The sequence below is a fragment of the Aulostomus chinensis genome, chromosome 8 (assembly GCF_037954235.1).
Source record: "Aulostomus chinensis isolate RoL2024-O1b breed Wild chromosome 8, RoL_Achi_v1.0, whole genome shotgun sequence".
Classification (NCBI taxonomy): domain Eukaryota; kingdom Metazoa; phylum Chordata; class Actinopteri; order Syngnathiformes; family Aulostomidae; genus Aulostomus; species Aulostomus chinensis.
Genome location: NC_141327.1, coordinates 16,925,450 through 17,064,244, shown reverse-complemented (window position 1 = coordinate 17,064,244; position 138,795 = coordinate 16,925,450). Strand labels below are relative to the sequence as shown.

At 42.4% G+C, this 138,795-nt stretch overlaps 12 protein-coding genes and 2 long non-coding RNA genes across 20 annotated transcripts in view; 6 read left to right on the top strand and 8 right to left on the bottom strand.

Moving 5' to 3' along the window:
• The window catches only part of LOC147257413 (uncharacterized), a 9,009-nt gene extending 2,859 nt beyond the window's left edge, over nt 1-6,150 (bottom strand). The window contains exons 1-3 of the mRNA XM_086210319.1: nt 4,542-6,150; nt 1,614-4,395; nt 5-1,284 (exon numbers count right to left, since the gene is read on the bottom strand). Coding sequence (XP_086066445.1) covers nt 5-115 — 111 coding nt within the window. The 5' untranslated portion in view covers nt 116-1,284; nt 1,614-4,395; nt 4,542-6,150. The remainder of the gene's footprint in view (nt 1-4; nt 1,285-1,613; nt 4,396-4,541) is intronic.
• Nucleotides 6,151-8,046: 1,896 nt separating this feature from the next.
• serhl (serine hydrolase like) lies at nt 8,047-13,875 on the bottom strand. Its single transcript, XM_086211331.1, has 12 exons — nt 13,744-13,875; nt 13,222-13,365; nt 12,728-12,841; nt 12,276-12,317; nt 12,182-12,201; nt 12,010-12,084; nt 10,804-10,913; nt 10,642-10,721; nt 10,539-10,573; nt 10,347-10,423; nt 10,179-10,266; nt 8,047-9,825 (listed from the first exon to the last, which is right to left on the bottom strand). Exons 1-12 carry the CDS (start codon nt 13,799-13,801, stop codon nt 9,682-9,684), a joined length of 987 nt encoding a protein of 328 aa, XP_086067457.1. The 5' UTR covers nt 13,802-13,875; the 3' UTR covers nt 8,047-9,681.
• Nucleotides 13,876-16,315: 2,440 nt separating this feature from the next.
• On the top strand, nt 16,316-17,396 carry mb (myoglobin). The gene is made up of 3 exons (XM_086211324.1): nt 16,316-16,398; nt 16,928-17,147; nt 17,256-17,396. Exons 1-3 carry the CDS (start codon nt 16,316-16,318, stop codon nt 17,394-17,396), a joined length of 444 nt encoding a protein of 147 aa, XP_086067450.1.
• A 754-nt stretch (nt 17,397-18,150) lies between these two features.
• Nucleotides 18,151-25,043, bottom strand: cenpm (centromere protein M). Of its 4 annotated transcripts, none has more exons than XR_015117595.1 (8): nt 24,867-25,043; nt 24,094-24,170; nt 23,765-23,863; nt 22,736-22,815; nt 22,432-22,523; nt 21,377-21,787; nt 18,896-18,937; nt 18,151-18,266 (listed from the first exon to the last, which is right to left on the bottom strand). XR_015117595.1 is itself a non-coding variant. In XM_086211323.1 (6 exons), the coding sequence occupies exons 1-6, from the start codon at nt 24,921-24,923 to the stop codon at nt 21,638-21,640; spliced, it is 555 nt and encodes a 184-aa protein (XP_086067449.1). In that variant the 5' UTR covers nt 24,924-25,043; the 3' UTR covers nt 20,243-21,637. The 4 variants fall into 4 exon arrangements, 1 of the variants encoding a protein (XP_086067449.1); XR_015117597.1 differs by lacking the exons at nt 18,151-18,266; nt 18,896-18,937 and adding exons at nt 18,964-19,897; nt 19,991-20,125; XR_015117596.1 differs by lacking the exons at nt 18,151-18,266; nt 18,896-18,937 and adding an exon at nt 19,850-20,125.
• Nucleotides 25,044-26,028: 985 nt separating this feature from the next.
• LOC147257409 (putative RNA-binding protein Luc7-like 1) lies at nt 26,029-34,901 on the bottom strand. Of its 2 annotated transcripts, XM_086211320.1 has the most exons (10): nt 32,398-34,901; nt 31,880-31,974; nt 30,713-30,811; nt 29,769-29,879; nt 29,458-29,601; nt 28,598-28,774; nt 28,305-28,483; nt 28,184-28,213; nt 27,925-28,074; nt 26,029-27,121 (listed from the first exon to the last, which is right to left on the bottom strand). In XM_086211320.1, the coding sequence occupies exons 1-10, from the start codon at nt 32,456-32,458 to the stop codon at nt 26,884-26,886; spliced, it is 1,284 nt and encodes a 427-aa protein (XP_086067446.1). In that variant the 5' UTR covers nt 32,459-34,901; the 3' UTR covers nt 26,029-26,883. The 2 variants fall into 2 exon arrangements, with proteins under 2 accessions (XP_086067446.1, XP_086067447.1); XM_086211321.1 differs by lacking the exons at nt 30,713-30,811; nt 31,880-31,974; nt 32,398-34,901 and adding an exon at nt 30,187-30,403.
• On the top strand, nt 33,895-37,695 carry smdt1b (single-pass membrane protein with aspartate-rich tail 1b). Its single transcript, XM_086211322.1, has 3 exons — nt 33,895-34,088; nt 37,183-37,337; nt 37,449-37,695. Exons 1-2 carry the CDS (start codon nt 33,927-33,929, stop codon nt 37,318-37,320), a joined length of 300 nt encoding a protein of 99 aa, XP_086067448.1. The 5' UTR covers nt 33,895-33,926; the 3' UTR covers nt 37,321-37,337; nt 37,449-37,695.
• A 5-nt stretch (nt 37,696-37,700) lies between these two features.
• On the bottom strand, nt 37,701-53,926 carry LOC147257407 (uncharacterized). Its single transcript, XM_086210318.1, has 22 exons — nt 53,672-53,926; nt 53,239-53,291; nt 52,002-52,116; nt 51,810-51,925; nt 51,223-51,402; nt 48,814-48,965; nt 47,711-47,859; nt 46,451-47,565; nt 45,934-46,073; nt 45,420-45,567; nt 45,272-45,343; nt 44,509-44,613; nt 44,350-44,418; nt 44,030-44,119; nt 43,672-43,766; nt 42,258-42,864; nt 40,818-41,052; nt 39,812-39,923; nt 39,510-39,669; nt 39,248-39,361; nt 38,528-38,614; nt 37,701-37,971 (listed from the first exon to the last, which is right to left on the bottom strand). The coding sequence occupies exons 5-22, from the start codon at nt 51,385-51,387 to the stop codon at nt 37,825-37,827; spliced, it is 3,762 nt and encodes a 1,253-aa protein (XP_086066444.1). The 5' UTR covers nt 51,388-51,402; nt 51,810-51,925; nt 52,002-52,116; nt 53,239-53,291; nt 53,672-53,926; the 3' UTR covers nt 37,701-37,824.
• Nucleotides 53,927-64,589: 10,663 nt separating this feature from the next.
• Nucleotides 64,590-72,463, top strand: LOC147257406 (ATP-sensitive inward rectifier potassium channel 12-like). Its single transcript, XM_086211319.1, has 3 exons — nt 64,590-64,827; nt 68,843-69,015; nt 70,043-72,463. The coding sequence occupies exons 2-3, from the start codon at nt 68,924-68,926 to the stop codon at nt 71,691-71,693; spliced, it is 1,743 nt and encodes a 580-aa protein (XP_086067445.1). The 5' UTR covers nt 64,590-64,827; nt 68,843-68,923; the 3' UTR covers nt 71,694-72,463.
• Nucleotides 72,464-74,075: 1,612 nt separating this feature from the next.
• Nucleotides 74,076-87,530, bottom strand: LOC147257405 (uncharacterized). Its single transcript, XR_015117594.1, has 3 exons — nt 87,441-87,530; nt 77,654-77,729; nt 74,076-76,571 (listed from the first exon to the last, which is right to left on the bottom strand). It is a non-coding gene; the product is annotated as an uncharacterized LOC147257405 (long non-coding RNA).
• A 1,640-nt stretch (nt 87,531-89,170) lies between these two features.
• LOC147257404 (transcription factor Sox-10-like) lies at nt 89,171-93,176 on the top strand. The gene is made up of 4 exons (XM_086211318.1): nt 89,171-89,306; nt 89,669-90,342; nt 90,641-90,912; nt 91,045-93,176. The coding sequence occupies exons 2-4, from the start codon at nt 89,906-89,908 to the stop codon at nt 91,830-91,832; spliced, it is 1,497 nt and encodes a 498-aa protein (XP_086067444.1). The 5' UTR covers nt 89,171-89,306; nt 89,669-89,905; the 3' UTR covers nt 91,833-93,176.
• A 1,481-nt stretch (nt 93,177-94,657) lies between these two features.
• Nucleotides 94,658-99,493, top strand: rnaseh2a (ribonuclease H2, subunit A). 2 transcript variants are annotated; one of them, XM_086211314.1, is made up of 9 exons: nt 94,658-94,804; nt 95,103-95,234; nt 95,670-95,741; nt 95,973-96,099; nt 96,182-96,269; nt 96,449-96,586; nt 97,478-97,565; nt 98,333-98,456; nt 98,886-99,491. In XM_086211314.1, the coding sequence occupies exons 1-9, from the start codon at nt 94,681-94,683 to the stop codon at nt 99,040-99,042; spliced, it is 1,050 nt and encodes a 349-aa protein (XP_086067440.1). In that variant the 5' UTR covers nt 94,658-94,680; the 3' UTR covers nt 99,043-99,491. The 2 variants fall into 2 exon arrangements, with proteins under 2 accessions (XP_086067440.1, XP_086067441.1); XM_086211315.1 differs by having other exon boundaries at nt 94,721-94,804; nt 95,106-95,234; nt 98,886-99,493.
• LOC147257402 (uncharacterized) lies at nt 99,279-105,623 on the bottom strand. The gene is made up of 3 exons (XR_015117593.1): nt 105,296-105,623; nt 104,287-104,628; nt 99,279-103,378 (listed from the first exon to the last, which is right to left on the bottom strand). It is a non-coding gene; the product is annotated as an uncharacterized LOC147257402 (long non-coding RNA).
• Nucleotides 104,908-108,390, top strand: c8h19orf67 (chromosome 8 C19orf67 homolog). Of its 2 annotated transcripts, XM_086211316.1 has the most exons (8): nt 104,908-104,936; nt 105,221-105,391; nt 105,565-105,763; nt 105,842-105,986; nt 106,286-106,395; nt 106,884-107,102; nt 107,292-107,387; nt 107,703-108,382. In XM_086211316.1, the coding sequence occupies exons 2-8, from the start codon at nt 105,259-105,261 to the stop codon at nt 107,812-107,814; spliced, it is 1,014 nt and encodes a 337-aa protein (XP_086067442.1). In that variant the 5' UTR covers nt 104,908-104,936; nt 105,221-105,258; the 3' UTR covers nt 107,815-108,382. The 2 variants fall into 2 exon arrangements, with proteins under 2 accessions (XP_086067442.1, XP_086067443.1); XM_086211317.1 differs by lacking the exons at nt 104,908-104,936; nt 106,286-106,395 and having other exon boundaries at nt 104,944-105,391; nt 105,846-105,986; nt 107,703-108,390.
• On the bottom strand, nt 108,369-138,080 carry prr36a (proline rich 36a). The gene is made up of 6 exons (XM_086211313.1): nt 137,771-138,080; nt 123,442-124,085; nt 123,207-123,300; nt 117,210-117,412; nt 114,249-116,870; nt 108,369-112,258 (listed from the first exon to the last, which is right to left on the bottom strand). Exons 2-6 carry the CDS (start codon nt 123,995-123,997, stop codon nt 111,222-111,224), a joined length of 4,512 nt encoding a protein of 1,503 aa, XP_086067439.1. The 5' UTR covers nt 123,998-124,085; nt 137,771-138,080; the 3' UTR covers nt 108,369-111,221.
• Nucleotides 138,081-138,795: the final 715 nt, after the last annotated feature.

The following is a 138,795-nucleotide window of genomic DNA, read 5'->3' as shown; positions in this document are numbered from 1 at the left end:
TAACCTGGTCCTTGAAGCTCTGTCTTTGTTGTTGACAAACTGAGTGAAGCGATGAGACAAAGAGACCGGGACGAGGATCCAGAACCGTAGGAAGTGGTGGGCACACAAGTGCCATTCTCCTAATTCCTGGACACTGGGGTCGCACTGTTTCACTCCCACTCTTCTCTCTCAGTTAGTTTGGTTGCTGGGAAGCTCTCTACGTGCAGCTTAATTACACTGCTGGTGCTCTAAACTCATCTGTTCTGTCAGGTATGAAAAGTAAACTCAGAGAAATGAGGATTAAGCAGTTTTATTTTTGTATGAATAAAAGGAAGCATATGATCATCAAAAGAGGGTTTGCCACAGTTTTCCTCACCATGCTGTCAATAAAACCAATGAAAACAAAGAAAGAAATACACTCTGTCATATTAAAGATTTTCTGCAATCTTAGTCGATCTAGGATACTTTTGGCACATTGAACACATTTGCTGCATTTATTATTATTTATTTTTTTTATCAAAGTCACTACTACACCATTTTGGCACAGTGGCACTAACAGTCCACATGCTTCTCAACAGCTGCCATGCCGACATTGTCAGAGAGAGAAGACCCACTGGCAATAAAATTCATTGCATCTTATATCATTCACTTCACTACTTAAATGTACAATATAAGTAAGTGATTGTCAAATACAAAACATAGATGTAAAAGTTGGCACAAGTATAAGATGGCATGACATTTACATCATGTTTCAAACACATTTCTAAAGGCCATCATGTCCGCGACACTTCACAATCTCTGTCTGGCATTAAAAATTCAAACCCCTGCTTCCCTTTTCTTTGATTTCTACTACAAAAATCTACAATATGTAACACATCAGAGAAAGATTGGAATGATAGGAAAGGGCCTGCATTATCAAAACATCGCTCCTCCATCTTTCCCATCCTCATCTTTCATGCTCTCTCTCCATCTTTATGGTGTTGGCTCCCATCCCACCGGTGTCCTGGCAGTACCCCAGTCCAGATGGCCCACCGCCCACTCCGCCTCACCCTCTTGATCATATCAGGGCATTACTATCGTCATCTCTGCAGTTCACACTGGCCACCAGCGGGTGATGCCGGACTGTTTTGTTGCTCCACTTGTGGGCATCCTGCAGCCCAGGCTCTAGGAAGTACAGGCATGCTCCGAAGCCTGCCAGCACCAACACCGACACCAGCAGGTAGAGTGGCACGAACCAGTCCAAGAACAACCACGACATAGCTGCTGTCAGAGTATGTGGATTGGAAGGGCGCAAGGAGGAGAGGACTGAAAATGGATGAGGAGGCAGGAAGAGGGAGGGATGCATGGATGGCAGGCGAGAGGAGAGGAGAAGAAGGGCGGATGAGCAGAGTTACTCTGTTGTACTTATTTACAAGTGCACTGATTCTCTATTGGGTGAGACAACATGCATTACAACTGCAGTCATTCCTCTCAGAGCCTCGCGCTCCTTCGTTACTCTCACAAATACAGGATGAGACACTACGACTCCCAGCAGACAATATTCTGGCTGCCAAGTATTTCTGATTTTCAACATGCAAAGGTGTTACTTAATCCTAAAAACAGCAGACAGCAGTAGATAAACAGACCGTGCTTACCTGTAGATGTGTGCTGCCTCAAGGAGTGTGATGGTACGTGATGTACAGCTGCTGTGAGTCAAATCAATCACTCAGTCATTTCCAGATCCAGCGCAGCTCTGCAGCTTTCACTGTTGCATGCGAGAGGGCTAAAATCACAGGTGCTCTCTGAGAGGCACAAGACACAGAAGCTGCATGCAGCTTCATCCTCCACCTCCTGGCTCTGACGTTCAAAGGAGGGGTGGGGGTTGCTATGACAACACCCCTGCTGGTGGCTGAAAGGATGGAGGGAGTGGGAGGGAAACTTATATAACTATAATCTCTTTTTTTGTGTGGATGGTGGGGGGAGTGGGAGGAGAGGGGTGCAAGCCCTTCAGATGTCTCTAGATGCTCACCGCCTTGCTGCTCGCTGCGTAAAATCAATTCCACTCCATTTAACACCGAGGCCATCACACACTTTATGTGACATTGAGAGAGGGAGGGAAACATTTCTGTGCGTGCAGCACCTCTCATATCTCATAAGAGCTGCAACGTTTTTTTTATGGAGTCATTCTTTTTGCTTTGCTTTCTTCCAAGAGAAACGCTGCCTGCAGAGGGGATGGCCTACATGATGAGAAGTTGTCAGAGGATGTCATTGTTTTAACGGCTGCCGTTTTTAGCTCATTCTGCACAAGCATCACATTCATGAAAAGCAGCTAGATGAGGTCAGCTTCAAGCGAAGAGCCAGCAGCAGGAAGTAGGATGCGTTCCCTCAGGACTGAACAAACTATAGGAGGAAACTAAAGTCTGATTTTATTCAACTGAGATGCTGTAACTATTCTACTATTTGTATCTGACCAACTGTACATCTTCAGATGGTTTTGTTGTTAAATTCTCTTCAGCTTCTTGACAATAGAGCTCAACATAATCAGACATGTACAGTGAGGTTATGACCGGAAATACAAGAGTGCAGGAGTCTTGTTGCAAGTCTGTCCATCAGTAGGGCGAGCAAAAAAAAGTCATTCATTTTAAGAGCAGAGGGATCAACTTTGAGTTTTGAGAACAGTCTTTGTCAGGATGAAGACAGGTATTCTTTGAATGACATAAGAAACATTTAAAAGGAAAAATAGAAAATTTGATTCTTTGAACAAACGACTGTTTTCACAGAGGAGAGAAGGTTAAAAAGTATCATAACAAAGTCAACTCAGGATTCATGCTCGAGTGCGCAACATCTCTCTTTCCATTCTGGAAAGATCACAACAGCACAGATGTCAGTAAATCTGTAGCCACCAATACGACCATAGAACTCATGATAAGCAGTGTGATCTTGTTTTTTTTAGCTTGTGCAGACTGTGTTATGTCTTGGTGTGTGTGTGTGTGTGGGTGTGTGAGTATTGCCAAATGCTAAATTTAAAAACCCTATGATGAAATACAGAGAGATTTATCTGGTAGCGATGAGTTCTCACAATTCCAGCATTATTCAGATGGATGTGATGATCCCCTGGTACCGTCACCACACGGGGCTGAGAGACATAGAGAGATGACTTAGCGAGTGAAAACATGCAGAAGTTATAATTCTTGTTGATCTCTGTGGTGAATATGTGTTTTTTCCCCTCCATCTAATCTGTTACTTTTGATTCTCCCTCTCAGAGAGTTGCGCTCTCTCTTTGTATAGACTTCAACTGCGAGGCACTGAGGAATGTAAATGTTCTCACAGCGGCAGCTCGTGATGTGTGACACTAAACAAACAAATCTCAAACATCTACCTCCATCCATCCCAGTCACTGAAAACAAAGCATTCAAACACAAAAACGACCTATGAACAGGGGGACTTTGAGCATGACAGAAAAAAAGAAACCCATGAGACACAACTTATTGAGGTTTTCTTTGTTTTAAGACGTGTGTGCAGCCATGTGACAGATGTTCAATGATCACCTTAACAAACTAACATTCCTGTCATGAAGCCTCAGAGAACTGCGGAGGCTTGTTTCTGTTGGTTCTACCAAAACCTTCATCAGTTCAAGAAAACAATTTAGGGCGGCACAGTGGTGCAGTGGTCCGCACTGTCGCCTCATGGGTTCTCTCTGGTACTCCAGCTTCCTCCCACAGTCCGAAGACATCAAGAGGGGACGAGGCTGATTGATACTCTAAATTGACTGTAGGTGTGACTGTGAGTGTGAATGGTTGTCTGTCTCTTTGTGTTGGCCCTGTGATGGACTGGTGACCTGTCCAGGGTGAACCCCACCTCTCACCTGAAGGCTGCTGGGATAGGCTCCAGCCCTCCTGACCCTTAACAGGATAAGAGGTAGAAAATGGATGGATGGAAAACAATTTAAAAAAGAGTTTTGAACATTTCATTACCATGTGGTTTGATGATGTCATAGGAATCACATTTTAACGCATTATAATGCAAACATCAGCTTTAGAGGAGTCTTACAGAACGCCTAGAACAGAAGCTTGTGTCCTTGGCTGCGTCTTCAGACTCTGCTCCAAACTGATGTGCACAATGTTTTTCAGAAACATGCACAAAAGTCTCAGAGCTGAATGTCATTTTTAAAGGAGACGAGGAGGTGAACGCTGTGGAAACGGTGGGGAGATTTAAAGTGACTTACAAAATTAAGTCGCAAGTCTTTTGAGAACACAAATCCTGCCAGGGAGAAACCCCGTCAGCTGCCAGCAGACAAAACAAAGCAAGTGACATTTTTTTTCTCCCTGCGAGAAGGAGAAAGAAACACACCTCCACACACTCCTTCAACTTAAGTTAGACCTCGCTCTCAAAGGATTCGCACAGTCTTCAGTCAAGGTGGTGCTGGGTGCCAACAACCTAAAAACAACAAGAAGATTTATTAATTCCTGTATTACTCTCAACACACTTGGATTGAGCTGCAAACATCTGACTTAAAAGCACGTTGATTTGATTTGACCTGACATAAGCTGGAGTGGCATAACACCTCTCAGCTGCCCTCTCACCAGTGTTGACTCTTTTCTTCCGTCTTTCCTTCACGCTGAAGCGTCTCATTAATCTCTTGCCTCATCACTTCGGAGTGTTCGCGCCGCAAGAAAAGAGACAGAAAAGACGAGGTGAGAAAATTACAGACAGAAGTGGAGCACCGAGACAATATTACTGCTGCAATCATCTTCCTCCTCATCATATTGCTTCTTTTCGAACTCGTCGTAACGCGTAGTGATTATTGTGTAAAGTACTGGATCCATAGGTGAGAATCCATGAGAGTCCAGCAGCACAACAGCATCCATCATCTCAGGGTGCAGAGCACTGAACTGTGAAAAACACACGGACCATGACACTTACTCAGGAAATTCTGCGGAAAGGTTGTATAATGTGTGAAAATATGGAGAAGTTGTATGTGATGAGTCTTAGTTACCATGGCAGCAATGTTACTGCCTGTGAAGGAATAAACGGTAAGCTATACCAAATAGTTTGTCTTACACCTGAAACCTAAAGGATGCCACTATCCTTTTTAAGAATGCAATCTTTCAATCATCATTTAGTTGATAAAATATTCGATAAAAAAACGTTGCGGAGAAACTCAAAGGAGACTTCCATAAACTGCTTTATTTAATGTAAAAAAAAACAAAAAACACCAACAACAAAGAAAAGCAACCAACCCTACAAATGTAGGACCAGAATTAAATGAAATCTCAGTGAAAAATTCCATAATCTGATGTGATTGATGGCTAATTATTAGGGGGAAAACAATTAATGATCATTGATAGCAATGATCTTGACCCTGCCACGCAAGTTCTACTGATGTCATCAACAAATACTCCATTAAAAATACTGTTGAACGAGCCCTTTTCAGATTTTGTCATCTATAATGCAACTAAAATAAATAATCAAATGGCTAAAATGCGAGTGAAACTAATATGCATTTTACCCAAAAGACGGAGACTAAAACTACATCAAAATCAGCTGGACAAAATATCTAAAAAAAAAGGGCCCATTAACACTCTCCACAACTAAAACAGCGTCAATTTTAATCTACCAAAATGAGACTAAAAAAAATGTAAAACTCGCGCTTTAAATAGGCTAAAACTTGACTGAGGAAAACCAGGATGAGCATGACTAAATAACAACATCTGAGTAAAACTAACAAGGCCTTTAAACACTGGACTGAGACTAAATCTAAAAAAGCCCAAAAATACCTTCCAGCCAACCAACCAGCATCACAGCAAATTTCTGGGGTAGAACTGAAACGTTGTTCTTTATGTATTTTGTTGTATGTCACGCACCCAGACTGTGGACTATGTCTTGTCAGCTGGAGACCCTTGGGAGTTCACTTACAGGAAACATTAACAATTTAACTGCCATGCTGACCTGCGCGAAGCTTCTCTGACTCACACACCATCAACGACTCTGTGCACATCCGCCATGTGTGAGGGGAAGGAGCAGAAGACACCAGGAGGACAATGTGATGAGAACCCGTGACCCGGCATGTCCACCGCCACATACTTGCACTCAGAGAGAGGGAGAGACTGACAGAACGTTGCAAGATGTAGTTACCGGTATATACCAAACTTTCACTGAAAGTCTCACTTGGTTTAGTTTTTGGTAGAAGTGGAATGAAGCTTTTGAACGTACCACGGTTGACAGCCCCACCGTATCAGACAAAGCACAGGATGACCATGATTAGGACCCAAGACTTACCTCTGATCTGCCCCCAGGGGACGGGAACAGAGAGCTCTGAAACTGGACACAGCGAACCATCAGTCTGTAGGATTTCTTAAGATGCCTGGAAGTGACAAAAAAAGAGTGATCATACCTTTTGGTTCCATTGAAGATGACATTTCAGTGTCTGATCATCCTATATTTACCTTTATAAATCTGAGAAGTAAAGTACCCAGTAGCCATAATTATTATGTGACAAATCTTGCAATATAATTTTCAGGCAAGTGTGACCTTTGGAACCTACAATCAAGATGTCGCTACCTTTAAATATCTGAGACGTTCTTGAGGATTGGCAGCGGTTACAGCCAATAATAATACCTGCTAGAGGCATGATTATACCCTTGAACAAGTTCATAACATAACATTCTTATTCATGTTCCCTGAGGCCTGTGAGCCAAAGTGCAAGAGTGAATCTGGTACCAGCTGGTTTCTCCATGTTCTGCGCTGCTGATATGTGTTGCGTCAGCAAACCCGTATTCACAGCTTTTAAGCCTTTTATTTCTATTTCAAAGTGGGTAAATGAGGGCGAGGAGTTTAAATCATTCTGTCAAAGCTGATAAAATAAACTGCTGAGTGTTGACGGAGGGAATTATTGTAATGGAGCTATTATTATTCCAGCATAGGTCATGAATGGCCCTGTGAAATTACCAGTTTTGAGGCAAAACAGCTCAAAGTATCTGCTGACGAAAAACTTTTGACAGATGTGCAGTGGTAAATTGACAGTGTGGATGCATCTTCCGGCAGCACAGTGGCACAGTGGTCAGCACTGTCACCTCACAGCAAGAAGGTTCCCGGTTCGAGCCCCGGCTGGAGCACTGGATCTTTCTGTGTGGAGTCTCCATGTTCTCCCTGTTCCTGTGTGGGTTCTCTCTGGTACTCCAGCTTCCTCCCACAGTCCAAAGACATCAAGAGAGGACGAGGCTGATTGATACTCTAAACTGACTGTAGGTGTGACTGTGAGTGTGAATGGTTGTCTGTCTCTATGTGTTGGTCCTGTGATGGACTGGTGACCTGTCCAGGGTGAACCCCACCTCTCGTCTGAAGGCTGCTGGGATAGGCTCCGGACCCCCATGACCCTTAACAGGGTAAGCAGTAGAAATGTATGGATGCATCTTCTGATAAGAGGCGTTTCATCCACATCATAAACCACCCGTGAACACACAGCAGCAGAGACAGTTGACACAGACACCCCAGTGGTTCCTACATGAAGGATGCAGCCACATGTTCTGGCAGCTTGTTTACAAGAAAGACTGTAAGCATCATGACCCCCCATCCCCTGCTTCATTAGGTGTCACACTCCAGTGCAGCAGGTTCAGGAATTGGGTGTCAGTGTGCGTGCAGCCAGCATGCCTCTAACCAAGTCATTGTGAGTGGTCACAACCTCTTCCTACTCCAATGCCTCAATTGCAAGCTTAAAATCAGCTTTGCTCTGCTTCGTGTTCGTAGAGACGCCAAGTTCTTCATTTATGGTTAGAAAAAGAAACCCCAAAAATACAAATTCATTTAAGGCGCCAGCGTCAAATCAATACCACGTTCCACAGCTGTGGGCGCCTAAGTTTTTACTTCCAGTTGCTGTTACAAATGCACAACTACAACTCCCATGAGGCTCTGGTGGCATTCATACTTGGCAGCAGATATTATATCCGTATTTAGACAATAACAGAAGAATAAGATAGAAATATTAAAAAAGTCTAATGGCACAAGTCCCCCCACCGTTTGTGGCCCTTTTAGTTTGAATGTTGCATCACTGAAAACGCACAATGAACTACATATGGTGTTAAAACTCTCGAGAGCCATTTCCTAATTCAGGGGCCCCACAATACAAAACTGCACAACAAGGTTGTACCATTTTGGTCTCCTTCAAGCAGCGGTGGAGGATTGAGGCCTTGTTTCCTGAATTTGGAATCAAACTGGAGGATCACACACAGCTGGGCTCACATTCACTGGGGGGCGTGAATGATTTGGGGGTGCAGATGAATGCAATTCTTTCCAAAAAGAGACCTACATTTAAAAAGTTAAGTATGGAGTCGCAACTAATATAAATACTTCAAATGAAATGTGAAGGAGCTCTTTGATTAAAATAATGTGATGCTTGGAAAAGGCTGGTGATGCTCCGTCGACTCACTTTCACCCTTCATGTAGTGAACATTCTGGTCTTGAACCAGGTTCCAACCAAGAAGCCCAATCACTGCAACACTCGGGACATCATCAGGGAATCGAACCAGCAACACAAAAGACCGCTGCACAACCTGATCACCCCAACCAGTTTCGTGTGGCTTAAAAGTCTAAAAGAACTTGAGTGGAGACGACTGTCAATATTCTTTCATAAATTCACTTTATGGACTTTAAAACTTCTTGGAACGATAAATACATCTTTTAGTGTAATTAACAGGGTTAATCATCTTGGCACTGCAACCTTTGTTTTTACAATCTTTCCAATCTACATACGTTTTGGGTAAGCGCTTTCCCTTTTACTCGCTATAAAATCTTGATCAAACAATTTTAAATATTTCATAGCAAAAAAATAGCGCATAAAGCCTTGCAATAAACATCAGTCTTCAGGAGTGATTTAAAAGAAGATGCAGCACATCAGCATTCCTCAGGCAGGTCGTTCTTCGTCCCAGGTTTTGTAAAAACAAAACCTCGGTCCCCTTTGATCAAGAGAAACTTTCCTTTTTACTTTTATGGAAATTGGCATTGAAATGAAGGCACCATTAGTGACTAAACTTACTTTGAAACTAAGTACGAGTCCCATTTTCCTCAACTCATAAATCTTAACATCTTCATTCCCAGAAATTTCAAATTAAGAGGAAAAACATTTCCTCGAGGTTTGACAGCACCGACTTAAAAAATGTCCTCTCCCAAACCTTAAAAAGATGCGCTACCATTTAAATGCTGTTCAGCTGTAGCTTTGTCCCTTGCGTTGCTGATCTATCATGCAAATGCTCAATAAACGAGCCTGAGACCTCGTTGAGGAAGTGAACTCAGTCTGGTTGTGGATGCAGGTGTTGAGCATGCCAACTGTGTGTGTGTGTGTGTGTGTGTGCGCACGTCATAGCGTTGCTGAATTTGGTAAATCATTTTCCAGGCTTCAGTAGAAGACTAAAGACAAACCTACTTATTTCTATCTTATTTTTCTGTCTCAAATCACCGAAGAGGTCCAACTGCAGCTGGGTGGGCAGCATGGCTCCATGTGCTCACGGATACTCAAGGCAACAATAACACACATTGTTATGGATTTTTAAAAAAAGTATCAATTTGTTTGTACAAAAGAGTGTGCCACGGGTAACATGGCAACTAGAGGATGACAACGTAGCATTTTGATGGAGGCTAAAGCACCAGGACACACTTAACAACCATTAATAACATTTAAAACTTGAAATCAGCAATGTGATACAGTAGGAAAGAAAGGATGGATTTTCCCTACAACTTCGGGCTCATCTCAGCTACTTGTTGTGCTGCATGTAACAAGGCTTTGTTCTGCAGAAAGTCAAACACAACTGGAGCAACGACTTGAGGATTATTCAGATGGATGTGATGATCTCCTGGTACTGTCACCACCGTGTGCTGGAAGAACGAGAGAGAGAGAGAGAGAGCGAGCGAGAGAGAGCGAGAGACAAGATGAAGTCAAACATCAAACAACACTTTTTTCCTCCCCGTCAACAAATAACTAGCATCATGAGGGATGTTTAGCTGCCTCTCACATTCCAGTATGTAGGTCAATGATGAGATTCACAACTCTGCTGCCTTGAAGTCATGACGCTTGTACTACACAGCTACTTTCACATCTCTGCGGCTGTGTCTGTCTGTCTGTCTGTCTCTCTCTCTGTCCATCTACCGGGCACGATTACACACAGGCATAACATCTAAAAATAAACCAGAAGATGCAGCACACCTACTATAATAAATAACACACTCACATTTCTGTCTCTATAGGCCTGGAGAACCGCTGAAGTAAATTTCTTTTGATCCGATTCAGCGACCATTTTCCCAAAGCCGGCTTCTGCTCTGGAAAGACAAAGATTCCGTTTTATAGTTTGAGTGTGACAATGTCACATATAAATTGGGTTTAGTGGTGGAATTCTTACTGAACAACTAGAACGGAGGCTTGTATATTCGACAGCATCTCCAGACTTTGCTCCAAACTGATGCGTACAATGTTTTTCTGAAAGCATAAAAGAAAAAGATACTGTCCATGCGTTTTATGGGCTGAATATGACACCTGTGGGAGAAATAACAGGGCTAAAGTAATGAGCCGGAGCAGTTCAGCGGGAACCTACCAGATTAATGCGAACGTCTCGGGAGAACACGACTCCTATAAGAGAGGAACACGTTCAATACGAAATAGTTCGACAATTCGGTTTTAACGCGTAGAGCACACACCTCCTTCAACTTGAAGGAGACCTCGCTCTAAAAGGATGCGCGCAGACTCTTCAGACAAACTCGGGTTTGCGGCTAACAACCTGAAAGAAAATACATCCAAGCAAACGTTTTTGAATTAAACATAGAGTGAGAGCTGGTCTATTGAAGGGGAAGGTTTGATACCTCTCTACTGCTTTCTCGTAAGTATACACCCTCGCCGTCTTCTCCTCTGATTTTTTTTCAAACTCAAGCATCCCATCCATCCCCTGCCTAATCACTCTGGGTAATTCTTTCTGTGAGGAAAATGAAAGACATTTCATGATGAGCAAGGCAATTTAGAAACGACTGACAAGAAACATCAGGCTCAGCCAAACTGTGTCAAAATCCATTACATTTCTGTCTGAAAGCATCTATTTAAAGTGAAACCTCTTAAAATGGGGAACAACTTCTTTATTTTCCAAGAAGGTAGAATTCATTAGACCCCTTGGAAACTGTGCAGCATTTTCAGGCTGAGACAAGAACACCAGGGCTCTCTCATAGGAGGCTGCCTGCAGTTCTGCAACACATCTCAGCTACAGAAAGGTAACTGCTCCTTGACGTCACAGTGCGAACACGCAAGAGAACTGCAGCCTCCCCTACAGACAGAAACAACAAAGTCGATCAAAAACGCTGCCTGCAGTGCAGAATTTTGGAGTGAAAAATTGGTGTTTCACTGTGAAATTATTTGGGCAGGATGTTGAAGTCTACAGATATATTTGCTCAACTCTAATCACTCTCTCATCAGCAGCGAACTAAAACATTTAGTCAGCAGCATCTCATTAGTAGACAGTGCTGACCGTCACTTTCTCCACTGACAATGAAAAACAGCAACTGCAGCAGCTCATATCAGCTTATGTTAATTCTGGGACTAATTTGATGACAGGCAAACATTAAAAGTGGTTGTTTGTAAGTTGAGACGCTTCCCCCCCCCCGTTGCCCAGTCAGGAGTGCTTCAGTCGTTCCAAAAGAGAGACTTTTCCCCTCCACTCTCACAAAACAATAATGTCCACTTTAACTCTCAGTAACATCAGATCAATCACAGTCTCTCATTTGCAAATTCAGCACTTGGGATTAAACAACGTGAAAATTGGCGTTCCAGCGTGCCAGGTGCTTATCAGTTGGTGCAGTGTGACATTAAAGGACTCCGATCTGAGCCACAAATTCTGCAGTTCACCTCGCTGAAATTATCCGGTTGTACAGCGGTCGGTCGTGGCAAAAGTATTCAACCGCTTTTGCGCTGGTTCAACTTTAATGTGACATCAAGTTTTACCTTTGTTGAAAGAGAGAAGGAATTTTGAGGGAAGTGAACTAAACTGGAGGCCGTGTGAGGTACTGGGTGTTTAAAATGACCTTATCTGTAGGTAAGAATCCATAGGAGTCAAGCAGTACGACAGCGTCCACCATCTCGGGGTACAAGGCGCTGAACTGGGGAGGAAAAAAAAAAACCACAACACGGACATGACAACACAAGAACGATCGTATGGAAACAGTTAGAGAGCTGAAACGGCCTGTTACAACTCACCATTCCAGCGATGTTACCGCCTGAAAAAAAGACAGAATCTAGATTTGTAACTTTGACAGAAACATTTAAGGTGACGTGACGGTGCTGCACTCACCCATGCTGTGTCCGATCATGGAGAATCTGCTCCACTGGAGAGCTGTGGGGGTTCATTTCACAGATCATCAGGCAGGTTCAGCATCTCATCACACAACACATCTGAGATTGTTTTTAAGACTGGATATACAACATCAGTTTAGGTGAGCAGATGGTACGGCTGAAATCTGGTTTAATGGTTTCTCTTCAACCAGTCAGGTGAGATGCGGATATTTACTGAATAACAGTAAACACGCCCCCCCCCCCCCCCCAACAAACAGGATATCAGTGTACTAGATCCAAGGTCAAGCATTAGCTTCAATGTTACTCTCTCAAACGCTCTAAAAACACTCATATCATCTACACAGCTATTGAGTTGATATAAAACTGAATTTTCATCCAGTCCACACACTCCTTAACTCACAGACAGACAGACAGACAGACAGACAGACAGACAGACACACACACACACACCATCTACGACTCTGCGAATATCTGCCACATATGCAAGAAAGTAGTAGAAGCTTCCAGGAGGACGATGCGATGACAGACCGTGACCCGCCAGGTCCACCGCCACATACCTGCACTCTGGGAAGGAGGAGAGAAAACAGGGTTCAGTGTGAAGAGCTGACCGTGTTTTCTACGGCTGAAGATTAGGAGATGAATTAGGGTTACATAATTTTGAGGGGGAAAAAATCTAATTGCAATTATAATTAAATTATTTTGTAATCAATTCAATTTTTAAATGATTATTGTTTCCATTGAAAAAAATAAGAAAAAAAAACACAATAATTAACAGTACCAGCCCTGAAAAAACAATGTTGGCTGATTCTTAGCTTGGAACTGCTAAACAGTTACTTGTGGTTTATGTTTTATGTGTTGAAGGAAGGAGGATTGCTGTGAAACTTTAAAGAATAATACGTGAAGAGTGAAAAACCTGCAAACTGAATGAGGCTGAAAATACTTACCTTTAGGTAGAAGTGGAATGAGGCTGTTGAACGTACCACAGTTGTCAGCCCAACCATGCAGGCAAAGTACAGGATGACCATGATCAGGACCCCAGACTTGACCTCTGATCTGCCCCCAGGGGACGGGAACAGAGAGCTCTGAAACTGGACACACATGCGTCTGGTTTAGCGAAAAGGAACCATTCTGCTAACTTAAAAAAACCCCAAACATATTAATTCAATGAAAAATAGCGGTATCCTTAACATTTCCTCGGTTATTTAACTCATTAATTTGGCAGTGACTAGAACATTTCACCGAAACACAGAACACACAGAAAATTGCTGACAGTAAATTTTAATATACGTACATGAATATAGTTTGATATTATTCTTAAGTTGTATGAATGCTCTCAGATATTTGGTTGATTCCTTGCCGGTTTAACAGTCTTCGTTGTACACGTCAGATGTCTGACCTTATAGCGGTCTATTTAAAGCGGTTGCAGTGGGGTTTTTTTTCTACCAACAGACGAATGGAACATTTACCTGCTTGTTTCATTGTAGTGGAAGTCAAGTGTCTGACGCTTCTTAACACCTGTATCATCTTACTGAATACAAACTAGGAAGAGACCGGTGTGTTTTCTGACTGTCACAACCACAGTAAATTTCCGGGTTTTCAAACCACGTGATATAAAACTGACGCTACTATTGGATAATTGAAGATGCGCTGCAACACCCTGAACCAATCATCGTTCAGGAGAGGAGGGCTTTACCTTTCACCCAATCTGATATCGGTGTCAGCCATTAAAGTTGACTTTAGTCATCAATTATGTCAAAATGTTGAAAACTAAGGGAGAGGACTGAGAGATATGATAAGTGACGTCATAACAATGTAAACAAGGGATATTTAGAAAAAGACCATGGAGGGACATTCATATCAAGCAGGAAGATTCTCTGAAATATTTCGGTTGTTCATTTTCTAACTCATGCTGACTTTTTATAATGTTTTTGAAAAAAATGGATAAGGTTTTGCTTTTGGATTCCGTGTTTATTGTGGTATAAAATTTTGATTCAATGAATTCATGAAAAATGTAAAAAAAAAAAACCATCTGAATAACAGAGAACCTGCAGACTCACTCTGATCAATGATTTCCTTTTTTGTGTTGCTAATGGACAAAATTATTTATCTGTGTGGGGGTTGTTTTTTTTTTTTTTTACAGTTTAAAGTCACACAGAGAACATGCATTAGGCAAATTTAAAAAAAATTAACTCCACATTACTCCTTCTTTCGGCTTTATAATTGTCATTCTAATATCAGGTTGTTACAGCAACAAGACATTTTATTCATTAAATCTCTAAAGAAAAACATTGTGGCGGTCAAGAGGACAGGTTTTATTAGGTGTGCCTGTACTGAACTGCTTAATGTCTCATAGCAAATCAGAAAAAGTCAGGTAATCATACAATTAATACAGAACTCTGACAATGTTTAAGAGATACAAATATATGTGTTTGTAAAGCATTTGTTTCCTTTTTTCAAGTGTGTAAGACCAATACAACTACAAAACATACTACACAGGTAAAAAACAAAACAAAAAAAAAACAACAGAAATAAAGAAATAATAATGTAGAAAGAGCTTCAGGTTATCACTTATTTTTCAAAAAATATTTTTGAATATTACTGATATTTAGAATAATTTTATCCAGACATCTCTTGGATGGAATTCAATACACTCTTGAGCATCACTATATTATTTTAGAATTGATATCTGAAAGCACTAGTTTTGCGTCAAGGCTCTGTCCCAATTTACTAATTTCCTGTAAATATAAATATATTTAAATGATTTGAATGGAATAGAAATATTTCATGAGGCGGTAGCAAGCAGCAAGAGCACAATGAGCAGCAGCAGCAGCAGCAGCAGCAGCAGCAGTAGCCAGCGCAGACATGATCACGGCAGCAGGGCGGTTTAAACGCCAGGGCCAATCAGATGGAGAGTGCATGTGATTGATCACATGATCAGGATGTGGCACTGCTCTGAGTTGTCTGCCTGAACCAGCTCCGCAGGGTTCACACACATCTTTTAATACAGCAGCACCAACACCAACACACATGCACGCACACGCACACGCACACACACACACACACACACACACACACACACACACACACACACACACACACACACACAGAGGAGCATCTGACTTGGTTTGCACATCTTTCCGGCAAAAATGATCCTCTTTGCTGAAATGAGATTAAGCTCAGCATCTGTAAGATGAAACAGAAAATAAAAAGATGCCTCAAGTGACGCTTAATCGTGGCAGAGCTGATATCTGTGTGGATCCCAAAGTTTCCAGATTAGGGTTGGAGGTGTCTAGAACATTTTAAGAGATGCATGAGAGAGGTGGATGGAGGGGGGAGGGCTGAAAAAATGACTGGACAGAGAGAGAGAGAGAGAGAGAGAGAGAGAGAGAGTATAAAAGGTCAGCAATAGGGGGAGTGGGGTGGGGGGAGTCAGATCAAGAAAATTTGGTGTAATCACACAGGATACTTTACAAGGTTGCAGGTTGGTAATACCTTTGTAATAGTTTCATCATTTTTCAAACACTTGTTTGTTAATTTGAGATTAAAAACATATCTGAATGATTAATGCTGCATCTCCTAAATTAGTATCATCCAGAGTACTTAAGGTCAAATTTAAGCTGCAAAAAAAACAGATGTTTTCCTACATCAAGTAAAGAAAGCACGTTTGAGGTGCCAAGGTCTGTGAAATGAGACCTTTATTGCTAGTAGACAGAAAGAAAATAATAGGGTAAATAATGGTCCTTGGGGGGGAATAGGAGCTATTCTTAAAAGCATATTTGAGTTTTTACTGTGCTAAAGATGTCTGAGAGACCTCTTTTGACCTGACATACATAAAAGAGTACTACATGAGGGTGAGAGAGTCAGTTAGGGCATCTGAGGTGAAGTATTCATAGAAATAAATGAAGTAGCTTCTGGCTGCAGGCCATAATGTCAGACATGAGAAACGCACTGCTGGAACAAAATGACAAACACTCATTATTTGTTTGTTTTTCTCAGATTTGTCTTTTTTTGTTGTCAAGGCCGGTGCTCTCTCAAATCATGTCAGACTTTGATACGGTTCTGAAGTTCTGGGGTCCAGTGGAGGCCGACTACAACACCATGGGAGGTCTGGTTCTGACTCGGTTAGTGACTCTGACAGGATGTGTTCCCTCTTTTACAAAGAAGCAATTTCTTTTCCTTTAAATATCTTTTGATTTGCAATACACCAAACAACTACATTTGTCAGTTTTAGACTGGAAGATATTGAGGAAAAAATTATAATGATAAAATGATTTTTTTTTTTACAAAAGGGTCAACAAAGTGAATAAAACCAGATATGGCCGTTATCCTGCGATCTTGTGCTATTTCAGATTCTCTGGCCGTTATAAAGAGCCAACAATCTTCTCATCAAACTTTACACAAATATTGTATATTGTAATATCTGCATACATTTTGTGGCCTGAAACTAATTGTCATCTCGGAATGTAATTCAAATTATTTTGATGATATTTTGTGAGAGTTTTACATCTTGATCTTGTCTCAAAGTTGTCTCCTCAGGGACAGCAATGACACGTAGGAGGGGAAACACTGACGTGACCTCTGTGACCTCTGCAGTAGCTGCAGCCCTGGCGGTCCATTATCTCTGATCTGCCTTCTCTTTGTTCTCCACAGTTTATTCACTGAGAACCCTGACACCCAAAAGCTGTTCCCAAAGTTTGCTGACATCGCCAAGGCAGACATCGCTGGTAATGCAGCCATTTCATCCCACGGTGCCACAGTGCTGAAGAAACTGACGGAGCTGGTGAAGGCTAAAGGCGACCACGCCGCCATCCTCAAAACTCTGGCGAACAGCCACGCCAATAAACACAAGATCGCTATTGTTAACTTCAAGGTGTGGATGATGTACAGGAAGGAGGGTTTCAGAATCCATCTCCTCCAAAATTTGGGTTTGCAGTATATATGAGTGACTGACACTGTGTTATTTGCCCTGTTTGTTCAGCTGATTTCCGAGGTCATTGTGAAGGTCATGGAGGAGAAGGCAGGAATGGACGCCGCTGGGCAGCAGGCCCTGAGAAACGTGCTGGCTGTCGTGATAGCTGACATGGAGTCCAACTACAAGGAGCTGGGCTTCAGTGGCTGAACTCAGACAACAGACGGGAACGTTTCCCTCCTGCATTTGAAAATACTGAAATGCTTTTAACATTTAGATAGCGATTCAAGGATATGTCCTATATGAGCAAAAAGATGAACATAGTATGCTTCACACTTGGAGTTAATCAGAACTTCTAACTGCTAAATGACAAACATGGTTCTTACTTCTTGGCTAAAAGGATGGAAACCAGAGGTGATGCTTCGTTTGGAGGGAGGCTCAAACACACCGTAACCTTATCTCAGCACCGCTATGAAGTTACACAGGGAATAATGTCATACGCTTATAGAGCCTATAGAATGATTTAATGGATGTACTGTGCTCTCTGATGCTCTTTTGACAGCTGACTGTTTTCAATAAGAACATAGAGCGAATTCAATTTGACGGTAAACAGAAAATCCTAAGTAAAATACTTTGCGGGATAAAATTTGCTATTTATCTTCAAATGGCACAGAGTTTGAGCCCCTCGAAATATCTGATCCTTAAAGACAGTTGCAGGAAACTTCCAAACACTGTCCTTTGTCGTTGCGTCTTTGCCGATAAAGTTCTCTGATACTTGATTCATCGTGGATTTCTTTGCGTTTCCTAACTTACCAAAAACTCGGGGAACACATTCCTCCTCCTCCTGTGTCCTCTTCGCTAAAGAGCTTAGGAATCATTTCTGCTGATCCTAGTGCTTTAGAGAGGAGGGATGTCTAACGTGGGGGAGTCCGCGTAGGAATCGAGGCCACATGAGCACACTTACGGACAAACTCACTCCGGTTCAACACGTCACCCTCAGCAATGTCACCACGGAGCCTCGTGCACAGCTTTCCATTTGTAGTCAGCTGATGGAGCCTCGCAGCAGCCGTTTCTGAGAAGCTATTAAGAAAGTGTTTGTGCGTACCATTAAAAACTTTGGCACAACTGCATCAGTCATCATCATTCATTTGTTGAGTTGGTTTTTGTGTTCTGTTATTTATGACTTCAGGTCATGGTTTCATCAAAAAATAACAAGCCATTTAATTTAAGATCATGTTATCACGAAAAACATTCTACATTGTCCTTGGTAGTGAGTGGATGATTTATATGGGTGTTATTTTGTATCTTTATTATGCAATCAGACAAACTAATTATAATCATAACATCTTCCTCCAGCGCAATCAGAAAATTGATTCATGAGCAAAACTTTCCACTCTGCAGTCTTTTTTTTTGTAATTGCAAACAAAATGTGTGATTATCTCCAAGTTTGGATAGCAGATTATAAAGATTTGTTTTCAAATTAAAAGCATTTTTTTTGCTATTCAAAAAGCTTTATATACATATATATACATACACACACACACACATACATACATACATACACTCCTAGAGGTGTATATATGAACTCTTGTACTTATACTGCTCCCATTCTTGTTGACATGAGATCTCACAACTTTCCACATGGCCTCAAGGATGAACTGGAAAGATTCAGTTGTTCAAAGGTCAAGGTCAGGGTGACATGCACCCACCTAAGGTAGATTCTCTCAGCGGCCGCTCCAGGGCTCTGTACTCTGGCATGTCACAAGAAAAATGGGAAAATCAGATCAACATACAGAATAAAAAAAAGATACATTTCATTAAAATCAAATCTCAGGACAGATGAAAAATCTGATTTGGGGTTTTTGTTTCAATGATCCAGTAATTGTGATCCACAACAAGAGGGAGACAGTCACACTGATATTACATGAATTATGTGTATTTATTTATTTGTCTATTTTTAAAAATGACCAGTTATTTTAGTTGTGAACACAGAAGGAGTGATGCCCGACTCACTAAAGCTTGATAAGGTAACAGGAGAGTAGAAGCTACGGCTGATGTCGATGCTGCAGCGGCACCCGACCTTTGACACGAGTCTAATCTTGGAGGTCAAACATTTGGAAGGGAGAATAGCTGCAAAATTCGCTACGGATGTTGAGTCGACTCGACGGTGATGTCATCGTCGTGAGCCGGTGCAGCTGCTGATCCCAGTGAGACAGAACCAGCACCGTCTGTGGCCTGACTGGTGGCGTGTTTCAGTGTTTGAAGAGCACAGATATTGACGCTATCAGTGACATTCCACAGTCCTACTGACTCCGGCTCGTCCTTCCACTTTCTGGCTGGATGCAGCAACAATGTTTAGTCAACATGGATGGACAGCTGCCATGATGATAACCTAACTATTTATAATGTGTGCGCAGTAGAGCGTGCATGCAGACGTGACAGCAGGCACAGTCCCTCCGGTCGCACTCTGGAGAACCCACCAGCGCCTCCAGTCTCATCACCTGAATGAACAGAGCTCAAATACAAGCGAGCAACTGTCAATAGCCTGATGCTGCCCGAATCCATTAGAGAGTTCCTAAAAGCCATAGCTGATGTTTAGTATAATTAGCATCAGTGTGTGTGTGTGTGTGTGTGTGTGTGTGTGTGTTGCTTCCCAAACTTCACAGCCCTCAATCCTTGAAATAAAGCTGCCAGACACTCCTGATCCTAACCTGGAGGCGGGTGAAACACACATACAAATACATTTGCATGTGCGGAACCACAGGGCCTAAGTTGTATTTTAAATTGGCTACATTAGAACTCACTCTGGTGGAGGAGCAGTTAGAGGGCATGGCACAAACGCAGCTGACCCTGGTTTGAATCCCGGCTAGAGGTCCTTTGCCTAATGTCACACCCCTCTCTCCTTCTCTAGTTTCCACCGTCAAATAAAGGTATCTATGCTAAAGAAAAAAAAAGAAATAGCGACTAATTATGATTCAAACAAACGACTAATTATGATTCAAACAAACGATTTCTAATTATTTTCAAACAAATGAGAAACGGAGTAACGGGGCTTGCGATGAGTGCAATACATTCGTTCAGTCTGGCGGGGGGGGGGGGGGGCACATTTCGTAAGTAAAAATAATCTTGTTCAATAATACAAATCAAGAGTGTCCATCCAAAATTAAAATATTTTGCTTCACACAGCAATATTACCACACGGGTTTCGTCAGCATCACCGTGAATTAAAAAAAAAAGAATCCTATTTTATTAACAACAACCCTGATCAACACCTGTGTGGCCCCGAGCGTCCTGGTCCTATTTAGTTACTACTGCTGAGCCAAATAAAAGGATCTTAATTGGCGTGAACTTGCCAGTGCTCCCTGGAGGTTTTTGGAGACTTGCAGTTCCACCATTTTGATTACTTTTACAACAGAAATGATTTAAACCAATGTTGAAAGTAATGCGTGACTTTCTGTAGAACTCACTAACTGGAGGGAAGCCTTTAAGTGATACATTTCATGCGCATTCAAGCTATCGGTGGTGGAACGATAACAAACGACATGACATCAAAACACAATTAGAAATCTGAAGGACAAACATTTTACTGGCGAGAGTGACAGACTCGTCTTCAACTCCGAGTCTCTTCGTTATCCAGGCAAGGTTCAGTTACGATCTGATCGAGATCAGTGATATTTATTAGTTTGTGCTGAACGATACACACAAGACACACATATTATTGGCACTGATATGCAATAAATGCAAAACTCCGGCAGGTATCTGATGACATCACATTAAAGGATACTTTAATGGCTGAGCAGCACAAAAGCTTTTCCAGTTGTCATAGGCAATTATATCCCCTGTGTGGTTTTAAGTGGAGCTTTACCAGGAAATAGTACGACTACACAAATGATAACGGTGTCATTTGTTCCTCCCTAACAGTTCCAACAAACTTCGGAGGACTAAAACAGGAAGTCGATCAAGCAAACGCCAACACTGAGCTAACAGGCTGCTGTAACAATCCTCTGAGAAGGGAACGGGGAACTAAAACTACAGGGAACTTTGACTGATTATACACACAAAAATGTGATATTTAATGCAACTCTGAGCCGTTTCACTGATTTACTCTGTAAAAGTTACAGTTTAAAAGTCACTGCTTGGGCTAAAAACATCCATGTGGAGACAGAAGTGACAATGACAAAGATACCTACTGGTGCTGCTAAACGCATCCACCATGGCTGCGTCTGCTGCAGTAACCAGAGCCAGCAGGAATAACACCACCAGGTGTGAACCAGTCGTCTGCCAGAACTGCTGATGTTCTCGTTAGAGCCAACAATTCTGCTGCAAGCCAAGAAGAAAATCGACCGCAGCAGCTAAACTACATGATATTTACAGTAAAATAAACACTTTAAATAAGAGGATAAACATTATTAACAGTAAACATAATAACAAGGGCATCGTGGTCACAGGAACTAATCAAAACTGGGCTGGTCAAGGTCTGAGGGCATAGTGCATCGAGTCAAGTTGGACAGGTAGAGAGCGGTCGCCATGGGAACAAGACCGGCCGCCACTTTCAGGATGGTCAGCAGTCTCTCTGTCGCATTGGACACACCATCTGGTGTCTGGAGGGGAGAAAGATTAAAGAAATAAATGTTCTCCTGAGAATATTGTCAGTCAGCTCCAGTTACCTTAAACATGTCTAGCAGAGGTTCGGAACACTCCGTACAAAGCTGGGAGTAAAGTCACAGACTGAGCTTAGGCTTTTAGGAACACGTCGTTGGAAAGGAAAGGGCTGTGCTGGAATTTTTTTTTTTAATTACATAAAACAAAAGCCTCATTGTGAAACAGAATGGAGCAGAATCTTTTTTTTTTTTATCTCAATCACCATTTTTGGGGTCATTGTTAGAGGTCAAAGTTGCAACTGTAATTGCTCCGATGTGAAACTCCCTACTGGCTGAAAACACCTGTTTCTTACGGTAAACTAAACTAGTATTGTTATAAGTTATATTCTTACATTGTCCTGCCATTGTCTCACTTTAAATGCACAACCTCTGATTGACTCATTTTCTCTGGTCATAATTACTACGGTTGCCAGGGGAAATCCATCTTTCTAACTACGACAGTTTGGACCCTACGACCTCAAATCGATGCGTGTGATAACTAACTAATAGCGGCTGTCTAATGGACTCCTAATAACTGAATTTGACGGTGCTACGCATAAAAATGTCTGTTATTATTATATTTTTCTGTGACGTTTGACACGAACCTCATCTTCTGCAAAAAGCAGGGCACAGTGGAGCGATGCAGCCAGCTTTCTGACGGCATCCAGGCGCTCTGGAGGGGCTGAGGCATTTCGAGCTACAATACACAGAAACAGTAAAAGGGCAGCCGGTCAGAGAGACACAAGGAAGGCTAAGCTAGAGGACAAAAGCCGGAGCTACTGGTTACTCATTATTCCACAATGTGAGGGATTAGACACAGATGGAGAAAATGTTGACTGTTTCTGCTGTTTAATCCCTTCTGTTATTTACTGTCCACAAAAACAGGTTGATGTTAACTCATTACTTTACCATTAGTGACCATGAAGCAGACCTTCCCCAGGAAATATCCAGGGTCCAAATACTTCAGGGAAGCTTCTGCTGACTGAAAACTAGGGGGAAAAAAAAAAAATCACTTCAGGGTCATAACAGCCAGAGTCGATTTAAATTCAATGCCGTGCAGTTTCATGATGAAATCAAGCCTTTGAGATTCATTCAAAATCATCATCATTGTAAGGCACTGTGCTGCTGCAGAGATGAACAATTATAGGCTTCAGATAGAGAATGTGCTTGTTCTGTTCAGACCTCAGTACAAATCACATCTTTTCTGTTTTTCCTGTGAAAATGAAACGAATAATTTCCATTCTAACAACAATCACAATCTCTGTCAAGATCTTCTTTTTTTTCCCCTATGATTCTTTGATATAACTCGGAAATGGGATTTTCTACATCTAAAATACAAAAACTATAATTCTGATTTGAGGAATTGTCAGATCTTCAAATCCCAGATGAGATCAATTTTACAGTTGGACCTTTGGGCACCAAAATGTTTCATCCTCGAATCCCAGTGGAGGTTTGTGCAGAAATTCAAGGTGTTGCAAGGATATTTTTGTTAACAAGAATGGGTCCCTGCTGTGACCTTTCTGAGTACTTAGCTGGCTTGTTTGTGCCTGTATAGAAACCCAGTTGCTTTGGTTTATCTAGCATCCAGGAAGAGTAGAGAATAATGGAAGCTGCTGCAGTTAACTGTGCTTATATTCAGCTGCTCTAATTTTATCATGGGTCCCATTTGAAAAGGGAGTGTGTTTCCATTCAGAGCATCTATAATTAATACCATAATCTTAAGGTCAGAAAATATTCAGAAATGGGCTTTTTTTTAATCAACTGCACGAACACGTGAGTAATATGGCTTTGAACTGAATGATACTGAAAGAAAATACCTACAACACTTTGATTTCCATTACGTTACAACTCGGAACTCAGGCTGGTTAGAAAAGCACACACGCAAGAGATAGGACTATGAATAGGAAAGGATTTATTTATTTATTTTTTTTAATGTACCTGAGCTCTGAGGTAAGGTTGATGATGAAGACCACCAGGTCTATCCTTGGACGAGTCACCTCATGCTCCATGGGCAGAGGCAGACTCTTGGCAAGTCTCCTGATTGAAACATGTTGCCAAATTAAACATGGTGTAAAAGAGAAGAGAAGAGAAGAGAAGAGAAGAGAAGAGAAGAGAAGAGAAGAGAAGAGACTGGTTGCAAGATCTTTTAAGCAAAAAAAACAATGACGGATGCTCCTGATACTTAGTCAACTAATTCCTATAAAATGGGTGGACAACACCAGGGCTGTTGGATGGAAGTGTGTGAGCTGTATTTGGGTGTCACTCACACATTCACCGTGACATTGGACTCCTCCACCAGAGCATCAGCCAACCTCAGCTGAAACTGCTCCTCACTCTCCACCAGCTGCAAGAAACCCACACATTCTGTCAACATGAATCCTGATGATGACACCTCTCACATTATACTCAAAATATTTGCCAAGCTCAAATTAGTATTATCCACACTCCAGAACATGACTCTGATGTACAGCCCTGCCTCATTGGCTGAATTTTCGTTTCAGTTATATATCCCTCTAACTGCCAGCTGTTACTGTGGAGATTTCAACTTTTAGTAAAAAATCAGGACAATATACTTTAAAAAAATAAACCATATGGATCAGTTACACACAAATATGTGTATGTGCATTAATAACTTGACACTGAAGGTGGCCATCTACATCTGTTTACCGAAATACTGCATTGAATACAATTGACATGAAAATAAAACCTGTGTTCAGAGGTAATTCATGAGGATCAAAAGCTTGTACGTGGTTTAAATACATCAGTCTGACAGGTAACGCAACCGCTCATCAGCTAACTAGCATATAGTTACCAAACCACTGAGAAACATGCTACTGTTTACGTCATGCTTTTATTTTGACATTATGAGCTGCCGAAATAAGTACTTCAAACTTAATGGACACCCTATTTTATGGCTTGATTGTGATGCTGGATGTTAAAAAAAAAACCAACACATTCGTGAACTCGGCTCGCTTTATAACGTCCTTATTTAACTGCTGGCTCGTCTGTCGTGAGTTTTAGTTGTGAAATATTAACTCACCAAGATGCTGGCTGTGTTCAACCCCGGTAGTTTACTAAATGGCTTCAGTAACGACATGCTCGTGTAAACGCGAGGGTGAGCGCACTTCAAATCGTCTTTGTTTCATAAACTGAATGATAAATCCAGTGATATTCCTCCCGTCACTTCTTGTATACTGCGCGCTTTTCTACATGTACGTCTGACGTCATTACGTATTTCCTCTATTTCCAGTTATTTACTGCCACCCAGAGGCTGTCAGGTGCCGCGCAATTGATCTGCAACCGGTATTTTTTTTTAATCTAACATTTAAGAGTATCTCGTACGCAGTGGAAAACTCATTTGGTGCACTGAACATCCAGAGCTGGAATCACTGGAGCAAATACATGTTTATAGGATAATAAATTCATGTTTAGCACCAAGAAATTTCATTTGAACCTTTAAAATATACCTCTTACACAACTCCTTCACAAGGTCTCCAAGCTGAAACCTGTCTTTTGGTGTAATTTAAATAAATCTTCTAATTTGTTTTGATGGATTTAAGGAAATAAGTGTTAGCTTGTGTTACTTCCTACCTGTAACAGCCAGAGCAGCTGACGTGTAACCAGTTCAGTTGTCCTGAGCCAGGGTGGCCCAACAGGTTCCTATAAAATTGAGATGATCTGCTGTAACACACTGACAAAAATGCATCTGTATTCATCTTCACCCCAGCCCTGAGTGTTGTCATTTTGACATTTCATTGTTAAAGTCCCATTTAAACTAGAGACTAAGCACTTAGCTCATGTGTTAAAGCAGTAGAAGACTCCATACACGCATTAATGACATCTGAGAGAAATCTTTAGGACACGTTGCATTTCAATGGAAGCCGAAAAGTTTTATTCACTTTATGGTGGCACAGCAAAGTAGACCCTCCCCCAGTACATCCAGCAAGTGTCACAGCAAACAGGACACGAGAACTCAGGTGTCAGAATTTAAATTAGGGCTGTCACGATATCAAGACTCCAGTGGCTGGAAGAGTTAACTATATAATCCCAATATTTATAGAGATGCTGGAACAGATTTCTGTCTGATAGATTATTTTTAACATGTTTTGTATATTTCGGAAAGAGGAATCACACCTAAATGTAGTGAGTTGGAGACTCTGTAACCATAACTATATACAACATAAAACAATTTGATGACTTAATGGCTAAGAAACATATTTTTAATCTAATGTGTAGCATTTAATTTAGAAGTGATAAAGATACGGTCAATGCTGGCATATCGTGACACCCCTAATGTAATTGTACACATCATCTTCATGTATTTGCTGAGTGGTGATATTTAATGACTTCTTTAAGGTGAACAGCGACTTCAAATTAAAAGCTTATCGCTGCATCTTGAATTAAAGACAGGCTCCAGGATATTCTATATACATGTGTATATACATATCCCCAATGAGACCGTTATAGCTTGAAGGCAGCAAATAAAACACAAACATCAGAAGAGCCTTCAATCCATCACGTCTCATTTCAAACAATACTAGAAGGGTTTACGCCACATTATGAGTCCAACGCCAGTAAATAAATCCACAGCTACAGGAACAGAGAGGTTTCTAATGGAACAGGGAAGTGTCATAACATTTAAGGTTCAACTAATAAAAAAAAAAAAAATAACAGCACTTCATGTGAGTGAAACTGACTCAAGGTTGGGCTTTCATCTCCTCACTGTCAACATAACTATACATAGGTCGACAAAATGGCATAACAAAAATGAAGTGTACGGCTTGCACGCCACTCTTGCCTCAAGTCTTATAAAAATTGTTTTGCATGACAGCTTGACCACCACCATTGCTCCCTCATCCCCATGTTAAGTTTCCACCCACCTACCCTGCTAATGTACATGTCCCACTTTTAATATGAACTCACATACAAAGCTGACACACGCGCATTCACAACAACCCACTCACGTCTCCATGCTCCTTTTACTAAACAATATATCCACATCAAAGACTGGAGGCATCCCCTCCTGCTCATATCTGCAAGACTCGCTGTCCTTCTGTTCATATCTCCCCCGACTCTCGCTCCTCGGAGCTGGAATGTCGGTCCCGCTCGTACGACAGGGATCGCTCACGTTCCCTGCCCCTGGCTGTATCTGGGGAGGTGGACCTCTCCCTGTCTTCCCAGTTGCCGTACTCTGCCTTGTTGTGACAGCGTCCCTCTCCTGCCCCTTCCCTATTTCGCTCCTGGGACAGCGAGTGCTCTCTGTCACGGGTGTGAGACGATCTGTCTCTGGAGGACCTAAAAAAAAAACAATCAGACAGTTTTAGCAAGCATAGGACAGGCTGTTCTGGGGACTGTTGAGTTCTTTTTTTTTTTTTTTTAAACATTTCTCCTTGTCAACTCTCATGAGTAAAATCAGACAACCTCAAAAACAATCTTGTGATACATGCAAGAGGGCTGGTGCCCTGTTTAAGATTAACTAGAATAGCATGACACTGCAAACGCTTGTGATCTGTACGTGAGCAGAGACAAATGCTGGAATGTAAATTCAACAATAAATAATAAATAAATCAACTCAAACTTGAATGAATTTGAATCCAATGGGACACCAGTATTCTGACACTGTGGAATCGTGAGACAAGCCCATTGTCCCGACTCTACTCTTCTGGGGTTCTTGTCACAAGCCAAAGAAGCAAGAGTGCAACTGTTCAGCTTTTTGAGTAGAATAAATACAAGACCTTCATGATGATGATGCCTACAATTCCACAGTCAATCACATTGTAAAATTGCTTTTTTTTCTCCTTCCAATTTTTCATTTACTGGCCCCGCCAACAGAGGGGATGAATGAATACAGTCAGGTTCAAATGAACAAATACTTTAATTTATAAAGTCCTAATGTGACCACATTATGCTGAACTTTGTCATGTCAGATGAATTTTCCGAAACGGACTCATCCAAGTATTGAGACACTGCTGACAATAAAGTTGATCTTCTGATCACACTCAGTTCCAGTGTTCTGAGAGCAGGATAACCGCTGGAATCATGATTTATTTTACTTCATATGACTTTGTTGAATTCAAGTTGTAGACGAGATATTGCACCTCTTCCTTTTGCGTCTGTGAGAGTGAGACCGAGAGCGGTGCCGGTCCTTGTGTCGATGCTTCCTCTCTCTGTCCCGATCTCCGCCCTCTTCTCTGGAGCGAGAGGAGCGGTGACGTCTGGAACGATGGGAAGATGAACTGCCTCCATCCCTAGATTGCACCAAAAGAAACACATCATTTCCAACCTGAGAGTTGCTACTCCAGCACTCATGTGAATGTTACCGTCATTATTATGCAACAGTGGGCTGGTTTGTTATACCTGTATCGGTCTCCGCTTCGAGATCTTGTACTAAGGAGAGAACACAGATCAGTTTTAGTTTGCAGATGACACAGAACCGCGTCTTCCTGAAGGGGAATTGTGGAGGTCAGTCGTCTCTTACCTCCGACGTTCCCTCTCCCTCTCTCGTTCCCGCTCCAACTCTCTCTCTCTTTCTCGCTCTCGTTCCCGCTCTCTCTCTCGCTCTCTCTCCATCTCCCACTGTCGCTCTCTTTCATCTTCTCGCTCACGCTCCTCTCGCCGTTTCATTCGCATTCTCTCTTGTTTCTCAATAACTGCTTTCTGCAAACAAAACAGTGGGGGTACAATTGAAAAGTAATAACCCATCAGTACAATGTAAATAAAACTGGTACGAATATCCGATAAAGGAGTGCCCGGTGGGTGAGATCCCCTCACCCTTAGCTTGTCAAGCTTCTCGCGAATTTGAATGAAGCCGAGGTGAAGTTTCCCCCCAAAGTGGTCAGCCAGACGACGGTCGTTGTCATGGAGACCCAAGTAGGCAGAGCACACCTCGCATACCCGAAGTTTTTGCTGTTGAAAGCTGGAGGCCGGCATGGAGTTCCTGTACACATCCTGCAAGAACAAACAGACTATGGAACTAGAGAACATAACCTCAAGTCCAAGTGTGGATTTGATGTGAGAACATTCGTGATGTAAACACGGTGGAGAGTTTAGCTTTGACTACTGGCAATGAGTACAGGACAGCTTGTTAATGTGACCTGGTTTTATCAAACTTGAGGCATTTTTTTGTCATCTTAGAATTAAAAAGTTACAGGATAATCAATTTACAGACATTCCTTTCTGATGCTTTCTATTTTGAGAGAGACTTGTGATGAACTATAATGTCTGCAGTTACACTGAGTCACAAAACATCACCATGAATTACTGCTAGATCCATCTCAAATGTGATATCCAACAATTATGGGACAAAAATAATGGAGGTGAAATTGTTATTTTCCCCCCTCAGTTTTTCTTGTGTTACATCTTGAACACACCCCTTTCCTCACAGCAGTGTTTTTTTTCCCTTTCTGAAAGGCCCACAGTGGTGTTTGCACCATGAAAAAGTTCAACAAACGCATGATATCTCCAAAGTCAATGAGCGATGATGTAAAACTCTGCTGGACTTCAATATTAGACAAAAAAAAAAAAAAACTATCATTAAGAGAGGCTGATTGCTTCTGTTTAAGTTCTTAATCCCCCCCCTCAAAAATAAAAGAAGTCCTACAACACAGCTGTCCGGTCATCAAATCTCTGACCTCTGCCTCCTTCTTCAGAGTCCGGGTCTTCTCCACCATTTCCAGCAACTGCTGGGCCTCATCGACGTTCCCCTCACTTCCAAGCTGCTCTGCTCGAGCGAGCAGCTTCCCGATCTCTTCATTCAACTCGTGGACACGTTCAGCCTTAAGTGAAACGGAGGTGAAATTAGAGATCAATCATCACCTCGCTGCATGTCGCTGACTGTTGATACTCAGTTGGTGTTAATGTCCAGTAGTTTTCACTGGAGATTAATTATTCAGCATGTGTACAGACTTGTTGATGACCTCACTGTCAACAATGAGTTTGTCACCTTTGCTGTCACTTCAGCACTGATCTCATCCTGAGTCTCGGCAAGTCTCTTCTTGGCCAACTCTGTCCTGCGGTCACAGTCAGCGATGAAAGATTGAAGATGGTCTGCAGCCTGCATGTGAACACGGACACACACACACATGATTTTTGTGGGACGAAAATCCCATTAAGGCCATTCTTGGAAGATTCATCATGCAAAATTGTACTTCACCAACAGCCACTTATCGAGAAGCAACATTGTGTAGTTTTGCAGAGCAGCTGTAGCTCATACAAGTCGGTAACTTTCTCCAGGATGGATGTCTTTTCATTGACAGTCTGACAGAGAGTGGATTAAACTACAGGCTACCTTGGTTTGATGTGAGAATAGCACTGTCAGCGTCTTCAACTGTAAACTGTGCAGATACAGAAAAATGTTTAACCTGACTGGAAAAAGCTGGTGCTGGTGGCAGGTGTGAGTGATCCATTTATCATTTTTGAACACAAAGGTTCAATAGAAGACACGGGCAAGTAATCACAATGACAATTCTTTTTTATGGTGCCTTGACACAATCGTGAGGTAAACAGGAAAATTGTTATTTGTGTGACAAAGTTACTTCATAAGAATCTGCGCCTGATTGGCTCTAACTGAGCCTTGCAGGTGGTGCTGCAGTTGGTTTGTTTATATCCTTATGTCACAACCTTCAATCATAGAAAGAACTGTGATGTAATATTACTGCAACATGACTTTGTAACCCCACACGACTCAGCGATCATGAAAATACGACAACACACATCATACTGCAAGCACAGTGCACCCCTCGTTTATTTTTATAAAATACGAAAGCCCTTTTAAGATGCATTTGAGATATTCCAATAGATATCAGTGAGGAAGCACAATGGGATTACAGACACAATAATAACTAGAGAATCAGAATAATGGTGTATGCATGTTTGTGTACAACTCACATCAAGTTCAAAGAAGTACTCCTGCTCCTTTGAGGCAATCTCGTAGTCTGCTCTGAGGGCCAGGTCATGAACTTTGACACACTCCCCCAGGTCCATTCTCTACACGGGTCAGAAAGACATGCTTTGCCATTTCACACATGTAAAAACTTGAATACACTTATCTCATGACCATAAATATACACGGGTCATGTGTGTGCTGGTGTAAACAAGAAGCAAGTGTCTAATCAGGTCATTAGTTGCAGAAAATACTTGAGAAAAATAAGGCAAGAAATTTCTTGCTTAGACAGATGCAGAGGTGGAACTGTGACTAAAAGTAGGACTAGTACATGATAGCCAAAGCAAATACACAAGCATGAGCAGTACTGGGAGCATTATCCATCACTGGATGAAATAATACAAATAGGAATACAGTGCACACACAAAAGGGACGCAATCACAAGGGGAATAAATTGTGGTTTGGTGACTGTTCTGTCGATAATGACACCAACCAATGATCCTTCACTTCGGTCTGCGTACTCTGTGTTTGGATGAAATTCAGATGAAGGAAGATGTGGATGACTTCACACATTTGTCAGATGGTGACTGATACAACTTGTGAGGATTGTCCAGCATTAGCATTAACTGGAGTCCTCCATCAGCTAAGTTCATCATCTGACGAAACAGATCATGTTTTCATCAATGGTGTGTGTTCTGGATCTGAAAATGCTGGAGTTGTGTGAATATGTAGTGTGGTTTAATGTTAGGCGTTTTGAAATGAAAGCGCATTAGCGTGGATGATCCATAAAAACCTGCAGGTCTTGTGCTCCAACTCCTATTGCCACATCTCTGACTGGTGCTTTTGCTGATTCATTATGATGTTATCAAGTATTATATCTGCATCAGGTGAATACAGTTATTTCCAAAAAGACTAATAAGCCAAACCAGTCCTTGTGCAAAAAGAACTTTCAGAATTTCTACAGCCATCATTCACTAATATCATTGAAGGAAACTGAAAAAAAAAACCAACAAGTCAGTGGATCACCACATAACTCCATTGTCTATATTTCCTTTGTAATCCAATGAGCAGATGCAGACCAATAAAAAGTGTGTAACACCTTTAGACTGTTGTACTATACACAGTCATGCTCGGTGTGTATGGGTGGGAGTGTAAATACACGCGATACTCACGGTGCCTGACAGGATGTCATGGGGACACGAATCCAAAAGATGACTTTTGCAGACCCGCTCATCTGAGAATTTGATTCTCTGACGCATGGTGTCTCCTTTGAAAAGAAAACCACAACAGAAAACACGAGTAATTACTTGGAGATGAAAACCTGTAAAATAACCAAATTGAAACCTATTTGCTTAATATTAAAACATTTTGATATAGACAAGCAATAACAGTAAAAAAATAAAATAAAAAGGTAATTACATGCAAACGTAAGCTCAATACCAAAAGCTAGAGAAAATGGAATAAAGATAGGTCAGTTTTGTAGCTGTTCTCAACACTTAACTTCCTATCTGAACTCCAACAACAGGTAGCTAGCCCATTGACTATCCTCACGTCAGCTAACGTTAGCTTGGTTTGCCAAGCATGCCGCCGCTGTCAGTTGGGCTAGCTTTCCAGCTAATGCTAGCAACAACACAAACTCCTGTCGGTAATTTATCAGACAGTTATCTCAGCAACAACCAGCCGTGCTTACCGTCTCTCCCGGTCCCCATGAGCTGGTCCAACATCGCTCGCATCTGAGCCTGGGCCGACATGTTTGTGAGCTAGCGTTGTGTGAGTCACTTCTAGCCCGAAGCAGTCTTCACACATGCAGCCTCCTCAGTCGCAGGCCTCCTCACACACCACCACGAACAACTTTTCTCTCAAGGAGAAACTGCTCGAGTCCCCGTGAGTCAGTCAGATGGTTGTGTGTAATATCAATACAATAACCTGGGTGTCACGCCACTTTAACAACAGGCCACTGAATGTGACTTAGAAGGCTTCAGGTCGGTTGAGCAAGTGCAAGGTCTGTTTAGAAACTGCCGGAGACTCCGGGTCGTGTGGCGAGTTGAGAGAGCGGTGAGTGAATGTAGACAAGGTGTTTGGCTAGCTAACTAAAATTTTGTCGAAATAAGTAACCTGCTCCTAAGAAACATACTCTCTACCGGTATTTCTAGTCAGTCAGCTAGAAGTTGGCAAGTTTATTTCACCGTCCTTTCTTCCGTCTTTCCACTTCCTCTCCGTGCGCGTCACCGCGGAGCCGGAGCGCGCCTGAGTTCCTCCGCCCCGAGGCAGTACCGCAGTCCAGCTAGCTGTGTGACGTCACACCCTCATAGACTAATAAATATTGGTGTGGGAATATATTTAAGATTTGGTCGATTTTGTTTTACGTTTTGTACATAGAAACTATAATAATTCTCACACACGGGCCATTTAATTCCACTGGTGTTATAGACTTGTAATTTTGTTTGAAATTAAATATTTTCATTGACAAATTCCTAAAAATAAATAATAAAACAGGGTGTGATTTGGCATAGACCTTACCATTGAACACATTTACAATCCACACGGATTCCTTATCTGGAAATACTCTAACATTGATGGGTACAAAGGCAGTATTTATACTTTGAGATCCTGAACTGTACTTGTTTTTTCAAACCTCTACAAAATACTTGGTGAAATTTATCGGCTTTCTTCTCAGCTTGCCATTCTTTTTTTTCATTCGAGAACCATGCAGCTTCAGACATATCAAAAATGTATGTTGTGAACAAAACGTGCTCTTATTAGCCTATTTTATTCATAATCCACTTTTCCTTTGTGGCAACTCTTAAAGTACAACAGAGCTGCAACTTCACACTTCAGTGTTTTAAAGTGGATTTGTCCTCCAAAGAAACAGTTATGGGGCTCATCCAATCATTGCTCTCAATGTCATCACTCAAATAAATGCAGTTGAACAGTTAATTATGTGTGAGAGAAAATACATTTAAAAAAAGATTTGAAATGAATTTATTTATGCTCTGAAATACACTCTAATTAATATCCCTCATGGAGTCCCAAATGTGCACTATATAATGATGTGTGTAAGTTGATTTATGAAAATATAATTGCCATCATGTCCAAACCTAACCCAAGTATGAGTAATGACTGTACATGATGCATCAAACCGTTGGTATTTTCCGTGGGAGGTTAAAACGTTACAGGACACCCAGGCCCCGCCTTGTGTCTATCACAATACTGGGGAAAATGGCGACCAGTTTATTGCGGCTCCCACTGCGACTTTCTACCCAAAACGTGGGATTATTGAGCCGTAATACCGGGTTGAGAACATCAAACATATCCAGGACGACTCAAAGCCGAACAGCGGTGTCAACGCCGTCGGGAGCAATACTACCGAAACCGGATAAAGTAAGATATTCTCCCCTCGGTGGCTTCAGCGAGCAAACATGACTGATGCCATGGGCGGGACTTAGTGTTAAACTGACAGATGCTGTAGCGAATAGAATTGAAGGAGACTCGCTCGGTGAGGCGAATCCGCCAATAAGCGCCAGTTCTTGATATTTTCAGGAAGAGATTAATTGTCGCTACAGTAAAAGATAATAGGGAACATTTTGTGTCGTCAGTTTAAATCTTCAATCATTTGATGATCATTTGCCTGTGAATAATTTTTTTTACACTACGCATCTTTGTTTATAGTTGTTGAGGCAAGCCATGTAAGACTGACAGGGAAAGGCGAAAAGTCTTCACATCGCGGGCCTCTTTTAATTTTTTAAAATTATTTTTTACTATTGCATCCATGTCCGACTCATTTAAACCAGACATTTAAAAGCCCCGCAGAACAGTAAATACATCGTCAGTTGCAGCATCCGAATGTTTTGGGGAGGGTTTTTTTGTTTTTGTTTGTGTCTGTGCATGGGGTTCACCTTGTAGCCTTTAATGTACAAAACTTAAAAATGATTTTGAAGCTGTCAAATTAGTTGGACTCTTGAGCCAGGACAATGTCAAACATAGACTCAATGAACCCACACAGGCCCTGATTTAGGGACACAGTCCACACCCAGACTGTCTATGCAATTTGGACATTTCTCTTTCTCTCATTTCTCTTACCGCTGAAGATCCACTGGTCACATTTCTTCTCAAGTGCTGAGTCGCTATCAGCGTCTATGCTGAATCCTCTGCAACTGCTCCGAAGTGCAGCAGTGCAGCTGGTCCTTCCACCAGCCAAAACCAGCCCAGGTCAATCCAGTTTTCATTACTGTGTTGCTGCTCACATCCAGTCACTAATGCTCACCAGCAGGGTGGCCAGTGGCGCTGATCTGCTCTGAAAATGAGTCTGGTCTATGTGGTGCTGGCAATGTGAGGCAGGAAAACTCCCTCTGAACTCCTTGGGTCACTTCTGGGTGTGTAGATCCATGTGTTCGCTAAGGCTTCTCCTCCATCCACTGTGGTCTGTAAGTTGCTTTTGATGAAAACACCTGTCAGAAAAGTGTGTAAATTCTGAAACGCTATTAGACATACACGTTTGAAGATTGGTCTGCCAACAAATTTAGGAGTGAGCACTGAGTCACAACACAACAAAGGTGCAGGATTTGGTTCCAAAGCTGTGGTGGTTAGCATTTCTAATCACATTTTCAATTAAATTACACATGAAAGTTTTGAATTCCTGGTGACATTTACAGAATTTGGTGTAAAATTACCACTCAAACTACAAACTACATAGATATATATTTATATGAGCACACCATAAATAAAAACATATATATATATATATATATATATATATATATATATATATATATATATATATATTCTATCAGTGCTTTATCACCCTCCATAGATAATCAATCTAACATGATATCAAATAGGGAAATGGAGGAAAAGAGCAGAAGTCATAAATGTGTCCATGGTTGTCTTCCTGTTTTGCACATTCCCTTGAGCGTATTTCGCTTATCTGATGAAGTGTTTTCATTATTTTAATTTTATTTTGAATGCTATGAACAGCCTCGTGTTAATTTTCCAGGCCAATTCTTTCTAATATTTGATGTTATCTTCAAAATTCTCTTGCACGTCTATCCAGTGGTCCTCCCAAATTGTCACAGCCATTTCTCTTTACTGTAGTCCACGTTTACCCTGGTCTCCTGCAGCTACTGTTCTCCCTGCTGTTTTCTAAGATATCTTGTCATTTATAGATTTTGAAGTCATTTTATGAAAATTGCTAATTTTTAAAAGTGTCTATCGTGTCATTTGTAATCCTTTTCCTCGCCTTTCTTCTAATAGTCTATTCTTTTTGTATTTGGGAGAAAATCTAGGTCGCACGCTGTCTTTCAAATACATGATGTCAAAATTATATATATATATATGTTTGGAAAATTCTCCACTTTAGATTGATGTTCCCTGTCTGCTCTATGTGCTTTATTATTCATGGAGGCCAGTCTAATATTTAATGGAAGATTCATTCCTTGTCCCATTACAAGAATTTATTTGCAATTTTGTCTTTAGCAGTTCTGTCATTTTTGACACGAGTTCTGGGTCAATCTCTAGTGGGATAGAAGTTTAAGAGGCCAAGAGTGATTGAAGACAAACCTGCCGTCGTTATCAATAATATCATTTGCTGTATTAAATTATCCCTGTATTTGTATAATTATAGCTAATCCCCTGACTGATTATGCATATGAAGAGGAGTCAGTTAGTCTTTTGGATATTTTGCCTTCCTTGTGAGCTCCTCCTCCTTCACAAAGGCTTGTTGAAAGAAGAGCAAGTCTCTTTTAGCTTCGTTTAACCAAAACTGATTTTGTTTCCTTGTTTATTTGCTTTTGTTTTCTGATTTGAAATGTCCTATATCATGAGCGTCGGGTACAGCTTGTGAGGGAGAAATGGTGTGCACATCTTGAAGGTCCTGTTTATTTCGGTATGCAACAGTTGACCTCAGGTCATGGCAAATTGCGATAATTCAGCTTTACACTGAAGATCCACTGGTCACATTTCTTCTCAAGTGCTGAGTCGCTATCAGCGTCTATGCTGAATCCTCTGCAACTGCTCCGAAGTGCAGCAGTGCAGCTGGTCCTTCCACCAGCCAAAACCAGCTCAGGTCAATCCAGTTTTCATTACTGTGTTGCTGCTCACATCCAGTCACTAATGCTCACCAGCAGGGTGGCCAGTGGCGCTGATCTGCTCTGAAAATGAGTCTGGTCTATGTGGTGCTGGCAATGTGAGGCAGGAAAACTTCCTCTGAACTCCTTGGGTCACTTCTGGGTGTGTAGATCCATGCGTTCGCTAAGGCTTCTCCTCCATCCACTGTGGTCTGTAAGTTGCTTTTGATGAAAACACCTGTCAGAAAAGTGTGTAAATTCTGAAACGCTATTAGACATACACGTTTGAAGATTGGACTGCTTATTTTTGTCATTGCCAGAGACTGTTATTAATCGACTTACTGACAGCAAACAGATTAATTTGGTTCATGTGCTCCTCTCAGCATTTGTAATATAACATTCGTGTTTTCCAGACGCCATTCGGTCTAATCCGCATGACGGCAGTGGTGGTGCCTTTCCTCTACGTGGGAACTCTGATCAGCAAGAACTTTGCTGCTCTCTTGGAGGAGCATGACATCTTCGTCCCTGAAGATGATGACGACGACGATTGAGCTGAGGAAGATCAATGGTAGTTTGCAGCTTGTGTCTTACAGTCTGTATCCTGTGTAGTGTGTGTAAACTTTTGAAAGCTGAGAAACAAAGATGTGTTGTTGTTGTTGTTTTTTTTTGACCTCACCAGGGTGCTTCGCAATACCTACTGAGAGCATACCAGCTGGCACGGGGAAAACGTAGAAGATGGAGCACTTTGACTTCCGAACATATCCCTCTACCTCCGCCCATCTCCTTTGTCTCTCCTCTGCTATTTGTCTTGTTTTCACCAAATCATATTTTAATAATTCTCATATCATGTGAGGCTGGCTGAAGTACAAGCTGTGCCATCACTCTTGTTTGCATGTTTGTGTCGGAATAAATTGAGTCGATACACGTGGAAAGGCTTTTGTCTTTATTTCACCTCTGCGCGGTGGTTAGAATTCAAATAATTGCATTCAAAGCCTTAAGGGCACATCATTATAACAAAGATGTATTCTACTGTGTTAATGTTTCGTCCTCATCGGTCAGTTTCCTGTCACTCCCTCCTGTAGAGCAGCATTGGTCAGTCGCAAGTGTTCGGTGAGGGCGCCCATTTCCAAACGGCTCAGAGCCCTCGTGTCACTCAGCTCTACGTAGGCCTCCTTGTAACGCTCGTACGCGGCCTCCTTCTCCTAAAACAGCGTTTGAGGCAAATATGGCATGTAAGTTGAGCAGGGAAGGACTGATGAGCTTGTTCAAGTGGAAGTTGTTCAGTGTTCCATAAGTGTATTCGGGCCAGGGGTAGGATCAAAATGGAGGAAAATACATGAAAATGTGGACGATAAACACAACATGCCAAGATAAAAGTAAAACCATCAGCGTTTAACACACAGCTGCATCGAGAGGAAATGCGGAAACGACTTCACAGGCCACTTTAGCAGCAAGGAAAGCTTTAAGGGTATAACAATAGAAATGGACTGCACAGAGGCAGAAACCACACAAGCTTTGAAGAAGCATAATTCATGTAAACTGAAATCACTGGTGATGGACAGACGTAAGGTTGCCGAGACAGAGAAGAAAGTTTGTATAACAGGAAACAAGACAGTTCAGCGAGTTAAGTGATGCTACAAGTTTGGAGCTCAGACACTTTTGGTCATGACATTTGGACTTTATTCTTGACATCTTTTTCTTTTATAGCGCAGAAGCCCGATACTCTTGAAACTATGCAGCCAAACACGTGCGACGTACCTTTGACAGATGCAGGACTTCATTCTGTAAACAGCTGATTTCTTTCTTAAGGTACTGCACCTCGTTTTCTTTTGCTCTTAGAAGAATCTGAGACAGAAAGAGAAATGTTACTGTTGCGAGCATGAATTTTCATGCAGAGAAAGATGTGTTGGTCCAACAAGGGAATGAATGTGTGAGGTCCTCTGTGTAAAAGAGAGTTGTGTGTGTGCGTGTGTGTGTGTGTGTGTGTGTGTGTGTGTGTGTGTGTGTGTGTGTGTGTGTGTGTGTGAGAATATATCTATTGAACCACTCGTATGGGATTTCAGGGAACGTTTCCATAAAATTTTTTCGGTGTATCACAAGCAGTCTGCTGTTCAGGCAGTAGATGGCAGCACTGTCTTAGTCTACCTGACCCGCCACAGATAGGCAGGACAAACGAGGCCACAAGAATTAAACATGAGAGGGAAATAATGTTGCAAAGGGGACCAATTCCAGGGGACACACGAGGACGCAATTACTGTTCTGAACAATTTGTCTCACTGAATTGGGTTAAAAATCCCACAGCATATCCTGTAACTGTGACAAACATTTGTTCTTCAAGTTATTATTTCAGGTGTCATGAGTGAAAGTGGGTCGGGATGCAGCAAGGGGTTTAGTGTTATACATGACCTACTTTTATGTGAGGTGACATTACATAGGTTCTAATTTAGGAACAGACATTTCAATTGTTGCTGTCATTACCTCAACTTCAGATGCAGTGCGCTCAATGTTGCCAGGGGATACGGTGTCTGACCTCTGCCCTGTGATGAAATAACGCATGCGGCTAATCTCTTCTGCAAGCTTGGCCTTAAGTTCCTGAAAAAAAAAAGAAAAAGGTCATGTAGAAATTCTATGAAGAAGTACTGAACAGGTATGCCTGATAAAGTTCAGGCTTATATTTCTTTAAAATCGAAAAGGCCTTGATATGTTATTATCTTAAGTCCATTCGTGCGTCTACACTAACCTGGTTCTCTCGGCGGAGCTGCTCCAGCTCTCTCTCCTTGCATCCAAGCTCACTTTCTCTGCTTTTGCTGCTCTGCTCCGTGCGGCTCAACTCCAGGCATTTCTGAGAGTATCGTTCAGACAGCACATCTAACTTGCTGTGCAAGACATCCGCCTGAGGCCTGACACGTACAAACGCACGGGTTACACAGAATGTTACAATGCAGGGGGTCATGTGAGAGTACAGAGCATCTTAAGCCTTCAGCAGGAGCCTGTGAGATGGAGAAGACTCATCATAAAAATGGAAAGCTCATAATTTCTTACATATTCTCTCTGTGTGAAGCATCGGTGTGACCGGCGCCCCCCGCCAGCCTCCGGACCTTCTCCACCTCTCGCTCCAGCTCTTCTTTGTGAGCTGCTCTCAGTGCCTCCATAGCTGAAACCAACAGTGTGATTTTTAGGAACTTAAGTCTGTGACTTAATGAAAAGCTCACAAGACAGGATGATTTTACAGCACCAATAATAAAAAAAAACACCCTCATGCTTAAGTCAGATATGTTGAAAATATATTAATTAATTTCAGCTGTTTGTTTTACTTGATGGGAGCAAGATTATGCAAAAACTACACTGAATAAAAGATCTGGTATATATTTTTGAATATTAACCTTTATGAGAATATTCCATCATATCTCTAAAGATTATGAAATAATCTCAGAAAATTCTGAAGGTTTCAATCGCTGAATTGTAGGGTGCTTACGGGTGCCTTATTCTGTTACCTCCTCCAAGGATGTGATGGCTTTATTCGTGTTAGTTTTTCCTTCTAATAGCAGGATGATGCAAAAACGAATGCGATCAGGACATTTGGCGGAGGGTGAGTGCATGAGCGAGCATCCTTTTCATTTCGATAATAATGTTCAGTATCCTCTCCAGTTTCACTTGGTTTCTGGCTCTCAAGTTTCCCGCCTCATCAGTCTATTCCCCTTTGCCGTTAAACAGAAGAGGAAATGTTGATGTAGATATAAGAATATTTTATGTGTCGAAACAAATTTGGGGTTTCTGGCACAGCTTCAACTACTGAGGAGGTCAAAGGTCCCAACTCCTGCAACAGACCAGTATCCTGATGCTGTTCAGTAAAGATTGCAGGTCATATCAATACCGTCTGGTCATTATATTCATTTGGCAACAGAAAGTTGATTTTAAGTGTCAGATCTGTAAGAGTCATGGGAAGCGTCTTATCAGAGGCATCTTAAGGAAAGGATCTTCTAAAAAAAAAAAAAAAAAAGGCCCACATTTCACCAGCAGACCTACTGATCTCTTGATACGAGCTAACCTTTTGCAGCTGCCTGGCTCTCCTCCTTCAGCACCCTGTCTCGTTCTCCTTCCAGCTCCTTGATTTCCCTCGCATGCTTCTCCTGCAGCTCCTGCATTTCCTTCTGATGGGCCACCTCCATGGCTTCCAGCCTGGCCCTGCAGGGAGCTGCTGGTCCACATGGACTGTCCACTTCTATCCTCATGGCTGCACGTTCCCTCTTAATGCTCTCCACTTGCTTTTGAAGACACAGGGCCTGGAGAGCGGAAGTTAAGTAGCGACAAAAGCCAGCATATAGGTTTGACTTCTGGAAATAAACACAGTTTCCTTACTCATGAAACGGCGACGGATTGACAAGAGTGAGAGGAGACTCGAATGGTCGCCTTGAATAATAGCAGACAGACCAAACTTGGGACTTGTAGGAATTTCAGGGTTTGGATTTATGGCTACATGACAAATACTTAACCTAAACAAGGACAAATGGATGGTTCAGTTCGAGTCTCAGCTTCCAGCAGATTAGACTTCTTTATGTTCCAAATTGGTAAGGGAGGCTTAACGGTATCAGATCAAGCCACAGAGACCATAACTGTAAAACTCAACTAAAACAGGAAATATGGAGACGAAACAATGCATTTCTGCAAGATGCAATATTTTTGAAAATATTCCAATATTATATTAGGTGCCATTCCAGTGTAAATAAACATGGAAGGGAAATGTTGATACCCACGCATAGCTGCGTCAAAGCGAATGACACAGAGCTGACTCGAAACTAAAGACATCAAAGAATTTTAAGGAACTACTTTTGAATTAAGAAACACAGATGAGGAATTTACAAGAAACTGGAATAAATGGGTTATAGAAATAAATGGAGTGGAGCGGTCTGTGTTTGCTGCTGATACTTGTGCTGTAACTTGAACTTTCTCAACTGGATTGCTGTTTTTTTGGTCACTGTTGCTAACTTTCTTTGACTGCCATATTTGATTGTTGCTTTTTATACAATCACTGATACAACAGCTTTTACAACACCTGTTGCCTGAACTGTGAACTGGTGCTTCATTTGACCGATCTATCATATGTAATGTTTTACTTCCTGTTGCGGCCGTATCGGATAAGACATTTCTACAAAATCTTCAAATTCTCCTTGCATGGCTAAATGTGTCTGTATGTGCTGACAAGTCATGGTGCCACTGGTGAGCAGGGAGAGGTGGTTGAGGATGAGCATGCTACGTTCTTTGACCAAGTCTTGTTCTATTTCTACTTTCACCTTCCTCCCTATGTCTTTTTTTAAATCCATCCTTTATTCGTGGGGCTGTCGCAGGATGTTGAGATGAATGAAATAACTGAAGAAACCAATAACTTGTCCGGTAAAATCTGCAAAGATGTTTTAAAAAATAGTCGTAGAAACGTATGTACATCCTGAGAGTGAGTAAACAACATGGGTGAGTGTGATTTCTTTCTTACCTCCTTTTGAAGGGCTTCAGCTGTATTTGTTTGGAAGCCATTTATAGTTGGGGGAGCCTCCTTTGGCCTTGATGTATCAGTTTGTGAAAATGTGACAAACTGCTCTGCCTCCTCAGGGGTCGACCGATGTGTCGGGGTGCGAACCAGAGGTTGGGATGCCGGTGATGTGCTTGACTGATAAGCTTGGGCACCAATGAGAGACTGCACACTCATGCCTCTAAACGACAGCCTCTCAATCTCTACCCACTTCCTGTTGACCTCTGAGTCCATGGTTTCAATTACAGACACAGGTACACTCCCCCTCTTCAGCTCCATTAAGTCCCACCTGCTGCCCATCTCACTGAAGGGGATGCTGTCTTCAAACCACTTGATCCTCTCCTCCAATCGCTTGGCTTGCTCGCGGTCCCAACCCTCTCCCTCTTCTCGCTGAGAGGCCGGAGACACGTCCAGTTCCTCGTCTGCGGTTTGATGCTGGTGTTTGGCCTGATGGGAGTTTGTAGCTGTGGGTTCAAAGACAGAATCCTTGCAGGTGAAATGAGCAGGTGGTTGGCATGACAACGGTCTCCGGGAAAGTGGGTTCTCTTTCTCACTGGTGGTGTTTGATTGGCTGAGGGCAGAATGCGGCAAAGACAGGGAGGTAGTGTTACACATCAGGCGAAAGATGATAAGGGGGGGGGGGGGGCTCTCTAAAGAAGGACCACCCAATCACACTGTCTGCATTTCCTCAAAGTGTTCAGGAAGTCTCAGGTATTAGATGGGGGTTTCTGTGTCTGTTGCAGGAATAATGTGACAAACATAAGAGAGAGTACAACTGCAACATGATATTAAGAAGGACATCATGTAATGTTATTATGAGCAAAATAAATCACAATGTTTACAGTAATTGGCAACATCATATGACAGATCAAATGATACATTTTTACGGAATCAATTTGAGTTTTTATTGTGTGGAAGCTGCACAGCAGCATCTAACTTGATATTAAAGTCATATCATTTTTTTCATCTTTTTTTGGAAATCTAAAGCTTAATTACTGAAACATAATTGTTGCTGTATTTGCCTTAGTTATATAGTGTTTACTACTTGTTATTCCTAAAGCTACCTTTCACTTACTTCACTTACTTATCAGATGATTTATATGCTGATGACATACAAATGTTTATCTTTTTAGTCTTGGACAGCACTAGTGAACCAACCTGTGTATTTTCAATTTTTTAAATATTTTCTTTATTATTGTAATTATTGGGGAGCACGGTGATGCAGTGGTTAGCACTGTCGCCTCATAGCAAGAAGATTCCAGGTTTGAGCCCTGGCTCGGGAAAATCAACATGCCACATAGGTGATGTCAGATATTTCTTTTATGCTTTTCTACAGGTGGTTTTGTCCGGCAGATTCCCAGTAACGAGTGAAACTCACTGCTTGTCGTTCTGTATCGTTTTCTTCAGTAACATCACCCAGTTCCGCTGTATTCTGGAGGTCAGTGCTGAGAGAGTGAACACTGCCTTCTTTGTCTGGAGGAGATCAAAAGGCATGAGCACACATGCACACCCACACCCACACCCACACACACACACACACACACACACACACACACACACACACACACACACACACTCACACACACACACATACACACAGAGTTAAACAGGAAGCCATCAAACATGTAATTGATGTGGAAATGAAGCGGGGGCTGCCTGTCTGTCTGTCTGTCTGTCTGTCTGTCTGCACTGAGCAACACAATGAGCTCAAGTACAGTAAATACAGTAATACATACTTGAATCTGGAGTCCATAGTTCTTGTCCACATGGCAGTCGGACACAGTCACACAGGATGTCAGGTCGATCTCCCCCTCTGGGTCATCTGACTGCAGCTCAGCAAGAAAAGCTTTAATTTAGTCATTTCTAATGTTTATAACCAGAATGCTGCATCAAATAAATGTATAATCACATAAAATCATTTGAAAAAAATGAATGATGTTGGCCCTGTGGTGGTAAAACCTTCTTAAAGCTCTCTTAATGCATCTAGATCAATATAAAATGGGTGAATGTTGGAAATTTCAAATCAGAAATGGCTTTATTGGATAATAATTCACACCTCATCTGCTTTGGAGTCTCTGTAGTACATCAGCGACGCATCTCTGAGAACAAACCAGTGTTTCCTCCACTAAAGAGGAACATCACATTTTACTTCTCACAAAGCAGTAAAACAAATTCGCTCTCACTGATTTGCTGCGCTGTACAAAACTTTTCTCACCTTGCCATGTTCATCCAGTCTCGACATCCACCCCTTCCAACATCTACAGTTAGAGATACATAAACTCAAGCATGAGACAGCATCCTGTGGTGGTTTCATGTGAAACTAAGGAAACGGAAGTATGCTTGGAGTGCGTGAAATAACCACATCCATGAGAGGACAGGAAGGAAAAGGTATTAACGCAGTAAAGCCGGTAAAACTGTACCACGGAGCGTGAATGTGAAAAACGAAATGGAAATCTGCAATTATGATAAAATGCTAACTAACAGCAAGAAAAATATCAGAATGACTTGAAAGTGAACAAAATACTTACAAGGGGTGCAAGATGGCGTCCGATGTGTATATTATGAGAGGGAGAGAAGTGAAATGAGGAAGTCGGAAATGTGAGATCACCCTCGCTGCATGGAAATGTTACAGTATGTGAGCATGACTGAACTACTTCAAATGTGTGTGTGCGTGTGTGTGTGTCTGCATGTGATTAAAAACACTTGAATGCTTCTTTTGTGGTCATACTTCATTCTCTGAAGTTTTAGGCGTGACATTGCAGTAGTGAGACTGCAGCGTACCTTAGACCATCCTAGAATCTATTAATAAAGATGATAAATCAAACCAACATGCTGCCCTAAAACATGGATGCCCTAAAACTGGTGGTCCTGCAAGGTGCCTCTATGAGAAGGTGCCTGAACTACTTGAGAATGAATGAATGGGTGCATGATTTTATGACATAAATGCGTGTCATGTGATTTCCACAGCCAATGCTCACCTGCATCTGCGGGTTTCCAGAAGGCGCTTGCTCCTTCACCTTTGTAGCTCTGTGGTTTTGTTTATCTGAACTCTTTGAGAGAATGACCACATGGAATCACAGGTTATATTGTTTTCATTAGCATACCACTTCAATAACTTAATTGCACCTGTGCATGAAGAGACGCCATCGACTGCCTTTGAGAGGATCGTCCATTCTCGGAGCATCTCTCTCGCCTGTCCCTCCCTCTCTCTCTGCCTCTTCCCCTATCATCTGACTCCAGCGTTGAGCTGTAGATGTCTACGTCATCTTGATACCTTCAGCGAGGAACCACAGTGCAGAAAATGTCAATGAAGCAAACGTAATCTTTCATATGCATTATTAGTGTACCATTATCAGGTGAGTACAAATGGAAAAGGTAAGGGCCATGATTAATCTCATTAACTACATCTGCGTTTTGTCAAGAGGGAAAAGGCCTTTTGTGCTTTAGACATTAAAAAAAACATGCATATAGTCAGATAAAAAATCTTTTTTATTTTTTTATATCAGAAGTTTTAATCTTACTGGTATATTTATCTGCCAGCTACCAAAGGGAGTGTTAAAGAAGAAGTACTGGGGACATAAATGCAGGATTACAGGACTGTTCTGGTCATCCACTTTGTCCCATATTTGGTGCTACTAACCTGTATGTCCTAAGCCTCTGGTCCCTGCATGGACTGGGACTCTGGTTCCTCCTCCTCAGCCCTGAAAACTCCTCCTCTGACTCCAGCTGGATGGTTGGAATATTAGCCAGCACTATGTAGTCCTCCAGCGTCATCCCCACCTCAGGGTCAGAAAGTTTGAACAGTTACAGACTTCATTCTTTCTGTACCAGTAGTCTTGAAAAAAAGAGGAATAACAAAGTATTTCAAGCCTCTGTTTGATTGGATGAAATTATTGAAACACATGAAATCAAAACTAGACATTTATCTAGATATTTATGATTTTTAATTCATTAAAAAAATCAAATTCAGCAATTATTCAAAGCATCTCTTTCTGCTTCCTGGTTTCTAAAATGGCATAATAGTGAGATGATGATGCATCTCAAAGGACTTATCTTGCAAACAATACATGTGTCAGACATATTACTTTGAAATCATCCACTCAGGTGGTGAGTTGTCTGGAACCAAAAATACAAACTTCAAGTCATATCTGATTCACCTCCTCCTCTTCAACTGCAGTCTTCTTGGGTTCAGAGATCAGGAGGGCCTCCATGCCTCGCCTCACACTGCTCCTGCTTCTGTCCCCACTCAGCTTATTGTTTCCCTCATTTCCTTTATCGGTTTCTGTGACTGGAACATGGGTCAGTGACCCAGCGAGCCTCTGAGTGTTCACTCCTTGTCTAGATGTGGAGGAAGCACATGAAGGTGGGAAGCTGAGGACGGAGTGAGAGGACCCATGCCAGGACCCTTGAGAAGGACTGAGTCTGCTGTCTTGGGAGCAGGGCTCCCTTTGTGGGGTGTGCGCACTGTAGCTAACTCTGGAGGGTGATACTTCCCGACTGTTGCGAGAGCAAGTGTTGGCTGAGCTGTTGACAGCTGTTCTAGTTTGAGGAGATGCTCGGGATCCCTCGTTGGGCTGGATGACCGAGGAGGCGCGGCGGGAAATAGACTCCAGATTCCTGTACAGCTTCTCAGAGTCCAAACTATGTTTGTTTGAAGCTTGTGATGGGCTCCTCGAATCCCGGCTAAAAACCCTTTGTGCATCATATTCTCTGTCCTGTAAATGGAGGGAATCCATGTGCTTGTGAGAACTGATTCTAGATGGTGAGGCAGTCCGGGAGGACATGGACCCCCGCCTGCGAGATGGACTGGAAATGTCGGATGTATGTCGGGAGGGGGCATGTGAGGGAAAGTGAGATGACACGTGAGATCGACTTTGACTTCTGGAGAGGGAGCTCCTTCTCTGGTTTCCCAGAGGAGTTTCAGTTAACCTGTAGCGATCTGGACTTACAGAACTGTGACGTGTGGGAGAATTCCTCTGTGAGTCAACTCCTTGTCTGAAGTTGGAGTGATACGTGTACCTCTGTGGGGATTCACTTCTCCAACTGTCCTGCATGTATGTCTCCATACTCCTCCGCTGGGACGGGACACCAAGATTGACATTCCTGTAGGGGACTCTAGCTTTGGGCTCAGGAACATAGTTGCTGGGGAGGGGGTGCCCCCTTTCATAGTACCGAAATTGCTTTTTATCAACATCCTCCATCTGGCGTTCGCCATTGGCTCTTCTGTCTGGAGAGAAGTAGCCACTCTCGCGTTCTCTGAGTCCTCTGGACACTGAAAATCACACAAGCCTCTGTTCATTGCATTGATATACAACCTGTAAAAGACCCCAGACATGATGGATACCCTGCTTTTATGTAACAAATGTACTTGAGGGATTTATGATTGTGTGAAGGTGCTGTGTACATCTGGGACTGACCTGACCCTCTGCGGGACCTGTCTCTGCCACCCCTCTCGTCCATCCAGGACCTGCCACGGTGGGGAGAAGGATCCGCACGGGTCATATCTCTTTGCCTCTCTGAACTGACGGATCTGCTCCTCACTTGGAGATCCCACTGATGATTAGACCTGGAGGGGGAAATACTAAGTCATCAAAAATATGGATGGGAGGAAGTATACAGTACATTGTGCTTGGGGAATCAGTGGGAGGGTTAAAAATATTACAAAGAGTTTGAAAATTAAGGGGTCAGCATGGCTCAGAAGTAGAGTGGCAATCTAGTGAACAAAGGGTCGCTGGTTCGATCCTCACTTCCCCTTGACCATGTAGAAGTATCCTTGAGCAAGACACTGAACCCCAATTGCTCCTGATGGCCCTGTGACGGACTGCCGACCCATCCAGGGTGAACCCTGCCTCTCCCCCAATGTCAACTGGGATAGGCTCCAGCCCCCCCGGTGACCCTTAACATACAAACGGTATACAAAATGGATGGATGGATGGAGTTCAAAAATTGATTGAATGTGGTGATGAATTGGTATTTTTTTAAGGTTAGACATGTGCTTCTTCTTTTTCTTTTTCTTCTTCAAATCCCCCCGCTACTGCATAGGAGCCCTCCCATGGGTGCTAGCATTAGCTAGTCTCCTAAGGTTTCAGGGAGTGAGGTTTGCTCACACCACAGTGGCGCATAGTCACCATTACAATAGTAGCATAGACAGTTTCTGTGTTGATAATAGAGATATGTGTCTATATGTTTTGTGGTATTTTTTTGTGCAAATACAGCCATCAAAAGCAGAGCTGCAACAGAAAAGCAAAGGACTTAAATCCATTAGATTTGCCCTTTTTCTCCTATGAACAGTAAATCACTGAGTTAGAGCTCTAAAATTAGTTCTTTTGTCCCTCCAGTGTTTTTTTTCATCCTTTGATATAAAACAGCATGAACTGAACAGGCTTTAGCATTTGATATGAACCTAAATTGCAAGCTTTGCTACCAGAACGTGTGTGTGTGAGTGTGCTACAAATGACTGGGTGTTTCTTTCTAGGGTAAGAAAAGAGGTTTCTGCAATCAGGTTGAAGGGTACCGTCACCTGGATTGTATGTCAGTGTCACAGGTATTAAGTTCCCAGTCGGGACTCAGACTCTGGACCAAAGTCCATTCGTAGGTCCAACCCCCGCTGAGGTCATCACTGCTTCCACTGGTGGTCACCTCAGACAGGGCGTGATCATCAGCAGCATCACCCTGATTTATGAAACACAGGAAGACCAGTTCAAATCATTTTCATCATCTGTAAACTCAAAGTACTTTAAAAATGTTAAAATCAGAAAAGAGAGTTTGGTAATAGAGTCAACAGCCAGGCAGTTTAATTGAATTATTCCTGCACATTCCATTTAAATATCTTTTATCAAAAAGCATGCTTTGATGTAAACCCACTTAAAATGATTTATAATATGCAACTACTAATACACCGTATGACGACCCTGACAGAAGCTACTGAGGTAGCTAGATGATACCTGCTGTCTTTCATTCCAAGAATTTTAAAGGAATAACAAGACAACGACTTTAATGTACCCTGCAGTTGCTAATACACAACATTCCACATCTGAAAATAAAGACATTTTTCACTTACTGTGATTCCTCGCTTCTCTCAGCCAAATCTGCTGTCAAGACTTGCAGCACCTATCCTCCTTTCGCTTAACCAGAACATTCACACTCCACACAGGACGTAACTCAAGCTAGCTGCTGCTCATGCTCATCATTATTTCATTGCTCCAGTTCTTTTGCATTTCAAGAACCGCCCACTCAACTTCTTTCTCATCCTTATCTTGATCCCTACCTCAGTTCACCTCTCGTTAACAGACAAGAGTTGGACTTCCCTTTTGATGCATTCAGATGTGAATCAGTTAAAGTACCATCAATTTATTTTGGGATGGAATTGTTTGAATTACGGCAATAAAAAAGTTCCTTGAAGATGTTAATCCGTGTAGTTGAGCATACTGTAAGTGGGCCAGTGTGTGTGAGGGTTGGTGTTTGCATGTGTCATAAGGGTGTATCAGATTACATGCCATTCCCAAAGGATTGTAAATGAGCTTTCATTAATTAATGATACAGATTCAAATGCCACCTGTTGTATTATCCTCCTCCCACCTCCGCAGAAGTATCTCTTGGTGGTCGTGCTGGGGGTTGACATCATCACCTCAGTGTGTAACTTGTGGAACAGTTTTATTAGACTTTTTGAATTCAAGACAGCCATAAGGAAACAACGTGACTTATGTTGGCAGTAGACTTGGACTTCAATTAAAAGTTGATAAAAAGAGCATGAAAAGATCAATAGCACATGTGTAGTTGTACTTTGATCGTAAAGCACATTGAGTGACAGCTATCATATGTCATGGTAAATGGACTCAATTTTATACAGCGCTTTTCTAACTTAGCGACACTCAAAGCGCTTTACAGTTTCATCTCATTCACCCATTCACACGCACACTCACCCACAGATGATGAAGGCTGCCATGCAAGGCGCCAACCTACTCATCAGGAGCAATTATGGGTTCAGTTTCTTGCTCAAGGGCACTTACACATGGTCACTGGGGTCGAGGATCGAACCAGCGACCCTTCGGTTGCTAGACGACCACTCTACCCCTGAGCCACGCTGCCCATATATTATTATTGGCTTTAAACTCTGGATGATCTGTACATGAAGCAACAGTAGCCAGTTGTTTTGTTTTTTCTTTTTTTGAAAAAGGAACAGGCCAACTTTCCTGGAAATATTATTTCATATTATTATTCTTGAAGCCAGGCAAGGAGATAAACAACTTTCTCTTTTCTGTGGGTGCAATAGAAAGCTGAGTTCCACAAAGACAGGCTGACAGCTACTTAGCTTAGCATAGTGAGTGGTTTTGGATGGGAAGTGTTAGCATACCACTGTCATCAGACATTAAATACAACTTTCTTCAAAAGTTTGCATGCATTAATATAAAAAGGGGTTGTGCTTAAAATTCGCAATCATTACTGCTTTGAAGCAGTAAAACAGTCTTTGAACTTAATTTTCATTGTAATTTTGCATATTCAAACTACTTTCCTTACTTACTAGCCCTTAAAAAGCCTCTTTGGAACATTAGCTAAGGGAGCAAAACATTTGTTTACAACTAGAAGAGCTGCTTCTAATTATGGCCAACTTTGTTTTTTTTTTAACTTCTGGAAAAAAACTGATTCTTAGCTTGATGATTTTTGATGGAGTTATGCCTGCCTGCTAACTCTAAGCTAACTAGCACACACAATGAGGAGATGAGGGGGTTTATTTCCAAAAAATTTGGCATTACTTTCAGTCCCAATTATCAGCCTCCTTTTTATTTCAGTAAGGTCAGGGGAACAACAAACAATCAATCAAACAAACAAACAAACCTGACTCAATTAGCTTTTGCTGTATGTGATGGTTAGTTTGAGAAGAGCATTGACCAAAGTTAACAAAATGCCTCCACCGCACACATGAACGCACCCTTTCCTGTGAACCATCCCGTTGATCAGAGGCAACACTGGTGCTGTTGCTGACGTGCATGTGATCTGGACGCAGGCAGGTGCCGCAGCGGGAAAGGTCAAAGGTGTTGGGCTGGAACCCGAGGCAGTAACAGTCCTCAGCCGGAGGTGTCATCTCATACGACATCTGTGTTCTCAGGCTCTGAAGCAGTAAAACAGTCTTTGATTGACTGATTTTTAATAAGCGGAAGGGTCTTATTTCCCTGGAGGCTCTTTGTGGGCTCCAGACACAGACCATTTGCATAATATGAATAAAAACTACCATCAAAACAACTGTCATTAATTCTGGTGAGGTTTTCTCTTACGAGATTAACGGTAAGCCCCTGGATTTCTATATTTGAATTGTGTATAAACAGAACAATAAAGATAATTTTGCACTTAGTTACTATAAATACAACTCAGTGAGTCATGACTAAATGAAAAGTTTTTGAGCTCAGTAAACAAAATCTTGCTGAAACACACAGCACTATTAATAGGCTTCCTTTATGCCTGTGAATAAACCTGTGACAGTTATTATATAAAGTCAATACTTTCAACAAAATAATCTACCTCATCAAAGTGTCCCCCATTCTTCTTTTCAAAGAGAAAATAAAGTTGGAGGCATTGTTGCCTAGAGATCCTTCATTCAGTCACCGCTCAGGTCCTGACACCAGGCTGGAAGTGGTCTGGAAGTATAACACAGGTTCACCAGCTGGGGGTCTTTTAAATGAAAACATCATTCATTCATTCATTGGTTCTCACATGGGTCCAATATGGTGAGCATGTCCTATCAGGTTCCATCCTCTTCAGAAAGTGAAATGCAGCATGACTCTTATTGGCAGATGCCTTCTGGATGCTGGTGTTACACAGATGGTTGCTGTGAAGAGGCCAAATAAAGAAACAGACATCAACACATCAACGACGTCTGAGTGTGTGAATTCAAAGTCCATCCATCCATTTTCTATTCTGCCTATTTGTTAAGGGTGGTGGTGGTGGTGGGGGGGGGGGGGGGGGGGTTGGAGCCTATTCCAACTGACATTGGACAAGAGGCGGGGTTCACCCTGGACGGGTCACCAGTCTGTCGCAGGGCCATCAAGAGTCATGAGGGGCTCAGTATCTTTCTCCAGGGCACTCATACATGGACAGCAGGGGAAGTGAGGATTGAACTAGCGACCCTTCAGTTGCCAGATGGTCACTCTACCTCTAACTTTATACTGCCATGCCACCCCTGAATTATATAATATATTATAATTATTAAAAATAATATAATTCTAATAATATCTGGGTGGTACGGTGGTGCAGTGGCTGGCTCTGTCGCCCCACAGCAAGAACGTTCGAGTCCCAGCTCAGGCACGGGATCTTTCTGTGTGAGTCTGCATGTTCTCCCTGTTCCTGTGTGGGTTCTCTCTGGTACTCCAGCTTCCTCCCACAGTCCAAAGACACTCTTTTGTGTTCCTGGATTCCCAGGATCTCCACTCCCTGTTCTTCAGCACAGTGTGCTAGCTCCACCAATCTAGCCTCTTCTCTTACTGTACATCTGTTGAGGGTTCCCATTACAAATAATTTCCAACAGCACAAGAATGACACAAGACTCCCGCCGCTGGAAGTATAGAATTTAGGCATGGGATGACTCTGTTCTCCATGGTTGGCTTTACAATGCTGATTAAGGACTAAAGTGCACAACTCCTCACAGTCCTGGATTTAGTTCAGAGTGTCCTTCTCCTAGATGAGTTGCCTTCCATTGCTATGAGCCCCATCTGCCGATGCTATATGCCCATAGCTGGGACAGTGGTTGGCAGGCACCAGGGCGTGTCCACACACCAGTGAGCCTGCACCCATTGCCTTTGGGGCCCACTGTTCCACACATTGCCATTGGGGCCGAGATCCCCCACAGTTTGGCCTGGGACCTCACAGTACCCAATTACCGTGTGTGACCACAAGGAGGCACTGCAGAAGTCTTGGCGGTGGAGTGGCGTTGTACCAGCAGAAGGAGACTTACGCATTCTGCTCCTCTTTTCAACCTCTGCGAGGAGGGCTGGTCAGTGGCAGTAGCTGAAAGCAGAGTAGCAAGCAGAAGCAGCATGAGGCTTGCACTAACTACAGGCTCTACTACCACAGGACTACTGCATTATACATACACAGCCTTGCACGCAAGCACGCACGCACAATTACACAATAGCTCATTTTGAAACAATTTCTACATTTATATGATAGTTTTCAGGTCAATCCTGTTCATGAGACACATATGTGAAGCTCCTCACCCATAGGTGCATGTATGGTCCCTTTACTAAACCCATAACCAGAATTTCAATGAAGGGGGGGAAAAAATCCTTGGGGGAATTAAGGAGTGAACAGAAAAGCAGAAACTCAAATCTACCAAAGCCTGAGACTAAGGTGAGCACTATAACTGACTGGTAAATTAAAAATTTTACCTTTAAATTCTAACAACTGATGGACGGTCTAATCTGTCATGAACGTGGACACAGAAAAGCAGGACTCAAATGCACAGCTAAGGCCGGTGGGATCAGACAAGCAGGGTTTATTTCCAGTCAGAGGTCGGTACACGGGTGAGCAATGAAACCAGGCAGAGGTATCCAAAACGTGAGGTCAAAAAGACAAGCAAGGTTCAGATATCAACAAGGCTATGGCTGCGGCCGCGAAAAGGAGTGCTGGAACATGAGTCAGGAACATCAACAAACTGGTAACGAGATAAGACACAAAGGGGGAATATAAGCAGCGCTAATGGGGAGGGATTAGACACAGGTGCGGGAAACACAATCAGGAATCAGGTGCACACAGACGGGAGGGGGCAGGGCAGACAGGAACCTGGAACATGACAATCTATCACAGAAAAACCCCAACACATTTCAAGAAATACAACGGCCATCTAAACGTTTATATGTGTTCATTCAATCAAGACTGAGTCTGATAAGAGTTGATATTAATTATCTGGAAAAAAAACTACCAGTAAGCAAGTAATTGTATAAGTTTATCAAGGTAACTGCAGGGTAACACTAGACAAAGTCAGTTCTTATCTTGAGGGCCAATACAGCCGGCAATAGTCAATCACACACTAATCAGCTCTTGGGTTTAACAAGATGATAATGAGAGAATAACTGAATGTGTAAAATTGTTGAAAAAGCTCAATCTTTAAAAAAGCAGCAACCTGTTGCTAATCAAGTTGTTAAAATTTCATGTAGTGCAACACCGTCTCTCTCTATAAAGACCCTGAACTCTCCAAAGTTACCAAAAATGCCAAATATACTAAATATGTATATTTTAATCTGATGGATATGAGTCTTAGTTTGTTTACTCCAAACATGGTAAATGTCTTAAAGCTCCATGAGGAGCTGTAAACAACTGATCCTCAGACAGAATGAAACTAGGTTATTTTTATACATGTTAAAGCTAGTTAAGTGGAACCAAAGAGGAATGTTTTATGAAATGAGGTTCAGCTGGTGTGAAATATTGATTAAAAAGTGCATAATAGGGGGCTAACAAATGAAATACTAAAAATAATGTTAACAGTTTCATGTTTTTAGCAGTGATTTGTAATGTAAAGTTAAACGCGTGTTCAAATTCTGTACCTTGCGTCTGTTCAGACTGAATGAGAGTGTGTGTCTCTAAGCTGTTGACATCATTCGTCCAACTCAGTCCCATCGGGTCTCGATTAGCTGTGGCTGATGTTCAGCTGGGATTTCAGTATTTGAACAAGCCACAAGAGGGGGCTGGCAGAGAATGTGTGTGTGCGTGTGTGTTTGTGTGTGTGTGTGTGTGTGTGTGTGTGTGTGCGTGCGTGTGTGTGTGCGTGCACTTGCATGCGTAGGTAACATTTTTGTATGAGTGTGAGTCGAAATATGTGCCTGTACAAGTATGTCATTATCAGGTCAAAACTTGACTAATGAAGTAGAATCAAGAACACCTTTGGGCTGAAGGGGGATAATCAAATATTTTCTAAATGACAACTAAATGGAGATATTTTATTTCCCCTGTTCTATGTCACATGCAGACTGTAGCTATATTCAGCTGCTCTGGCAGCAGTTGCTGTAACGAGAGAGCGCCAGTATGCATGGAGATGCAGTTGGAAAAGGTCATCTCTCAAAATTTAAACCGATCAGGAAGATTTACAAATTAAAGCTACTCTATTATCATAACAGTGATACAAGATCAATTTGTCTCATTCGGGAACTGGTCTTTGCAAATCCCGGATGATTTCCAGTTTCATGGGATACACACAGATATCAAGAGGAAGCAGTAAGGCCACCCAGATTTGCTTCCTGCCTGTACAATGTAATTAAGCATTAAAAAAAAAGTCCTCTGGCATGTGAAAATTAAATCTGTGCCGAAGAACGTTCCATGAATGTGGCCTATTGCTAGTTTTTCAATGCAAAATTGTCACAGCTGCACTTAAGAAGACTGTGTTTCACAAATTAGTTTGATGGGCAAAAGCAACAGTTAATCTCATTCATTCAGTGTGAAGCTTCTCTAATCAATAAGTTTATATTGGCAATGGATCAAAGGTCAGCGTGGTGGATCGGTGCTTCATGTATGTCCTCTCCCTCTGCTGTACACAGTTTTAGCACCTCTCAGGTGACCGTCAGGGGTGTTTCTTGGTACTCTGGGGGCCCGAGGCAAAGGGACCTGGGGACCTGGGGACCAGCCTCCAACCTCACCAGTCACCAACCCATCCACATCCAAACTAGCGGCAACAGCTAACGTGGCTAGTCACAGAAATTAAAGGAGCTGTCTTTGTTGTGGTCCAAAGACATTAACCTCCTTCGGGTAGCCCTCCCCTGTTTGGGGCGAGGGGAAATATCCTGGTTTCCCTGAGGTGTTGTAACCCCGTGTAGTATGTCACTTTAACAGTGACATACTAGCACCTTGCAAAGCCTTTGTAAGAGGAGCTCAGGGGACGTATGTTTTCTGCAACAAAACACCATCATTTCCTGCTCTCCATCATCGTCCTAGAAACAGACAGAAGTTAGCTGAAGAACAGGAGGACAGTTAACCAGCGACAAAGGCAGATATTTCTCTCAGGAGCTGGGGGAGGTTAAAAACTGACACACCGCCTGAAAAAAACACGGGGTCCTTCCACGAAGCTTAACGTGAGCATCGCGACTGTTGTCGCAGGGATCCTCCAGGCATTTAAATTGACAGAATTGCCATAGAAACAGTTTTTTCTTTGCCACCTCACAGCAAAAGCAGAGTCAGTGCGGCTGCTTCAAAAAAACCAACCTCTATTTGCTGCTGGCGTACTGCATTGTGCACATCCCAAATGTGTTCCAGGCGTTATATTCACTGAGTGGACAGTAGATGTCTTTAAAGGGCCGATGCAAGTGATCATCATTTTTAACGATGAAATCACACATGGCTTTGAAAAAGACCACCAAAAAAAAAAAAAATAGAGATATGAAACTTGTTTTTGGGAGCAGTTGCATAACCGAGTGATTCTGTGGAGTCTAGTTTTGAAGTGAACCTCTTCATACAACCAGAACAGACCCACCACCCTAATGAGCGCCATAGTGCCTCTTGGCATTATTTGATTATAACAAGAGATTGAATATGTACAGATGAAATGATAAAACGGATAGAAAGAATGTTGCTTTTCATCTTTTCTGGGGCATTTACATCATGTCTAAAGTGGTTTGACCCACAGCGAGACTGCACATCATGAAAATTTATTTTACATGTCTGTGATTTCTGAACAATTTCCTGGCTATCACCAAAGAGTTTCCTGGAAAGAGAAATCAGAAATGTCCCATACAGTTCCTTTTAGACGAATAATACGTCTGTGGTTGTTAAACTGAACTAATTTCATAGACTGCCTGGATTATGCAAGCAAATTCTTGGAATTAAGTATATCCGCTATAACACTGTAATTTCCCCGCAATACCATAGTTTTGTTTTCCTCCAAGTTGTTCGTCTTGGAAGTGATTACAAAACGAAGAAGAACATTTTCACAGTCATTTCATCGGTGTGAGTAATCTTGGATCTGTCCATCCTGTTTAGTGCGGCACCCGGGACTGAAGGGCACTCACATGACTGTTAGTTCCAGTGCTTTTCTGGTGAAGCTGTTGTGAAATTATTCTGAAATTGTTCTTTTATTTCAAATATGAACTGTTAAGAACTTCCTGGCGCCTCATACTGTATTGTTCATCACTACTCGTCTCCTGAACTTGTTTTCCTTTAAATAAACATCATGTATTTTGGCTGAAAGGTATTCTTGTACATTGTAATCGTGAAAACAATTAATTTTGTCAAGACTGCAGAAAATGGAAGAAACTGAATTTATAATAATAATAATTTGAAAAAATGTTTTGATTCTGAGCAAAACATTCATTTGTGACAAGTTTGAAAATTTAAATTTGACAAATTGTGTATCATATGTAACTAACCTTAGCTAGAACCTCCTTCATATTTGTGATTGATCTCATAACAGTGACCTTTGATCTGGACCCACAAGTGGCTAGCAGCTAGTAGCTTGTAGCTAGTAGCTTGTAGCTAGAAGCTAGTGTTAGATTGACTGAATGACTAGCATTTAGGATCTCATTCTTTCATTGTATCTTCATATCTTCCTCCATGAACGTCCCCTTCCTCTTCTTTCAGACATGATGTGATTTCTGCATTAAAAACCTTTATCTAGCTTCTCGTACCTGAAAACAGCACAACAGCTTGTGCGGAAAAATGTCACAAGTCAGGCTCCCATGAAAATGATGCTGAAACTGTTGAAGCTAAAAATGCTGCATAACTTTGCCTTACCATTTCCTTGTTGAGATATTTCTGTTATTTTCTCACATCTGAGGATTCAGGGACACGTCGGGGTGGGTGGGTTTGACCTCACAGACCCGGCTGTGCAATCAATCCTTTCTTCCTGCTTCACTGTCCATCAAATAACAGTAAAATACAGAGAAACAGGGCTTCGAAGTGGAGCGTCTCATAACAGGGGTGATCATAGCTGATTAAATCCCCATCCGCAATCACCTCAACATGGAGGGCAGAAATCGATCCAGCACTCCTAACCCTGATCCTACCCTTCACCCACGGCAAGTATCGATCAGAATCAACACTCCCGCTCACAACAACCTTCTGTACTGAGCAACTTTAACCCCCCAGTTCACCTTCAGATGAACAACTTTGAACGTTCTAAAAAGATATATTTCATCCTATATTTAATGAACCGCAGCTTTTGTTGCTTCAGGAATGTTAAGCAGCAGCTGAGAGCAACTTGATACATTAAATGTATCCGAAATTAAGTTGATCTAAATACAGTTTAGAGTCTTCAGAGTTTTTCATCTCCAAATGACAGGAGATCTGATCACATCATTGTCAAGAATAAGATGAAAGGATCACAATGTTTTAATTCATATTTTTATTGCGTAGTGCCAGTATTCATTTTAACAGTAGGTAAACACTGGAAGCATCAGCAGACACAGGATAAGGTGTAAGTGTTTATTGTGTTTTTATACTTTCAAGCTGGCAGCTAACACATTATAACCCAGTTTTGACTATGATGATGATGATTATTAATAGGATTAATAATAATAATGATATTTTATTAAAAAAACTCCCCATGTGTAGAATAAAATATTTATCTAATGATCATTGAATACATATTCAATAAAATTATTTCAACAGTTGAAACAAATTTACAAATTAGACATGTAAATGTTTTAAACTCTTTGAAACTCTGGTTAATGATCGACCCCAGCAAACTAAACTTCCCCTCAGACATATTTTCATGAGCAGCAGCACTCTAATGGTCTTTGGCAGTGGGCGGAGCTAACTCAAGTGTCACGTCAAAGCTGAAAAAAAATTCATGATGTTGATGAATAATAAGTTATATTTCATATTTAGAGCAGTTAAATTGTCAGTCTTTTATATACAAATGTTCCACAAATGGATTGGAAATATTTTCTCTGTTTACAACTACAATAGAGTGTGGTAAACTGTCAATACATTATTTATTAATGGCTTTTAAATGATGCTTATATATTCTAAACTTAAAAAAACAACAACAACAGTGAGAGTCATGGAGTGGAGGCAGGTGATGGTCCGCAGAAATTTGAAAAATTCAAATGTATTCGTTACAGGGGAGCTTCTGTGCCAATGTTTCATTTCTACGACTGGAGTTACTTGATTCTAAGCTTAAAAAACAAAACAAAAGCAAAATCTCCTGCCCATGCAGCCCCCCATGTAGCAGCTGTAAGCCCCTCCTCCCTACAAGTCCATTTTCCTCTGATTGGTCATCACCAGGAAAGCATCATCAGGTGCTTGCAAGCAACCGAAGTCCAGGAAGCAAAATATAAACATGCAAAGTTCGGAAGTGATGTGAACGCGTGTGCGCGAACGAATGGATACGAAGTCATGATGGCAGCGGCACAGCAAACCAGACCGATAGTTCAGTAGTTGTGCTGCGGGATCTTTAATATCTAGAACAATTCAAGATTTGCCCTCTGAAAACTTCTACATATGTGGAAGAGTTTGGAGGAATTGTTCAGCCTCATTCACCTCTCCTTTAAGAACAGATGGACTGTGGACCAGCTATTGCACACGACACAGGAGCTTAATATTCTGTGGGCCAGCTTGTACTACAGTTATTTGCCATATAAACCTGAATCAGAGAGTTTAAAGTAGGCCAATAAACTTACCCAACAGCGAGTGCAGGTGTTTGGAGTCGCTTCTGAGTCACAACTTGTTCTGGCCTCATGAAACATCAGTGAAGAGTCAATAAAAATCCTAGAACAATAAAATGTTTCTATGAGAACACCACTGTATTGTGAGTAAATGTGTTGATCCTCTGGGAGTGTTTGCCCACAGCCCCACGGACCCGCGCCCTCCTCCTCCTGCCCCTCTCGGCCTGATTTTCTAAAAACATGTTGACCTGGATCAGCTTTCGAAGTGAGAAATGAGGCGTCTGCCTGCTTCCAAGTAAATTGGCTCTCATGGCATACGAGGGGGAGCCATCAAGCCGGGCCGCAGAGACGGCCGCCACTACAGAAAATAGCTCCCATCATCTGCTTATCAAATTTTAAAAAGGACTGACGTGAGAGTTATTATAATGGTGTTGGGGGCTTTTGGTGGTGATTTCCGTCATTAACCTCCTCAATTAGGTTTGTGTGTGCGTGTGTGTGTGTGTGTGTGTGTGTGTGTGTGTGTGTGTGTGTGTGTGTGTGTGTTTCTCTATGTGTGATGAGGAGAGATGATGGAGACAGAAATAAAAGGGTACCTCCAGCCAAATATGCCACTAAAATACATTAATATCTCACTTCCACCTAGATCAGAGCTATTTCTACACACGGCCGGCTGTATTGGCAGTCAGGACGGTCTTTCCATCGCCTCACTCAGCTACATGACTTGACAGTGTTTAATTAGAGGGATGCCGTGCGAATGACACTGTTTTAATCCTCATGCCTCCACCGTGATAATCCATTGTGATTATGCTATCTTTGTTTGCAACCCACGTTGATTTCTGAAGTGTAAGTGCCACACTATTGATCGTAAAACTTTTTTTGCGCATGAATCATCAAACTGCTACACAAACAGTAACAACTTTTGTTTCATTCAGACTTGTTACATGGACGGAGGACATTGTGTTCCTTCAACTGCAAGTAAATCTCAGCCCACTCGTTCGCTGTGTGCAGACCAGAGCCCACACTTCTCCGTCCTATATTACTGTACCCCAACCTCCCCTATGCAACGCAACACCCACCTGTTGTCTCATCAAACTAAAAAGAAAGGCGACTTAAAAATAAACTGTGTGGAGAACCAGTGTGTGTATTTATGTGCCAGAGAAAGAGCAGAAAGTAGGGAAAATAGGGTTACCATGGAAACTAAAGAGTTGTGTCTGATTGGCAATAACACCTCATAGAGGTCTGAAATAAGAAACCATGCAGCCAGCCTCGCATAGCCCATGGATAAGACCGACAACGTGCTGCCCTGCTCAATAAGCATCGCCTTTTTATTTATTTATGCTTTTTTTTTTATTTATTTACGGAGACTGATGGTGTTCAATCTGTCCAGTGCAACATGTACAAATGATTTTGGCCGCAACCATTTCTCTGTTTTGTCTATTTCAGGGATGAAGGGTTATTTGAAACGAACGCAGGAGAGATTATTTTGGCACACAAGTAGCAGTCCAGATTGATTCAGCGTCACACACTGCACGCAAACACACAAACACACACACACACACACACACACACACACACACACACACACACACACACGTGGATGCTCACACAACCAAAGGAGGAGAATCCCTCATCTCAAGAGAGCTATGTGGGCTGGCTGCATGTCTTCATATTTTTCTCCTACTGAATATCACTCGTGTCTTAAATGCAGTTTAAAAACATTTACACAACATCTACTTTTTAGAACAATTTAAGTCTCAGTAATTGCAAGAGGGTGCAACCACACAAAGCCATTACATAACGTGTGTTTAACCAGACCTCTAATTCTACTCAGATAACTCTGACTTAATCACCTTTCTTGGCGGGGGACTTTACGTAAATGATGCTTGAGAGGAATAACATCACACAGGTAGACTCCAGCAAGGCAAGAAGCACTGACCTCAGTTGCACGTAACCTCTCATTAAATATCAGCCTGTGTAATCAATGAAGTAATACAAGTTAAAGCACAAAGGTTGAGAGACAAATATTGGACGGAGTGTGTTTTTGTGATGGTGTCCACTGTGACTTTGTGGGGGAGGACCTGCGGCAGACGCGGTGGCAGTACAGAGGAGGAAGAAGCGGGCGAAGACGTGGAAGCTGTGGAGACTGCAACAATTACTCTCTTCCGCCTCTCTGATTATCATCCAGCTATTACCTCACCACAGATGACAATCATTCACCCCCCCAGACCTGAAGGAGCGGATTTTTGGGTCTGATTTTTATCACAACAAATTACTTTTGAGTAAAAATTTTGCAAGAGTTTTGTTTTAGATTTGTAGAGAGAGGATAGAGTGAACGTGACAAAATCACAAGTCAGTCTTGATGTAAATCAAGTTAAAACCAAAAACTTTGGTTTCAATGACGTTATTATAAGAGTCCTCCTCGAGGTAAAGTAGAATCTTTTGGAATCTTCTACAAGCACACGTTTCCCTCCCTTACCGTGATGGTTAGCTTGATTCAAAACATATCTGTTGACTGGATTCACTCTGGCTTTTAATCTTGGTTTTTGGAATGCTATCAAGTCATGAGTCCAAAAGCTTAAGTCCAAGAGAAGTTAAAGGGACAGAGCAGAGCTGTAGTTGAAGGCTATTATGGTGAGTAGAATGACTGGCACCCCAGCTGAGGACATTATTGACTGTTGGGGGTGGGGATGGAGTAGGTGGTCTCTCAGTAACCAACTCCTGGAGCTTCAGACCAGTCCCCAGTACAACGCCAGCTTTCTTTGCACAGTTTCTTTGAGTTCCTGGCTTGGATGCTGCCGCCCCAACAGATGGCTGCAAAGGCAACTGCACTCACCACAACAGACTGGTAGAAGATATACAGCACACGTCGTCAGACCTCAGCTTCCTCGAGATATAGTTCCTGTGTTTCTTCCCCTCTGCTGAGTTACAATCCATTCTCCAAGTACACACAGATATACTGGCGCTGTATGGGAACGGTGTCCAGCTTAGTCCTAAAATCTACAACCATGTCTTTAATCTCGGTCTCATTTTTGAGGAGGTGGTTGTTCCCACATCCTTCCACAAAGTGGTTCACCAGTTCTCTGGTTCACCTCACAACTACAGAGTCATCTGAACATTTCCACAGAGAACAATAATCCCACACGATGACTCTGTGCTGCTGACTACCTGTGCACACCTTCAGCTGCAGAAAGTGTGTCAACGATCCTGCAGGTTATGGATGCATCTACCCACATGCTTTTGGAGCGTCTCTCACAGCGCTGCCGGCTTTGTCCCGATGAGAATGAGTTCACCGCTGCAGATGGTAGCTTCAAGTCCAAAGATGGGCTCAACTGAGGTCTTAAAAGGGTCAGATTTGTGTTATGTGTTCACTGTTAAACTATTCAGCCCATTGTTATTGAGGGCAAACATAGAGGACTTGACAGGTATCAGGACAACGCGGGGTGAGACCCTCAGCGCAGGCAGGTTCTCCCGGCTTGGACTGAGGTAAAAGGTTCTGTAGAATCCTACATGCAGGCTGTCAAGACCTTTGAATCTCTCAAGCTTCCTCTTCACATGATGGAGTCTAACATCAAGGTGTCTCAGCCCCACAGCTGTGACTTTAAGCTTGCTCCTCCTCTTAAATTCTCCCAGCATTTGTGATGCGAACAAAGAGCTGGAGTGTGTTTGAGTCTTGTCATGAACCATGGTCAAATATGCCAGTCTTACTTATCTTACAGGCACAGTGGAACTGTCCTTCAGTGGAAAAATACAGTTCTTTAGTCCTGTTGAGGAGGTTATTTGGAAAAAAAAAAAAAAAAAAAAAAGACCCAGCAAGACTTTTTCAGTAGAAAAAGATCTAGAAAAAGGTAGAGGCATAAAAGGGATTAAAGACTTAAACTGTGTTTTAAGAGTGATTGATGCTAAATGGCAACCCTGGAAGTCGTCGTTGTTGAACCCTGTCACACTTGGAACAGTCTCAGCTGTTGCATATGTCCAGGAGGTAGGAATGTCCTTTTCCCTGGTTTAGTTCTGTTTATTTATTGTTACTGATGTCCTTTCATGTCCTTCTGATCAACAGTGCTGCCTAAAAGTGTTTTTGTGTGTTCATTGCTAGATCTTTGTTTTGCCATGTCCTTTACTGTGGGAAAATTGGAATGCAGTTATAAATAAATAAATAAATAAATAAATAAATAAATAAATAAATAAATAAATAAATATATATATATATATATATATATATATATATATATATATATATATATATATATATATATATATATATATATATATATATATATGAGTCACTCCAAAAAACATTCAGAAAATCCCACAGGGGGGGAAATAGCTTTGTGAGGTAAAAACATCTAAAAGTTGAAAAGCAAATTACACTTTTTGGGTAAAATATCCCTTTTAAGTTGGCATGAAAACACAATACAACTCATGAGTCTCTACAGGAATTTACAGAAGTTTTGGCTGGCGTTGTGTTTCCTTTGGTTGTCAGTGCAAATACCGTCTGAGTGGGCTAAAGTCTGAATTATACAATCCACATCTTCACACTCTGGGGAAAACAATAGCATATATAAATAGGAGTATAATCAGAGCTGTCTTTCTCTCTCTCTCTCTCTCTCTCTCTCACTGCCTCTCTCCCTTTCTCTCTCTCCCTCTCTCTCTCTCTCTCCTCTCTCTCCCACCAACTCACACACTTACACATGCACGCACACACACTGGCAGAGATTAGGGCAGATGCACAACGGAGGCTGGGAGCGACACTGTTCAGCGCAATGGAGCAAGAAGACAAAGCTGGAGACATGTACAAGTTTGAACAAGAGAAATCTTGGAGTAAATATATGGAAAAGGTGTTTGTCTATTGAAAGCAAACAAGCAAGAAAAGAGGACGACTGAATTTATTTTTTTTTTATTTATGAGGATGAAACCAATGCCAGTCTCCGCAGGATTCAGTCTGCTGTAAAACCAAGGTGAGTGTTTCAGTTTTATTGTTTTATTTTACATTGTTTCTCCAGTTAGTTTAAAAAATCCGTAGCAATTGTTAGTTTCTTAAGCTCACGAGAACTCTTCCATCCAACTTGTTTGCTTCTGTGAATCAGCTCACACTCCTCAAGTGAAAAAAAAAACACAGTTTGGTATGAATCTCTCATCTCAGTAATCCCTGCAATCGTCACCGGTCACCCGTTTCTATCTAACTCAATCAATGCTTAAACAAAACGTTCATGTGGCTGAGTAAGTCGACTGTGAAACATGTGGGGAGTGTAAACAGATACAGGAAAATATTTTAATGGTCAAAATCATTTTCAAGGTTAGGGCAGAGTTCAGCTCTCTCGCCCTCCCTGCTGTCGATTCTTCCTGCAGGCTTTGGATTGATTTTCAGCACTGGACAGCTCCCGTGGCCTCAATGAAACCAACACACGTCACTGCTGATGCTTCACTTGAAAACTGCCACATCATAACTTCGGCTTGTACTGTTTGAACAATTGATCGTAATTCATGACTTCCTCCAGCACTGATCCAAAGATAGGAAATAACCTTTAATGTTTTTTTTTTAGTTTTTTTTTTTTTTTTAGCTGGGCCGTTTCAAATTTGTTTACGAAATTTAAAACACATTTCAGGATTTGTGATCCAAATTAAATGCATGGATCTGTTTTGTTTTTTTTTAAAGTGATGAGAAATTACTGGTAGAATAAATAATGAGAACTTCAAACAAGTAAAACATGCACACCATCATGAAAATCTATAAGCAGAATAAAAGTATCAAAATCGCCACTGCTCTATTATATATCAATGAACATTGTGCTTTTGTTGTTGTGATTTTTTTAAATTTTGGTTTGGTTTTTGGTTTGGTTTATGATTGTTGCTCTTTCTTCATCCTATAATCCAACATATTGTATGTGCTGCATTACTGTAACCTGCAAATTAACTTTTAATCCTTTTATCGAACAAATCTAATTAAAATAAAACTACAGTGTTCATTTTGCATATGCCGCCCCCCCCCCCCAACATGGTCATGTTAGATATTTTAATGTCATATAGAAAACAACATGTAAGCAGCAGGAAAATGCTTTGTGGTTTTTAGTAACTTTGTATCCTGTTGAGTTGTATCAAGCTAACACATTTGATACTAACAAATTAAAACATTATTTTTTTTTGTAACTCATATCACTTAACCAATTCGAACAGTGTTGCAGTTGAATAATGGCAGTATTTCCAGAAATATAGTGCAGCTGTAGCAGAGAGGACTCAAAATTGTACTTCTGGAGGTTATTTTGAGGTCTGCCTGGTACACACACACACACACACACACACACACACACACACACACACACACACACACACACACACACATCTTTGCTTTTCTAGATTTTTGACATGTAGGTACTCCTTAAAGGAGAATTTTCCAAGAAAAAGCAAGCAAAGGAAGAAGGAAAAACATTTACAGTGGCAAGAGCGAGAACACTACTGTGCGTAAATCTACTTTTCTGTAAATAGCATTACACGTTGTAGAAACATCCTCTGACATCATAATCTCTTCATCTTAATCTGTATTTTTCTCACACTGTCCAATGTGGAGGACATCATACCTGTAAAGCTCAGATTTACCTTGTCCAGACTTTCTGTCTCTTTCCTTATTTTCCTCATTTGTCTCTTTCTTTCATTCTTTCTTAATCCCTTCTCACACATCATTAGTTCTCAGATTACACACAAAGGTTTAAACCGGGTCACACAGCAACTATCATCCACCTTTCATATTGTTGTTTGGACTGGGAGATTAAGGGACCTAGTAATCTGGTATAGGACCAGGGCCTCCTCCATCTTTTCTCTTACATGGGATTATGCTGTAATGTCAGTTTGGTTTCTCTGACGTACTTGAATAAGAGCCACGTCAGACTAGAGTGAGTCTTTGACACAATGCTTGATATTAATAAGAAATTGTTATTTTTTCCCAGGGTCCCATAATGCACTGTAGTGTCTCTCGTGCTGAGCACTTTTAGGGTGTTTGTATCACAAAGGAGAGCCCATAGCCTCTTTTCTCCTCTCCTCTCTCCATCTTTCCCTGATTAAAGGTCTACTTCATTGGGACGTTTAGTCCCCAAGAGAGGCGAGTCCCCACAACAGCTTTATGTCCCTGCAACATGAGTAACTAAAGTACACAAACACACCCACAACACAGCGGATCATAGAAAGTAGAGAGGCGTTCCTATGGAGACGCCTGAAACAGTAACTATGATCAACCATTAATTACTGAAACTCTCCCCCGGGGCTCCAGGCTGCTGAAGAAAAGACTCATACGAAGGAGAGTTTAGTGGCCATAGCTTGTTAACAACATTAACTAAGGTCCACTGGTGTAAGAACATTTAATTTTAGACCGCATAGTCAGATTAAGAATATAACTGCACATTGTACGCACAACCTGAAATGTCTTATTTAGCTTTCATTGATTATCCTTCACATTTAAATCTCTTAGCAACACACACACACACACACACACACACACACACACACACACACACATATAGTCATACATGTGTGTGAATATATAATTGTTATTACAAATAAGTGAACCTGTTTCAAAGAGGCTTTAAACAAACATGGATTATGTCTTTGGTGAGTCACGGTTATGCACAGAGGATGAAAGTACCTCAAGACCAGTTGGAGAGCGATGTATAGGTGATATCTGAGCAATGAATCTAACAATTTACGTTATAATTACCTTTCACTGTCAACGAGAATGGACATTTAACTCGTTTTCACAGTATAAATAAATGGTAATGTATAAAATAAGACAGCTGTAAATACTTAGCAAAGTACCTTAAACATCTTCTTTAATTTCATAAATGTGGATGTTGCACGGAATATTTTACTCATGAAATCACCTGGATGAAGACTATAGAACTAATTTCCATTATTCTGTTAAATTTAAATGTTAATGAAATTGTATTAGATTAGATTAAATTAAGAATTACAACACCACTGTGTATTGTATCTCCTGACCTGTGAGTGCTTTTGTGCGTCACTGATCCCACGTATTCAGATAAGGCATATTGGCTGAGCGTCTTTAAGAACTTTAAGAAGAAGAAAAGGTTGTGATTTCATGTAGTCGTCTTTACTCCATCTGTGGGAGTTATCATGTTGACGTAATCATCTGTCCTTTTGGGATTAAACGGTTGAAAATCACCCTTAATCCAGCCAATCAGCAGACAGTCTGTCCTTGGTGTAACCGGGGAAGAAGTCTGGTAGCATCACACACATGACATGATGCTAAATCCAATCAAGATTTGCACATGTGTCACTGTGTTTGAGTGCATCGTGTGTTCATTGCTGACATGACAGCAGAATTGAGTGAGGGCTTTTAACACTCTCAAGACAATCCATTACAACCTTGGTAAATGTGCGTGTGTGTCCTGTAAACTAATTCATGCCCACCAAAGCAATTCACATACCAGTAAAACACAAACCACCGATGCCCTTTGGTATTGGGTGCGATTGACCTTCTATTGGTTATGCAACCTGGTCCTTTTTGGTTCTCCTGGTTCTCAGCATGCTGACATAATAAGCTGAGCAAAATCACCCTCCAACCTTGTCATCAGGCCAACCAGCAGATCAATTGTTCCTCCAACAGTAGATTACCACTGATTCATCTCTTTTTAGACCTTTGTCCCCTCCAATGCCTGTCTGGTTTTCCACCCCTGGTTGGCCTGAAGATCCCTAAGGCTAACCACTAGAAAGGACCTAATCAATAAGCTTTCATTACACAAAACTGTCTGGCCTGCTCCGTGCATTAGGGCAACGCCAAACGTTGCACAGGGGAATTTTTGATTATTGTAATTTTTGGTAGGTGGGTACTTTGGGAGCCAAATGCCACCTTTATCAACATTTTTTAGAAATTATTTTATTGTTGTTGTTTTTTTAAATTTTATTTCTCAACTGTTGTAAAATGTATAAATCTGAATTAAAAGAATCTGTTTCCTTGGTTTATAGAAAATGTGTCATGAGAAGACGGTGTTGATGACAAATGCAAGACAGACCTGAGCTCATACTTCTTCCGGCAACAGTACTTTAATGGTTGGAACTGCCCGCCCCAACCTACATTACTGCCCTTGCAGACACAGCCTGATGATCACCATTGCCATGGGAGCGGTGCGAGTCAACAGGTGAGGGGTTAAGAGTGAAGCATTTAACCCCCGAACACTGATGCTGGGTGATTTTCACCCACGCGGTTCTTGTCATGTCATTTTCTGTCATTTTCCTTTTTCATTTTATGTGACACTGCATATTGGGAAATTAAAAAAGAGTGCATCAATTTGGCATACAGTGTTGTACTTTTATATATTTCGATGAAAACAATATTTAATCAGCAGTATTATAACAAATATACCCAGTGTTAGTGATGGTGTTCCTAATTTTAACGTTAGTGTTATAGGGTTAAAAAGTTTTATCGTTGTTTACCAGCTTCACCAAAATAACAGCAGAGAAAATTTGAGATACATGGGTTAAACAGTGTGTTTGTCTGCGGTAGCATAAAATTCAAGTGTTAGCATGCGTGGATAACTCGCTTATAGACACCACAGGAATTTAAATTAAATTTATAAATCAAAGAGCACAATGCAGTACAGGGGCCAATTCTTCACCTGTGTCAGCCGACACATAAATTGGTACAGATGTGGAGGTATATTTTAGGTTTTTTTTGTTGTTGTTTTTTTTTAAAAAACAACTTAAATTATTTAATGTTGCAATGTTGTGTGGTAGGTCTGACTTCAGCTAATTCAGGGCCAAACCAGACTGACCATAGGCAACATTTGGAGAGGTGAATTTTTCAACATCTATTTTTGCCCTAAATAATGGCCTTGACTGGACCAGAAAACAACATCCAAGGTTACTGGGTACTTGGTGGCTTAGCTAATATTAGTTCCTCTGTCCGGCTCTTGTGGGAGAGCAATCTAAGCAAAGATGAGCTATGTTCGCCAGTTACATTCTCCTTCTAAAAACGGTTTGCTGGGATATGTGATTACTGTTTCAGAGATGAACAAACTTATGAACATGAGGTAACAGACTGGGTAGAGTTTGGTTGAAATTACACTTTTTTTCCTCAAATTTATTGGATGGGAGTTTTACAGCCATGGCAGGCAACAATAAGTCAAAAAGTCCATCTACACTCAATTTATCTTCTCTGTTTTCCAGATACAGCATTGTTTCCACAGATGAAGATGCCCAGAAGATCTCTGCCATGGGCCTCCACAATGGCCACAGTCCTTTGACACAGCAGACACTGATAGGAGCCTGCATGCGAGGCGAAGAAGAGGGAGCAGGAAAATGTCCAGGGAGCGAGGAAGGCAGAGGGGCTTTGTCTCTGAGAGCAACAAATGAGTCGATTGTCCTCAACAGCTGCCGCACTTCACCCGCATGCCGTCTGGGTTTTGATTTGGGCACCGGCCGTCTTCGTAGCCGGTTTGTGAAGAAGAATGGCCAGTGTAATGTGGTGTTTAACAACATGGAAGATAAGCCACGGAGATATTTGGCTGACATTTTCACCACCTGTGTGGACATACGTTGGCGCTACTTGCTCCTCATCTTCACCACCACCTTCCTTCTGTCTTGGCTGCTATTTGGTCTGGTCTTCTGGGGTGTTGCACTGGCTCATGGAGACTTTGACCTACACACCCCTGTGAAGGAAGGAGATCCTCACAGTGATGTAGATGAAGGACAGGACAAATGGCGACCGTGTATTCTCCACATCCAGGGCTTTATTGGTGCTTTCCTCTTCTCCATAGAGACCCAGACTACCATAGGATATGGTTTTCGATGCGTCACTGAAGAATGTCCGGTCGCTGTGGTGACTGTGGTGGTCCAATCCATCGTTGGCTGCATTATTGACTCCTTCATGATTGGCACCATCATGGCAAAGATGGTGCGGCCCAAGAAGCGAGCACAGACTTTGCTGTTCTCGCATCATGCTGTCATCTCACTGCGAGATGGTAAGCTGTGCCTCATGTGGCGCCTGGGAAACATGCGAAAGAGCCACATTGTGGAGGCGCATGTGCGTGCACAGCTCATTAGGCCGCATGTGACAGCTGAGGGTGAGTACCTCCCTTTGGAGCAAACAGACATTGATGTTGGCTATGATGATGGGCTGGATCGGCTATTTCTGGTGTCACCGCTGGTGGTGGTCCATGAGATCAACAAGAACAGTCCACTGTATGACCTGAACCGCACTGACCTGCAGAAAGAGGACTTTGAGATTGTGGTCATCCTGGAGGGTATGGTGGAGGCCACAGCTATGACCACTCAGGCCCGTAGTTCCTACTTGGCCAAGGAGATCCTGTGGGGTCATCGCTTTGAGCCGGTGGTCTTTGAGAAGGGTGACCGCTACCATGTTGACTATTCACGCTTTCATAAGACCTACGAAGTGCCATCTACGCCTCACTGCAGTGCCAGGGAACTGTGCCAGATGACAGGTCATGGCGGGCAGTCCTCGTCCTCCACCTCGAGTTACTCTAAGTCGCCATCCCCGTTTGCCCCAAGGGCAGCCCGCCACCTACGGGGCCTTCACTCCCCCAGCGCTTTCTGCTACGAGAATGAGGTAGCTCTGTGCTGTGGGGATGATGACGATGATGAGGAAGAGGAGGAGGAGAAAGAGGAGGCTGGCAATATAGGCATTAGAAGCGACAGAGAGGCAAAGCTGAGGGACGGCATTCACTTGGGATTCAAGGAAACATTTGTAGAGGAGCAGATGGTGGAGATGCTGTGTGTTCTGGACACTGAGAATCAGATCAGCCTGGACAGACTACAGCCAAGCCTACCTTTATACATCAGCAGAGAGTCGGGAGTTTAAAGCCGATCAATGGGTAATGGCTGCCCTTCCATTTGTTTCCTCTCTTTGTCTGTGTGCATCCAACCAAAGTATTGAACTAGTGTTAAATAAAAGATTAAGGACACAATCTAAACTGTACATCCGAGGAAAAGGAATTATATTTTTCCAGCTGTCACACACTCCACTCTGCTTTAGCTCATGACTCTCTCTGGTTTCAGGTATTGTACATTTTTATTTGTAACATCAGTAATTACAAAATTACAAACATGGTGACCAGGTATTTCACTCAAATCATGAGGTATCTTGACAGCTTGCTTTGCTTTCTTGTTTAATTCAATATGACATGCATGATCTGCAATTAAGTCAAACTTTTTGTTCCAGATTCCATTTTTTTGTAAATATAGTGTACTTTTGTTTTAATTCTAAGATGATCACTTTAGTTCTGATTTATGCATCATATACATGTAAGAGTTATGAGAGAGGAAATCATCTTAATCTGCAGGAAGTGAGAAAAATGCTCAAGATTTACACCATTATTTTCTCAGTGTAAAAAATAAATGGTTAATGTGTTTTGAAATTTTGTCTTTTCCGTTAATTTTCACATATGAAAAATTTGATTTTTTTTTAATTCATCCCATTATATTCCACAGTAGAAAACAAGTAAAATAAAATCCTGAACCATGACACATTCAAACATGCATAAACATGTACTGTACAGAAGAAGATCGAGCACTTTATTATACTTTTATCAATAGATACAAACACTTTGCAACAGTGTTTTGTTTTGTATGACAAAGCACCCAATAAAAACAGTTTATACTGTTATGTTTGAATTGTCTCTGTTGAGTCTCTAACACCTCTAACACACATATTCTCACTGGTTGAAGGTTTACAGTTTACCCAAATCAAATATCACCACTTCGCAAAGAGATAGGAAAGCAAGATAGCAACCTTTTGGGAGAATTTACTGATTGGTGTCGAACAATCAAATAGATACCCTTCTCTTCTCTTTGTGTATTACAGAGCTCCAGACCCCTGCCAGATGGTTGACTGCTAGTTAGCTTAGCTGCAATGAATGCTGACGGTGGAGCAGTAGGGAGGCTGCTGCCTCGAACGTCATCAAATACACTTTACCACTAAAATGTTCTTTGCCTGCATTCACAAAAATTTTGCTGCAAAACAACTGTTGTTTATTACAACTCTAGGATTATTTTAACTGTGCTCATGTGTCATTACAGCTAAGCTAACTAGCAGAGATGAGGCTTTTGATGTGCTACATCACATTATGGGGGTATGGTCTGAAAAGTTGTATGTATATGACTCTAAAACAACATCTGGCATTTTTCAACAATGTTTTTTTTTTTTTAACAACAAAAGTAGATTTAATGGTCATAGACACAGTTTTCGCCCATGTCCCATTCCTAGCATTCACCACTGCTAAGCTAACTAGCATGCAGCTGCTAGGAGGGTTTCTGGAGCTCTATAATGCATGCAGCAACAACAGAAAGGTATCTTGCTTGTCTGGTACTAGAAATGATGGACAGTAAGTAGATTTCCTTTCCCTTTGTTCCTAAATGTATGTATTTAGATGTTACTCAGCAAATCTGAATTAATAACTGTGGTAAGCTAACCTCCAAGGGCCTTAAAACACCAAACTGAACATGTGTCAAAGGGATTTAAAAAAAAAAAAAAGTTTTTAGCCATACTACAGTAGTTGATTGGGTGATTGGTCAATCACTTTGGATCAAACTGAAATATCCCAACTATTTGATAGATTGTTCGTATAAAACTAAAACTAAAACCATCAGTTCAGCTGTGTTCAACTCCAAATTTTTGCCCTCATCTCGAAGTGAGATTTGTTGCTGTGGGGATTTACTGGCTGTTGCATACCTGTCAGTGACTGAAATCTGAGTTACCACCACTACACTACCCACACACACAGGAAAAAAACCAAAAACAACACGTACAAGCAGTACAAGCAGTACAAGCTTATTTTTACATATGGCACTGCATAAACGGTTTTATGTTCCTCCTATAGAGATAAATTGTCAGGGATGATGGTGCGTATGCCGTGAATATTGAATCATCGTTGACTATAAAAAGTTCAACACCATGAAGCTGAATATTTAGATGAGGTATATACCGCACTGACATTATTCCATAGTGCATGTTAATGTGAATATTTAACACTGCATTGTACGTTTGGCATGTTTGAATGAGCCAGTAGTGCTCTCATAGGGTTGAGTTAGTGATATTGGTTTGAACTTCCCATAGAGTCAGCTTTGTTTATACTCTACCCTGGCATCATGTGATACATGCACAATCATGTACAAGTCTCACCTCATCGCCTTACCTTTGGAGCATCTCCTTTGCGCCTGCCCGTGATGAATATCCTTATTTGAAATTGGTAAAATACATCCATTTCTCTGGTCTTCCTCTGTAGTTGGTTGAGACATCAAAGCTTCTTAACAGTATGACATGTTTGTGTACATCACATGAAGACAACACGGGGCAGTTTTGGTGTGTCAACTGACGTTTATTGCATGAGGCTTACTTCCTATAACCACTAGGTGGCACGATGACTTAAATTCAGCTTGCAGATATCCTCAAGCCAGGATTCTCATCAAACATGAAGAGCTGACAAGGTAAATTCCAGGTGAAAAATTGCAGTCTCCACAGTAACTCAATAATCACGTTGCTGAGCAAATTTGAATCTTGATCTAGTCTAGGAGAACAAAACTGTATAAAAATATACCTACTTCACTCTTCCATCAACTTGACAGACAAATTTGTCAAAAAAATATTTTTGTCTATGTAAAAAAAAAAACTATGTAAGATGGCAGTTTTGAATGTGTGAAAGAACAACAAGACTGAAATCACTGAAATTCTTGATGAAACCCTTAGGTAGACTGCAACGTGTATTTCAAGACAATTCAGGAAATTCTATTTGAGGGTCAAAATTTTTGAAAATGTCGTCATTATGACTTCAAGAATTTGCCTTTTAAACTACCTGGCGCTCGCTTTCACGTTGGTTAACGCTATACAAGCACAATTTAAGTTGTCATTCAAACACCACTGCTAACATCAACGTTAGCATTACCAGACATTGACTTGTTGCTGCCTGACTTCAGAGATATTGATACCGTCCAAGATACTTATTTCATCCCAAATTTCACTTCAAACCTATGTAAGTACATTTCTTATGCTAGTTTAGACATTGAAACAACTGAACATTTTCTCTTATAGCCACTCCTGCTTTTTTTTTTTTTTGAAAAAAATGTAGGAATGGTCCAAATAAAGAAATATATGTATGTAAATCACATGTGGAGACATTGACGGCGAAGGTGAAAGTCCAGTCTGTTTGTCAAGTGTGACTGGGCCCGCACAACACCCAAGTTGGGTCCACTGTCTCGGCTCTGGCAAAGTTGGAGATTGGCTCCAGCACGGTACAGTCACATGTAGAGCAGGTGCTTGGACCAAAGGCATGATGTAATCTGGCAGCTCAGTATGTGAAAAGGATCAATTCCAGCGGTATGATGCTGTCAACAAAATAATCACCAAGGAGCAAGTCAGCAGTGTCCGAATCGGGGATGCCATCTGCTCCACTGAAGGTCTGGAGAACCCACTGAGCATTGAGAAACGTTAGCTTGTGCTAGCTTGTATTGATAACAATGCTACAGAGGGGCAAACTTGTCACCTTGTAGTATTGTGTGTTACAGTGTGTGTGTTAAAGTGTGTTCAGCTCAGTGATGACATAAGCATGTTCAGGCCAGGTCAGGCCCGCAACAATGTGAGTGCAGGCCAGCGAGGGACACTCGCGCTTCAGAGCAGTACAAGGTAAGCGGGCCAAGTGTGAAGTCTTGTTCCATTTGATTTAGCACCTTGTACTTTAGTCTGAAGTCCCGTCGATACTGGAAGTGAATCCACCCATGATCTCTGTTGCTTAGCAACCAGGACAACTCGCTGGACAAAATATAGTGAACCTGACCTCTTTTTGTGCATGACCTGTACTTGATATAAACTTCTATACACCAGTAGTTGAACAGTAAGTCTTTGCATGAGGCCCAAAACAGGTTTATCCAGCCCTGATTACATGGATAAACTCTCAAAAACTGTCAAACTCCTCTTTTGGAAGAGCCAAACTGAGGAGGGAGCACTTCAGTTCCTTTCCATCTTCATTCAAATGTCCCAGAAAGTGAAGGACAGACAGAAATGTGAGTGGTTGTAAGATCATATAGAATTTAAATTTGGATGCCAGGGACACATGGGAATGAGAGGTGAATGAGTTCAGGAACAGACATAAAAACAGAGACATGGGGGGGGGGGGGGGGGGGAATCAAACAGCAGGAGACACTGAACAGCCTGCTTGTGATGAGGACAGTTTCTGTCTGTTGTTCAAGCGCCCCCATGTGGTTAAAATGCGACACTACAATCAACACTAAAGTGCAGCTGCCTGCATGGATCTTATTCTATCCTATACCATCTTTTATATGTGAAAGATAAAATACCAAAGCAGCTCACAATGTTCTCTGAGCTCCTGTTAAGGTGAATTTGATGTAAACAATTTCAGTAGAGTTGTTTAGAGAAGTCCAAAGCCTCTCATGATAAATCGGAGGAATTTTGAGATAATTGAAAGAAAATAAAAAAAAATAAAAGCACACTGGATGTACCATTAAAACAATAAACATCCATCGTCTCTTCCTGTAGTAGTCGCATATAATCAGCAGATGCAGTTTGTGTGGTTATCTATTTTTCTTATCTCTTCCCTTCTTGTGAATTATAACATCATTTTACCTCCTTAGGCACAACAAACAGTTATTCAATGAAGAATTCGTCTTAGAGGTTTATGGGGGAAAATCACTCTTTGGTGGAAATGCTTGCAGCGTAACGTCATCCAGCCTGTGAAATGAGAAGACACTGCTTTATTGAATAGGTCTATAAAGGGAGTGACGGCTTTAGGATATTACCCCATTAAACAACCTTAAAAGGACGTAGGCTCATTTTACGTATAGTTCTCAAACCGTCTCTCACATGTGCCCAAACACTGGTGGTTGGTTCGCTGATTCTCCCACCAGCGAGCTTATGTTCTTGGGAAGTGACACGAGGTTTTTCCTCTTCTCCCAGTCGGTAAACCAGATGCATCTCGCGATTTGTCAGAAATGCCACAAGAGCTTGGTGACTGTGAAGACTTTGAATTTTTCGGAAACAGTGTTACCGTGGCGACACGGTCAATTTTGATGTTTTTGCCACTGAACAGGAAACTGTTGTAGCTGGACTCCACATGGTCCGATTTTTTTTTGAGCTTCACACGATTGATGAGAGCCCCCACCTGAAGACAGCTCCAAGCTGAATTTAGGTCTTGGTCATCGTGTCACCAAGTGGTGACAGGAAGTAAACACTGATGTCACATAGACGATTTGATTAACATGACAATCACACCGTGTTGGCTTCATGTGATGCACATTCTAAGCAACATGTGATGCGGTATCACTGAGGATGAAAAATCTCTGGACAACAGGAATGATTACATCAACCTGTAAACACACATAGAGTTTGAGTGGTTTTGTCCAGTGTGATGTCCTGGTCCAAGACACCGGCTAGGCCAGCACTGCTAACATCACTGTGATGCCAGACACGACGCTGGTCGCCCTGAGCAGATGTAGACAGTCAGGACACAGTCTTCAGCCAATGAACTCTGCTGCTCCCATGGGTGTGGAGTGAGATTGTGTAAACCATTTATCCCATTTTGAGCAAAAGGGAGGACATGACCATAGGCCTACTGAATGCCCAGCCTAAGAAGACCTGACCAGATACTTGGTACTTTAGGTATGTGTGTGTGAGATGGGTCGGGTCAGAGAGAGAGGAGGAAGAGAAGGAGTGGTCTTTGCTTAGTACTACAAGCTATACCCCCCTGATGTAACTGTTCATCAGCCCTGGGGGCACTTGTAATTAAGTTTAGGAATCACAGTTTTAATATATACCTGGGAAAAAAAGTCCACATCAGGCACTGGTGCTTTGTTTGAGCTCCATATTCACATATCTGCTGAGGAAGGACACCTGTAGGAAAGACAGACCCAGGACTATAGTTGGGTGGCAGCCTCGATAGCATGACTGACAAATAGACTCATACCATGCTCTGATTTCGCTCCTGCTGCTCAAGTTCACCTTCATGTTTCTCAACAGTTCTTCACGGGACCAAACATGGTGAAACATTTTTCCACTCAAATCGTGCTAAAACAGCAAAAAGGGAAATTTCCTCTAACGTCTTCCTCTCCTGTCATCAGCTAATCTTTGCTAAACTCCTGTCTCCTGGCCACTCCAGCACACCAATCTGCACTCATTTGTCCCTCACTCTCCGACTGTTTTCTGATGCCGATTAATTAACCGGATCCCCCCCCCCCCCTTCATCAGCGTCTATGAAGGAGAGCAGCTGGCCGACCTTTGTGACCTCTATTAAGGCTGCTAATGGCTGACTATAGGTCTGCCTAATAAGGTGGTGTGTGTTCATCCTCGTGTGTGCCGTTAAGTTGAGTGCGTGCTTTCATGTGTGTGACACCCTGTATGTCTGATGCCCTTTCTGGCCTCACTGGCTGTTTGTGGCCTCGGGCAGTGTGGCCAGAGCTGGTGACAGTGTGTGTGCTCAGCAGGGGACAGTATTTAGGCACTGGGAGCTGTGGTGGGGGGATCTTTGATTCCATAATGAGCTGTTGTGTGTTGTGAAGCTGTGAGGCAGTTCGGTGGGGGAACAGAGGAGCATTGTGTGTTGCTTAGCAGTTCAACAGAGCAGGCCTGGCTGAACTGGGCTGGAAAGCACCAAGGGGCAAACATCTTCTGGATACTTGTGTCTGTCTGCCTGTCTTTCCTCCTTGTGTATTCATCTCTATGTGTAGTTACTATTACAAGCTTCCAGTTATGTTTTAATTTAGTTCCGATATTAACGACTGCTGGTCTAAGTGGCTCGACTGAACCAGTAAATGCAACATGACTCCAGTTGTTTTCGTCTCCCTCCCATCAGTGACCCGTCTCTCTAACTGTCTGTCATTAAATTAAAAGGCAAATATCCTCCCCCGCTCCTAAAAAAAAAAAGCACATCTGCTCCTAAAAGATATTTCTTATTTCAAGAGTTTAAGAGACCATTCAAAGGTCTATTATCACTCAGACTTATATAACTTATTTACTGGCTCTGCATCAACCTCAAATTAGTTGTGATGTCCACTTCGTTTCACCCACTTTAAGTTTGGGAGGGCAGAGATGGACGTGAACATAGGCTTCTCGTGTCTCACCTTCATGAGAGCACGGAGACGCTCATTGAAAAATGGATTCTATTCAGCAAAAGCTGTGCGATCGCTTTCAATGAAAACATCTTTGAGGATAGTCATCACTAAAACACAACAACAACAACAAAAACAAACCAAAAATATCCTTGACTGAATTATTTGATATATTGGGAAATATTAGATAACTAGTGTGAAATCAATCATTTTTGCAAGGGCAGCGGAGGGTAAGAAAGCAGAATCATCGTCATTGATGGCATGTCGCTGCAAAATCCAGTCACGTGATTTGGTATTTTTGCACTCCAATCACCCAAAGCAGAACAATTGTATTGATTAGTGAGCTTTAGAGGGCCTGTCGTCTAGGTTTTGTGACTTTGGAAACAGTCAGTTCCAGCTGACTTTATGATGAGGCAGCTGGTTCGCAGCTGTGGCTTTCTATTAAAACAAAGGAGTGAGAGTGGCGTTGTTCACTCTCACACAAGTTAAAAACTACAAAAGTGCCGATCTGTTCATTTGAGGAGGGCCTAGGTTACCGTGTGCTGGAGTCACTAAACTATCAAACATCCTCTTAAATGTGTGAGTTTAAACAGATCGAGTGAAGCAGCGTTTGTGTTGTTGCAGCTCAGTTTGGTGTGTTCCACATTAACAGAAGAAAGTCCCAGTGTTGTGGAAGGTGAACACGCAGCTTTATGGGGTTAGGGGTATATTTCACTTGTCGACTGTAATTTCCTAATCCCGACTCTTGCCAAAGGCTAGCTTAATCCATGGAAATTTCAGGCAATGTTTCAGTGTCCGTCACAGTGTTTCTCACTTTCAAGTTTGCTAACGCTTGTGCTAGCATACTGAGAGAGCTCCAGACAAAATGTTCTTTTTCTAGCAATGTGAGCCGTTTAATTTAACACAAACCACTCCTGTTTCTGCCTTTAAATGGATCATAAGTGTGTTCTAAAGAGGATATTTAAAGCAATACATCAGCTTTTGGGCAAACCTGCTTCTTTGCCATCTTCCCCAGAGCCAGACACGAAGACAGATTCCCTTCTGTCCTGTGCGTGTGTAGTAAGGAGCTGAGACCTACAGCGAGCTAGCTCAGCATAATGAATGGTAGTGGATGGGTAGGTTAGCATGCCACTATCCTGCCCACTCAGCATCACTTCCTCCTCTGTGTATTCTGGTTCAAATAGATCATTTCAGAACCTTCGCTTGAAATAGTCCTCCTCATCAAGTTTTACAAACACATCCATGATTAGCAGTCGCTCTTCATCACCAAGAGTTCTGTTTCGTTAGCTGAAATTGTGAGATTCTGCATCAAATCAGTGCACCCTGTCAGAAAACTAGTTCCCTAAATATCTCTGATTCTAGATTTTAAAGTCATATTTCACAGTGAAAACTATACATTAACGCAGGTAAAGAGAGTTTGGGGACATCTGATGGAGGAAAGCTACACAGCCACTAGCATTCATGGTGCTATCCTATGTAGCAGTCAGCTGGTCTCTCCGGGTCTCAGCTCAGAGAGCTAAAAAACTGTCATGTCTCTTTAAAAAATGTGTAAGATTCTTTTTGTGATCTGCACTTGAAGAAATTCTCAGGAGTTCTTAACTTTGGTCTCAAGAGTTAAACTCAGTTAGAAAGTCGAGGACTCGGTGGTATTGTTGCCTATAAACTTGTTGTGAAGATAACAGAATTTTGAGGAGACAATAGAGACACAGAGGCAGATAGATGGGGGCGGTTCAAGCAGGTTCTCTCTGTAACCGAATGAAATTGTATGTGCATTATTATGAAACTGAATGCTATGATTATGTCTGTGTTTTCCCATGCGTAATTTATGTGAGCTCATTTGAAATTGGATTATCTCTTTTCTTCGCAATTCAACCTCCGTTTCACTGAAAGACGGTTAAAGGGCGTCTTAACATGCTTGGCATTAATTGCTGCTGAATGCACCATCGATATAAAACCCGGCCTAAATCATGCACTCACATCGCAAAGCTACATTTTCGGGAGGTTTTTCTTTTTTCCACAAAGAAAAACTTCCTTCGTATTGCACCTCCTGGTTTTTCTGACACACCTGAAACCTGAACGATGATTCAACTGCACGCGTTTCATAATTCTAGGCGCAAATGTCAATGTCAGTAATCATTTTGGGAGGGGGAGAAATAATCAGGATTTTACTTGAAATTCAGTGTTTCAAATTTGTCATTCATTATTTGAATGACACCCCCCCCCCCAAATCAAATCCATTAGTCACTTTAATTCGGATACTTCCCACTTGTCTGTCTGCACTAAATTGCTCTCATATGCTTAGAACACCTGCAGGCTTCTCTTCCCCTCTCACTCAGTAACAGCATTTATTTCTAATTTTTTTTTTTTTTTTTTTTTGCATTTTGGATATTGAACTCAATTTTTTACGTTTTGAAGTGTTCAATTCACCGTATTCACTTCCTGTGGGTTTCATCTATGTTGTCAACGTGCTTTTAACTTGTGTTTGTAAAAACAGGAGTACAGGAGGGGGGGCAGGTGCTAACTGAGGTTGTTAGTCATTGTTAGTCAAGAGACAAAAGAATAAATCTTAACGTTACAAAAAAGTAATTTCAGAAAGATGAATCTTAACTTGGCATATTCTACAAATACATTTGAAGTTATCTTAATGTGATATTGTGGGTTTGTGAACTGAAATGGAATGGAGTTCAAATTGAACATTTATTTGACAGGATAAAGCAAGTTTTTTTTTGGTGAACAGATAATGTAACAGTTGTTTTCTCGAACTAACAATACCAAGTTTTTTCCTCGGTTAAAGAACTTGTTTAACTTTACTTCTTCACTCGAAATGGAACCTGGCTTCAGCTTGAGCTCCCTCCCGATTTTAAGACGGGGGGGGGGGGGTGAAAAGTTAAATCAACTCGAAGGTTTACCGTTCTCTGTATACGACAAACTTTCTGACCGTGTGACGCGCTCCCAAATCATCACACATCGGAAAAAAATCATAAGAATTAAACTTTTCAACTTATTTAGATGTTTTGGTATTTTTTGGGGGGTGGGGTGGTGGGCTGGTGGGGTGGGGGGGGGGCGTGAAAGTGACAGGCGTGAGGGATGTCATAAATTGCCACATTTCCCAGTCTCCTCTCCAAAATATCCCATCCGTCTTCCCATCGTGTTGCCTTTTATCTCTCCCTCTGCTCGGACAACAACAGTCTCTTTCATGTGGCCATCTTTCCCTCAGACCCCTCGGGCCGTCTTTCTCTTTCGTTCACACAGACTAATTAAATGTTCTGAGAGGAACTCATGATTGGGAAGTCTGCTCTGCTCTCGACCACTCTCTCCGTCTTATTTTCTCATTGACAACTTTCTGAACAATATCTGCATTTCACTTGGTGGCATTTCAAAGTTATCATTATTACATTTTTTTTTAATCAAGACTCACGTGGGTTTTTTTGTTTTTGTTTTTCTTTCTGAAAGACCATCATTTCATTTCGGGCTTTAGGACAGACAAATATTACACCGCAGCCATCAGGGGTTTGTATCCTTTCGAGAAAAAGGTAGTAGGTTCCGGGAGAAATAAAATCTTTAATAACAAAAAAAAAATATTTTAAAAGAAGATGCTTTTTTGAGCAGAAGGTGACTCGCGCACTGTCTAAAAGTAACAAGCAAGATAACACCACTGGTGTAGCACTTTTTAAAAAAAAGAACAGAAAGGGTTTTACTAGAAAATAGATAAACAAAGAGAGATTAAGATTAAAAAAAAAAAAAGACAGAGGGCAGTTTGTTCGAACAACCGTCATAAAAATGAAGAGAGAAGCTAAAGAAAACTCATTTAAGATGATGTTTGTGCTCTGGTTTACCCTCAGTGAGACCTTTCAGGAAACGGGGCGAAGAAAGTTCATGTTTTTCTCAACTCAAATTGACAATTACTGCTTTGTTGATGTGAAAGACTGAACCGAGCAGGTAAATCAACGGCGTTCACGAGGACACGACTCATCACGTCTTCATGATGTCATCTTCAGGTTAGATGAAGCGGTCTGCAGACTCACGTGCGCAACTGAGTTTAATTTCTTAACGGAACCCCTGATTGAAACTTAATTAAAAGATGCCCGATGGGAAAGTTTCCCTCTTTGCTCTTTATTTCATTTCCTTTACCTCATTTCGCTTTGTTTAAATGCAGTCACAAAGAGAGAAATGCAATCCTGACATCCGAGAAAAGACGGAAAACTTACAGTTTTAACCCCAAAAAATAGGACGTAGAAATGAAGAAACATTTCTCAGGGGAATCTTACGTTTAAAGAAAATGAGCGGAACCATGTTTTCCTCTCTTGTGCAGGGGAAACATTTCCAATCTGTGTTATCACCGCAGAGAAGAATTTTTAGTGCAGCGAAAGGTTGACGTATGTGCATGACTAAACGCCGTGCTGGCACGTATGACTGTGGGGCAAACCGTCATAGAGAGGTTACATGAATGCCACCATTGTCCCAGTCACCATCATCCCCATCCTCATCAATCCCACTCTGACTTTTTAACATCATCATGCATCTGAGTCACAGACACAAATATAAAATGTTTTTCTCTGAATGTCTTCCTCTTCCTTTTCCTCATGATTTCTTCCCCTTAAGCTCATACGTGTCATTTCTTTCTCTGTCTCCCTCTTGTTCAATCTCTCGTTTCTCTCCGTCAGGATGAAGTCGTAGCAAATAGATGCGGACGCAGCAGACCCCTGAACAATAGGCCTTTCATGATACCCTGCAATGCAATGATGATCCTGCTCTGCCCCCCCACCCCACCCCCCACCACCTTCCCTGGCTCACCCACCCTGCACCAGCATCCACAGCTGCACAGGAATGCGGTCCAACAAGTTACCCCCCCCCCTCACCCCAACCCTCCTCTCCCCCTCTCTATTTCTTCCCCGCCGCCACCACCATCGCTACCACCGCCACCACCTCACCAGTGCTGCCACCATCGCAACCGAAGCCCTTCTTTCCCCAAATTAAAAAAAAAAGAAGGCAAGAAGCTAAGAGAGGGGGGAAACTCTGCAGACGGAGCACAAAGAGAGGATTCATGGTCACATACACTTGCCGAGAAAAAAGAGGGGGACCCATTTAAGTGTGGTGCAGCTGCACTAATTCACTGGGTGAAAATGGGAGAAAGAGGAGTGACAGAGGTCAGATAGCAGAATCATTTTTTATTCATCCTCTGAGGATGGCGTGTCACTGCATCATCGCCACTTACAAATGATGGATAAATCAAGTGTTGAAGCCAGAGGACACCTGCATCCCTCGCAAGCTTCCAGAGGGGAAAATCCAAGCTGAAAGTTCATGTTTCCAACACTGCAAGCACGTAAGCGCAGGAACCTGTGTAACGTCCTCATGTGGCCTTTGTTTTGTCATGCAGTTTACAACCCACATGTAAATACTTCAGCTGACATCCGGCCCAGAACGGCCTGACCCGCGTTCACACATTTCTAACAAATGATATGAGGTCGTAGGCACAGCTCTCATTTATCTGCGGGGGAACATTTTCCTGATGAGATGTACTGTACAGTGTGAAACCGAGTCCAAATATTTGAGTCACATGAACCTCTGTTTCACTGATAGCTAGCCTAGCTTCAGCGCCGGAATTCCCCAAGCGAGAAAGAACTGACCTCAAATGTTTTCCACACAAAGCCTGAGAGGCATTTTTCACAAGAAAAAGCATAAGCGTGTGCAGGACACTCACGTATATCATTTCAGAAACAACCGTTGGCACGTCAGACCACCATTTCATGATGACATCTGGATCTGAAATGGGGGAGAAAAATGTGCTTCTGTGCCAATCTCTCCAGCCGTTTCTGACATATAATTTCAGATCCTTTTGTCATCATTTGAAACAAATGACGCCATTCATTTCAGCCCAATGTGCCTATTGACTTGAGAACGAATGCTTTCCACCAATTATGCGTCCGTTAAATGCAGAATGTGACCCAGCATGTGAATATTTGACCGCTGTGCATGTTTCCCCTTATCTGCATCCCTCTTTCGCTATCTGGCATCTCTCTGTTTTTCTCTCTCTCTCTCTCTCTCTTTTTTTTTTTTTTGTCTCCATCCATCGTCAGATTTCAGGAATTTCCCCTGGGAGTTGCTGCGAGTATTAAGGCCAAAGCGAAAAGGGCACGTTCTCTCCTCTTCCCCCTCCTCTAGCGCTTTCTGACCGCTCCGACCAGCGAATTTTTTATAGAAAAATAACGAAATAGGAATGAAAAAAACAAAACAGGCAAACAAACAAACAAACAAACCCTTTCCTGATCTTCGTCTTCATGGGTTCGCCCTGATCACACAGTCGGGCATGACTGAGAGGTCACCTGAAGAGTGACCCTTTGACCTCGATGCTGATCATGAGACCTCATCCTCCCAGCCTCTCCCGCAGGAGCCGCAGGAAACAGGCTCTTGTGACACAGTGGTCTGTGCAGACATGGAGAGGCCCATTACTGAAGTCACATGGCAGGTTAGCGCAGGCACTGATGCGACCATGTGAGCTCCATTTTCTAACAAGTTATGGCTGCCCCCGAGGCCCGTGACAGTTTCACACAGGACTGTCTGAAACAGTCTGGTCGTTTCAAACCGGGATGTTTCTCTTTTCTTGATTTTTCTTCTTCTTCCTCTTCTTCTTCTTCTTCTTCTTCTTCTTCTTCTTCTTCTTCTTCTTCTTCTTCTTCTTCTTCTTCTTCTTCTTCTTCTTTTTTGTTTCACACAGCCCTGTTCAGGTAATCATCTCAGAGCCGATATTTCTGTCTGCAGATGCTGGGGAACAGGTGGAGTTAAAGCCATAAAGCCCCGACACATTGAGCTCCAAGGGAGTGACATATATTCTTGTAAAATTTCATAAAATGACACTATGTATTTAAAAAAAAAAAAAAGATTTATAACCCGAAACAATTTTGAATTTGTTTGTTATACAATTTAACTGAAAATAGTATAAAACTGAAGCCTAAAATTTAAGAGGAGCAGAGAAACTGTTAAAAGTCAGTATTGAAAATCGATTTGTTGATCGTCAGATTCTCATTTAAAAAAAAAAAAATCCTTTTTCTTTCGTGGACAACTGTTACAATTGTGACTGTTCATAAATGTCCCATTAAAAACACAAACGGGACAATAAAATCCCATTTGGTAACGTTTTAAGATTAATTACATAAACATTCGAGAACCAACTAAATGAGGCCTTTTATTTCTCGTCATCGCGCTTAACTAAAGAGCTGCAGGCGAACATGGAGGAAGCGATCAGAGAATCATGAAACCACACAGTGTTTATCAAGACTGTCATCTTCAGAGATCAATGTCAGCGGACTCTCTCCTCCTTCACGTCAGGTGTTCAAACACTCCCGAGGCCTGATGGGATATTAAAGGTTGCCGTAGTTATTAAAAAAAAAAAAAAAAAAACAACGAAAAGTTTCTCATCCGTCTTTTATTCGATAACAGAAATAAGGGAAGTTATTAGAAGCTAAATGTTGTGTTAGTGGACCGGTGACGTAGCGACACGCAGAGTCACTTCTTTTACTCTGTTCGTTTTAAGGGTTTTATTTCACCCTTTTGGAAGCGACTTTGATGCGCACTTATTGGCCTCCAGGGCTCTGATTTTTTTTTTTTCCTTCTCCATACCAAAAAAGAACGGATTCTTTTAAGGGTGGAAAAAAAATAGAATCAAAAACAAAAGTAGCTTTTTTTCAAAACGAACAAAAGAAACAATCAAAAAAAAAAAGAAAAAAGAAAAGCTTTTTCACCAAACATAATTTCCACACATTAATGAACGAAAAAAAAAAAACGTTTAAGACTGAAATTAAAAAGCACAAAGTCCAGTAAATTCTAAACAGTCTGATTTGCAAGAGTATAAACGTTCTCAAACAGGCTTTTGTTTTTGTTTCAAATTGTCTCTCCGTAGGGTTGTAATAATTTACAATGACAATAATAATAACAATTATAATAATTCCAGAGTAGGCGCGATTTACAACAAAACTGGGAAATACGCTTCAACAAAGCAGAAAGAAAATTATATTTTAAAAAAAATAATAGAAAGTGTATATTTCGCTTTTCACTGGTTGAAAATAAACAAGTTAAAGTAAAACACATCAGCACAGTAAAAAAAAATGCCAAACGTCTCAAAGTGACGACCGAGTCCCGGAGAGTCAGAGTAACGATGTTAAACCATCATAATGAGTTACAATAATCGTGTTGAATACAATTTTGATTTGATGGAAGAATGTAATTAAAGGATGAGTCGGGACAGATAATGATGACGCAGAAACCTGCACTGACAGACAGACGGACGGACGGACTGACGGACTCCTGGGGGCCCTGCGCATCCAGCTGCCCTAACTAAACACTCTCCCCAAAACCGCAGCTTCCTCCCTGCGGTCGGATCCAACCTAACCGACAAGCTGCTCACATTTTAAACATTTCTCTTCTAAACAGCTGCAACAAAAAGAGAGAGAGAGAGAGAGAAAAAAAACTCGCATCTTTCAGTGGAGACGAAAACACTCACTTCACAAGCCTCGGAGGCCTCAAGCTGGATCCCAGTGATGCTGGTTGGTCGGTGGGGTGCAGCCTGTAGGTGTCCCCCTCACCCCCCCCCCCTTTCAACCATCACCCCCTCATCCTCAAACACCCCCCCCCCTCCCCATCATCAGCAGCATCTCCAAAACTCCAAATCCAGGTGTTGCAGAGTGTTTAGAGCTGCAGAGTGTCGAGGAGGGAGAGACAGAGATATCCATGCGTCTGCTGCGGACTATTTTCTATGTGTGCGCGTCTACTGTCTATGCTCGGACATAAGGGGAGAAAGACGCACACATCGCTCTCTGTTATCATTTTTTTTCCATGTTTGCAGCACAAAACTGCTTTTTGTTCCCCATTTTTTTCATTTACGAGGGTTAATGGATAGAGGCTTGGGCGTTTGATCACATGGCTACAATTCACCTGAGATGCGGACAAAGAGGGCAAAGAGAGATGGGAGAGAGAGAGAAAACCGAGAGCTGCGCTCCACGCGAGAGAGACACAGGGGTTATTGTTACTGTCATTGTGCGCGACAGAGAGAGAGAGAGAGAGAGAGAGAGAGAGAGAGAGAGAGATTTTGTGTGCCCGCATCCAATGATTTTAATGCATCTAAAAGTCGTTTCTCTTCTTCCCATCAGGCCACACTGAAAGGCACAAATCATGACCTTCAAGTGAGAGCAAGGTGCTGCAACAGCTTCCGTTTACATCCAGAAAGAGAAACGAAATCAATTAAATGCCCGGATATTAGATTTACACTCGTCCCTGGCTGCTTTTTGGAGTTTTTTTTCCCCTCAAGATTGACTCAACCTGAACTAACTGATACAGTTAAAATCTATGCAACCGCCATTTTGTATCCTTCCTTGATTGAATAGTTTGATTGCACGTTTTATAAATGAATTCAGTAGTTCAGAACAGAATTATCCTCATAAACCCGAGTCCTAAAACTCGAAATGAATTCGTGGACATTTGCTCTCGCAGACCAAACCCCCCCCCCCCCCCAAGTAATATCGTTCTACCTGTATTAAAACAATTATAATTCAGTATAATTTGTAACCATGGATACCAAGATTTATTTGAATCCAGGGTCCATGTTTTACACAGTGACGCTTTCTCCCAGCTACTAACTTCATGAAATACACGTTTGAGTTGCTGATCCAGAGGTTTTTCTTCCCAGTAATATGACCTGGAACAACGCACCTCCTCCAGCAGCATTGTTGCAAGGCTGCTTCATATTCGATTTATGACGAGCAGCGACTCAAACACCGCCTGTTACGTGATTCGTAGTTTATCAATTAGAGGCTCTGATACCTGTTTTTTTCCCCCCCTATTAGTTGCGTTTCCTCGATTAAAGGGAATTTTATCTGGAAACTCTACAACTGTCTTTCTTTTCTGATGTGACGTGACCACAGGCGGCAATAACCGTCCTCATGATTGTTTATTTGTTTGATATAGCATGTCAACACTCCCAACAAAGCTGGCCTTCTCCTGCCTCTAAATGGCCGCTCTGTGGAGTCATTTAGGCAGCTCTGATGTAAAATCTCACCTCTTCTCTGTTGGAAATGTTGCCGTGATGGACAGACCGGCATTAACAGTATACCACTATCGTCCAATCAGAGAGCAGCTGGGTAATTAGAGGACCAATCAGAGCTCGGTATGGCTCCGTTGGGCGGGGCTTCATGTGTGTTGGAATGCTGCCTCTCTGGGAATGTTTTCCACTTTCAATCACTTTTTTTTTTCTCTCTCAGTCCTTCTCACAAGGCGCTCTTTAAGCTCCGGTGTTGCCACACAGAGCAGCCATTCATCGGCTCTACAGTCAGCCACACACACTCCCATGTTGAACCACTGGACATCTAAATTGGTAAGTTATGTAATTTTTTTTTTGTTGCAAAAACGTCTAATATTAAAGCGAATAATCCATATCGATGTAAAACTGCCTAGTGTATTCTTCTTGTTTTATTTACAAAATCTATTTTAGTGAAAATATTTCACCGCTGGAATATGATTTCTCCTGGTTCAAGTCTAGTCAATTCGTCCAACTATTATATTGTTATACGTCTTGAATTGGCTATAGACACATGGCTACTTTATTGATATTAAATTAAAGGCCTATAGCTCTGCCTGAAGAAAACCGACGAATATTTACATTTAAAACTGACGTCAAAATGTGTTTAATTTGTAATCAGCCAAAACGTCACTGTGACTCTTTTCTTCAACTTGTAGGTGTAGGTGCTGATTCGGATTCCCAGCAGCAGAGAAAGGATTTGGAGACTTTACCGCAGCAGTATGGCTTTACCTCACAAGAGTCAGCAGTAGCTGGGTCGTCGTAGACTCCAAAAATCATTTAGACGGTTTCATTACACTGAATATTTTAAACTTACTTTTATAGATATATATTTTTGCATTTGAGGGTTTTTTGTTTTTTTGTTTTGTTTTGGTCAAATAAGAAGAAGAATAAACATGTCGGGTGAGGAGCACAGCCTGTCCGAGGCGGAGCTGAGTCCCGGAGGGTCAGACGATGGTCACTCACTGTCTCCGAGTCAACCCGGAGCGCCACCGGGTCACGACTCACCTCTGACCGGGCCGCCGCCGCAGCTGACGGCTCTCTGTGTGGCGGACGGAAGCGGGGGTGATCGATCCAGAGCCAAATCAGAAGAAGAGGATGATCGCTTTCCCATCGGCATCAGGGAGGCGGTGAGTCAGGTGCTGGACGGCTATGACTGGACTCTTGTGCCAATGCCAGTGCGCGTAAACAACGGGAGCAAAGCGAAACCTCACGTCAAACGACCCATGAACGCCTTCATGGTGTGGGCACAAGCGGCGAGGAGGAAACTGGCCGACCAGTACCCCCACCTGCACAACGCGGAGCTCAGCAAGACCCTGGGCAAACTGTGGAGGTTTGTATGGAGAGGCTGTTCCAGAGGAGAACACAGCGGCCATACAGGCGCGCGTTTCCTGTAGCTGACACGAGCCCGAATCTAAATGTAAAAGTGGGGAAATTATGGCGCATAAACACATTTGTTTATTTGTTTGCTACTTGGAAGTGTTTAATGCGTACAGCCTATTAAATTACCCATATCTCCATTATTCACAGCACCAGTATTTGTCATTTGCAGACATTGTCCGAGCTAAAACCTTCCACATTTGCTTGGAGGCCTTATAAGAGTAAATCAGTCCTTGTTTTTCTCCCCCCAGGCTGCTGAACGAGAACGACAAGAGGCCATTCATCGAGGAGGCGGAGAGGCTGAGGAAACAGCACAAGAAGGACTACCCCGAGTACAAGTACCAGCCCCGGAGACGCAAAAACGGCAAACTAACGCCTGCTACTGAGTCCGATAGCCAGGGGGAAGGGGAGGCCAGCCACTCCCAGTCACACTACAAGACCCTGCATCTGGAGCACAACGGTGGGGCTGGGTCTCCTCTGGGTGACATGCACCATCACCACCATCACCACCACCATCCTGCTGGTAGGTGAACCTCCACACTGATTGAATTTCAGGAAATAAGGAAGCTACAGAAATTCGAGTCTGTGTCAGTGAGTTACACTTGGAAGCAGGAAGCTTGTGACAGGTCACCTAATGTTGCCCCTTGTCTTGTAGGCCAGGGTCACAGCCCGCCCACGCCCCCCACTACCCCAAAGACAGAGCTCCAGTCTGGGAAACTGTCAGAGGCCAAGAGGGAGGGGGCAGCAGGAGCTGCTGGAGGATCAGGGGGATCCAGGGGAGCCCTCGGGGTGGGGGCTGAAGGGGCATCCGGTGGTCCATCATCATCAGGCACAAAGCCCCACATCGACTTTGGCACAATGGACATCGGCGAGATCAGCCACGAGGTGATGTCTAACATCGAGCCTTTCGATGTGAATGAGTTCGACCAGTACCTTCCTCCTAATGGCCACCCTCAGAGCGCGACCGGGGCGCCCACACCTGGATCCTCAGCCTCGTCTTATGCCTACGCCCTGGCTGCTGCCAGCGGGCACTCAGCCTGGCTCTCCAAACAGCAGCAACAGCCTCAGGCCTCTCCGTCTTCCTCTGACCCCTCTAAAGCCCAGATCAAGAGCGAGTCTGCGTCTGGGAGCCACTATGCCGAGGCCTCGTCCTCTCCCTCCTCAGGCACCCATGTCACCTACACCCCGCTCAGCCTCCCTCACTACGGCTCCGCCTTCCCCTCACTGGCCTCCAGGGCTCAGTTTGAGTATGGAGAGCACCAGGCCCCTGGGGCGTACTATGCCCACTCAAGTCAGGCCCCGGGGCTGTACTCAGCCTTCTCCTACATGGGCCCTACACAGAGGCCTCTGTACACTACCATCGGAGACCCCTCCAGTGTGGCCCCCTCTCACAGCCCCACACACTGGGAGCAGCCTGTTTACACCACACTCACAAGACCCTGAGGGGGACCAGCTGAGCAGAGGGAAATATGGGAAGCGTGTGAGTGGATCCGAGTGTGTGTGTGTGTGTGTGTGTGTGTGTGTGAATGTGAGCATGTGATGATACGTGTGTATGTATATGTGTGTGTGTGTGTGTGTGTGTGTGTGTATATGCTCGTGCCATATTGATGTAATATTAGGTGGTTTTTACTTTTCTAGCTGATCTAAATGCAGGATGCATACACACGGGGCCCAGTCAAAAATGCAGCCACAAGCACACACAATGAAAAGTGTGAATTCTGGGTCTACAACCAATCAGTGACACATAAAAAAAAAACTTTCCAAAAGCGTGCCATCAGGATTTGAGATGTACAGTGAGTGTGTAAAAGTGTTTGAAATGATCCAGAAACGAAGGGTTTAGACGGACATAATCAGATTTTATTAACCAAACTAAAGGATACTTTTTCTTTTTGGATGTTTTTGTGTTATTTTATATGAGTAGTAAGTTTATTGTCATTGTTGATATCCGAGGGTGTAACTTTATTGTGACTGATATGATAATACACTTACACATCTGCACCACTGCTTTGGGAAAAGCACGTTTTGTTGAAATATGTTTTTTTTTTTTTTTGGTTTTGTTTTTTTGTTTGCCGAGGCCAGGTAAGGATGGTTGCAACCTTTTGTCTCTGTAGATAAACACCATTCTGTCCTTCCATATGTGGATTTTGTTGAACTGAAGAATTAAGCATTTATGGGGAATAATAGGAAAAAGAGAGGGAAAGAGAGCTCTTGGAGATATTTCAGCTAATCGCTCAGACTTGGACACTTACCTCAATTCTTGTCGTTTTGTGCCAATAGCTAAGGAGACCCTGGAAACCTGACCAGTTTCAAACCACCACTACTTAACTTTCCAAAATTATGCTTCTTCTTCTTCCTCTTTTCTTTTTTTCTCTTTAGCAATTTTTGCTGATTCATATGTGATTTACAACTGAAACCAAGTACAAAGTCTCCACCAAATCTCTTGAGATAATTGGCCAGCTTTGGGTCCTACTTAAGGATTACTTAGAATCACATGTACGACTGTTGTGCACTGCATGTAGGCCAAAACCATGTTTTCTTCCTCTTCAGCAATGTGAATAATGGTCATTACCACAGGCTTTACCTTTATTATGTGATGCATACTTTTTCATTTTATACTGACCCTCTTACCACGTAGTTATTTTATGTAAGTAATAATGCATTGTGTCACACCTCTGCTTCCTCCATTTTGTATAATTCTGAATAGTTTTGTAAAGTGTTTGCTATACATTCACATGAGTATTTTGCTTCCTTACAAGAAAAGCGATGTTGAAATATTATTGTCATCTATTAAATCAATTTATTTATAAAAAAAAAAAAAAACAACCCCAAAAAAGTGTGAGATTTTCATTTGATGCAGCAGCTAACTAACGCTCGGCACACTTAGCCAGCCAAAGGTGGAGAACAAATTAAAAACATGCTGCTGACGTGTGAAGTGTAATAACAACACAATCAGTGCCCCACCAACCTAAGCCGTTTAGTGTGTTTGTGTGTGTGGTAGGCTAAAATTGACTACTAATTCCCCACATTTAATCGCCTGGGGACTGCGTGTTACTGTGAAAAGACAAAGAGCGCCATTCAGAGTGAGAGAGGGACAGAAGGAGAGAGAAGGGGTGGGTGTAAAGAGCCAGAGGCAAAGCCAATTTCAGCTCAGTCACTAACGTACACTTGGACTTGTGTACACCACTCTTCCCTCTCCGCTCCACCTGAGGCTCCCCCTCCCTGCCTCCACATTCAGCTGCAGTTCAGCTCATCATTTCACGTTCATTATATTTCCTTTTAGGCTGATGTTAGAAGATGAAGTTAAGCATGTGTTCCTCATAAAGGCACGGTGGCAAGAACCTGGAGGCTGAGTTTTTAAAGAGAGTCCCTCACAAAGCCCAAACCTGACTACAGTTCTTTTACTTTCTAAAGAACACAGGGTTCACCAAAATATAGCGTCACTCTGGTGTGGTTCAACAGGTGAGACACAAACCTATAAGTAAAGGTCAGAGTGTGTGTGTGTGTGTGTGTGTGTGTGTGTGTGTGTGTGTGTGTGTGTGTGTGTGCGCGCGCGCGTGTGTTAAACTGCTTTAAACCGAGCATGAAAAAAAGAAGGGAAGGTATAAGATACGAATGAAAATAATGACTGCAGGTAAAATCATTACTGCAGGCTATGGGCAATTGAGGATTTAAAAAGGCAATTGTAGCAAACATTATGAGACTTAATATTTTTATAAAATGTCAGCATTATGAGTGGCTCTCCATCTACGCGGAGCCAACTGATATTTGAATGACAAATAAAAATTGAACACGTACATTTTTAAAGCAATCATTCTCAATAATTAAACTGAAACCATAAATAAATGAATAGAATAAGATTAAATGCCCATCAAAACATAATCGTAATTCCAGCTGTTGGGACAGCCAACTTAAAAAATATAGGTTCATCTTTTCGTTTAAAATAATAGGTTGTCCAACTGTCTACAGAATATTACACAATTAATGTACTGTTCACACATTACAATAACATTAAAGATAACAATTGTATTACAAAAGATCAACAATATTAACACTTTGAAAGTGTCCCTTTTTGCACAATGAGCCATTCAATTATATTTACATTTCTGATAAAACTTGCAGCCTGAATTTGAATTTTGAATGTGAGGCTTTAACTTGAGTATTGTGATATTTCTTACTGATAAATTTCCTCAGCACGAGAGAATTCCCAGACCAGACTCATGACTTTGATTTTTTTTATGAAGTAGAACTCACAGGATCCATGTTGGCTGCAGGCCAGCCTCCAGACCAACTGATGGCGGTAGTGCACTTAAATCTAGAGAAGAAGAAGAAGGAGAAGACGAAAGTGACGTCAATCCGGCGGCGCCAAATCCGCAGCAGAAACGAACATAAATTGAGACTTTTCATCGTTTCATCGGGTGAGAGTTGAATTAATCAGGATATAAGCCTAATTTAACATTATGTAGGAGAAGCCTTAACTTATCATTTAAAAAGGAAATGCCAACATGTGGACTGAACCAATGTTTTGTCTAATATTTATACAAAATAAGTGCTAACGTTCGCGAGCCACCTGCCCTCGAACGCTTTAAGTCGAGTTAGTTAGCAAGAGCGAGTGTGACGAGCAGTAAACATGAACTCTCAGGGCTCTGACGTTACGTTTTGACTGAAATACTTTGAGGCTCTTACATGTTTCTTGTCGGTTGTCCCGTTATGCAGCAGTCATGGATCTAAGCGACTTTAATGCGGACAACTCCCTCAGCTGCCGGCTGGCCTCTCAGATCCCTGAAGTCTGCAAGACTGTGGACTGCTGTCTGGGGATCGACGAAGCGGGGAGGGGGCCGGTACTGGGTATGCACCGGGACATTATTCTTTCAAACTGATCATTGAAATAAAAAAATAGCCAACCACTTGAACTAGTTGCTCCTGTGTATGTTGCTGTCGTGATGCTACAAGATAAAACTAAAGCTCTTATTAAAGTTTTGCGAAACGCTTCAGGTTTTGCCTCAGTGTTGAAGCCATTTTTGGGGTTGTTTGCATTGCTCTTAAGCTCCATGAACTCATATCATTTATTTGTACACATTAGAATAACAAAATATTAGCATCACCTCAGAATCGTGCTGTTTGCTCCAATATGGTTGAGTCCATACATCTCTAATGCAGTTTAAGCAAAAACTGAAGGTTATGACATCCCTAGTTGTATTTTTTGGAACCGCTATTGTATTAGGCAGCATTAACTGAAGCAAGTTGCACACATGTATCAGTGGTGTTTTGTTTGTGATCCAGGGCCCATGGTATACGGAATATGTTTCTGTCCTGTTTCCAGAAAGGAGGAACTTAAGGACTTGAAAGTAGCAGGTAACCCACCTGGACAACAGATCGTGTTGTGGGGGAACTTACGTTCCATTTTTTCCTGATTTATGTAATAATTAAACTAATTTAAGTCTTCTACATCTCAACAATATGAATATTTTATTCCTCTTAAAATAGAACCATTCATGACACCTTTTAAACGTTTGTTTTTTCATTAGTAACATATTGGTGAATATGATCCCTTTGCAGTCACTCAATGTTTTGTGTCTTAAATAGATTCCAAAACTCTAACAGAGGCAGAAAGAGAGAATCTATTCCAGAAACTGGATGATTCCAAAAGTTATGTTGGTTGGGCTCTGCAGGTTCTCTCCCCCAACACCATCTCCACCAGCATGTTACAGAGGTATTTGGTCTATGACAGCATCATTCACACTGCCAACATTTTAACATACATGGATGCTCTTACTGAAAGTCTTTTTTGCCAGGACAAAATGCAACTTGAACACCCTTTCACATGATACAGCCATCGGTTTAGTTCAGTTTGCGTTGGACAGCGGCGTGCAGCTCAAAGAGGTATGAATGTTGAGGTTGCATGCAGAAATTAAGCTTTGATGTAGTTTGTTTGAACCTGGCAGAGTCTTTGAAAACAAAGCGGTTGATTGCAGCAATCGAACTGAATGAATTAATCTGATAAACTGATGCAATTTTTTTTTCCTCATCTTGTTTTCCGCCGTTTCTCTGGCGTTCTACAGGTGTTCGTGGACACAGTCGGCCCAGCAGAGAAGTATGAGGAGAAGCTCTCTAAGCGGTTCCCAGGGATTGAGGTGACGGTGAGGCCGAAGGCTGATTCCCTCTTCCCCATCGTCAGTGCAGCCAGTATCTGTGCGAAGGTCAGCCACAGTCACCACGCCTTTCATATAGTTTGACCTTATATCACCTGGCATTCCTGTTGGTTTTCTTTTTTTATTCATCCTATCTGTTCCATCTGGAATTTGTTCCGGAGGTTGTGGAGTGCATCGAAGCACCTTTATTTCTCCGTCTTATCTGAGAGAAAATCTTTTGAGGGGTGGGAAAAGAAAAGCAAGTGTTTGATCGGTTTCACACTCCACTGTTAGATGAATGAAGGGAGCTGTGAGAACATGTCAGCATTAATATTTGTAGTTGTTCTGTGAGACGCGGGCTTTTCTCACGCCTGGAAAAACCTTCTCACCATACAATTACTAGAAAAAATATTGAATAGAGGAATTGATGATGAGTCTCTGTAACTCACGGGCCAAGCTGACATTTTATATTATTGTCAACAAAATGTATTTAAAATTTAAGGTTTAATATTTTGACGGCGAAAACTAGAGTAAAAAATGTTCACCCACTTGGGTTTTTTTTATATACACAAGACAAACTCAGAATGAAAAAAGGGGACTACAATTTCCAGAGATTTTGTTGTGTAAAATACAACTAAAACTGGAAAAAAAAGTGATTAAAACTAAGTTGCATTTGGCTCAGTGGACTAAATCAAAGTCAGTGTACCCAAAACCAAAGCAGACACCACCATCAAGAAATCCATCAATCATAATAAAGAGAGGGTCTGTATTGAGCGTCTTTGATGATCTGAGAGGTTGCATAATCCAGAACCCTGATTAATTGTCTCAGTTGCCATGTGAGTTTTCTGCAACCTCACTGGTCTATTTATTTCAATGGACTTAACGTCGCCGCTAGTAGCAAACTGCAGCTATGACCACGTCCAGTCGGTGACTTCTCTCGTGTCACGCGCCGGTGGTCAGGTGGCCAGGGATCGTGTCGTTAAAGGCTGGAACTTTGCTGAGGACCTGGGAGAGGTGGACGCAGACTACGGCTCAGGATACCCAAACGGTAACACCGGCTCCTTCACCTCCTCTTGTCGGCTACAGAACTCTCCATCATAAGAAAAGCTCTTGAGAAAGACTTATTAAAACGTGTTAATATTTCAGTGGCTGTTGGTAGAACTGCTTTTTTTGGGGACTGCATGTTTTCTGGCTGTTCTCATCTCATAAGGAATGCTGTGTAGCACCGCCTGACTTCATTGAGGGAAAATTTGGGGGAAAAGGTCAAAGGTTTTTAGAATAGACTTACTTTCAATGACAAGTTTGCACACAGTTGTCTTCCTGAAGGTCCACTTCATCGTGACAAAATGTTACATAAAAATACTTTTTCTTGCCATTATTCAAGGACGACGTCTTAATAATGGAACATTTTGCATTTAGCCCCCAAAAAAAGGCATGTTTTGTATTAAGCCCATTAATATCTGGACTTCAAACAGGATTGCATCTGAGTCTGACAAACTTGGATGTCCACTGCACCTGTGCTGGTTAGTGGGGGTATACAACCGCCAGGTGTTCAGATCTGCAGATTCACAACACTCCACCGTTCCACTGCTTCAGTTGAGCACTCTGGGCCAAACCCTGCTTGAGTGGGGAAGTTTAGATCACAAGCCTTTTGCATTGTCTGGTTTGCTCCAGCGCTCAGACCACCGCCTGCTGCTGGCAGCTTTTGTATTTCAGTCAGAATGGCGGTGTTGGGGGGGGGGGGGGTGGTCTTTTGTATCTGTTAGCTAATTAGTGATGCATTGTAGATGAACCGAGGTTTTCTTGTGTTTCCAGACCCCAAGACCAAAGCCTGGCTGTTGAAGTACCTGGACCCTGTGTTTGGTTACCCTCAGTTCGTACGCTTCAGCTGGAGCACGGCCCAGAACTTGATCGACAGCAAGGCTGTGCCTGTTCACTGGTAAAGAGCCCGAGAAGTCAGACCAACCTCCAGTTCATTGGACGTATAAAAGCAAACGTTGACTGAGAGCGTTAAATGATGCAGTGGGGAACAAACATTAAACATGATGGAACGTTTCCTCCTGTTGTTGCTGGGAAAAAAAAGAAGAAAAAAAAAGTCTGCTCTAATTTGGCAGACAAGGAAGTCTGAAGGCATTACCATAGTTTAGTGTTTTCCCTAAGTCATCACATGACAAAAAGAAGACAAAATTCTCTCGAACATGCTTTTGGTGTGTGTGTTCAGACAAGAACACTTTCATATGCTAGCATGAAATCCACAACCTCTTTGATTTTCAGGTCACACATAATGTCCGTACAAATTGTTTGACCTCAGGAGATCATTTCCTACTGCAGTGTGAAAAATGACTTGTTTTGTTACATCTGTCCTCAGGGATGATGATGATGAGGATGATGGAGAAAAGGCAGCGCAGCGTCAGAACAACAGGTCCATGTTGTCCTACTTTGGCGGGTCCACTGGAGGCAGTGAGCAAACACCGACACACCGTTTCTTCACTGAGCGGAAGCTGAAGAGCCTGGACACACTCTGAAGATAAAAACCACCGACACACACACACAAGGTGGACACCAGAAAGGCACGTTGAGAGACGTGGTCGGACTTCAGTGATCGTTGTATCACCAGTGCAAACTCAAAAGGATTTATTTGTCTTGGTTATACCAGTTTTTATTACATAAAAATACTTACAAAACAAAACATCATAATTTGCCTTCTTAAGAGCTTTTGTTCCTAAATCTCCACTGCAATTGTTGAAGAAGAAGCAAGACGACACCGTGGGACTCTTTAATTCCAATACTGCCCTCTAGTGGCAGCATGATAACATACAGCAGGACTTTGAAAGTTTTCTGTTAATTACTGCTCTGACACAACACAACACAACACGTAGTGATGGCTGCTGATATTCAGCACAGGATTACTGCAACTGCAGGCTGATTTAAAAAATAAATAAATCCATCTTGTCATGTACATCACATTGTTTAAGCTCCAATATTGGATATCATGGTTTCCAAGTCTTGAGGGGGAAACAACTGTGTATCTTTAGATGAGTTTTCACAATGAATCCAAACTCATAAACTTGGTTAAAAAAGAAGAATGTTGCCATTATACAGTGTGCCGTAAATCAATATTAAAAAAAAGAGCATGACAGTGAACGAATGATGTCAGAGGTCTAATCACCAGAAACTACACTGTTTTAAGACCCAGTGTTAAGACACATTTGACACAGTAAAACATGTTCAGGGTTGATAGCAGCCTGTAAGGAAACACAATTCCTGCTTTTCTTTTTAAGATTTCCATTCAAATTTGAACTTTCTTTATAATTTGTCTTTGACAAGAAAATGAGTCACTGTCCGTGGACCACTAGTACACAATCTTTGAGGTAAAACTTCCAAAAAGATCTTAAAACATCTTTAGTGTCATGTTTCCTATGTTTTGACAAATGAAAGTGAAAAGGAGGAATGATGATATTACTGCGTGCTGCTCAGCGGTCAACACGCCGGACCACTCTGGGTACGTCCGCTGAGATGCGCCGTGTCCTCTCGTCGTCTTTTCAGGAATCGCTGCCATCTCCGTGCCTCTGTTGATGGCCCAGGAGAAGTCCATCCTCCTCCGCCTCACTGGTCACGTATGATTAAACAAGTCCCTCCAAGCAATGGGAAGTCAAGACTTCGCCCCTCTGAGCGGAGGTCAACAAAGAACCGGCACATCCACGCGTCTATGGTTGCTAGTTCCCGTCAGGCTTGTGTCTTGACTCCTGGATCTTTTTCCCACAGTTCATGGCCAAAGTGGACACGGCAAATGAGGACAGGATAATAATCGAGCTCCCCACAAACTGAGATGAGGCCCCTCTGGGAGTCACTCTCAAGGCTTTCCTGGGGAAAGTCTCCTGGCTGAAGGTACCGTTGGTGGTCACCACCTGGGCAATGGGTTCCATGGTTGTGGATGAGTGTCAGGGAGCTGGAGGTGGAATCCTCTTAGGAGGGTTGAGTCCCCGGCAGCCTCAGCAGGTGGTGTCTGGATCTCTGTTCAGTCCGACAGGTTGCAGGCCTGGTAGGTTGTGTCTGACTCCTGCCCTGATCTCCTCCTCTGCGCCCATTTATAACCTCCCTGGGTTCTAATCTACTCCCCTGCTCTCTTACCACGTCAACAGGATTAAAAATAGTTAACCCGTACCCATAGAGGACTAGGCGGTGATCCATTTCAGCTTAGCATGGTCTGCTTTAATGCCATTAGATCACCCTGCTGCATCCCTCGCTAACTGAAGGGAGTTGTTTATTAGATATAGAGGCTTGCAGAGGCGGTTGGCAAACACACAATTAGTCAAGGGCATAAACGATGTCACTGGCTGGAGTCCAGGAGTCGGTGCGGAGGGCCAGTCTCACCTTCTGTCAGCCTCAGTGCTGAATACTGCAAAAGCGTCTCATATTCTTCAAAATTCAATATAAGTTCAAATATATGTTCTCTCTCTGCTGCCAGCGCTTTTGTTTGGGTAAGAAAGTAATAACAGATGAATAAATATTAAAAAGAAAACACCTCATATTTGCAACGGGCCAAACTGTTTTTGTTGACCAAAGAACCCAGACAACCAGAGCTGAGACGTACACGGGGTGAAGCTGATTAGCGTCAGTAACTGGCAGCTAGTTTGTGTTTCCGTTGATCACCGTCTTTAATTAGTATCACAAGAGTTGCCAGAATGAGTCACTCTGAACCCTTATCCAGGACTAGACGCGTACTGTTTGTTCCCAGAGATCAGACGAGACAAGCTGTACAGGCCCATCGAGTGTTCCATTCCAGCGGTACCAGATGCAGATACCTTCAACCTCAATGCTACCAGATGAGCACACAAGCGATCATTTAAGGTTTTATTGATTAACTGTGACAAGTTTCCTTTTACTGATATTTTGACTACCGCCTCAAACAAAACGGTTACACGCAGAGCGGTTTTCAGTAAACTCTTCGCAAAGGTGAAGAGACGTGAGCAGAACTGGGCTCACATACTAAAAATGTCAACCATCAGACCGATACGGATAAAAAATGATGATATTCTGCATCTTTATCAAATATAAAGCACCCAGGATTCAGTGTGGACCTTTGACATGATTGTTTCAGTTATGGATTTGCATAACTTAGTGGGATGCTGGTTTGGGTGGAGGTTGAGACTCTTCATTTGTCTGAGTGTTAATTAAGCTTTGTAAGTGAGGGACGACCTCTGGATGGAATCCACATGCTGGTTTCTGTTTTGCTGAGGAAATGTTTGACACATTTGTGTCATTTGTACCGTCAATTTAACCCTGTAAACAAAACAAAAAAACACAACACGCAAATCTGTACAGTGATCCTAGACATGCATGCAAGCCAGTTTTCTGCAGGACATCTCCTCCTCGCCTTGACCAAGGTCACATGGAGTCAGCAGGTCTCTAATCCCTCCGGTTGTTACACACTCAGCCCCAGTTTATTTTCAGAGCGTCTCTTAAATTGCACTAATTGGATTGTGCTGATTTTTCTCCACAGCTGACACAGAGAGTATTCATGAATGACTGCGGCGGTGGTGCTGTCCAGGCCGGAATAGCCTTGAAACATGGTGATAGATAATTATCCACCTCCGTTTGTTTGCTACAGATCCCAGAATAATATCATATCAAAATAATATATCTAATTGCTGTAACTGTCAAATCTAATTACTCTAGGGTTTCTGCATGATTCCAAGTCCCAAAATAGACATAACAAATGTGCAACTACATCAGTAATGAGCATTAATGGAAACAAATATCAAGCCATACGTTTTGTGAAATTATAAATACTAGTTTTCTGTTTGAGGGGCGGGGCCATGGCTTGTGTGACATTGCATAACTTTGATCTCAACCTTCTCACTTTGATCTTGGTGACCTCGGACTTACTTTCTCTGACTTCACCCTCAGCAGCACTTGTAGTTTTAAGGGTGGTGGCGGGGGGGACAGTTGTGTGATGTAATTTTGATCTTTCACACGTTGCTTCACTGCTTTATTAATCATCGGTCATCTTTTGATCAGCAGGTCACATGCTGGACCTGGTTCCTAGTCTGAGGCTGAAGTTTTCTATAGAAAACTTTTCAAAGAGGCGACTGCAGTTCAGGTACACCTGAACACAGAAAACGTGAAGAGGATTTCCAATTGAACGTAGGGCTGTGAGGCTGTAATGCTCACTGGATAGAAACTGTTATGGTTTCTCTTAAGTCCTGTGTCAAATTCTCACTGGTGATGGTATTCCATAAAAAATCCGAACTCAGACTGGATCTCTAGAGGGGTCTGCCCGAGTCAGTGGACCAACAAGGCTGCACAAAGCTTTGAATAACAGCTAATCTAGCTAACGTTAGGAAACAAACTGGAAAGAGTGACAGAAATTAATAAAATTAGCAGGCAGACCAGTAGGACATTAACAGTAGCAGCCTAATAGCATCTAGGCTAATGACAGATATGGTAGTACAGTGATAGTATGATGTCATATCACATTCATAGAGGATTTGTACGACATTAGTGCATACACATCAAACATTCAACTCAGCATTCAACACCATAATCCCCCAGCAGCTCATCCACAAACTGGACAAGCTGGGGCTCAACATCTCCATGTGCAACTGGCTGCTGGACTTCCTGCCAGGGGGACCACAGGTAGTTCGGGTCGGCAGCTACACATCCAGTTCCATCATGCTGAACACAAGGATGTGTGCTGAGCCCCCTCCTCTTCACTCTGCTGACCCTGAACTGCATCCCAGCATTCAACTCCAACCTCTTCGTCATGACTGTGGTGGGTCTCATCAACAATGGCGATGAGAATTCTACAGGTGTGAGGTGAGCAGGCTAGCCATGCGGTGCAAGGACAACAATCTCCACCTGAATGTGGAGAAGACAAAGGACACTGTCACAGACTTCAGGAGAGCGCAGACCCAGCATGCTCCGCTAACTATCGATGGTGCTGCAGTGGAGAGGGTGAGCAGCACCAAGTTCGTGGGCGTGCACATCTCAGATGACCTGTCCTGGAGCCTCATCACAGGCCAAAAAAGCCCAACAACGCCTATTTTCTCCACAAACTGTGGAGAGTAAGAGCCTCACCCCCCATCATGCTGACCTTCTACGGAGCCATCATCGAGAGCATCCCGACCAGCTGCATCACCATGTGGTACGGCACCTGCACCGTGTCCTGCCGCAAGACTCTGCAGCACATCATGAGGGCAGCTGAGAGGATCACTGGTGTCTCGCTCACTCCCCTCCTAGAACACCTACAACAGCTGCCTCACCCGCAAAGCCACCAGGATTGCTGGTGAACCCACCCACCCATCCCACTGCCTCTTCGGCCTGCTTCCATCAGGGAGGAGACTGAGAAGTCTAGGGGCAAAAACCCTCAAGGACAGGGGAGGCTCAAGGACAGATTCTTCCAGCAGGCAGTCCAGAGGCTCAGCTCCCTCCCAGCCCCCCCCCCCCCACCCCCCACATACACACATATATATATGAAAACTACTCACAACACGTCTATAAAGCTAACAGAGTTATTATACTCCAGTTTGGATATTTTTCAGGCATCTGTGAGTATTTGCTTGGTCACACTATTCGTAGAGATGTCAGTCTGGTGGAATTAGGCGTTACTATAGCAACAGAGTGTTCAACTGCTGGTGGCTGATTACTCTCAGCACAAACTTAAATAAAAATTCTTTGGGTGAGAAAAGTCCCGCTGTGACTGATATAACAGCAGAAATGATCCCAGTGACCACACACACACACACACACACACACACACTCCTCACTTGTCATTGCATCTTCATGATGTCATCCTGACGACCGACCTCCCCTCTGCTCTCGATCTTTGTTGGGTGTACGCGAGGCGTGGATGATGACGCGACACCGAGACCGCTGACTGTGTGGTGTATTTAGAGAAACTCGTCTTCTGAAGGAAGCTTCAGCACAGCCGCAGTGCCTCCAGACAGGCCCTTAAACACCTGTGTCCACTGGTGTGTGATGGATGTCATGGGTCCAACTGCGTCAGCTTGACTCGGGTGGGGTCTATGATGATAACATTGTGCCCAGGTCCTCTCAATCCATCCCATATGAGACAAAAAACAAGACATTTGAAGACATCAGGTTGGATTCTGGGAAAAAAGGGGATGGGATTATTTTCAATATACATGATCAGTATTTTCACTATTTTGTTAAATCACTGATGTATCAAAGAAAATAAATCCCTTTAATAGTATTATTAGTTATTAAATTCACAGATTAAAAATCTCATAAATAAATCAACACTAAATATTACTGACACGTACTTCAATCAGCAATAGTTTTTCCCAGTTTTTAGTTATCGTATGTTTTTCTGTTCTTTTTTTCGAAAAAAAAAAGTTTTAGACAAGGACCTTTGACACACGTGGTCAAGCAGTTGGAAGTTAGTACTTATTTGGAGGTGAGGCGGTTTCCCGGCTAACAACTGATATCAAAGCTAGCTGGGGGTTGACGTTGTAGAAGCCCCGGTGGAGAGACTCGAGCCTTATTAGACATCTAACAGTGTCATTTAAGTCATAATCATCAACACAATCCACCCGTTTGTGTTCCTCACCTCAGTATTTGTTTTGCTAGCATAGCGAGAGCTAGCAACCTTAGCTAATACGCGCCGTATAAACCGTTAGCTCAGATTAGCTAGCGGCAGGTTTGTTAAAGCCATTTACGATGGTGTTTTTAATTCTACAGGTATTATAAAGAAAAGCAGCGTAACTACGATAGCTAGTATGACGGATATTGAGTCTCTACTGGCCGCAAACTCACCGCCGGGACAGCCGGTGTTGGTGCGCCAAGTGCAGCAGGATGTGGACGGCCAGAGGCAGGGCGAGGACGCAGGGAGTCCTCCGGACAGACTCGCAGGTAAAATATGGGTCAAAAAGTGTCATTTCTCCATGACGTGTTCATGTAAACCGGTAGGTTTTGACGTGGATTCCTTTACTTGTGTTTGTCGTGTGTAAACCAACATGTCAGAGTACGTATGGCCATGTTAAAAATGTGAAGGCTCTGTGTGTGACGGCGTGTTGATCCCTCAGAGATGCATGAGCCGCTCGCGCTGTTGGCTGGCGTCGCTCTGGCGCCGCCCTGTGGCGACGGAGCCTCCTGCACCTGTGGTCTTGAGGTCTGCAGCTACCTGGAGGTCAAGAGGATGGAGCTGAGCCTCCAGTCCATGCAGCTGCAGCTCCAGTTCTTCATGAGCAAAGTAGAGGACTTACACTGTAGTCTTGTGAATGGGTAGGACTCTGGACTCACATTCTGTACTTGTATCACAGCTTCGTCTTTTTTATTATAAATGTTTTTGTTGTTGTTCAGGCAGGGTCTTGATGAGAGAGAAGCTCTGGCTGCGGTGGTGCCAAGTTTCATATTCACCTGTCGGCCTTACTTTGATCACCTGGAATCCATTGCTCAACGAACCGTACCACAACACACCCCACTGCCATTTGACTTCTACACAAAGGTAATAAGACGCAGACAAGTGCCATAGTTTGTTTGTTTTGTTTTTTGTTTTTGTACTTGCTTGAGTAGTGGGCCATAACCCCCCCCCCCCCCCCCGACAAATCAGCAGATAAAGAAGTACTAATACAGTGCGATGTGAATGTTACTGGTGAGGGATACTTTCTGATCCTGCTGCTGGATAAGACAGGGTTGTATGAATGTTGGTGAACAAGAAGGATAATAGTGTTCTTTGTACACTAACCTCGTGTGTTTGTGTGTGTGTGTGTGTGTGTGTGTGTGTGTGTGTGCGCGCATTTCTAGCGTGTGCAACTATTGAATTTATCTCAGCAGCTGTGTGATAGTTTGGAACAGCTGGTGTTGACCTACGCCAGCTATAATCTGCTCTGTTTGGATGAAACAGACCCTAACAAGTACACACACACACACACACACAGGAATCACTCAAATATCAAAGTGTTTATATTTTAATACTTCTATCACCGACAACTTCACAGATCAAAAAAGTTACAACCGTCTATAAATGTCATTATCCCATACATGAACACTGACCTGCAATTTAGTACATGCAGCCTTTATGCAACTTGTCATAAATATTCCATAGAGATCCTCAAATTTTTCCCTGAGCAATCTTGATTCATCTGATCCAGATTTTGTTATCGGCCATTTAAAACCTCCTCAGTATTTCAGGGTGCATCATGAAACTATTTGCTTCTTCCGTCTGTTTAGGAGTCACTTTGCTCTGAAACTTGATATTAAATTCAAAAGTTCAACGAAGTGAATGCCACACTAACTCATTTGTTTACACTTCCTCCATTTCTCTCCTCCCAGTCTGACCCTCTGTCATCAACCCAGCTTCACCACTTTATAACCCTCCTCACTCTTCCGTCTGCACTCCCAGCTTGTCTCACTTCTGCATCGGCCAGAGACGGCTCGGCCAGCTGAAGCTGACTGTATTCCGTTACTGTCAGCCGACGCCGTACCTGGCTCGCGTCAACACCGGCCTGTTGAAGCGCATGCGCTGGAACGTGGACAGACTCCCGGGCGAGCGGCAGATGGATGCCGGGCAGGGTGGAGAGAGGGAGGAAACAGAGGCAGACACAGCTGCTGAAACAGAATAGTCAGTCTGGATGAGTTCTTCCTCCTCTGTCCTCCTTGACTTCCATCTTTATTTAGTTGATGTCTGTGTGCGGAGCTACACTCGCTGTCCTTTCATACCATTTATGGTATAAAGAATCACAATTCTATCCACATACATGCAGATGCCTCTGTTGTCTTTTAGAAAATCTTTTCCTCTGACTGGTTTTAGTTACTTCCTGTGCTGCCGAGGTGACAGTGGGAGGAGGATGTGGTCCATCGGCCAGTGGGTGCAGGTGTATCCAGACCCAGAGGACATTGATGACTGGTCAGTAAATTTTCTGTGGTGTAACAAAAAATTCCTCATGTACAAAAAGTAACTTCCTTTTCCAAGTGTTGAGCTCTCCAACACCTTGCTAGCCAGGTAAAATACAAGATGGATTCACGGCCTAGAATCACCGAGGCTCTGGAACTTATTTAGACGCTTGTTAGTAACTGCTGTGTTAAGACCACGTGAACCAGACTTTTTTCAGGCATTTAACCATAAACCGGTTAAATTTAAGTCAACAGAGCCGGGAATGTTGCGAACTCATCTAGGACTCGTTCCCTCCCATCGACTCATGTCTGCTCGTCTGTGTCTCAGGGTCTTGTGTGAGGTTCCTGAGGCGAGCTATAAAATACTGTTGGTTCTGGGCAGCGAGGAGCCGTCCAGCTGCCGTGCGACGGACTACCTGCAGCAGCTGCTGACATCATAGCAGACGACAGAGCGACGCCACACCCGGCAGAACCTGTGCATATACGACTTCTGAGTTCTTAAGAAAGATTAAGAGAAAGCTGAGGTCAGTTTAGCTGAATGATGCTTTAGTTCTCTCTTACAGATTTTATTTTCCACATGTCCAGGTGATGAGAAGTCAGAATTTTTAAGAAAGAAAGTTCATTTGAATTTTTGGTTCTTGATCCAAACACCTCAAATTACTGTAAATTAACAGTAAAATGGCGGTATTTCTAGCCAGCAGCTGTAGTTCCCAGCTACACGTTTGCAGCGTCACGTTTTATTCAACAACCTCAAATCTGAAGTCGTCGCGCACGGAGGGACCAGCGTTCGTCTCAGCAAACGGTCGAGTACTTTAACATTTAGAGCCGTGTGAGTATTTTTTGTGTGAGTTTTATGAGCTGCACTTTTCCTCGTTCTTATTCAGTGCACTGTTGAGTGGTTTGGATGTTTAAAATCTCAGCGTTTGCAAAGGTTTGTTTTTCGATCTTAACATTTGTATCACTTTACAATAAAACGAATTGTAAAAAAAATGTGTAAAAGAAGTTCAGAAGCATTATTAAAAAAAAAACATTTTATTTACATGAAACTTGCATTGAAATAAACACAATCACATATTTTTGTCTTTTAGAAAGTCAAAGAAAAAAAAAGGGGGGGGGGGGCTTTACATTTTTAAACATGCAACTGATTTGGGGCACCACAGGTGAAAATGCCCCGCTGACTTCATTCATCAAGCCACTTAAATTAGAACATACAGGCCTTCGTTACGTCTCAATAAATTAAAACCTACTTGGGAGATAATGCAACAACAGAGTTGAGGGTCAGGTTCAGCCTACTGTGTTCAGTTTGACCTTGGAACCACATGCCAACATCTACCATTCACACTCAACATCCTTCACTCTATTAGAATAGGAGACAAATCTATATAGGACTCTTCGTTAAAGGGCTTTCTATACTTCTACGTCTCTAAGTACAAAATATCAGGAGTTTCCCTTCATTACAGTGAGCAGTCATTTGAAACAACAGACATGAGAAAAGCACATTTCAAAAGTCCAGCTTTGTCAAAAATACAGAGTCCTGCCAGAGATGAAGCATGAACGGCTTCTCAGCTGCTACACGTCGGCCAGGACAGAACAGAGGAGGACTATCTAACTAGCGGTCTGATCCATTGACATGTAGGGAAGGACAAGAACCAAATAGAATTACAATAAAAACAACTGAGCCCACGAATAAAAAAACCCAAAGACAACAGACTGATAAAGATGCGTTTCTCTTCAAGTCATGAGATGTGTTCTGCCCTCCAGCGAAGATTTGGCCTAAAACAATCCCTTCATCTTCAGTCACCTGTGACAGAGTGAAGCTCAACATGACAGCGTTAACCAGCACTGACCGCGCAACTACACAGACCCAGACAAACATAGACATACAGCACAAATGTCAACAATTAACAGCCGCTTCTGCAAAGCAGCTCATCACAGTGTGAACAATACAACACAGTAAATATCCAGAATTACTTGAGCCTCCCTCGCACTCATTTACCTGCTAGAGTCACACAGGCGCCCTCCACCCCTGCAGCAGTCGCTGTGGCCCGACGTCACTAACCAGCGACATTGGTCAGTGCCTGGAACATCACCTAAACGTCAGTAGTCTGTCCGGTATCGTGGGGCTACAGAAGAACTTCCTTCAGCAGTATTTCATTTAATCGCTTTAGACAAACCTACGCTTTTGACACTTCTTTTTTTTAGTTTTAAAAGAAAAGCACAAAACTACAACCTGATGATTGCCTGGCTCCGGTGTTTCAAAGGGAAATACTGGCAGATGATATTAACCTTTGGTACCAAACTGAAATTCCAAACAGCTCAGACAGAAAAATGCGGCGGATATACAGGAGTCGCGAAACTAACAAGTTCATCTGTATTAGACTTAAACAGGAAATGAAACAGCGAAGCTTCTACAATCGTCCACCACGGATTGAAATTCAAGAGAGTTCTCCAGTGTATTACAGCTTCAAAACCAGTTCTGGTAATAAAAGGTGCTACAGGTGAGGAACACAAAGGTAAACTTCCACGTCCTTCATTCAGTTTACGTTGGCACAGTCGTGTGAGCGGTCACCCCGTGACATAGAGATCTGACAGAGTGTCAGTGATGCATCATGGGATTCCGTTTGTCATCGCAGGTGTCAGAAGGATTAGTACCCAATAGATTTCTGAGACTGTGGTCCAGGAGTGTGTGTGTGAGGCTTGTTAGCAGGGGGATAGGGTGGCTCAAGTGCTGGGTTTCAGTGATGGTGTCAAGTTGCGTTAGTCTCCAGTTTCTGGGTGGAGACACCTGGGTTCTTTACTGGTGGATAAGGCTTTCCTGACCTGAGAGACCCTTCAGCAGGGGACACCAGCACCCCGGGAGCAGGTCTTCATCTTTTAGCTCATTTTTGGGTTTTGATATAAACACATGCAGAGTGGGAATCCAAACCTTTTCCTGCGGGTTTATATTCTATTAATTTACTGTGTATTTTTCTAATTAAAAAAAGCAGCACTACACGAAGAACAAGGAATGGTATGATTTGAATTGAGTTAAAGAAAATAGAAATGGGTTCATTTCTATTAAATGAATGTGTTAAATTTGTGAACGATAGTCAAATCTGCTTAAAAAGTTGTTTTTTTTTTAAATATTCATCTACATTTAAAAAAAGGACAAATGTTTCCCGAACTTTATTCCTGACCACGACTCAGTAGCCACTTGAATGCTTGGAGAAGAAATATCACTATACTTTCTGTAGTGGAAATAAACTCTCAGTAACTAATGTACAAGTACTTCAACAATGCCAGCATGCTTCACCAGTATTGCTCGACCTCGACTGCAGCCACAGTCTGAATCCTCTACACGCAAGTCTTTAATTCTGTTGCGTGTTTGCGGTGGTAGTCGGCGCCAGCTTGAGGGTAAGAAAGTATCTTTTTGGATTGAACACGTGTGCGTAGAGAAATGGCGGACTACCCTGTAGCACCATTAAGTATTGGTTGTGCTTTTCTCATACAGTACAATTACAAATTCCTCTTCAAAACTGTAGCTGTAGCACTGCCAGTGTACAGTGGTCTACTCCTCCACATGGTGGGATGGGCAGTAATCAGTATTTCTATCGTGTAATTCCTTTCCATGGTGTGGAAGCGCAGTTCTTAGTCTGATGCTACACTACTATCAGTTTGTATGAGCATGCTGGATCCATGTAAAAAATAAAGAAGAAAGAAGCATGTCTTCCATGCTTCTAACACATATTGGTATATAGAAATATTGCAATTGCTTATTACTGCAATTTTTCTCACAATATTTATTCCCTGCGGCAACACTACATATGTGTAACGTGTGTGTGTGTGTGTGTGTGTGTGTGTGTGTGTGTCAGTGATGCGTCTCCAGCTCTACCACTGTCCACTCTCCTTGTGGTGAACTCCCAGTGGCTTCTGGAGAAAAACTACTAACCGAGGTGACAGTGGCAGAGGGAGGGGTGAGGGGAGGCAGAAGGCTGGGCCACAGGCTACTCTCCAGGGGGCTCAGAGTGCCACCAGCACCCCCCGGCAGCAGCAGCAGGGAGGAGCAGCTATCTCCATTCAGCAGCAGGGTCTGATTGATCAGCTGTTGGACTATGTCCACTTTTTTTCCCCACTCGAGGTCTAAAGGTGGTGGTCGCTCAGGAGACTCTGGAGAATAAGGTGATGAGATGTCTCCGTTCTGGGAGAGGGTCTCGGGGGAGTCTGGGTGAGGAGGGAGGTTCTTGTGAGACGGTGAAGAGTCTTGAAGTTTGTCTACGGCTGTGGGAGCCCTTTCACAGCTGTTCTCCGTCTCCTGATTCAGCTTCTCCTTAGAGGGTCTGAGGTCCTCCAGTCCCTCGTCGTCGCTGTTCTCCAGAGCTTCATAGATGGTGCAGAGGCCGGAGGAGGGCGACAGCACCACCGTCTGACCTTTATTAGACTGCTGCAACTCTTGCTGCCACTGCATGATTTGCTGTCTTTGCTTCAGCTCCTCTTGTTGCTGCTGCAGTTGCTGCTCCAGGTCTCTCCTCTGCTTCTCCTCCTCTTCCTTCTTTGCTTGTTCCTGCACCTTCCTCTCTTGCTCATTTCTTTTTATTTCTTCTTCAGCTTCCTCTTTCTTCCTCTTCTGCTCCTCTTCCTCCCTCCTCTTTCTCTCCTGCTCCGCCTCCTCCAGGGGTCTGCTCTGTTGCTCCCTGCGTTGCTGTAACTCCATCAGCTGTCTCTGATGCTGCTCGAGCCGGCGGAGTTGCGGACTGAGAGCCTGCTGGCCGGCGCTCCTAGGTGGGAGGTCAGCGCAGGTCAGCCGCGGCGAGGTGACAGCAGCGCCGGGAGGTTTGACAATGTCGCAGTACGTTCTGGCGTATGCGGTGTGATCGCGGCGATGAGCGTGCGGTAGTGCAGTGAAGCCTGTATGTGAGAGGAAGCGGGAAGGAAGATTACGGTAGCAGGTCACAGGCAGCAGGACAGTGACAGCAGTGCAGTGTGAGTACAAGCAAAAGGGTGTAGAGGAAGGAGGGAGGTCCGAGAGGCTCAGAGAGGAAGCACTGTGAGAACAAGCCTGAAGGGCTGCCAGTCCAATGTAGCAACAAACTGACTGGCAGTTCGTTGACTTTCAATTCAAATTAAAACACAGTTTTCAATCTGTGCGACAGTAACATAACATCTTAAGAATTCAGAGGGGGTGTGCAAACAGTGAGACAGCAGAAAATGGTGACCTGAGTGTGAGGTGACTGGGGGTGGTAGGCAAGAGTTGTGAAATTTGAGCAGAGAGCAATTGTGCATAACTAATAAGATTTTACCTCCAATTACTGTTAACAAAAAAAAAAAAGCACCCAGAAAAGAAAGGTTTTTGTGTGCAAAAATAATAAATAAAAAAGGCAGCCACCTTCCTGTATATGCAATCCCTCTCAACTACAGTGAGAAATAAAACAACCACAAAAGCTCGTTGCAAGCTCCAACAGTCATCAACTGTGAAAGTATCATTAACTGAGTGATACATGCAAAAGCTCTTTCATGCATTTATAGACATCCAGCATCACAATTAAAAAAAATAGCTTGGCTTTAGAAGGAATAAATGTATTGCTGTGTGTAGTGTGACCTCAGAACATGAAGTCCTAGAGCCAAGCTATTAGGCTAACCTTAAACCACTCTGATGAGATGAGTCATTCTGCCACAGTGACATGCATAAGCTCAGTTAAACACTGACACGTTGCTGTAGAACAGTGCAAAAAAAAAAAAAAAAAGGCAGTGTGGAAAAAAAAAAAAAAAGAGTTAAGACAGCCACACACCCACAGTGGACTGGATGGAAACTGAAGCTGCGGCAGAGTGAGCACGAATGGGTCCTCGTCAAGGGCGAGACAACGAGACGTCTACAAACTTCTTTGTTGCTTGAAGCGCAGGTGTTGGATCCACAGGTGAGACGGTCTGGCTGAGCGGATGATCAACTGTTGGCAGATCCATTTCAGCTATAGGCTTCAGAAGTCTTTGATTTCAGGGCATGGTTTATGTCCACTTCTCTACTTCTGTATGAGTGTATGGCAAGAATAAAGCTTTTATAGTCTGCAGAATGACTGATCATGTGAGATGATAACCGCGATGATCCAAAGACCACGAATGTCCTACATTCCCGTCTCAAATGCCGTTTGAATAACACTGTACAATGAGAGAGTACATCATGATAAAAATCTAATCTTTATTTTAAGTTTTAAGTTTCATTACTCCAAAAGATGGATAAACAAGAAAATGCATGGGTACAATTTAAAGTGCAAGAAGACATGGAGTGATCAGGGATAAGGAAGATTTCCTGTATCTTAAGACAGAAGAGCAAAACAAACATGAAAATACAATCAAAGCTTAGTGGCTTTTTTTTCAGTAAAAAGTATTTGAATAAATACACTTGAAAAAAATGTTTAACAATTCATTCCACTTGTTTTTTTTTTTTAGGCTTAATTTTCTCATTTCCCCTCTTAAAGCGCTGCATTGTAAACAGACAAGTCAAATCCATGCGAGTTCGGGGAAACCAGGTGACTGTTTTAAATAAAACAAACCCAGATGTGTGCGTGCGCACACGCGCACACACACACACACACACACACACACACGCGTGTGCGCACACACTAGGAGTAAATAGTAGTAGCTATTGCACATACAGGAATTTAAGCCATATAATAATGCAACTGTTGTATCAGAGAGAAGTGATATTACTTATTCTCCCCAATGATTCTTCCCTTTTTGCTCTCTGTTTGTAGTTTGCTTTTATGTACATCCACCCCCAGAGACTTTGGGATAAACACGGACGACAAGAACAACTGTGGGATTACTTCAGGGAGGCTGGAACGGGGCCAAAGAGAAGTGAGGGGTGTTACTTGGGCTGTTAGGGAGGTGAACTATACATTACCTGCAAAAGAGTTCTCAGTCTTTTCACAGATAGCAGAATAGTAGGGAGGCTGGATGTCATCTGGATTTTCCTCTGATTGCTGCAAAGCTGCAGAGGAATCTCGGGCTTCCTCCGACCCTAGCACTTCCTCCTTCCCGTGCTCAATGGACTCCACTTCCTGCTTGCCACACTCGATATACTGCTGCTCTGCAGGGCACGACTGGGTGTAATGCTGTGGAAGACCGAGCTCCTTGGCCTCCTCAGGAAGCTCCTCCAGAGAAAAGATACCGGGGCTCTTGATGCAGGTCTCTCCTGTGGACTGGGCGTTAGAGTTTGAAGCTGTGGTCACTGTGTCAAAGCCGTAGGATGCTAAGGATGTAGCAGAGGGAGGGGTCGCTTCATCAGTGACAGCAGCCTCGGCATCCCCTGTCTCAGCTTCCTCCCCTTCCTCGACAGTAGATAGGCAGCGCTGGGCTGGAGGTTGGCTGTCAAAGGTTATGTTGCTCACTGCTGGGGGTTCCAAAGAATCATCCAACTGTGCTTCTCCCTCTGTGTCGCTGGCTTCATCTTCTGTTACCGAGGATGAGGAGGGGTTAGAAGTGGGAACAGTTCCGCCGTCTCCCAAGATTATATCAGAGGGTAGGGTCTCTGCCTCAGCAATCCCCTCTTCTACCTCATCTTTTCTCTCTAAGTGGACACCCAGGTTCTGGATGTCTGCGTCAGGCTGGGGAGAGGGCGCTAGGACTTGCCCACCCTGAGGCTGTGTCTTGCCTTCTCGATTGTAGTCACCCGCCTCCTCTGGAGTGCTGCTCTCACTGCTCAGGGTGCTTGACAAAGACATTCCTGGAGCAGAGGGGGGAGCTGGGGCTAAAGTCTGCATTGGAGATGGGATGGCCTGGTCCATGTAGAGCTGGGCCTCATTTTTAGCAGAGGAATGAGATGGGGCTTCTTGGTTTTGAGCAACAAAAGAAGAGCTTAGTTCCAGCCAGGCCTGGGCTGGGGATTGAGCTTGGTTACCGGAATCTGGATACCAGGGGTCTAACAGGGGGCTCACTGCAGCTGCTCCTGCCACTTGCAGAGGCTGAGAGATGTGGTCAAGAAGCTGCTGTGGCTGCAGGGGCTGAAGAGGCTCTGCCCAGGGATCAGCAAATGGGTTTGGTTGGTCCCACTGAGCAGCTGGTGCAGAGGGTAGCTGAGGAGGGGGAGGCGGCTGGGCCACCCTGTTCAAGTTGTCCAGCCTTTCATCTTCCGCAAAGTCATCTTCATCTGCATTTCCATAGCTTTCAAGCCCACTCTCTGTGACTCCCTCACTGGCCATCTCCACATCATCGTCATCCTCATCATCCACATCGTTGTCATGCCTGGGTCGCTGTGGCTCATCAGTCCGCTCAGAACCCACATCCATGTCACACACACGATCATTGTCATCATCGTCATCCTCCTCAAAGTCATTAACTGGAATGTCAGGAACCTTCTCAAAGTCCGGCGAGCCTGCAGAGGCTCCTTCCATATCAATGGCTCCTTTAAGGCTGCCATCTCCCAGATCATCCATGCTCTCAGTGCCCTCCAGGACACCAGGAGCACTCAATTCAGACGCACCCTGCTGACTGCCACTGACGTCCTCAGAATCCAACTCAGAGAGCAACGCGCCACCAGCCCTCCAAGCAGACCCCCCCACAGGTCCAGCTGATCCAGGACGTGACTCTTCCGTGGGCTGTGTGGTGCCGCTCATTTCAGACACAGAAACCAGCTGACTTCCCTCTTTCTCCTCTTCATCCTCCTCCTCATTTAGATTGGTAGGAGGAACTACCTGAGGGATGGAATCTGATGCTGCCGGAAGAGCTTGAGATATGGAGGAGGTTTGGTCTGTTGACAGATAAACAGGCTCCTCAGACAGCTCTTGAGGAGAGGCCACTGGTGGTAATGTAGTTTCAGCTGGGGCAGAGACCGGCTCCTGCATTGTTGGTAAAGGAGCACTGGTTTCCAGTTGCTCCTGGAGCGGAGATGTTTCTGGTAAGGCTTCCCGAACAGGCATTTGTAGAAGAGAGGGAGCAGGTGATTGACTCTGAGCAGTCTCTTGAGGTATCACTGCTGGTGATGTGATCTGGGTCAAGGCTTGGGGAGAAACCTCCTCTGTTGCAGAGACAGTTACGGGTGACACCTGTGGTGAAGCCACCCCAGTCTCTGCCTGTGTTTCTGTTCGCACAGTTGCTGCTGCCGCTGCCCCAGCCCCTCGCCGTGTTGCTACAGATGTAGCAGAATTTAAATCCTTTGTCCTCTTGACAGCAGTGAAAGGTGAGACCACCTGAGTGGGTTTGGTTCCAAGTTTGGCCTGAGAAGGGCTGCTGTTTGTAGCTTTGCTGGCTGGAGAGGCAGGTGGTGTTTGACCAAAGGGTTTGTTGGTGGTTTGGACCCGTGCAGCAGCTGTAAGTGGTCTCTTCGTGGGACAGGGTTTTGCAGGCTGTTGAGTCTTGGCCTGTGACACCTTGGGATCTGCTGCTTTGGATGTTGCAGACCATTTGGAGGCAGAGCTGGGCTTTCCAGTTGCCATTGTTTTAGAGGGCTCAGGTTTTTTGGTAGCAGCTGACAATGGAGCTGTTGCAGGTCTCCTTGCCACTGCAGCAGAGGGTGGTCGACTAACATCTATTGCAAAGACGAAAGGAAAAAAAAATTCCAAAGACGGTCAATATTAAACTCTTCCATCTTAGAAATCAATGAGAGCTAATCATTTTTGTGTTTAATTAGAACTACATAAACTAAAATAACAAAATGATTTGAGTTTCCATTCCTTAGATTGAAAGGTTAACTTGTCATACTCATAAAAGATACTGATGTCTGTTAAAAGCCATCAAGGGTTTAACTACATCTTGTCAAACATTATCTTGACCCATTAATACATCTGACTTGCACTTTTTACACAAGTCTAGAATGTGTCAGAGGGACACAGATTCATATAAGTACCTCCCTGTCAAAACTTCTTACCTTTCCTAGCAGCAGCAGCAGCAGAGGTGGCAGCAGTTCTGTTAGGTTGTGCTGCTGTGGTCCTGCAGGTAGAGGGTGCTGTGGTAGCTCTAGAGGCAGCTGTTCTGGTAGTCGCAGTGGTGGATGGCTTGGCTGTAACCGTGGTGGGCCTGGGTGTGGGTGTGGATGATGTATGTCGGGATGCTGAGGGACCTGTAGCAGCCCTGATGCAGAGAACAAAAGACATGTTAAAAAAAAAAAAAACCCTGGTAACAACTATAAACAGCCACAGCGTCATTTTAACGGTGCACTGATTTTTCCAGCAGGGACCCAAACATGAAATCTGATGTTCCATCTCTATGAATCTACAAGCACCAGCTAATGGCCTGTTCTACTGAGGACCGCAGAAGCAATTTCAACTGTGGAAACACATTAACAAAACTCCCTCATTGTCCTGTTCTGTTTCAGAGGAAGAAAGCCTCAATATGGGAAGAATGACAATAAATACACACACACGAAACCAAGGCAAGAAACAATGACAGCCAATTTGACTTGTGAGAGACAAGCCAAATATGAATGTGAGCAGGAAAACACGAGGTAGAAATTGAGGGCAGGCTGTAAAGAATAGGAAAAAGGAGGTACCCCAAAATATTTGAAATTATTTGCATGAAGTCTTGTGGAAAGAAATCTGTACAAATTGACATAATGATTTAGTTACTTCTGCATTATTTTTTATCCATGCATGGCAATTAAAATAACCTAAAAATAAGAGCAGCTATTATCTGATAAGAAAAATACAGTAAGGCTGCCTTTTAGGATAGGATAAAAATCAACTGGTCATAAAGGTGACAAAAAAAAAAATGAGCGGCATGCAGCGATATGAGCTGTAACCTACATACAAATCTCTGGATGTTCTGTGAAATCTCAAACAAAACATTTGCCTTGTCAGGCTCCAAGAATTCACATAGTCTGCTGAAATGCACTGCTACATTGGCTAACCTACAAACTCAGTTGGTTTAATGAGAGAGTCTGCTGCAGGCAATCCTAGCCCTCATTTCTACAGTTGAAACATGGAGATGCAAAAGCTCTGAAGCACTTCAAATAATTTGCATGGCATCTGTTTCTAAGAAGTCAGAACAACTTTCACAGTACAATCTGCATACTCCAGTGAGATTGCCTTAAGAAACCCTTTCCTTGCCACCAATTACAACTAACTTTTATTCTCTTTTGGACATGGTTTGCTGATATGGTACATGATGCTAACCAAGTTTGACAGTCTGGGGCTTTCCGTGGTTTGGCATGCCTGCACACACATTACATTACCCACTATAATGACCGTTTGTTTCCATGAGATCAGATATCCACCTCCACTGATACGGACTCAAACCAATGGGCAATCATAATTGGCTTCCATCAGACAGAAGATCTGGGTTGGAGTGCAGCTCAAACACTGAAGAGTGTATCACACAGGATTATGATGAACCAAGAGTTAAGGAAAAGCTAAATTAATTGATGCAGTTTTCATATCCAATCATGCATGCAAAAACATATGTAACTGACGGAACATATAGGAGGTATAACTACAGACAAACACAACTGAATGGCTTCTCGTGAGGGTACGGACGAATGAGAGACTGACGGACAAAATGGGACGGCGATGGAAAGATGACTTTTGTTAATAAGAGCAGAAACAAAAAGGTGCACTGAAGGGTCAGAGACAAAAAAATATGACCTGATCAGCCAAATCCCTCCTTCAATTGTTTTATGAACCTTAGTGAGGTTTGATTAAGAGAGGACTTGAGCAGGACCACTACTGCCTAAACGGCACACTCATGGGTGGTGTCTGGTGGTTTTGTAGTTGGTGTATTAGTATGGATTACATTTCTTGCCGGCAGAGGAATGAAATCAATACAAATCACAGCCCAAAGGGAGGATGAGGGGCAATACGTTGCAGTCTATAGGATTTTAATGACCAAACACAAGGTCTTTTTAAGGACAAAGGTCAGGACAGGGACAGGTCATTGATACAAGGGTTTTCTTGCAGTTAACTCAAATAATCCACATATCTTTGTGATGCATGCCGACTCACAAATCTTCTTGATGATCAAACCTTAAGCATTATCCAGGGGAGTTTTGTTGAAACTACATCTACCTCATTAATTTACCCACAAATCCCCTTTTCTTATTGTACCCTCTGAAAACACAGCTGGGACAACAGATGCCCTCAGCATACCCTGTCCTGTAGATTAAAATATTCAGTTCTAATCAAGCCAACGGGAAAGCAGGCCACAAGGTACATTTACTCTTTAACTGGAAGCTCATCCCACAAATAAATGAAATCCAAGTACACATTCTTCTGTCCTACTTGTTTTCACTGTCATCACTTCAAGGGCCCCCTCTGAGACAATAAATGGAAACCCAGCACCCCAACAAATAACTTGTTTGGTTTGTAGACTATCCAGAAGCCTCTGCTTTACTCCTAGAGAGAAACACACATTCCCGGGGGCTGTATGGGCCTACAGTTTCCTCCTTGACAATAAAAAGTGGAAACCTTTAAATGGATAGTTGTGGCCCAGCAGTAGCGTGGCAGACATCACAATGACTCTTATGAAGACGCCCTGGGGGGGGGGCATCCATGGTCAGTGATGTGCTATGGGCCATTTCTGAAAAATATTTCTGTTTGTCAAGGCCATCGGGTAGAAATTACAATTTATCTTTAATGGGACAACAAAGCACAGACTGAAAAATCAGGAGAAGTAACAATAATAAAGATTTTAAAAAAAGGAAAATAGAAATGGAATTGTTGTGTGATGATTTATGCCATTTTGATACATTTTCCCCAACAAACCACTCAGGTTTCTGAGGTATCTGGAAAAATAACCCAAACAAAGACACTATCCATCTGTCCCAGTGGTGACCATTCAAATGTTCCTCATCTTACAGATTGTTCAGCAACATGAAGGTATAATCAATGTCTTTCTAAGGTTTCACTTTGTTCTAACTCATTCATCATTTAGCAACAGGGACTGTTACATTTCAGTGGATGGGAGGATGACTAGAGGAGATGCTGGCTCAATGCCCAGCACTTTACATGCACAGACGGCACAAAAAGGACTTTGGGAGGATTGAAATGGTGGGGGGTGGACAAAGACTGATTGCTCAGTCAGTGCAAAGACACCATAGCCCATCATTGAAGGCTGTTGTATGCCAGCTATCAAGGGGTTTCCTCCCATGAAATTGTTCTATACATATTGAAATATGAATAACTAACCTAAAAACTCCTCTCCTGCCTTCGCTTTCATATTCTTCCATCAAATTTTATTCTCTCTACTTTACACTGTCATACATAAATCTCATTCTTAATAGCAGTTTCACAAATGAGGCTCAAGTCAAATGTAACAGACAACAAGCGTCCATACCTCCCTTAAGACCAATCAACACTCATTTATGAGGTACTAGTCTTTCAGATTTTGTTTGCTGCAAAACCAGCAGTGGCATCATTGTGTGTTGGCCTTTGATAACCAACAAAGAACAGCTGTACTAAAAAAAAACTTACGGTATGTCTGATTAGAAAAATTAGCATTCTGATTAATGGTGGATGGGTTGCAACTGATGAAATACTACATCACCGGGGGGTTATTAATTCTATCTTAAGACCTGCTTGCTTAAGATTACGTCCATCAATAAGGAATTCATGAATTCCAAGAGAACACTCGCATGTTTGTGTTCAGTAAAAAAGGCCTTTAGCTGATGTTCTTTATCAGTAAGACATGGAAATTCAACTTTTAGACTTGACAAGAATGTTATTTTATGGTTCCTTTTCATAAAAAACTCATGCATATCTTATGATGACTATTGTTAAAAAAAACCTATCAATTATGGCCATTTCAAATCCTTGCAAACTGTTGTGTGTTGCTGTAGAGCTCTCATGACCACACAAGTCTCTCCTTTGTCTGTTCGTGTCACCACCTGACAGCAGAGACCCATCACGAACACCAAAACAGAATGAAAGGCACACCATTTCTGCGGTTGTTACACAAAAGGATTTGATATCACTGAGTCCTATCACACACACACACACACACACACACACACACACACGGCACGAAATGCAGCACACATCATTGGTCACAAGGGCAGTCACCTGCTGACACCTCCTGTTGTCCTCTCTGAGAGGAAGGTGTCGGATGTAACCTCAGTCACATGATGATGTCATATGATGATGTGCAACTGTAATCAGACTCTGTCTTGAAATGTTCGATCAAGTATTTCACAACATGAATCTATAGGATGTGCACACCCTGCAGTCTTAAATTTCACCCTCATCACATCTAAAAACTCCCAGTCGATAGAAGGGGAGGATCAGTGAGGCTTTAGGGAAGAGCTGCACTGGGTTATGTTGCCAAAGTCGATACAATTATTTTAGATGTCAAAAAATAAATAAATACATTCTGGCCTATATTCTTTAAGTAAATGTACCGTCTGCTAGAAACATTTCAAACATCAAAAGTAAAAGCTGTCAATAAAATTCACGTTTGATTTAGCATCATTTGATGGCTTTCATTTACCTTACTGTCATATTACCAATCAGGAGTCATCTTTTAGCAACCTTTAAAAAAACAGATCGTTTGATGCAAGTTTTATCCCACTAGAGTACTCTTTAGCCCAGGGATCACCAACACGGTGCCCGTGGGCACCAGGTCGCCCCCCCCAAGGAACACATGAGTCGCCCGCAGGCCTGTTCTAAAAATAGCACAACTCATTCACCGAGCTTTAGACAAGTTTAGGTGAACTCTGACCTACTCTAGTTCAAAGGTCAGTATTGTGCGCGTGACTAAACCAGTGCTAGTGGAGAGTAAGCTAGCAGGCACAGCGCGGGTGGACGCTGGATAGTGTTTCTTACCCCAAAAACATGGCAGAAAAAAGAAAGAACACTTATCACTTTCACAACAAATGGGAGGAGAAGTTCTTTTTTACAACTGTGAAAGAAACCTGCGTGTGTCTCATTTGCGGGGCGAGTGTGGCGACGTCAAACCGGCACAATGTGGAGAGACACTTCACTACGTGTCATAAATGCTACCATGCTAACTACCCACCGGGAAGCGCACTACGGGCAGAAAAAGCCCGTGAGCTTAAGGCAGCTTTGGGTAAGCAACAATCTTTTTTCACGAGGCCGGCGAAAAAGTCACAAAAAGCAACCGAAGCCTCGTTATATGTAGTGATGTAGGTGATCGTCTGAAAATGTAACAATTACTGAGTTAATAAAGTGCTGAATATTGATATCCGTTTCCCACCCTTTGTCATTTTTGATCATTTTTGTGACAAATCATTAACGCGATCAGTGTCTTCACATAGATGAGTATCATTAATCATTATTAAAAATGTATAACTAAAGGCTAACTGAGCAAATTTGTTATTTCAGGAGAGCCTTTCAAATTGGTAGCCCTTCTTATGACTCAGTACCCATGAAGTAGCTCTCAGTTTCAAAAAGGTTGGTGACCCCTGCTCTAGCCAAACCACCAGCCCAGTGTGAGAGGGATTATGACCCAAGTCAATAGCTCTCTGTCCTGGAGAGGGGGGCTGGTCTCTACCAGGGGGTCTGCTTGGGACAAAGCGGCTGGTCTTCAGTATCACTAGCTCTCTTAAGGCCCTCTGTCTCAGGTCATTTCAGCTAACTTGACTCACACTCTCACAGTGAAATCTGACTCACCAACAGCCCATGAATCACAATAGATAGCATTCTCCACTTTCCCTTTCAGGGCACTGATATAAACAACTTTCATCAAATTGTGCTGTCATCTGGTTTGTTAGGTTTGGCATAAAGATAGGCATCCTCATGATTTCAGAGAGGCGAACTGTGTGGAGGTGACCGAAACAAAGCAATGAAGCACACAGAGACAGTGGGTGAGAGTGTGAGGAAGAGCCCAAACAACATAACTTTAGCGAATTTAAAGTGTTTGAGTCAGTGAGCCTCCACACACTCATCACTTACTGACAGTTTGTGATTGGAATGCATACCTGGTGGTCTTTGGAACTGCACCTCCCTCAGCTTTTGCTGCGGGTGCCGTGCTGGGTTTCAGAGCAGTGGACGTAGCTGGTCTGCTGGCAGTTACTACACAAACACACACACACACAATACTGAATGAGACCAGATAGAAGTCAGAGACACTATATACCATTAATACTTTCAAACACTGCAAAATAAGTGAGACGTATTTATATAAACTTAGGTTCACTTCTCAATATGACTTACCCGTACTTTTGGGTCTAGTTTCAGCTGCTGCTCTCCTGTTAGGATTTCCATTCACTGTTGAGGGTTTGGTACCATTTGTTGTTGGGGCAGCAGCAACAGATGTAGTCCTAGCTGGCGCAACAGGCTTCTTGTCAGGCACCCTCATTGGATTCTTGACTGTGGAGGAAACAGCTGCTACACCCACTCGTCTTTTAGGTACAGCCCCAGCTGCTGATGCTTTTGCTGCCGCCGTTTTCTTGGCTGAAGGTGTCTTTGCTGAATTACTGTTCACTGGGCGATGGGAGGCAGTCCCTGCCGGGGATTTGGATACTGCTCCTTCAGTTTTACTTGTGACTTGCGTTTTCGTGTTTTTCTGTGATTTCACTTTAGCATGTACTGCCTCTGGCTTGCCACTAGTCTTCACTGCAGCTTTGGATGCTGTATTATTTGAGGCTTGCTCCGGCTGCGATGGGACTTGCACTGTTACGCTGTCCTGCAATACAGCTTCTGCAGCTGCTGCAGCTTCAGAGGGCTCTGTGGCATCAGTGGTATCCATAGTAACCCCATCCGGTTTCATTCCCTCCTAAGGTGTAGACAATCAGGATGCTGCTGCCAACTACACGCAGGGGCTCGCTGCGTTACACTGAACAGCTCGTCTTAAGACCCTGAGGAAGAACAAAAGAAACCTCAAAACCATGCTACACTAGTCATACAATCATTACAAAAATGTCGGCCAAAGGAAACACCATATATGGAACGGTGCCTCGGAGGAATTTGAGAGGTCCTGAAAACAGGAAGTGAGCAATAGAGATGGCAGTAAATTTCTTAGCCAGCCTCTCCTCCACAGTGACTTCTCTATCAGTCAAACAAACCTAATAATCCTACTTTGCACATTGTCCACAGAACCTAAACAAACCTTGAAATAACATACAGTATGAGTGCTAATGACTATGCTCCAAATGTTTTCAGGCGTCTTGAAATTATAAAAAAAAAAAAAAAAAAAGTGGGGGGGAAGCTGTGGCTTGGAGAACTGAAACCCAAGGGAGGCTTCACACTGTTTACAGAGGGGCGAGGATGGGGAAAACAAAACAAAACAAAACACAACAAAACATAAAAAGATGATCTCTTGCCATTTTACATCCTCTTATGCAGATGGTAATCATGCTCCATTTCCATACCATAACTGCTCATAGATGTGTGTACTGGGAGACGCTGTACGGGAAAATCACATGTGAATGGAGAGTCAAGTGAGAGGGGAGATGTGGAGGATGTTTGCAACTACAGTCATATCATATCATTAACCTCAAGGAAGTTCTCTCTCTCGTCAAGTGAAAAATATTCTTCCTGGACTCATTATTAGGTTTTTGGCCTGCCCCTCATCATTCTACCCCCACAAAAACTTTTTCCTTTACCCTTGAGACCCTAGTAGACTCTACCTGCCACCTACTACATGTACTGCTCCTTCTGCTGCTCTACTCCTCAGCCAGATACTCCTCTCCTCCGGCTGCTAAAAGATCAGCTTCCAGTAAATTGTTACACAGATGGCCTGGATAGTAGAAGCTTTGTACGGTCCAAACTTTGACAGGGCTGAACGTAGAACGAATAGACTAAAATGGACAGGAAAAACACACACACACACACCGGAACCAGCAAAAAAGGAACAAAAATAACACGGGCGGGTAAAAGATTTATGTTTACCACTTCTTCTGTTCCTTCAACTATAAGAGGACAAATAATGAATAAGTGATGACAGCTCTAGTATTTCAGCATAGAAAAGATAATGGTTATGGCAGAATACCCTGTGATACAGCTAAGGCATTAAACTAGATGAAATATTCAGAAAATATGTATATTTTTTAAACCGCAGTTTTACAGATCTCGCTGCTGGACCACTAAGAGGATTAACCTTAACAGCTGGGATAAACTTTTGCATGTTCAAGCATGTGGCTGTTATTGCAGATCGCCTCCATTATAAATCAAGCTGCTATATTGACCGGAGGAGCCACGCAGATCTAGATTTTACAAGGCTTTTCCCCTCCAAATGCAACAATGCAATCCTCCCTGGCACATCAAATGATACAAAAACACCACAAAGTATTTCAAAACAATAAAAAACACCTCAGAGATAATGAGAGGCAACAGAGCAATGTTTTGTTTGTTCAGCCTTGGAAAGGCAACACGCTGAGTATTCAGTGTTTGCCTTCAAACACATTTTTTACTGCAATTACTCAGTTGTATTATTGTTCCCCTCATATCTTGGTGGTTCCAAATCTCACACACAAAGCTGACGAAGCTGTGTAATGAGAGTACTTTACCTACCAACACTTTTGGAATAAAGAAATTCATTAGCTAATGTTTAGCTCTTTGAACAGAGCAAGACAAGTCAAATCCATTAGTGACACTATTTTTATAGAATGGGATGAGTGTGAAGCCATTAGCAAATTAGGAACCATATAGCCATGATCTAAATCATAAAATCTTTCTCTTGTCCTGTTATTGATGTTAAGGTAAAGCTAGGCAGATGGATACTTTGAGAGAAGCATCATGAGCAATAAAAACAGGGCTCCTATCTGGTCTTTAAGATTTTTTTTGTTGTACCTGGTAGACACGCTTGAGTAAAGCATATTTAAATCACTTGTTCAAAACTTGTTCTTGGAGGAAATGTAGTGGCTCTCCATGTTAATATGACCCACTCCTCTGTTCTGGAAAAAAGAAAAAGGCTTATGCAAACAGGAGAGAGAGAGAGAGAAAGAGAGAGAGAGAGAGAGAGAGAGAGAGACAAGGGTTCGACTGGCATGATGATGTGCATGGCATAGTTTTACCAGTCCACTCTAATGCCAGGGGATTAGCACATGGCAGCTTGAATCACATTCCTCCTGGACAAGTAATCACATCATCTCTAACCAGCTGACACTAATGTGATGCAGCACAGAAAGGAAGAGAATGGATCATTAAAATCCCATTCACACCATACTCACGACAAGTGACATTTTACAGCAGCATATCAAGATTGCACTGATTTCTTATCGAATCCACAATGAGCTCCTTGCCCATTTCAACAAACTCAAATATGTCTGCCAATGGTTTTGCAAGCTAGCAGCTTGAGGTAAAAAAAAAAAAATTAAAAAATCATCAACAAGGTACCGGTAAAGTTAATTGGTGGACGCCTAATGATTATTTATCATTGACTCATTAATCGGATAATAATTTTCTCCATCAATCATCTAGTCGTTAAAATGCCAAAAAATAAAAATAAAAAATGCTCTAAACAATTTTTTCAGACACCAAAAAAATGAGGTGAAATTTGTTTTGTCCATCCAGACAAAAACATGAAGATTCTTAATTTTCTATCTTATGACAACAACAAAAAGGCCAGTAAATGTGGAAATTTAAGTCTAGATCCAACAAAAGTGTAACATTTTTGCTTGGGGGGGGGGGTTTAAAAGAAATTGATAATCAAAATATTTGGTGATGAATTTTCTTTTCAACGATTGCAAAGACACATGCAAACTGTGCAGCATTACTCAAGTTTGATACTTTGCTGTACCACATAAAGAAGCACCTTGCTGCTTAAGATCATACACTGCTACACTGATATGCTGCCATCAGTGCGGTAGAGGTCGAGGGAATGATAGCACTTGGTTGTTTAGCACCTGAAGCCAGGGTAAGTTATGCCACCAAACACATTAAAAACACTACAGAGCGGGAAAGGATGGGTTTGACGTCAAGTGAGCCTGGGCAGACAGACGAGCACTGACCACCAACTGCTGGACAGCATGTACAAACAAGAGCTACATCACATGTATCACTTTGTCAGTTCCGACTGGCAGACGCAGTCCATCGTAATCCTCACTCAGTCTCTGCCTGTTGCCTGTCTGACAGCCTCGCCAAGATGATGTGTGTTGTGGTACGGACGTGGGTGTACCCGTGATAACACTGGTATAACTGGAAAGCAGGTCTCCTATGTCATTTTTTTTCCAATTAACCTGATTAGTTGCTGGTTTATGGGTGTTGGGCTGTCAAAACTGGCATCCTGACAAGTGACAATAACAGTGTGTTGAATGAATTATACTGTAGAGGCCTTGCTTGAGCAAGAGGGGTGTTTGTAAATGATTGTTCCAGGGAGTCTGTCTAGACGGAAAGAACCCAATGGCCTCAGTGGTATTTACATTCCACTTCTTCTAATAAAGAAATATAGCCTTGTGTGTCATTAAATCTTACTCCTGACCTCTGTCTTGAGGCAGTTTAATTACATGTCCTGTACCCCATCTGTGAGTCTCTAGTAGTCCAGACATTACAAGTGGCGACTGACAAAATGGGTCACTTTTAATACTGTGTCTAATACAAGCGGAGAGGGATTTAGGAAGGTTGGGAACATAGCAGGGGTTTGGAATGCTTTGTACAAACTGAAGAGGGTGGTGCACGGAGAATTGTTGACACTGATGCTGTGAGGTCAATGTTGTTATCTGCAGTAGATGTACTCCATACAACTGTTAAGAATAACTGGTTAACAGTGACATGTCAATGAAGTATGGACCCTGTACACACTCGGAGTGTAAAAGAATGTTGGCATGCCTAAACTCCAAGTAGATCCAAACATAAAAAAGGAAAATTTAATGGCCTAGTTTTCCTTACATGCCTGCATTTAAGCCCCCCCCCAAAAAAGGTATTTTAGTAAGAATGAAGTTACTTCTTCAAATCAACGATTCAAGATATTGTCTTGTTCAAGCAGTTTAATGGCAATAGCTGTATTGCTATTGCTACAAATAACTCCAACCTCCTGTTGTTGAGTTTCTACTTTAAAGATTCCCTTCAGTGCTGCATCTGTTCAGAGATGATTAACGGTGGAAAGCCTCATACAGCAGCAGTGTCAAGATCACATCCGATCCACCCACATTCCAGCTCTGCTGACTTCCTCTAGAATCCTCAGGGCTGTGGAGTCAGTGTGTATGGCAGAGTGCACATTTGTGTGTATGTTTGTGACAGTGGAGGGACTGAAAGGGTCAGAGGGAGGCCAGTGAACGTATTAGGGGTGCTTGGTTTGCAAGTGTCCGATGGAGTTGCGTGTGAGCACGAAGTGTGTGTTTAAAGAATATTTAGGATTAAAAGAGTGCAGTGTGCATTACTTGAAAATGTTGTTTGCAAAAAATGTCAGGCAGGAAGAAAAAATATCTATCAATAAATAAATAAGATGTGAAAACTGAAATGCAGCAGCCAGCCAACTCCTTCATCCTTTTAATTCAATAGACAGTCAAGTATTCAATGCCTATTTAAAAAAACCCAAAACAAAACACACACACACACACACACACAGATGTGTGTTATTTAAACAAAATCTTAAAAATAGGAATGCATGGGTATGGAAATTGAAGGCTGATGACACCAGTAACAATTTGCCCGATGACCCAGACAGAAATTTAATGCTCAACTTGTAATGTCACTCAACTGAACTGGCTTTGGTGAATTACACCTTATATGCCACCGTTGACTGACGTCAGCCTGCCATGAGCTTGTCAATCAATATAGATTGAGAGCAGATAAAACTGGTGCGTCCCTGCTTCAAACCACTACAATTACAGTCAAATACTGACTGCCTCGCGTTACCTTCCTCAGAAACACCTGGCTATTGATGACTGGTTCAAATGCGACGCTAACATTACAGAAGCGGGCAGCAATGTTCAATAGTTGCTTTAAAGATGCCTGACATGGAGTCGGTCATGAAAGCACATGAAATACAAAGAGTGGTTGAATGAACAAGCCCCAATCCTGCTTCCTCCCAGGCTCATAAATGAGAAATATTACATCCCATGGTAACAGTGTGCCACGATTGTCATACTAACAACAGTAGCAGTGTGGAAAGAGAAAATGCACACAAGGAGTGAGGAAAGTTACCGTAAAACAAAACAAAAAAAAAAACTCTCTTTACTGGTCCAAAAATTCCCGCCTGAAATTTGCTGTATTCAGACTCCATTACTCTACATGGGTTTCATGACTGTACCAATGATTGTATCATCAAGATTTTTTCAGCTTCACCAGCATGACCAAGCGGTATGAAGCCACTCTTTATGTATTGTTGTTCATTAACTTTCCTCTGGTGTGTGTTAAAGGGAGGGGCAGATACAGCGGAGAGACACAGGCAGTATTCAGTCTGAATTTGACCATTACTATGTGTGAAAAGCGTGTTCAAGACTAGGAAGGAGGAAGAGAGCGGTTTTAGCAGTGGAATGAGCAGACCAAAAGGAGAGGCTTAATCACATTTGGGAAAGGAAGGGGTTTTTCCTAACCTCAAGCTCCAGTTCCAGAGTGGATAAGAAGAGAACTGCTCACTTTCCCTCTGATCTACTTTACAGACTTCTATGATGGAAAAAGGATCTGAAAAGAAATGTTTAAGTGTGTGAATAAGTATGATGATGATGAATCTGAAAAAGTCTTTTGTTCCACCTCACCATACGAGGCAGATGTATGGTTTCTGCAAGATTACAGAGTGTTTAGTTCACACTGAGCTACAGAAGGAGAGAGTAAGAAGAGAACACGCATGTCTTTAAGCATGCTGGAAGAGAGGTTGAGCCCATGGGCCAAAGGTTTGTGAATAATGAGCTATGAAGCACATTGCTGAATAGTTCCAGTGAGCTTTTGCAGCTCTCTTGCTCACTCTGAAAAACAATACATGATGATGCCAGGGAGTATTTGTAACAGGGACAAGAACTCAAGAGTGAAATTCCTCTCTGCATAAGTATGTCTTTGTTCTCTGGTTTAGATAAGTGGAATTGTTGCGATGATGCATGCTATTTAAGATTAATGAAGTGACGGAAAGGTTAAGTACATTACGCTAAGTGGGTTCTGTGCAATAACATAGTCATCGCCATGCATTACCAAAGCCGGAAGAGACGCTCAACCAGCAAACTCGGGACAGCATGACCATTTGTAAAATCATCATGCACTGAATTGGGGGGGGGGGGGGGGGGGGGGGGGATTCAATTCCGAGATTTTAAATTTGTACCCATTTTAAACATGTTCAGCAAATATTTGCCCGTTATAAAAAAGTTGTCTTTAAGGAAAAAAGCACCAATTTTCTTTACTTTCATGATTACCAACTACAAAAACACTAAGTACTCAATTTAAAACCTTTAAGTATCTTCAATCAGGCTGATAACATTTATTCTGATAACAATAAATAGGAGATGATGATGACCTTCAGTAGAAAGAAGTGACAAGGTCAGGTTTAGCCACTTTAGACTTGGTTTGGTGCATTTGCAATTAGTTTTTGTAGTTTTCTTCATGGTACAGGCAGTTGTCGGGAAAAATAAGTCTACTTGATGCTCGCTTTAAAAAAAGCTTTCCAGCAATGCATATGAACAATTTGTTCTTCATTAAAAAAAAAATAAATACAATTTTAGCTGTGAGATGTTTTTACTTGATGTCATAAAATACATGTTCTACCTCACACTCACAACTGAGACATGGTCACACACACACACACACACACACACAGAGGAAACGCGTGCATTCCTTCTCACAAAAACAAACCATAGAAACATAAACCGTGTGCAGTAAACTATATAGTCAATATCACTCTTAGGAATTCAAGATTACATTCCTGGGGGAGGAGCAGAATGAGCTGTGGTTTTTGTATGAGCTTAGTCACTTAAACAAAAACGAGTTTACTGGGCTCTATCTGAATACAAAAAGACAGCCATGCTAAAATATGTACGCAAATCAAGAACAACATGAGCAAAACATGGTTTAAATCTGTTAAGTTAAAAAGGCAGCAGAATCCTTCTTTGCAAGCGTCCTCCCAGGGAAAGGTCTGGAGCATTTATTCTGAGAATGTGTCACTGGGCCTTTAACTCTTGTATGGATCTAAACATCATGACTTAACACATTTTTCCTGTTTCAAACACGTCATCTCCAACATTTTGATATTTTGGAGGTGTGCACAAAAGCAGCAACAAGGAATTTAAATGAAAGCATGACAAACTACCAGGCACAACAAAGCTTTTCACCCCTTACAGTTAAAAAGAGGAATGGCACTCAACACACCTTATTACCGGCACACACACACACAACCACATTTTACCGCAATGATCTCGCAGCCTGACCTGCTATGTCAGACCTATGTGCAAGTGTCAAAGTTGTACATTACATTTCATCTCAAAAACTGCAGCACCTTAAATAACCTGTGTATGAACTGAAGAGGTCAACAAATTGGATACTCAAAGGGCCTCTTCTTTACAAATCACTATTTGAGGTCCATTTTTGCAAAGAGAAATTTGCGATTAGTATCTGACAAATAGGAATCCATCTTTAATAATTTGAGTAAAGCACAAACCCCACAAAAAACAAAGAATAAATGATTTGGTCTGGCTAGCAAACAGGAATCAAATCTTTAAGCAGAACACCTTTTGGGAAAAGTCATCTTCGATTTGAAAATGTGTCACATTTCTGAAATGGATAAGTACAGAGCCCAAAGGTTTCTGCTCAGTGTACCTTGTACCTCATTAATCTGTAACTCCCACAAGCATGATTTCAACAATGGGGAGGGTTGTGACTTACAGCTGGCTACACTCTCCCATTAAAAAGTAATATCAATGTCTTACCAGAAAAAAACCCCAACCCTTTCTACAGGGGGGATGGGCTAGATGCTAGGCATGCAGCTTATTCTAATCAATTCCATACAGGACACTAACATGTGCTAAGAGCCTATAAGCTACTCAATGAAGCCATTAGGAGCAGGTGGTTAAGTGAGGCTACATTTTAAATGGACTAAGTCAGTTAGCCTTGAAGGGGGTGGCAGTCAAAAAGAGTCTCACAGCTACTGGCCGTGCAGTGGTCCAAAAAGACTGCAGGAAAATGGGTTACAATCTGTTCAAAACTTGGCAAGTGTGTACACAAGCAATAGCCAGACCCTGCTGCTATCAGCTGAGGCTGACAGTGGGGTGGCAGGATCGACCAGGGAGGAACAGAGCAAGAGTGTATTTATGTATATGATAAGCAAGTGAGTCTACAACAGCAAACACCCTGACAGTATCAAGTGTTTGTGAGCAGTATACTACTGCGGTAGGAGAACATAAGTAATGGGGGGGGGGGGGCACACTATTGTCTGCACTGTGCATCATCTAACAGCCTTCAGCATGGTGCTGGGGGGAGTGGGTTTTGGATGGATTAACTGGTGCAAATGGACAGAGCAGCTGGCACCACTAACTTCACCCAGAAGACCCCAGGGACACTGGAAAGACGGGAAGGACTGATAACACTAGTGTTATATACACACTCATTATTCTGTATAAAATACACCATCGGCATTTTCATTAACATCATGGCAAAACAAAATTCATACAAAATTCCTTCAAAACTAAGCAGCAATTTCAGGTCAGGCTGAAATCAGGTATTGTTTTGTTTTATTACCCTCACTCCACCATTCCTAATAGAAAAGGGCTGTGAAGGGCTTGATGGGAATGGAAAGGCAGTTGTAGAAAGAAGCCACAAATTTTATTTTTATATATATATATATATATATATATATATATATATATATATATATATATATATATATATATATATATATATATATATATATATATATATATATATATATATATATATATATATATATATATATATATATATATATATATATATACACACACATATACATACATACATACATACATACATACATACACACACACACACTGCAGTACACCTCACCAGTTTCTCTCCAATGACCTTTCTCCCATGTCATCCAATTTTTCACATTTCCGGTTGACTTCCACTGTCAACATGCACATAAAAAGTAGAAGGAGGATGTTTAAGAAGACTATGCAGAGGAAAACTTGGGAGCTCTTGTCAGAACATTTCATCATTTTGTTTCTGACACTTTCAATAACTTCAATTTGCCATAAAAGAAAACTCACTACGAGGTCTTGACAAGGATGCCAGCATTGGGTTTGCCACACTACAGCAAGCCAGCAGCTACTCATCTTACACCCCACTCACTCAACAGGCAAATAGTCAATCTGTTACTGGAGCGCCTGAGGGCCCGATTGGTTACCATGCCTCTGGCTGAGTGAGCAAGGTGAACTGAGGCCAGGTGGACAGTCATCCCATACCTTGCCTGCCTGCATCTCTGACACACCCCTGATCTGTGAGAAACATCAACTCCTACTGAATACAAAAGGCTTGACTGACTTTCTTAGCCAGTGGAGAGGAACAGCAGAGAATGCTAACAGGATATGTTTGGGCTTCCAAACACAAACACCCTAAAAGCTGCTGTGCACTTTGATTCACCTGAGACTGACTGCTCAAAAACCGGGAAACAAACAATACTGCAGTGCTGTAGTAAACACAGTTGGTAACAGAGCCATGTAAGAACAAAAAACAGAACCTTTTAATACACTTAACCAAAGTCAAAATGCCCTTTTACAAATGCTGCAATACGTACCTCATTAAAACTGACGTAATGCAATATGTAAGCAATTGGTTTAAAAAAGAAAAGCCTAATAGTGGAGAGGCAGAGCAGAATATGTCTTTGGGCAAGAATTCAAGGATTCCAAACTAAGATAACAAACAGACCATGAAAGTGCTGATTTACCCTTTCAATAATTACAGTGCACTGAGCCCAGCTTCACAGTACCAGACAGACTGAGTGCCTAAAACTGCAGCGCCAGCATCCACCACTTTATTCTAATGTGTGTGTGTGTGTGTGTCGCTGGGGGGGGGGGGGGGGGGGGGCAGCTTCCAAACCATGGTGACGAGAGTTACGGCAGGGCACAGTTTCACCATCCTTCAGTTGACCCGCTAAGGACAACACAATAAACCTGGAGGGTGAATGGTGAAATATAGCTGAGCCTAAACACATCAAGTACAGCAGGCAGAGGGTTGAATTTAAAAGCAAGAATTGATTCTGTCATGTCATACAATTACCAGGTGTTACATATGTGCTTTAACACAAGAGTTGAAGGCTGCTTTTACTGCAATTCCATACTTCTGGGATAACGGCTTTGCCATCTTTAACAGTCAAGCAAATTTTAAGAGGAAATATCCCAAAAGTGGAAATGTGTATTTTGTGCTTTTCAATTAACTGGTTTTAAAGCAAAAGAAATAAATGTTTAATTTGAAAAACACCTCAAATAAGCATGAAAACATTTAAAAATTACATTTTTACATTTTGTAGTCTATCGAAAATGTGTGGATGGAAACCCAAAGACTGGCACTAGTTGCAGGCTGTTAAAGCAAATACAGATGAATTAATGTTTTAAAACTGTTTGTGCTGCCAGCAAACAAAAGGAGATTTGCATTCATTCTGCAAGGGCTAGAGACAGGGCAGCTCAGACAACACTGGCCGTCCTCTTCCCAGCCCTCTCAGCCCTTTCTGTCATTAATAAAGCAGTCATTCCAAAGTACACCCTGTGCTCATACTGAAACATTGATATACAATTTGAATCTGTCATCCCCGTAACCATAAGCACTATAACTTTCTACAGCTGTTGCAATGATGCACATGAACCAATGCCAACCCGAATAAAAATGCACAAACTTCCAGCTTCTTTCACATAGAATGTGCACCTAAGTAAATATTTGACACCGGTGTTTCCTGTGTCATTCAGAAGTCTATGAAGGTCACAGGCAAGTGCATGCAACATGGGCATAAACTTGAAACCTAACCAATTGGTAAAACTTTAACTTTGTTAAATACAGCCTGAATCGAAGACCTCTAACGTCTTGTGCTGAAAGTAGCGAGCCACTTTATGAATTAAACAATACAAACCAGTATGAGCACCCCCCCCCAAGCTTTTAGTTTCCTCTTTTTAAAGCATCCGATTCCTTAGCCCACCCAGCATTTTAGGATACACTGAATGAACTATTTTGAGCTCCTCGACTGGTTGGCCTTTAGGAAGAGGAAAGGGAAACAGAACGGAATGGCTGTGCAGCATAGGAACATAGGCAGTTTGAGGGATGCAGCTGGTACGAAGGGTGTAACCCTAGAGGCCAGACAAACCCTGCTCTCCCGCAGTCAAACTCAAACAGAGACCAAAGACCAAAAGGGTGATCCACTGACCACACAAGTGCAAATAAACATACATGGCTTAGTGCCAGTTCTCATTCCCACAAGGATTGTCTGAACACACCATTAGATAACTGATCAATGTAATTGGTCGGACACCAATGGTCATGTGGAACACAACAGTAGAGTCCTACAAATTTAGGCAAGCCCAGAGTTGGCTGAGTGTCACTCGTACCCTCAATAGAAGCTTTTGCAACAGATAGGTTGTGTTACTATGATGTCAAAGCTCTTGAAACGAGACACAGGAAGCTGCAATGGACTCTTGGAGCTTAGCCATAAAGTCAGAAAAAGAACAGGGATGGGAGACCATGTGCGAGTGTCGTTCACACATGCTTTACACACCCAGAAACTCAAAAGCAACTCACACCACCTGCAACAGCAGGGTGGTTTCAGAGGTGGAACTATCTCCCCACCTACCCACCACACCCATTTAGTCCAGAACACACGGATTATATAATATGGAGTCTGAGCCAAATCCCTTCCGGATGATAAACAGCATCCCTCTATCAGCAAGAGCAGCAGATGATGCTGGCTGATCGTCTCACTTTTGTCACACAGCTCTGCAAAGAAACAAGGAGATCACTCCATGTGTAAGGATGCAAACATGAAAACAGAGCATGCAATAAGAGATTGTGGTCTTTGGGTGCAAGCAAATGAGTGTTGAATTATTAATGATTCGCTGACATCATCTGGCCTCAAATGGTACAGAAATGCATGGGTGCCGAGCAAAACTAGAAATATATTGTAACTAGGGGTGTGATATAACATAGATTCTGCAATACATCTCATGCTCCCTTTAAGACCAACACTGTATCATTTACATGGACATGAAACACTTGGCCTAGTTTGCATCTCAGTTGTCAAATTCATTGAAAATGACACCACATTCTAGTATATTGATATGTGATATCTGATGTTGTAGGGAAATTTAGTCTATGCTTTCACAGATAGTGTGATAGATCAAAGCAATTGTCTTGCAATCTATTGATTAGGCCGATTACTGGCTTCAGTGGTTGACATTTTTCAATACTATAAGTATCTGTATTTTTCTCCTTAATAATGTACCTCAACAGAAAAAAAAAAACACTCAAAACATTGTTCTAAGCAAAGCATTATTTGATGAGAGCTCCCTGGGTGGACACTTCAATGTCCATCAAAAATATGTTTCAAGTTATTTTAGTTATCAATATGTTCAAAATTAACACTTCCTGCTGCGACAATACTGAAAATACTGCATTGTTCATTTCGAGACTCTCCCCTGACGGGTTAATTCAAAGGCATCTGGTACTGAGGATTATATTGCTGGACTGAGTATCGGCCTCCTTGACTTCCTTATTACCAGTATCAGCCCTATAAAGACAAAACCAGTAGAACCCCAATCTCAATTATTAAAGAAGTGCTGTATCATTACTGTGATGGCATCATACCACGAGTTACTCTGCAATTTCTTCACCTAAATGTAACCCATCTTAAGAGGGTTTATAGCAATACATCAGTGACATTGGAACTGCTGTATCATTGGCAACGGATCACAAAAGTACATCATGAAATATTCTGTCTCTCCAAATCCCAATTGTGACAGACCTTATGAGGTCTATTATAGTCACTACACCACCCATCACTACATGGGCAGCAGTTCCTACAAACACATGTGGTACTGTGTTTTCAGCATTATCAAACCTTTGGTCTTGGTCCTTGGCATGGTATTTGGTACCATGCCAAGGACCAAACTGCTCTGGTGCACCCATTGTTTTTTTTTGGGGGGGGGGTGGGGTTGGGGGGGGGGGTGCTGCACCTCAAGTGGAGCCTTAATAATACCATTTGTCGCCGGGGAAAAAAACTATTCTCTGAGCTTTAGCTAAAGGCCCACTTGAGCCTCACAAGACAATAGCTGTGGGCGCCGTGGCAGCCTGCTGAGGGGAACACATGAAGGCAGGGACGGTCAATAAACTCTACACGATTCAGCAAGCCACCAGCTGACTCCGGCACCACTGTCCAACCCGGAATACAGAGTTTGGAGCGAGTAAAGGACGGTGGGAAACACCACCCAGCCGTAACGTGACATGCTAACGTCGTACGTCCATCATCGCATCCGGCCACAAGCTGCCACTTCACATTACAAGGAGGGCGTCCACACATGCTTGAAGAATTTAAACGCCACAATAGGAAGGACGTTAAATGTGCTGAAGTCATTACAGTTAAAATTATCGCTACAAAAAAGCCAAACACTTTGAGGGTATCTGAGCAGTTTCGCTCGCGCAAGAAACGCTAGTAAATTATCCCTACCTTTGAACCGCTCCTGGAGAAGAGTCCTGAAGAAACAAGCAGCCCCTCCCTTTGTTTGGTTCCACCACTCAGATAAAACGCGCTAAAAAAAATGTCGACAGAGCCGTAAATTTCACAGGATTAACAATAAAGCCGCTCAGTCAGCGACGAGCGTCCCTCTCCTTGTCCTTCCCTCCACGTTTGAATAGCGACAGGCGGCGGCTGCCTCCCTCATAAAGGATGGACCCGGGTGGAAAGCAGGCGGGGAGGCGAAGGAGGGGGGAGTGACCGGGGAGGCTGGGTGGCAGATTGAGGGTGAAACGTGGTGGTCATAAAAGAAAATACAGATTAGAATCCCGCAACGGGCCAATCACAAGCGCGAGACCGGTGGTTATGCAAAACAGGAGTGACGTCAAATTCAAAACAAACGCGAGATCTGACGGGGCTTCCCAACCCGAACCCATTAGCTAAAATATACCAATAACAAAATTACAGCGCATGAATTTGATTTGGTATCAATAGTGATTGAAATGTAACTAAGTAAATTTACCTCCTCTTCCCCCTCATTAGAACCCCTCATTAAAAAAATTAAAATTATTTGAACATACAAACACATTTCATACCTCTTCCACATCCAAACTCACTTTCCACACCATACATATGAATGCTGAATTTTAGATCACAATCAATTTCCAAAGTATTTGCGGGATGTGTAAAATACTGCTTTTCAGCATACTCAACAAAAAAATGTATATTTTTATCCATAATTTTAAAACATTCCTCCATCGACAGTCTCTGCACATGTATTATTTACTCAGAAAAAAAACGAAATTTGTTTGAGGGAGGAAGAAACTGAACACATATGAGTGGGAGGGAACTTTTAGAGACAAATCTGAGGTACTTTAAAAAAAAAACACTTTTTTGGGCTGATTCTACTTCACTAGCTACCTCTCAGAGGGATATAATGAGCTTTTTACATGATTACTTATCTGCAGCTTTCGAGGGAGAAGTTGAATTTTCTTATGCAAAACACACAAAAAACATTA

What these genes read in the sequence shown, in the direction of transcription:
- mb (XM_086211324.1), top strand. Translation starts at nt 16,316, where the DNA reads ATGTCAGACTTTGATACGGTTCTGAAGTTCTGGGGTCCAGTGGAGGCC. An exon ending in GGAGGTCTGGTTCTGACTCG is followed by an intron (nt 16,399 to 16,927) that starts GTTAGTGACTCT and finishes TGTTCTCCACAG; the next exon opens with TTTATTCACTGAGAACCCTG. An exon ending in TCGCTATTGTTAACTTCAAG is followed by an intron (nt 17,148 to 17,255) that starts GTGTGGATGATG and finishes CTGTTTGTTCAG; the next exon opens with CTGATTTCCGAGGTCATTGT.
- serhl (XM_086211331.1), bottom strand. Translation starts at nt 13,801, where the DNA reads ATGATACAGGTGTTAAGAAGCGTCAGACACTTGACTTCCACTACAATG. An exon ending in GCGGTAACATCGCTGGAATG is followed by an intron (nt 12,085 to 12,181) that starts GTGAGTTGTAAC and finishes TTTCCTCCCCAG; the next exon opens with TTCAGCGCCTTGTACCCCGA. An exon ending in AGGCCTATAGAGACAGAAAT is followed by an intron (nt 9,826 to 10,178) that starts GTGAGTGTGTTA and finishes TCGTTCTTCCAG; the next exon opens with CACACGGTGGTGACAGTACC.
- LOC147257406 (XM_086211319.1), top strand. Translation starts at nt 68,924, where the DNA reads ATGGTTGGAACTGCCCGCCCCAACCTACATTACTGCCCTTGCAGACAC. An exon ending in GGAGCGGTGCGAGTCAACAG is followed by an intron (nt 69,016 to 70,042) that starts GTGAGGGGTTAA and finishes TCTGTTTTCCAG; the next exon opens with ATACAGCATTGTTTCCACAG.
- LOC147257407 (XM_086210318.1), bottom strand. Translation starts at nt 51,387, where the DNA reads ATGTCGTATGAGATGACACCTCCGGCTGAGGACTGTTACTGCCTCGGG. An exon ending in GACTGGATGAACATGGCAAG is followed by an intron (nt 44,419 to 44,508) that starts GTGAGAAAAGTT and finishes GTTCCTCTTTAG; the next exon opens with TGGAGGAAACACTGGTTTGT. An exon ending in GCACTGCATCTGAAGTTGAG is followed by an intron (nt 38,615 to 39,247) that starts GTAATGACAGCA and finishes TTTCTGTCTCAG; the next exon opens with ATTCTTCTAAGAGCAAAAGA.
- LOC147257409 (XM_086211320.1), bottom strand. Translation starts at nt 32,458, where the DNA reads ATGTCGGCCCAGGCTCAGATGCGAGCGATGTTGGACCAGCTCATGGGG. An exon ending in CATGGGGACCGGGAGAGACG is followed by an intron (nt 31,975 to 32,397) that starts GTAAGCACGGCT and finishes TTCTTTTCAAAG; the next exon opens with GAGACACCATGCGTCAGAGA. An exon ending in AGGGAGAGGGAACGTCGGAG is followed by an intron (nt 28,214 to 28,304) that starts GTAAGAGACGAC and finishes TTCTCTCCTTAG; the next exon opens with TACAAGATCTCGAAGCGGAG.
- rnaseh2a (XM_086211314.1), top strand. Translation starts at nt 94,681, where the DNA reads ATGGCGGTAGTGCACTTAAATCTAGAGAAGAAGAAGAAGGAGAAGACG. An exon ending in ACTTTTCATCGTTTCATCGG is followed by an intron (nt 94,805 to 95,102) that starts GTGAGAGTTGAA and finishes CCCGTTATGCAG; the next exon opens with CAGTCATGGATCTAAGCGAC. An exon ending in GGGGAGGGGGCCGGTACTGG is followed by an intron (nt 95,235 to 95,669) that starts GTATGCACCGGG and finishes TTTGTGATCCAG; the next exon opens with GGCCCATGGTATACGGAATA.
- prr36a (XM_086211313.1), bottom strand. Translation starts at nt 123,997, where the DNA reads ATGAAACCGGATGGGGTTACTATGGATACCACTGATGCCACAGAGCCC. An exon ending in AACTAGACCCAAAAGTACGG is followed by an intron (nt 123,301 to 123,441) that starts GTAAGTCATATT and finishes GTGTTTGTGTAG; the next exon opens with TAACTGCCAGCAGACCAGCT. An exon ending in TGCTGCTGCTGCTAGGAAAG is followed by an intron (nt 116,871 to 117,209) that starts GTAAGAAGTTTT and finishes TCTTTGCAATAG; the next exon opens with ATGTTAGTCGACCACCCTCT.
- smdt1b (XM_086211322.1), top strand. Translation starts at nt 33,927, where the DNA reads ATGGCGACCAGTTTATTGCGGCTCCCACTGCGACTTTCTACCCAAAAC. An exon ending in TACTACCGAAACCGGATAAA is followed by an intron (nt 34,089 to 37,182) that starts GTAAGATATTCT and finishes CGTGTTTTCCAG; the next exon opens with ACGCCATTCGGTCTAATCCG.
- LOC147257404 (XM_086211318.1), top strand. Translation starts at nt 89,906, where the DNA reads ATGTCGGGTGAGGAGCACAGCCTGTCCGAGGCGGAGCTGAGTCCCGGA. An exon ending in ACCCTGGGCAAACTGTGGAG is followed by an intron (nt 90,343 to 90,640) that starts GTTTGTATGGAG and finishes TTCTCCCCCCAG; the next exon opens with GCTGCTGAACGAGAACGACA. An exon ending in TCACCACCACCATCCTGCTG is followed by an intron (nt 90,913 to 91,044) that starts GTAGGTGAACCT and finishes CTTGTCTTGTAG; the next exon opens with GCCAGGGTCACAGCCCGCCC.
- cenpm (XM_086211323.1), bottom strand. Translation starts at nt 24,923, where the DNA reads ATGTCGTTACTGAAGCCATTTAGTAAACTACCGGGGTTGAACACAGCC. An exon ending in TGAACACAGCCAGCATCTTG is followed by an intron (nt 24,171 to 24,866) that starts GTGAGTTAATAT and finishes GGTTTCTTGCAG; the next exon opens with CTGGTGGAGAGTGAGGAGCA. An exon ending in CTGCTTCATGGTCACTAATG is followed by an intron (nt 22,524 to 22,735) that starts GTAAAGTAATGA and finishes TGTGTATTGTAG; the next exon opens with CTCGAAATGCCTCAGCCCCT.
- c8h19orf67 (XM_086211316.1), top strand. Translation starts at nt 105,259, where the DNA reads ATGACGGATATTGAGTCTCTACTGGCCGCAAACTCACCGCCGGGACAG. An exon ending in CATTTGACTTCTACACAAAG is followed by an intron (nt 105,987 to 106,285) that starts GTAATAAGACGC and finishes GCGCATTTCTAG; the next exon opens with CGTGTGCAACTATTGAATTT. An exon ending in ACAGCTGCTGAAACAGAATA is followed by an intron (nt 107,103 to 107,291) that starts GTCAGTCTGGAT and finishes GACTGGTTTTAG; the next exon opens with TTACTTCCTGTGCTGCCGAG.